Here is a 121,896-nt window from a genome sequence, read left to right as displayed (position 1 = left end):
GCTTTAATTTACGATAAGTATTTCAGACATTCAAAAGATGTACATGGTAATATAACGAGTACCAAAACACTTGATTCCCAGATTAAGAATTAGAACATAATCAACACAGTTGAAGCCCTTGTGTATGCTTCCTCAAATGCATTCTTCATGCCCCTACCCCCACAGAAGCATCATCTTGACTTTATTATTCCAATGCATCTCTTTTACATGTTTACATATAATTACATATTAACTTGCCTTGAATAGTATGTATGTATTGTTCTGCATCTTTAAACATTTTACATAAATGGTATCATTTTGCATGAATTATTTTGCATCTTACTTTTTTCATTCAGAACTATGTATTTGTCCATGTTGATATATGTAACTCTGGTTCATTTTAACAGGGGTATGTTTTTCCAAAATACCCTCCATTTATTATCATTCTCCCTCCCAATGTAGGCATTTCATTTATTTCTGATATTTTTGTCTTTTTATATGTTATTAGAGCAAATGCAACAAAGTTGCTTATGCATGTTTCTTTGTGCTCCTGATGGGGAGTCTAAGGAAACTGTTTGGACAAATCATTGTGCCTGCCCAAATTCATATGTTGAAGCCCTGATGCCCAGTGTCTCAGCTCCTGACTGCATTGAGAGACAGGGCTTGCAAAGAAAAAATTAAGTTAAAATGAGGCTGGTAGGGTGGCGAGTAATCCAATCTGACCAGTGTGCTTATGAAAAGAGGGGCCTGGGACACACAGAGAACCCTGGAGACAGAAGCACTGAGGGTTGCGTGTGGGAAGAGTCCACAGAGGGTGGCTCTCTGAAAGCCAGGAGGTCGTTCTCCTCCTATTCATATCTCTAACCTCACCCATGATAAAAATCAAATGTGTCTTTTATAGTCTAAAGACAATAATTTTCTTTTCATTCTCTTGTTGATGCCTCCTAGTCTGTGGTATTTTGTTATGGCAGCTCGAGCAGACTGATACGCTCTCTTCGCATGACACCACTGGCTGGAGGGATGTTTGCAGGTTCAACTTTTTGAGCTAATGCCATGCACTCTCCAACATCCCTGACACACATCTAACTCCCACCACGGGGCCTATTCTAGGGGCACTGCCTCCCCAACATCAGAGGAGCATTGACATGGTATCTATGATTTTAATTTGCACTTGATTTTTGGTGAGATTGAACATCTTTCCTTGTGTTTCATTAGCCATTTGCAGTCAAATGCTCTACCACTGACCTATACCCCCTCTCATTAGCAATTTATGCTTTCTGTTTCTCTGTAAATGGCCTATATGTATATTTTTGCTTCTTTTTTTCTTGGATGGATATTTTTTAAATAATGGATGGGTGCTGTGTTCTATTAATGCCATCAGTTTAGATTTTTATATTCTCACTGATTTTTTAAAAAGATTTCTTTATTTGAGAGAGCAGGAGAGAGAGAGCATGCATGTGTGCAAGCTGGGGCCGGGGCTTTTAAGGACTTTCAAGGCCAGGAAGATAAGCTGCGTCGTCTTCTCTGTTTTAATAGCATCCAGTGCATAGTCTGTTGCTAGTTATGGTTGTGATCACATTTGTTTGGTAGATGCATGTTGAATTGTCTTTCTTTTCTAGACTGTGAGTTTCTTAATGACAAGGAGCGTGTCTTTATTTCTGCTCCCACAGTATAGGCCTGATTTGTATTTGTTGAATAAATAAATACAATAATAATATAATGTTATCATGAAGGAAAAGAATTTGTTTTATAAATCATAAATCACATCGCTCTCACTTCTGATATTTATATGCTTTTTTTCTGTTTCACTGAGAATGACTTGCCTTCCCAGCTGCATTGTGAGTTCACGTGGACAGAGGCTGTGTTTCATAGAGGATTGGTGCTGCTTTGCTCCGTAGCACGGTGTGAAGTATATTAAAAATCCCAGAAGGTATTGTTTGATTGATGAGAGACTAAATAAAATAATGTAGTATACATTTTTTATTTGTATCTTTTTATTAAAATAAAGGTATGACAATTAGTATTAATAATGTACCAGTTACTCGAATAAGGTGACATATGGGGACATATGTAAAAAGGTTTAAATGCAGAGGGACAGGCTCACACCCCCTTCATTGGAGCCAGTGCCGCATGGTTGCAGGTACTACGGTCAATCTCTGCCTTTCTTCAGTAACCCAGTCTCCTGGAGAGGCCCATTTTGACAATCTCAGCAGGTCTTGAAACTTCCTTCTCGTTTACTCACTAATTTTAATCTTTCTTTGCTTCTCAGAAATAGAAAAGCTAAGAAAACCACCTATCTTCACTCTTAATCTGAATATAATCTTTTTTCCAAGATGTATTTATTTATTTGAGAAAGAGAATGAGAGAGAGAGAAAGAGAGAGTGAGAGAGAGAGAGAGAGAGAGCAAATGTGGGTAGTGGCAAAGGGAGAGAGAGAAGCTCAAGCAGACTCCCTCCTGAGCATGGAGCCCTATGCAGGATTCGATCTCACGACCTTGAGATCATGACCTGAGCTGAAATCAAGAGTCAGACACCCAACCTACTGAGCCTCCCAGGTGCCCTGATCTGCACATAATCTTAAGAGTCCTCTTTGGTTTCTCTTTTTCTTTTTAGGAGAGATTGCCTTTCTTTCCACTGATCAAAAATGATTTGGGATGAAATCATTTAATAGCCAAATGTTTATTAGACTACGGTTTCTCAGCAGTTAAAAACAGTGCTTTGGACTGACAGTTGTCAAAGCGTGGTCCCCAGAGCGTCAGCATCACCGTCACTCAGGAACTTGTTGGAGATAGACATTCTCGGCCCCTATCAGACCTACTGACTCAGAAACTCTGGGGTGTAGCAGTCTGTGTCTTAATAAGCTCTCCAGGGGATTCTGATACATGCCAAAGTTTGAAAACCACTGCTTTAAACCTTCCGTTAAGGGTCTAAAAGGAATAAATACCTCCCTCCCCCATCTTTTCCTTCGTGATTATTTTAAAGACTTAAACAGCCCATGACTTCAAAACAAAGCAGTCATACAACTGTGTTAGGGAAGGACGTGATTAGGTCATATAGTAGCCAGAAAGACAGAGCAGAACAGTTACTACGAGGAAAAGAACTCCAAGACCAGAAGTTGGCTTCTGTTCACGTCCTGCTACCATTCTGTTGTGTGACCTTGAGCGTGCTACTGAACTTCCCCGCAGTTCCGATGCCTCATCTGTAACTCTGAGATTCTGGCAGTGCCTCTCTTATGGGGAGGGTTGTTGCTGGGAATGAAGGATTCATACTGATACGTGCTTGGAACAGTGTCTGGCATGCAATGAGTGCTCTGTTAAGTGATTGCTCAATCCAATAAATGAACTTGAAGCCGATGGGTTTCATAATCTGGGATAGTCCCCTACAAGGGGGACACAGAGCAGGTAGGTGGAGCAAGTCACACCCCATGCGGAGTGCCTTTTGCTACTGCCTGCTGGTGGTGACAGCCTGGGTATGAGGCCAGAGCTGTTCTCCCAGCTGTGGAGGGACAGAACTGGATCACCAGGGACTGCAGCGTACAGGAAATCTGTATATATTTAAGCAGGATTCACACTTGTGCCACTCTGAATCCTGGAGAGGGAGGCAGTAAGAAATGCAATGATCCTTCACCAGGATGTGGCAGGTGTCTGAGATCCCTGGGCCAAATCTTGGTTGTCAGAACTTCTGCATGTACTGCTTTAAAAAAAAAAAAAAATCCATTCAACATGAACTAGGCACCAACATCCATTTCTGTTGGTTGCTGGTATATGCTCCATCACTTGGCAGATTTGATGTATTTTAACCTAGCTTTCAGCTTTCTGTAATCTCGCTTCATCAATCCTTCTCTGCTCAGGCATGTCTGCCTTCATTTGGCAGACATGGCAGGTTTTTCATTTCCCCCATGTAAATGACTTGTTTATTACAGTAGGGGTCCCTGGTCTTTGGAAACAGCTTATAGATATCCTCACACAGAGCTGAGAAAGGGCTTCATGAATAATAATGCCCGAGTAAACCTGAGATGAGCTTGGACGTTGCCTCTTTGAAATTCATACATCATTCTAAGTGCCATCATTTAAATAGAATATGTGGAAGGCTTCCTGGGAAGGCTGGGTCTGAAATATGCTTTCTTTACAAAACTTATCATTTCAGCACGAAACAAACAAACAGCAGAAAGCAAAGGTGGGAGTATGTGATTCCTGGTATGTGTTTTACTTGAGCATAAAATTTGTTTTTCTGATTGTACTGGGACTTTTCACAGCCCCATGGTTTTAACTTTTTAATTTGCATTTCTCTTTCTACCAAATGTTTCTCAGCTTCCTTTGGATTTTTGGGAAAAAGCACAAAACTGAAGATGAGAAGACTGCCATCCAAGGTAAGTTATCGCTCAATTCCATTTATCTTGGGAGACAAAAGAGAATTATTAATGCATTTGTAGCATGGACTTCAGTTTCTGTCCAGACCGCAGCTCCTCGAACTTGGCTGTATGTGGGAATCACTTGGAGACTGTTAAAAATACGGGTGCCGGCGGGGCACCTGGGTGGCTCAGTGGGTTAAGCTTCTGCCTTGGGCTCAGGTCATGATCCCAGAGTCGCAGGCTTGAGTCCTGCATTGGGCTCCCCAATGCTTCTCCCCCTGCCCCTCCCTGCTCTTGTGCACTCGCTCTCTCTCTCTTTCTCTCTCAAATAAATAAATAAAATCTTAAAAAAAAAAAAAAATAAGAGAGGGGCACCTGCGTGGCTCAGTGGGTTAAAACCTCTGTCTTCAGTTCAGGTCGTGATCTCAGGGTCCTGGGATGGAGCCTTACATTGGGCTCTCTGCTCAGTGGGGAGCCTGCTCCCCTCACCTCTTGCCTCTCTGCCTACTTGTGATCTCTGTCAAATAAATAAGTAAAATCTTTAAAAAAAGAAAGAAAGAAAGAAAGAAAAGTGACACCTGGGACCCTTCCTGGGTGTTCTGGTCTGGGTGTGTCCTGGACACTGATTTTCTATTGAAGATACCCAGGTGATTCTAACATGCGGGAAGGTTTGAGAATGACAGGTGCACATCGTGTCAACTACATAGATTTGGAGATACCCAGCCATGCATAGAAAACGTCATATGACCCAGCCAAAGTCTATTTAAATGTGAACCGAGTGGCCTCTGAAGACAGAACCCATCCTGAAGTAGGAATGAGCCAGGCATACTCGGGTATGAAAGCTGGGAATTGTGCTTCTGGGTATATTCACTCTGCTCTGTCCCCTCCCTACTGTTATGGTTGCAGATCGCAGATGGAGGGAGAGAGAGGACTGAGTGGAAGTGGAAGTGCTTTTCCAGTAAAAGCTCTGCACAGCACTGGGGTCCTGCAGAAGTGGTCACAGAGTGTGACATAATGACACAGGGGAGGTGGACTCCTCTGCCTTGTCAACACACTATACAGCAAATCAGGCCTAGAGGCGGGAAGGCAGTGGGACCCAGGACCCAGTGAGCCAGAGTGACCTCCCGCAGCGCCCTGCGTGATCGGTAGTGATGGGCTGTGAGGGGTCAGGAGAGGGCTGCACCTCGTGGTACGCACAGCAGGTACTGCGTCTGGCAGAAATGATGAAATGATGGGAGGACGGCAGATTTGTCAGAGCATTGAGGTCACAGACATGGGCAGGGAACAAGGTAACTAACATTGGCTTTTCATACTCTTGGTGTCTATCCACCAGCAGGTGAGGGCTGGGGACTGAGCACAGTTCATCTGTGTAAGTAAGGATGTGAAGATACAGCTGTACTGTTAAACAGAGAAAATCAGAATTCTACCTTCCTGACCATCTTGACTTAGCTGCCCTAAAGAACGGTTGGACATTAATAGGATGCCCTTGGTCTGAATTGAGAAAGTAGCTACGTAAGAAGGTTTTGGCCATTGCTGTGGAGCTGTTGTTAAAGTAATTGTTCATTAAATCCTTCAGTAGTCCTCCTAAGGCCCCATGTAATTTATGGGATTTATCAATTATCCAATTATCCAATTTATCCAATTATCAAAGGAATTTATCAATTCCTTTTGGAATTCAAGAGCGAGTCTATCCTCGAATAATCGGTATGCTTCCATTTATGAGGTAGTAAGAACTGTGCAACCCTTTGCATTTCCCGCCCTCCGCCCCTCCTCAGCCATCAAGAATTTCAAACCAAACACAGTGCTTTCTTGCAATAAATACAACCTCTGCTGTTAATAAGATCGAGTCCTTCTCATTAGGGCTTTGCTGTGGTTTAATAACTTTCTCTATATGTGTCTTGTTTTAAACCACACAAAATATTTTTAAAACAAACAGGGTGGGGCGCCTGCATGGCTCTGTCAGTTAAGCATCTGCCTTCGGCTCAGGTCATGATCTCAGGGTCCTGGGATGTAGCTCCGCCCCGCCTTCCGTTTCCCTACTCAGCAGGAACCTGCTTTACCCCTTCCCTCTGCTCTCCCTCATACCCCCTGCTTGTGTTCTCTCTGTTTTTCTCTTTCAAATAAATAGAATTTTTTTAAAAAAGAAGCAAAGGAAAAACATGAAACTCTGAATTAATAGATTTTTATTTGTAAGTCTTTTTTATAGCTTTATTGTGGCATAATATATACACTAAATTGAACATATTTAAAGTGTAATATTTGTACATTTTGACATAATATATACCCCTGAAACCATTACCGTGATTGGGCTGATGAGCTATTTATCATCCGCCAAAGGTCTCCTCGTGTTCCTTGGTCATCTCTCCCCCAGCTCTCCCTGTCCCTAGGCAACTGCTTTTGCTTTTTGCTACTGTAGGTCAGTTTCCATGTTTTAGAGTCATACACAAGTTGATTCAAACATTACGTTCCTTTTCTTGTCTGAATTCTTTTCCTCGGCGTAATTACTTTGAAATTCATTCATCTTATTGGATGCATTAATAGTTTATATTTATTGCTAAGTAATATTCTGTTGAACATATACATCTGTAATTGTTTCTGTTCAGGGGTTGAAAAACATTTGGGTTACCTCCAGTTCTAGTTACTACACACAAGCTGCAAAAAACATTCATGAGCACATCTTTGTGTGGACATATGCTTTCACTCATCTCGAGGAAACAAATGTAATGGCTAGGTTATATGGTATGGGCACAGGTAGTTTTTTAGAAACTGCTGCCATGTTTTGAGAAGTGAGTGTACCATTTTACATCCCTATCAGCAGCATAGGAAAGTTCCAGTTGCTCCACATTCTCCCCAACACTTGGTATGATCAGTATTTTAAATTTTAGCCATCCTAATGGGTAAGTAGTCATATCTCACTTGGGTTTTGGCTTGTATTTCCCTAATGACTAATGATGCTGAACATCTGTTCTTGTGTTTATGTGCAGTCCGTATATGTTTGGTGAGATGACTGGGAATCTTTAGCTAATCTTCAAAACTTGAGTCGTTTGCTTTCTCATGATTGTGTTTTGAGGTTCTTTATATATTCTTGGACGTAAGTCCTTTATTATATATGTTATTTGAAAAGTATTTTCTTTTTTTTTTTTAAGATTTTATTTATTTATTTGACAGACAGAGATCACAGGTAGGCAGAGAGGCAGGCAGAGAGAGAGAAGGGAGGAAGCAGGCTCCCTGCTGAGCAGAGAGCCCGATGTGGGGCTTGATCCCAGGACCCTGGGATCACGACCTGAGCCAAAGGCAGAGGCTTTAACCCACTGAACCACCCAGGCGTCCCAAAAAGTATTATCTTATAGACTGTGACTAGTTATCTCGTAGACTCTGATGGTTAAGTTCACCATTTAAAGCACTCCAGCACCATCCAGGCTTGTGGGACTGTGAGAAGTGGTGTTCAGAATTACCACTCTGAGACTCTGCAACATCCTTGGGCATCCTTCTGCCTTGTGGTTGGATTCGCTGAGTATCCTGGGTGGGTGTAACTGGCCCCAGTTCATCCTCTTGCAAGCCTCGCTTTGCCTCCCCCTCCTCCAGCCTCTGCACACAACTGTTATTGAGATATGGATACCTGCTCATTGAAAAGACCTTTATTTGCTAAAATAGCACTCGTTACTCTATTTTTTAAAAAAATTTATTTATTTGAGAGAGAGAGAGAGAGAGTGCAGGGGGAAGGGTCAGAAGGAGAGCAGAGAGAGAGAGATTCTCAAGCAGATTCCGTGCTTAGTGCAGAGCCCATTGTGGGGCTTGATCTTATGACCCTGGGATCAGGACCTGAAACCAAGAGATCCATGCCTAACCCACTGCACCACCCAGGCACCCCAGTACTCCACTAATCTTTTATTTATTTTTTTTAAAGATTTTATTTATTTATTTGACAGAGATCACAAGTAGGCAGAGAGGCAGGCAGAGAGAGAGGAGGAAGCAGGCTCCCCGACAAGCAGAGAGCCCAATGTGGGACTCGATCCCAGGACCCTGAGATCGTGACCTGAGCCGAAGACAGAGCCTTTAACCCACTGAGCCACATAGGCGCCCCATTTTTTAAAAAAAGATTTTATTTATTTATTTATTTGACAGATAGAGATCACCAGAGAGACAGGTAGAGAGAGAGAGAGGAGGAAGCAGGCACCCTGCTAAGCAGAGAGCCAATGTGGGGCTCTATCCCAGGACCCTGGGATCATGACTTGAGACAAAGGCAGAGGCTTTAATCCACTGAGCCACCCAGGTGTCCCTCCACTAATCTTTTTTTTTTTTTTTTTTAAAGATTTTATTTATTTGACAGAGAGAGACACAGCAAGAGAGTGAGCAGAAGCAGGGGGAGGGGCAGGCAGAGGGTGAAGGAGAAGCAGTCTTCTCGCTGAGCAGGGAGCCCGATGTGGGGCTTGATCCCAAGACCCTGGGATTGTGACCTGAGCCAAAGGCAGATGCGTAACGATGAAGCCACCCAGTCGACCCCCACTCCACTAATCTTTGATCTGCTTCACATACAGGAGATTGGAAGAACCTCATCTTTTTCTCCAGGGACTAAAATCTGGCTCTGCTGGGGTCGGGGGAGAAGGAGAACCTAACAGTCTACCTCTTGTATTTAGGTTGAATCAACTGAAATTACCGCTTTTTTTGTTGGTCAGAGAGTATCCAACTGTGGGTGTATTTGTATTTGGTTGCCAGAACAAAATAACAAAAATCTGGATGGCTTAAACAGCAGAAATTTACTGTCTCCCAGCTCTGGAGGCTCAAAGTCTGAGATCAAGGTGTCAGCAGCCTTGGTTGTATCTGAGGGCCATGAGGGAGAGTCTGCACAGACCTTTTTCCTAGTTTCCAGTGTTTGGTTGGGAGTTGTTGGCTTTCCTTGGCCTTTAGATGCATCACCCCAAAGTCTGCCTTTATCTTCACATGGTGTTCTCCTTGTATGTGTGTCTCTGTGTCTGAATTTCTCCTTTTTATAGGGATACCGATCATATAGGGTTAGGACTCACCCTAACAACCTCATTTTAATTAATTATATCTGCAAAGACGCTATTTCCAAATAAGGTCATCTTCTGACATACTGAGGGTAAGGGCTTCATCATATGAATTTTGGGGGAATATAGCTCAACCCATAACAATAGGCAATTGCATATAGCTCAGTCTAACAGAAACTTTCAATCGATGAACTTGGTTTTTTGCTCCTGACTTCCTTACACATTCGTCTTTGGATTGGTTCCTCCTATTTCTAAATTTTCCAAGATACCTTGGAGTCAGAGTGGTTATGTCTCATTACTTTTCTCATCTCTCCATCTCAGAGGTACTTAGAGTTGACTTTTCTTCTCTAGGTCTGTTATGCCATTTGACATTCATCCAATGAACTCTTTATTGAAGTTGAGTTGTTGCTTTAAAGTCTTTGGCTTTAGCTTAGTCAGAGATTTTTGGGGAGTGTAAAGATCTGCTCTGCAGGTCTCCTGTATTTAGAACAGGAGTTTAGTGTCAAGACAATAGAATTTGGACTCAGAACACTTGGGTTTGGGCCATGACTCTACTATTTACTAGTCTTATGAAACTGGACAAATTGGAGGCTCGGTTTCCTCATCTGCACAATATGAAAACAATGTTGCTTGGTGTCTAAATAAATCGTGGACAAAAACATGGGGGGTAATTTTCATGAACATAATTTGTGTATGGTAAGGCTTTATCTAACCATTAATTATAACAACAAAAAGAATTATATTGCTGCTGTGGAGAACTACAAAATTAACAGCAAACATGCACTGAGAGTTTACTTCTCAGTTAGTTCTTAGCCTCTTTATACATTGACTCATTTAATCATCACAGCTGCTATTTCAAGTAGTTAACCATTTAGGCTCCACTAGAGGGAGGAGGAAACTGAGGCACAGAGGGGATGTGTATTAATCCTCTTTAAAAATCCCCTGCTCTGCATAAGACCCAGACAAAGCATTTGTCACTTTCTCCCTCCGCAGAACACTCTCCCCAACTCTCTTGTCTCACACTTCCTTTGCTGTCAGAGAAGGTAATTTCTCTCTTCTTCATTTATTGTTTTCTTTTCTTCTGTATCTCATGAGAACTCCCACTGCCCTGCATTCTCTCTCATTCTATATCATGCCACTTTCCTCTATTTGTAGGTTCAGTTTCTTACCCATCCAGAAAAGTAGAGGAGTCTAAGAAAAACAGGAAAACCGCTCAGACTGTTGTCTCTTTTATCTACCTTTAATTGGAGTCATCCCTTTTTGTGTCAGATAGCACTCGAAGTGTACCTAGACTCGATTCACATTTCTTCTTAACTCCTGCCATCTAGGTTCTCATCTCTCCAGTCCAAACACAGTATGGAAGCAAATCTCCCTGAATTTCCTTCTGTTCTATCTTCCTTCCTCTCTTACCCTTCTCTGCCTGTATGAGACTTCTGGTGGTGTCCATCTGAGTGAAATCACGTAGTCCTGAGCTCGCTCTTTGTAGCTAGTACTTTTTTTTTTTTTAAAGATTTTTAATTTATTTATTTGACAGACAGAGATCACGAGTAGACAGAGAGGCAGGCAGAGAGAGGGAAGCAGCCTCCCCGCTGAGCAGAGAGCCTGATGCGGGGCCTGATCCCAGGACCCTGGGATCATGACCTAAGCCGGAGGCAGAGGCCTTAACCCACTGAGCCACCCAGGTACCCCTGTAGCTCGTACTTTTCAGGTTTGATCCACTTGCCTTCCTTCCTACCTGGACCACTTGATCTCCTCTGTTTCTCTATTTCACTTTGAGAAATATTTCTGTTTCCTCTCTTTCACTTGGCGAAATTATCACTACTTGATACCATATTATATGTGAATATTTTCTTTTCTGTCTGACATCAGTTGTCTTCTTTCTTCAGCTTGTCTAACTCCATGGCCAGTATTTTTATAAGAGGCAGGGACTGGTGGGATAGAATGAAATCTAAGTCAACTGTTTGTTTCTTTCTTTCTAGAAATAGACTGTTGCTTTGACCACATCTTTTTGGCTTTTGAAAAATTACTTGAGGGCTTCTTTGTATTTTCTCAGTGGTACAACTAGTGGTTTTGGAGGTGACAGGAATACTACAGAGAGCGTGGGAGGAGAAATAGACTGACAAGATGGGAATGAATGAAGGCATTAGTGATGTCTCCTTTCTTGTGGAATGGAGTCAGGCCAAATCTGGTGAAGGAATAAGTTCTAAATGGGTTGAAATGTTGAATCTTGGATATCAGCATGGATTGGAGTCAAGAAACTCTGCCATAGGGTAGGTGAGTGATGGCAGGTGAAAATGAGAGAGGTCTAGACTGGCGATAGGCAAGATAAGCAGTGGTTGATTCTGGAGCTTCTTAATGGGTAGAGGACCTGAGATTTGGGGTTCGATGAGGTACGGGGTTAAGAGAAAGAGAGGAGTCAAGGATTGGTGTCATTTACTAACAAGGAAGGAGCGGAGTAAATCCCACAATGTGGTTTTAGAGGTGATGTTTGAAGTAGTGAGATGAGATGTTTTGCACAGGCTAGCAGATGTAGAAGAAACAGTCTTTTTTGGCTGGAAGAGTTCCCTCCTCTAGATTTAAAAGCTTTCTCTTGGTGTGAATTTTCTGACGGATAAAAAGCTCTGTAAACTGGGTGAAATGAGTGGCGGCATGGGATGGTTGGCAAGGCTTCACACATCCATCACACACACAGGATTTTTCCTGTGCTCATTTCCTAATCAAAGATGGCAAATTATTTCATGTTGCCTGCCAAAGTAGAAAAAATAGTCCTCATTCACAATTCCATGTGCCATGTGTGGAATACTAATAAATCAATATGATTTACTATAAAATATTTAATAGAAGTACATTTTCATCACTGATTCTAATAAAAGTCATACAAAGATTTGATCAATATTGATGATATCATTTCTAATTTGTTTTACCATATAAAGCTGTTCTTTTCTGTTGGGAACAAAGCAAAGTTATTTCTGACTGGATAGAATTTGTAGTAGAGCAAAGATATCAAGAAAAAATTAGTTACCGAAAAACATGATCAAATACATGATCAAATAAAAATTTTATTCTTTAAAATTTATAAAAAGGATTAGGTTATAATTTTGAGATGTGCAGATGCTACAACCTCAATCTGCAGATAATACAGTGAGCATTGATGTCAACTCAGCTTAAATTCAAATGCATGTAAAAGCTACTTTGGTCTTTATTTTTTGAAACTTAAGCTTTTTTATGGCTTTAAAACTAAATTTGTTGTTTTGGGGTGTCTGGCTCAGTACGCTAAATATCCAGCTCTTGTTCTCAGTTCAGGTCTTGATCTCAGGGTCATGAGTTCAAGCCCTGCACTGGGTTCCATATTGGGCGTGGAGCCTACTTAAAAATTAATCAATTAATTAATCCTTTAAAATGGTTAATCCATAAAATTGATAGATATTTATTAAATACCTACTATGTGTCAGACTCTGGGTTAAATGCTGAGTACACTTAAGTGATGGGAATGAACTAAGTCAAGGCTTCATGGAGATTACATGATTGTTTTGGTTTCAGACATAAAGATGAAACAAATCTCAAATAATTTGAAATGCTTACAGATTTCAATAATTTATTTGTTTGATATGTTTTACATGTTGGGAAATAATTTCTTATGTTTACCTATATTTTTTTGACTGATTGATCTATCACTTAAAATGTTTCTTTGCAGAAAGTAATGCACAATGAATTGGTTTAAAGCACACAACGCGTGAGGATTTATCTCTGTTTTACAAAATTCTAGCTAGCAACTCACAATTATTTCAATCCTGTATGTCTTCTCTTTCCTCTTTTGTAACTACTAAATTAGAAAATTCAACTGGACAGTCAGTATAATTAAAAAAAATCAAATAAAGTTCATTTTGGTTTCTTTGAACAAAATTTTAGGGTGCCAGTAAAATCATTCAAGAAGCCAATATTAAAATAGTCACAACTCTCAAGCTCAAAATCAAATTAGGACCCCAAACCAAATGGAAAGGTTTGAGATGGGTTTTAAAATTAATGATGTGGGCGCCTGTGTGGCTCAGTCATTAAGGGTCTGCCTCCTGCTCAGGTCATGATCCCACGGTCCTGCGATCAAGTCCCACATGGGGCTCCTTGCTCGGCAGGAAGCCTGATTCTCCCCCACCCACTCCCCCTACTTGCGCTCCCTCTCTTGCTGTGTGTCTCTGTCAAATAAATAAAAATAAAATATTTTTAAAAAATAAAAAAATAAAAGTCATGAGGTATGGTGACTAACATAACACAATAAAAAAAAAATAAACCAACAAACATAAAGTCATCTGTAAGTAAACTGTAGAACAGCACACTTGGTTGAATAGAGAACTACACAGAATAAGATTTCCAACAACATGCACATTCAGCTCTATATCAAATGATCAGGGTCATGCTTAGGCGAGGTACACAGCATACACTGTTGTGTGGCACAACGCCATATGCAGTATTGTCAGATGTCATTATACTCATAGACTTAGTGTCATCTGATTCATTATGCGATTTTATATTCTCCACAGAAAAACTAAGGCATCTCCAAGTTCATTATAATAAAACTCAAGTGGAAATTCAAATTAATAAAAACCCCAACCTTTAAAAATTCATTTTCTTCTCAAAATTTAATTGGAATATCAGATGAGATTATTAAAGGAAAACATTAATTTGAAAATCTCTTCTATGATCATATCACCAAATGAACCCTAACACATATGTATGTTTGTATCTGTGGATACAGACGTGGACACACACACACACACACACACACACACACACTTAACCATTCCTACTTGATGTGTATCAAGAGAGAGGTGCTTCTACATTCCTTATGTCCATATGTTCTCCCCTCCCCCACAGGATGAATTTCTGATGATGAATAAGAAATTTACTTTGAGGTATTTTCCGATGTAGAATAAACTATTCAATGGCCTCTAAATTGGTGTAACTTGGGCCATCTTGCTTGGTTAGAATGTACAGCGGGTTCTTTAGGACTCAGAGAGTGAATCACTGATTCTTGTCAGAGGGTGAAGGCCTGACAGCTTCTGCTGGTGGAGTGAAATCATGTCTCAGGTCTAAGAGTATCACACTTGGGGTCAGGAGCCCTCACTTGGAGTTCTAGTTCTGCCACCTTCTCAATGTGTGAAACCCAAGCTTCCCCAGACTTGACTAACTTTTGAGTATAAAATTAGGTTGTTATCAATGGTCTGATTTCACTTTCTTCTCACCTGACTTAAAAAAGAACTCATAATCCTAAAATAAATCCCTTTCTTGAGGTATCTCATGCCTTTAGCAACTGTCAATTGGAGTTGTTCCTCCAGAAAGCCCCTCTAGATGGATCCACATACACATGTAAGCCTCCTTGAACATAATGGAACGGAATTTTCTGCCTTTGTACTTGTACTCTCTAGCTACTAGGTTTTGCGTGTTAAATGGAATTCTCTGAATCCAATGGAATTTTCATATCTGCAGGAATCTCTCAATGCAGATACTTAACACTATAACCCTTCTCTGGCAAAGCTAAACCAAAGGCAAGGCCAGGCTCCATTTTCTTTGACAGTGGTGGTTGAGATGCGCATGTTGCACCAGTCAGGGGCAGAAAGACAGCTATTCATCCCTGAATGGCACCAGATAAGTAAGAGATAGTCTGAAATTTCTGCTGGGGTTTTCAATGAGAAACCTCCTACATCTGTCTAATTTTCTGTCTGTGACACTTTGCAACAACTTGTGGCCAGACTCTCTATGCCAAAGTCTAGCGGCTTGACTTTTAGTTCAGAAAAAGAGTGCTTAAACGTGGTAGCAGTATATGCATCTCCTATGTTAAGGTGGTCCAAAGGCACACACTTTTAGTTATTATCATCTGCTTCTAGCACTAGCTCTCCTTACTTCTCCTCCCCGCCTGCTCCCCTCCCCCAGCCAACCCCAATGAAAAGATCTTACATTATTCTCTTGGACGAGACAGCTCTTCCTCCCAAACTTCCATGTCTCAGGCAGCACCTACAACTTAGGCAAAATTATTTCCCTCCACTTCAGATAGATTGACCTCTTTAAGAGCCATTCCTGTCTAGTCACCCCAGGATCAGTGCAGAACAGTGGAACCCTAGGAGATTTACTCAGAAATTAAGTATTTATCCACATCCAGAAAGAATCTCAGACATTTCAAGAGTGATGAGTCTTAAACATGCACTAAGACTGTCAACTTTGGTGTGAAGTGCTGTAAAAGAAATTATTGAGCTAGGAGGCTGATTGGACCACACAGAGTTTTGTCCTGGCCCACTGTCTGACAGACCTTACCTCCCAAATAATAGCTGACTCTGAGATGCGGAATGCTCTTTGTAAGACTTTCATGCCTCGGCCAGTGCTCCTCCCCCAGCTGTCTCTGTGACTCGTTTAGCTCACAAAGTCCAGGAACAACACTTATCCATCTATATCTGTTAACAATCAAAAAAATGGGCAGAAGATATGAACAGACACTTCTCCAATGAAGACATACAAATGGCTATCAGACACATGAAAAAATGTTCATCATCACTAGCCATAACGGAGATTCAAATTAAAACCACATTGAGATACCACCTTACACCAGTTAGAATGGCCAAAATTAGCAAGACAGGAAACAACATGTGTTGGAGGGGATGTGGAGAAAGGGGAACCCTCTTCCACTGTTGGTGGGAATGCAAATTGGTGCAGCCACTTTGGAAAACAGTGTGGAGATTCCTCAAGAAATTAAAAATAGAGCTTCCCTATGACCCTGCAATTGCCCTACTGGGTATTTACCCCAAAGATACAGATGTAGTGAAAAGAAGGGCCATCTGTACCCCAATGTTTATAGCAGCAATGGCCACGGTCGCCATGGAAAGAACCAAGATGCCCTTCAGTGGATGAATGATAAGGAAGATGTGGTCCATATACACTATGGAGTATTATGCCTCCATCAGAAAGGATGAATACCCAACTTTTGTAGCAAATGGACGGGACTGGAAGAGATTATGTTGAGTGAAATAAGTCAAGCAGAGGGAGTCAATTATCATATGGTTTCACTTATTTGTGGAGCATAACAAATAGCATGGAGGACAAGGGGAGTTAGAGAGGAGAAGGGAGTTGAGGGAAATTGGAAGGGGAGGTGAACCATGAGAGACTATGGACTCTGAAAAACAACCTGAGGGGTTTGAAGGGGTAGGGGCGGGGGGAGGTTGGGGGAACCAGGTGGTGGGTATTGGAGAGGGCACAGATTGCATGGAGCACTGGGTGTGGTGCAAAAACCATGAATACTGTTATGCTGAAAATAAATTTAAAAAAATTAAAAAAAATCAGTCAGTGAACTTGCTCCATAGCTGAATATTACTTGGCTTGCCAAATTATGAAAACAGAAATCCCCATTGTTAGTCTGATGCTATTACCAATCAAACGCTTTAAAGCCCCCAGTAAGGGGGTAGGAAAACATTAGAGGGAGGATAAAAATGGCAGTGGGGCCCCAGATAGTATCCGGCAAATGGGGAAAGTTAGTTGGATTGGCCACAACAGTGGCCAATTAGACAGCATCACCTGCCTGTACTGACTTTTGTCTCACAAACTTTTACTCCTTTCCTTTTTTTCTTTCACTGTTAACTAGCCCAGGAAATAGTAACATCATCTCTGTTCCTCTTCCCCCAGTAACACGGAATTTAAGGCCTTGTTGACTTAGGGGCCAGATCTAAATGTCCTTCAATCTAAGGGCTTAAGATTTCTCCCATATTCCATGAACTTCTGATGTAGCAGAAATTTCCCCTCATATCATCCCATTCTGAAAACATCTCTCTGACCAACATCTTTTCCTTTTAAGCCTATTTTCTCCCACCAATCTGTTAGATCTTCTGTAAAATGAGATGACACTCATTTCTGAGCAGGAATTCTTTGTATGTGCTTACTCACTTTCCCTCTCCAGAGCTTCCTTTCTAATAACCTCTGCTCATCAAAGAATATTTGCATCTTCATCTTCCCACCCACTCTTATGTCTCACAGCATAAATGATGTCAGATTCACTCATTCTGCCAACTATTGCAAATCAATAGGAGTCCTACCATTCCCCTCCCAAATTACCTGAAACTGCTTGCAGCTGGAGTCAATCGTATTTTTCCTACCCTCTTCTGCCAGTTAAAAACCCCCAAATCTGTCAGAGACACACTTTTCTTTAGGATCTTCAAATGGTAGGTACTCCGGCTTGCTTCCTTTTCCTGTCATAATACAACCTACAATTCAAATATTTTCGTGATGCATTTTGTTCCAACTTTCTTTTCCATAATAATAGATCTTGACAGGCAATTTCTGTTTACTTTCTTCCTATTAAGGTTTCCATTTCACCTAGACCACAATTTCCCAAGACTAAAATCCAAAATCTTAAAAAGTGATTTAGATTACATTAGGTTTCCTGGAAACTCTGTTCTTGTTCAACACATTCGTGAACTAATGTTAGACTTTCTCTGCCTAGAAGCCTGCAAAAAAGGTGCCTTCACCTTGCTTCTCCAACACCCAGGGCTTCAAACCCCTCTGGTGACTGATTAGAGTAACCCCAAGCTTGCCCCGAGTTGTCTAGGACTTTGGGAAATGGCATCTCAGCTGGATAGAAACACTTTTCCTCCTGACTGGGGTGGTAGCCTCGGGACCCTTGGGCCCTGCAACCTCATGATGCACACCGTGGCTTGCGTGGCCAGGTACGGTGGGGAGTGGCAACAATAACATGTCTCAGGGAGAAAGCTTCTTTCACATCCAGCTGAACACCATCTTTCTCTTTGACCAAAACACAATCCATTTTGTACTGTTGGTTTCTTTCTCCTGGTCATTGTACTGTGACTGAGCCACTACTAAATTTTGCCTCTTCACTTTGGATGAAAGCTCCAGAATCTCATGATTATCTTAGAGTTATAAATCTCAGGAGGTTCTCCAAGACACCCTGCTTGAAATTTAGGATCTCATCCTTTCTTAAATGGGTCTGATTCAAGACTCTTTTTTTTTTTTTTTAAAGATTTTATTTATTTATTTGACAGAGATCACAAGTAGGCAGAGAGGCGGGTGGGGGCGGGGAAGCACTGAGCAGAGAGCCTGTTGTGGGGCTCCATCCCAGGACCCTGGGACCACGACCTAAGCTGAAGGCAGAGGCTTTAACCCACTAAGCCACCCAGGTGCCCCTGGTTCAAGACTTAAAGAAAGATGGTCCCAGACAAGGTGGTAAGATTTCCTTTTGCCCTCTTATATTTTGTTCAAGGGACCAAACTCTCCTCTGAGTGCCCAACCTGCGGAGGTACCTCTTCTTTTCATAAGCTTTATGCTTTAGCATCGTCGATGATGCACACCTGTGGAATCGGTATAGATTTTCATTTCTGCAAAAAGCATAATCTCTAACAGCCCTTTATTTTTCCTTTATAATTCATCTAAAATGGCCGTACGCTCTGCTGTGTCATGGAAGGCTTTGATGAGGGCACACATCATCTCTGGCCACTGTTGCACCACAGCCAGCAGCCATTTGTCCTTCTCTGAACATGCCCTGATTTCTATTTGCATTTCTCTCATGGTTTCCTCTGGTACTTCTGCTCTCACATAATGTCGTTTCTACCAGCGTTGCCACGAAGGGCCAAGTTCTTCCTATTGGAACCATAGTCTCACGGCTAGATGCCGCTGCTCCAGGGAACTCATCCAGCCCTGCTGTCTGATTGTGTTGACATCTCCTGTCCGGGAAGCCTGGGCCACCTGAATGGCTACTGCTGAAGTCAGTTGTGCATGCTAGAGAGCAGTCCCTGTGGTGGTTTTAGTTTCTGCATCATTGTGAAGGGGATTTGGGGGGGAAAAAAAGCTATTTACAAAGTGAAGAGGTTTGCTTCTCCAAATACGTGAAGCATTTAGGTATAGGGTCTATATTAGTTTGCTTGGGCTGCTCTAACAACCACAGTCTGGGTGACTCAAAAAACAGAGCTTTATTTTCATGCAGTTCTAGAAGCTTGGAGTCTAGAAATCAAGATGTTGGCAGGGCTGGTTGTTTCCCTCCGGGGACTGTGAGGGGAGGCTCTGCTCCAGCCTCTTTCCTTGGCTTGCAGATGGTCGTCTTCTCTCTGTATCTCTTCACATTGTCTTCCCTTTGTGTGCATCTCTGTGTCCAAATCCTACTCCCCCTTTTAAGAAAGATTGATTGATTTTATTTTTTTTCAAGAATTTTATTTATGTATTTGATAGACAGAGATCACAAGTAGGCAGGAGAGGCAGGCAGAGAGAGGAGGAAGCAGGCTCTCTGCTGAGCAGAGAGTCCAATGCGGAGCTCGATCCCAGGACCCTGAGATCATAACCTGAGCCAAAGGCAGAGGCTTTCACTCACTGAGCCACCCAGGCGCTCCTGATTTATTTATTTTGAGAGGAGAGAGAGAGAGAGAGCACCAGGCTGCTATGGGTGGGGAGGGATATAAGGAGAGGGAGAGAGTCCCAAGCACAGAGCCCGATGCAGAGCTCAATCTCACGATCCTGAGATAATAACCTGAGCCAAAACCGAAGTCAGATGCCCCCATATTTCTTGTTTTCATAAGGACACAAGTCATATTGGGTTTGAGCCCAACCTAATGACCTAACTTTAACTGGGTTATCTCTATAAAGACCCTTTGCCAATGAAGTCACCTTCTAAAGTCCTGGGCATTAGAACTTCAACATAGAAGTTTTTTGGGGAGGGACACAATTCAACCCATAATAGGGTCTATGTCCTAGTGCCTTTCGGTTCATACTATAGGCAATCATAAATATATATACACTTCTGAACCCTAATCATGGGCAGGATTAAAGTGGGTTTTTTTCCTCCACAGGAATTTTATTCACACTTAGTAAATATAACTTGTATGGCCTGGCTTGATCCTCCCACAGTGAAGCCAGTGTGTTGAACATATCCAAGTATTCCCTCTGATTACTAGAAAAAGATGATTAATACACAAGGTTAGGACCTTGAGAATTTACAGAAACAACAAAGATGGACATGATTAAGTGTCAGCATAAATAGCATAACTACTAAAGGAGGGAACCTCTCAGGAAAAAACAAATATGCATGAGGAAAAACATTTTGAGAGAGGTGGGTTTGAGCTTCGGAAGACAGATAAGATGTAAACTGTTGTGGAAGGAGCTGATGGTGGAGACCGTTCCAGACAAAAAACTTACTCACAAACCCTCTTAGAGTTTCCGGGGACTAGATTGTCAGGAGACTCGTGTGGATGCAGTCAGCTTTTCCTTTAGTGTTTGAGAGGAGAGGGGTGTGCAAGGTGCGATGGGATTGTGAAGGCTCTGCTATTTCTCCCGGAGATTACAGAGGACAACCGAATGTTTCTGAGGACAGAAGTGACATGATGGGGAAATGTTTGGGGGACAGACAACTGAGTGTGGAGGGCACGCAGTGTGGGGAGGTGGGGAGATGACCCCCGGGAGGGGTGGGTGGAGGCTGACATAAAGGGGAGGAAGGCAGACTAATGTCTTCTGAGCCTATAACCATCAAGCATGTTTACAAAGTCATGATGATAGTCACACTGGATGTTGATAGGATATAGATTATAAAGATCTGTATTGGGCAGTTGGGGAAGTGTGTGTGTGTGTGTGTGGTTAGAGAGGCAATGATGCAAAAGAGCTTAGATAGGAAATTAAGAGGTAGTGATGAAAAGGAAGTCTCAGAAATTCCTGATGTAATTATATTAATTAGTAGAATGGAGGAAACTATCAAAATATTTAACTGAGTCTTTTGCACTAAAAGTAGTTGCCTATAAGGAACAGGCAACAGTGGGGGTGTGGGGGTGTGCAAGTGGGGGTACGTGAGGGAGGAGAGGCAGATCAAGGGGCTCTTTTGTAAAACAAAAGGAACTCATAGAGCTACTTGAGTCTCTAAAATGTGTCTACAAGTAACTTTGATAAAATTAAAGATTAAATTCAGAAAGAAATGGTAATAACAATAGTGAGTTGTTTTTGTCTATCAGATTGGAAAAGTTTTAAAACATTGACAGTTTTTCTAAAAGGCTGCTTGGTAATGCATATTAAATATTTAAGCTATATACTTTTTTAAAAAGATTTTTTATTCATTTATTTGGCAGGTAGAGATCACAAGTAGGCAGAGAGGCAGGGAGAGAGAGAGAGAGGAGGAAGCAGGCTCCCCACTGAGCAGAGAGCAGGATGCGGGGCTCAATCCCAGGACCTTGGGATCATGACTGGAGCCTAAGGCAGAGGCTTTAACCCACTGAGCCACCCAGGTGCCCCTAAGCTATATACTTTTTTCCCCCTCTCAGAACCCCTGGTTCTGGAAATTGACCCTAAAGAGTACAGTACAATTGCAGGTATTTACCCTGAAGATACAGATGTAGTGAAAAGAAGGGCCATCTGTACCCCAATGTTTTTATAGCAGCAATGGTCACAGTCGCCAAACTGGAAAGAACCAAGATGCCCTTCAACGGACGAATGGATAAGGAAAATGTGGTCCATATACACTATGGAGTATTATGCCTCCATCAGAAAGGATGAATACCCAACTTTTGTAGCAACATGGACGGGACTGGAAGAGATTATGTTGAGTGAAATAAGTCAGGCAGAGAGAGTCATTTATTATATGGTGTCACTTATTTGTGGAGCATAACAAATAGCATGGAGGACAAGGGGAGTTAGAGAGGAGAAGGGAGTTGAGGGAAATTGGAAGGGGAGGTGAACCATGAGAGACTATGGACTCTGAAAAACAACCTGAGGGTCTTGAAGGGGCGGGTGTGGGAGGTTGGGGGAACCAGGTGGTGGATAATGGGGAGGCATGTATTGCATGGAGCACTGGGTATGGTGCAAAAACAATGAATACTGTTACGCTGAAAAGAAATTAAAAAAAAAGTACAGTACAGCTATGTTCAAAAGTATGATTAAATCTATTCTACCATAAGCATCCATGCCAGCTGTCATTTCTGAGCCTTTTCATGTGCCTGGCTCTAAGCGGTCAGCAACTGATTTAATCCCAGTGACAGCTCAGGTACTTAGATCTTGGAGATGGCAATAGCTCTCTCTTGTTCATGCTCTCCTCTTCTTCTCTTTTTTTTTCTTCCCTGCTCACTTACTCTCCTCTCCCCTCTTCCTCCACTGTCTTTTCCTATATGGTAGGAGCACCAGGATAGCTCCCATCTAGCATGAAGTCTTCCATTCATTTAACATCTGTGATTAGATTCAAGTCAAGAAATAGAAAGGGAAAGGAAAGCTCCCTTTTGTCTACAGACTATGTTCTGTAATATTGCTTTATTTCTTTTTTTTTTTTTAAAGTAAAGACAGTATTTTTTCCCTCTTCTTCTCAATTGGTGAGAACTTGAGGTGGAGGACAGTGGGTGATCAGCCAGACAAATCTCCAAACGTTCATGTTGTAGAAAGTTTTAGTAATGAATGAGGCTACAGACTAAAAGAGGACAGTAAGAAAACATGCCGGATTGGAAAGATCAATGTGGACCCATAACTTTTTAAGGAAACAGATATTCTAGCTAAAAAAGTGGCCCGTGGCAATAATAGTTTCAACAGTAGCCATTGTGCTCATCATGATTCTCATGTGTCTAGTGCCAGATTTTCATGTTTTGTTTTTATCCACTAAAAGAACTAGATTTTCTTTAAAAGTAGCTGATTCCCAAGTCTTGGCACGAAAATTCAGATGGGTCTAGAACATCTTGTTGTTGCTAGAAAGCAAGGATGCTTTCAGTGTGTCAACCCACTAGTCAAAGCATATCAGGAACAGATTTAAATGTATTTAGCTTGGGAAGCAAGGAAGAATACACTCCAGGGGAACCATCTGCATCTGGGTAAAAGGGATTCAGAGGGGCTTATTAGAAGATTTGTGCTCATGCTGAGTGATTTTTATAAAGAGATTGGGGAAGCAGGGACCATCCCTGGACTGGATAATGTCAAGAAGCTGGGAGAAGTTGACTGATTCACTATCTCCGTAATGTCTTTCAGAAGGTAGGAGGAATGAAGCTAGGCTGGTAATTTCATTGGTAAGAAAATAAAAGTCACTCAGAAATATTTTTTTCTCCAGTTGCATTATGACTTTAATTATGTTAGAAATTGTTCAACATATCTTGATATTCACTTTCTCAAAAATATTCAAGGCAGTGCTAAAAGAATAAAGCAACCAACTTAAAAAAGGTCTCCTAGTGGCCATGTTGAGACAGTATGAGCAACAAATAGAGAATGATAATTATAATCATTAAGTCTATGAGGTCACTAAATACTCAAAATTAAAGGCTATGCATTAAAATGTAGCTATAATAAAAATATAAATATGATAGAATATATTTAATTTTTACTGACTATAATACCCACAGACAGACATTTAGTACCTACATGTTAAGAAATGTCAGCCATCCAAACATTAACACATCAGTTCTCAGAAAACAATCCATGTCAAAAGTTTGAAACCTATATGAAAGGCAGGCACTTAAAAATCTCATGATGTATCAAGTAAACCTTTATTATAAAAAGGTACTCTGCATAATGCCCCAAGGCTTAGGTTGAAATTATAGTGCTGTATGCCAATCAGGACCCTTGGCTAACCAAGATCAGTGGCAAAATTCCAGAAGCTGTCATATCAGCTGATCTGAGAAGGTATTCTTCTTCTGTGACTGCTAAAATTACTTCAGCCTCGGGAAACTTGGATAAAACATAAAAACAAAAATCCTAGGGAGGAAGAAGCATAAGACTGTATGATGAAATTAAAATTCATCTTGATTTGAGCATCTTTATTACCAGTTTAAATGAAAGTATAATAAAAGTAATTTAAAGCTTTATTTTATTTTTTGTATTTTGTTGGATTTTTTCCGAAAGCTATGAAATATTTATAATCATGATTTTAATTAAACTGTTTAGAACATTTTATTAGATAAGCTCATAACCAATTAATAAGTTTGGGGAAATTTAATTTGTTAGATTCCAAGTCCAGACATTCATTATGAAGATACCATGTGAAAACGTAGAATAGTGACTGCTTACTCCTTAACGAGAATGTTATCTTATTTTTTACTGAAATATAATGGACACACAATGTTACATTAGTTTCAAGTGTACAACATAGTGATTCGACAAGTCTATATGTTATGCTATGCTGACCACAAGTGTAGCTCCCATCTGTAGAAGGTTAATCCTTTAATGAAATTGTACAATTAACAAGTTAAGCTTTATGTAATAGTAATGAATATTCTGATTTACGTACAGATTATTTTCAGACGTCTGAAAGTCTACCAACAGAACAGAGGTGAGGTTATAAGAGAACTCAAAAGCAAGGTGTTGAAGAACGTTTCATGTCTTATCTTTTAAGATGTTTCTAGAAAAAAGCTTCTTTGAGAACAGTTGTTCATCTACATCCCCTGAGAACCCTGTGATTCCATGGTCTTCACCATAAATAATTAGGTTAGAAGAGATGATGTTTATTTCCCTTGGCTTTTTCCTAATGATCACAAAATGGTGCCCTCAGGATCAGGCAGGTGGCCAGGAAGATTATACTCAGAACTGTTCGTAGAAGAGTACAAGTTTAAGTCAACTCCCTCAGTCAGGATTATCCCATCCACCACTCCATTATGGCTCTCTTTATATGGAAATCATACATTGCAATGCCTGAAACTTCCCAATCCCAACATGAGTTCCCAAGCAACATCTCCATTTGTGAATTAATGGACAAATCTCTTGCCATTGTGGTCTCTTTGGTTAGGAATGTAAGGGAGGTTGGGAAAGGACGAATTTATGTCTGTTACTGCCTCTCTGAAAAAACTTGGGCCATTTAATAAGAAAGACAAGAAAAATGGATATTGGGTGACCGGTAGTTGTGTCTGCCACAGGAGTGATTAATTGTCCCAACCAGGTATCCAATTGGGAAAAAGAAAAGAAAAATGGTGCATGAAGGGAAAAATCCCTGGAGCAATGTACTCTGCTGTGGACCAGGCAAATAGAGCGTTTGGACACAGAAAGATGCTATGTTTTGTGATTTGGGGTGGGCCCGTGGCAGATAGAGTCATCAGTTGTGCACTCTCAGAGCCCTTGACCTTATCTACAATCAGCAATTTCCCTTCTTCTAGGCTCTCACACTTCCCTGATCTCAGAGCAAGCAAAGACCTGCTGTCCGTTGAAGCATCCTTGCAGCCTGTCCTGTGGACCCCATCGATTTCGTCTCTACTGCATCCCTGTCTTTCTGTGTGCCTTTCACTCCGTTTCTCCATCTCTCCTGTCCCCTGAGTACAAATGCACTCAGCCATTTGTACACTTCCCTTTGTAAAATATGAAACCTCATTCCTGATGTGAATCCGCCCATATTTTTTTCCATTATTCTATATTAAACACCTCAGTGTTGTGGCTCATCCCCAGTTTCCTTTTCCTTTCCTGCTCTCAGAATTTGGAGTTTCCCATTTCACACATTATTAAATTGGCTCCTTGGACGACATTCTAGATTTCTTCCTATTCACATGTAGTTGCTTTAAAAAACTTGTATTATCAACAGCCAGCTTCCTTTGGTAAGAGATAGTCTTGACCTTGTGTTCTTCCTAAAGGCCTTTCTTCCATAATTACTTTCTTACTAGCTTTTCTCTCTTCCCCAACCTGTGAATTTTCTGAGGACTCTTTCCCCCAACTCTTACCCTCCCTTCTATCTTGAGAGAAAAAGCAGAGGAGTATTTCCCTGAGTCTTTATTCTCTGGGTTAAGTGCTGGCCACACATGCACATCCCACTCCCTTGAATTTCCTCTGTTCTAACTCCACATTTGGAGTTGCTGTGGGAGATTTCCATTTCAAAGTCCCACCACCATTTAAAGCTGAGTTCATCTCCTGCAAAACCTCTTTCCCTTCCCGTTGCTTCCATCTCCAACAGGGTGGCACCATGTTTTCTAGCACGAACCCTGGAATCAAACAGAAAGACTGCTCTGACACTGACCTGCCCGGGGCCTTTGGACCCATTATGTAACCTCTCTATGTCTCTTTTCTTCCCTCCAAAATGAGACCACCAACCTCAGAGGGCCTGGCACTTATTGAGTAGTTATTAGCTGTTTTACAAATATTTAGTTCTTTCCTCGAAAGCAAATGGGAGGGCTATACTCCTTGGCCTCATGGAACTCTGGTGGGTTGTGTAACTTGCTGTGGCCCAAAATGTGAGTAGAAGTGACAAATATCATTTCTCACTAGATCCATCAAAAGCTGTGATCCCTTTCCCTCTGCTGCAACAACCAGCCATGTTCCTCTGGTGACTTCTGGATCATTCTGGTGTCTCTGACGTGGGGCAGAGCCATACCAGTCTTTTATGGATCTGTAAGGTTAGTGAGAAATAAGCCTTTGTTGCTTGAAGCCACTGGAATTTAGGGCTGTTTTGATACTGCAACATCCCAGAGCTTATACTGACTGTTCTAAGAACACGACAGCAGGAGCTTACAGCTAAGTGGAGAAGACAAACACTGCAGAACAATTATGCAAGGCTTTCTGCCTGTGATAGCTCTTGCCTTGTTTTGTCTTCACATTTCAGCCTCCCATACTGTCAAATGCTATTAGTTCTCTGACACGAAGCTTCCCCTTTTCGTTGCCATGAAAAAATCTTTGTTTTGCTTGAGAGACTCTCAAATGCAAGCATGCATCGAAATCACCTAGAGGGCTAGTTAAACCACAGATAGCTGGTTTTAGCCCCAGACATTCTGATTCAGTAGGTCTTGGGTGGGGCCAAGAATTGCTTTTTTAACAAGCTCCCAGATGATGCCATGCTGCCATGTTGGGGACCATGCTTCTAGAACCACTGTTTTACTGGTTGTGGTTTTTAAGGATATGGGGGCATCCTCAATTTTTCAGTCTTTGTATGCCCACTAGTTAATGTTAGGTTTGACTTTAGTCTTCAAGGGAAATGTTTATGTAATACCAGGAAGGGAAAGAATTTTGGGGACCACTTGGAAAGGAAAAACACTGAGTCAGGGGTAGTGACATTCAGATCCCCAGGGGGCTTTGTGGACAGCAAAGCAAGGCAGGCAAGATCCTCAAGCTGGACTTTGAGTCCGTGGAGCAATTCAACACTGATTTTATTGATTAGTGATGGGACCACATTGATCTGCTAAGAGCTGATCCCAGCAGAAAAAAAATGGTATTCAGTCCTCCCCGGAGCATCAAACTCCTACATCCAGTTGTCTGCTCACATGGAAGTTTCCACCCTTCCAGAATTGGGTCCAGATGAAAAGTAAATATGTGGTATAGAGTGAAACATGTTGATCTAGGTTGATACAGGTTTGTCCCTTTTTCTTGGGACAAGACAGAAGACAAGACAATTTTCACTTAAAGTGCAGATAAAAATCAACTGTGTCTCATATGTCCAAGTCTTCTCCTGCCATTCCTTTTGGAGAACTAAGCTCTTTAATGAATGCTCTTTAACGGATGCTCTTTAACGAATAGCTTCTTTTCCTTCTAAAGTTTGTGGCCCTTTGAGGAAAAATAAGAATAACTAATTTTTTTCTACATCCCAGACACCATGCCAAAACCTTTCATTACTCATTATCTTATTAAATCCTAACTTGAACCCTTTGGTGTAAGTATTGCTATTCTCATTTTTTTTTTTTTTAATAGGTAAGAGAACACTGGGAGCTTCCCATCTTGCCCAGAGTTACCTGGCTAGTACATGGCAGCATGGAGCTTCAGACTGTGGCTGGCTGATTCCAGACAGAATAACGTGCCACAAACCCCGGTGGGGCTTATGATTAAACTTGAAATCCTCTTCTTTCTTCTGGGCATTTTCAAACCTCCCCTTTTGTGTCAAAAGCTCCAGCAGAGGATCGTTAGGTGACAGAATGAGCTGCAGCAAGGGGAAGCTGTAAGAATCATTCTAGGTAGATTGTTCTCCAAAATTAACGTGTTTTTGCCTCCAAAACAAAATGCGGGAGTTTCAGCCTTTGGGTGGTATTCCCAGGTTCATGCTCTTACTTTAACTTTTTTTTTTTTTTCTGATGTTTTTAATTAAGACCAGAACCCTCACCTGTTTGCCCAATAACTCAGTAAGCTATGTTAGCCAGATGGTAGGCCAATATCCTGTTTGGGACGGTGCGAGATGCTGGTTTAGAGAACTTTCTGCCCCATGCCCCAACAACAATACCTTTCTTCAAGCAATATCTCATATGGTACCCCACTAGACAAAAGGCATAATAGTGATACTACTGAAGGCCCCCTCCTTTGCTGACCTTCCCTCCACTCAGTGGCTCTAAGGACATGGGGGATCTCCTCTTCCTGATGGCTGGCCTCTCCATCCCCCCCCTGATGCCAGGGCCACTAACTAAACATTGACTGGACATTCAGCCTGGCTTCCACCCTTCAGCCCCACTGTGAAGTCCTCTCTCAGGTCCCCCTGGCGCTCCCAGGTCCTGAGAATTTTGGAGCCCCTATATGAATGAGTTTTCCTTTTACTTTCCCTTGGTTTTGGCATTTGGGGTCAGCTGAGTTGGTTTCCCCATGCCTATCTGCTTCTCAGCTTTTATGTGTATGAATATACATATGCATGTATTATATCTGTAGAGTTGCTGTTCTCTTTATTTTGGGGGGTTATGCCTTTAAAAACTCATGCTGGTCTTTTCCACGGAGATTATTTTGCTTTTGTGATTACAGTTGAATTTTCAGTATTTTGAATCCCATTCTTAAAAAAATATCTTTATCTGTTCTTGATTCATAATTGCCTGTTTGTGTTGCATCATTTTTGGGGGGGTGTTTGTGTGATATTAGCCATTACTTTGTCTCATTGAGGATTTTTGCCATACTATTTTTTTTTATTATCTTTTAAAAGAATTTAATTCCAGTATAAGTAACATACAGTGTTATGTTAGTGTCAGGTGTGCAGTGTAGTGATTCAGCCATTCTATACATTACTCGGTGCTCGGCACCATAAGTGTGCTCTTTATCCCTTTATCTGTTTCACCCATTCCCCTGCCCACCTTCCCCCCATAACCATGTTTTTGGTTTGTCTCTCTTTTTTCTTTGTTCATCTGTTTTGTTTCTTAAATTCCACACGAGAGTGAAATCATACGGTGTTTGTCCTTCTCTGACTTATTTTACTTAGCATTATACTCTCTAGCTCCTTCCATGTTCTTATAAATGGCAAGATTTCATTCTTTTTTATGGCTGAGGAATATTCCATTCTATATATATATAAACCTCATCTTTTTTATCCACTCGTTGGTGGATGGACAGTCAGCCTACTTTCATAATTTGACTCTTACAAATACTACTGCAATAAGCATAAGGTGCATGTATCTTTTTGAATTAGTGTTTTCATATTCTTTAGGCAAATACCCAGTAGTGGAATTACTGGATCATATGGTAATCCTACTTTTAATTATTGAGGAACCTCCATACTGTCTTCTACAGGGGCTCCACCCATTTGCATTCCCACCAACAGTGAACAAAGCTTCCTTTTTTTCCACATCCCCACCAACACTGATTGTTCCTTGTGTTTTTTATTTTAGCCTTCCTGACAGGTGTGAGGTGATACCTTGTTGTGATTTTGATTTGCATTTCCCTGGTGATGAATGATGTTGAGCATCTTTTCATGTGTCTGTTGGCCATCTACATGTCTTCTTTGGAGAACTGTCTGTTCATGCCTTCTGCCCATTTTTAATTGAATTGTTTGTATTTTGGTGTTGAGTTTTATAATTTATTTATATACATTTTGGAGACTAACCCCTTTATTACATGTCATTTGCAACTATCTTCTCCCATTCAGTAGGCTGTCTTTTAGTTTTGTTGATTATTTCCTTTGCTGTGAAGTAACTTTATTTTGATGTAGTCCTAATATTTTATTTTTGCTTCTGTTTCCCTTGCCTCAGGAGACATAGCTAGAAAAATGTTGCTATGGCCAATGTAATGTCAGAGACATTACTGCCTGTGTTCTTTCCTAGGATTTGTATGGTTTCAGGTCTCACATGTAGGTCCTTAATCCATTTTGACTTTATTTTTGTGTATGGTATAAAAAAGTGGCCCAGTTTCCTTCTTTTATGTGTTTCTGTCCAGTTCTCCCAGCACCTTTTGTTGAAGAGATTATTTTTTCCTATTACATATTCTTGCCTCTTTTGTCAAAGATTAATTGATCATATCATCATGGGTTTGTTTCTGGGCTCTCTATTCTGTTCTTTTGATCTGTATATCTATTTTTGTGCCAGTACCACAGTGTTTTGATTACTACAGTTTTGTAGTATACCTTGAAATATGGGATTGTGATACCTCCAGTTTTGTTCTTTTTAAATAATTCTTTGGCTATTCAGGGTCTTTTGTTGTTCCATACAAATTCTAGTATTTTTTGTTCTACTTCTTTGAAAAATACTATCTGCATTTTTGATAGGATTGCATTCAATCTATAGATTGCTTTGGGTAATGTGGACATTAAAACAATATTTGTTCTTCCGATCCATGAGCATAGATCATACTATTTTAAAGTAAATTTTTACAAAAGATTGAATTATTATTTAGAATCCTGTAAAGGGAAATCTTTCATTTGTTCAATTTCTTGGCTTTTTTTTTCCATCTTTATAAAGATATACTTGACATACAACATTTTATAAGTTTATAGTGTAAAACATGTTGATTTGATACACTTACATACTGCAAAATGTTTACAAATCTGGCATTAGTTAATGCCTCCGTCACATCACAAAATTACCATCCTTTTGTGGTGAGAACATTTAAGGTCTACTTTCATAGCAACTTTCAAGTATATAATACAGTATTATTAGCTGTGATCACCATGGTGTACATTAAATCCTTAGAACTTATTCATCTTACAACTGGAAATTTGTCCCCTTTGACCTACATTTTCCCCTTTTCTCCCAGGCCCTAGCCCCTGGGAATCACTATTCTACTCGGCCTTTTTTTTAGATTCCACATATAAGTGAATATAGTATTTCTTTCTTTGCTTGATTTATTTCACTTACCATGATTCCCTCAAGGTCCATCCATGTGTCTCAAGTGCAGGATTTCATTCTTTCTCATGGATGAATAATATTTCATTACCTTATATTTATATTTTTATTTATGTTTATGTTTATTTATCCGATCTTGGCTTTTGTGAATAATGCTGCAAGGAGTGAGATATCTTCCAGTAGATGCCCAGAAGTGGAATGGCTGGAGCATGTGGCAGTTCTGTGTGCAATTTTTTGAGGACCCTCCATACTGTCTTCCCTAGCGGCTGCACCAGTTGGCATTCCCACAAGCAGTGCCCAGGTGTTCCCTTTACTCCACATCCTCGCCAACACTTGTTAGGTTATGTCCTGTCTTTTGGATGTGGCTATCTTTTCTGACATTAGTTGTACTCACTTGCTTTGGAATTTTAATATTTGGAAGCTGAGAGTGGAGAGCAGTGTTGGTGTGTCCTGTCTTATTCTCATTATACACCTCCATACAGTTTCCTCCGCTCCCCTCAAAGGACCCACGGCTCAGAACCAATGTTATACTGATGACTTAGAGCTCTGCTTCTCTAGAGATGTTGCAGATCAGATTCCTGAGATTATGGACAGCTGCCTCTGCTTCGTCTGGCCTTCCCTCTAGGTGACAGGAGGGGATGCCAACTCTAGTGCCAGTTTTCCTGCAGGGGCTTGGCTTTGGTCTTCCAACATCCTCAGGGACCATTATGTCACCCAAGCCCAGTGGACCTAGAGCTGCTGCTCATTTTGTCTTGTGTTGTAATGTTTCCGAGTGTTTCAATCTCACCTCCTCAGTAGGGTAAGCCTTGTTCTATTTTTATTTTTTGAGTGAGGTCAAGACTTGAGTATTGTTTTGGGGGAGATGAAGGTTCTGTGTGGTTCAAATGCCATCCTGCCCACAAATAATGTCCTTTAGTTTCTATGGTATAAAAATGTGCGAGACACACCTTCCTGTTGCTAATATTTACATGTTTTATGACATTAACTTCCACAAATTATTGAATTACTAGGCTAACAGAGCTTAGGTCTCTTTACCATAGAGACCTCTGCTCAAACCTTTCTGCAATAGAGTTTAAAGTAAGTAAGGAGTTAAGGGCAAAAAGAAATTCTCTTCTGCCACAAAATAAGTGTTTTTTTGAGTCGGCACAATGAGTTAACATTGATCTTATTTCTGAACTTCTGTAGCTTGAAACCTTGAAAGGTATTTTAGTGTTTAGTTCTTGGACTTTAGTTGCTGTCTTAAGGGCTTAGCTTCAGACTATCCCCTCCTGCATGGGGCCTTTTCTGACTGTTTGAACGTGTCTCTTCCCATGCTTTCTTCTACTGCTGCACGCAGACACAATCAGAGTTTGCACCTTATAGAGTCTCACGTAATTATGCACTTTTTTGGGGGGGGTGGCGGGGGAGTGGTTGAGCTGTAATTATTCTGTATGTGTTCCAGTCTTACCTCCTCAATGGTGTTGTCTTACAAGGGCAGACTGTGTTTTGTTACTTTTGTGAGCACGCTCTGATGGCTTATGTAACAAAGAGATGGGTGCTGAGCAAGGTCTTACGTTCTCGGAGATGAGTGGGACTTCTCCAGCCAGCGGTGCTTCCTTAGCTGGGTGTGCTGATCTGGATACGTCCCTCAAGAATGTACCTCCCCGACCAGAAGGCGTTGTATAGTGTGATTTATATTTTATGTATCCAGTGTGATAGGGTGTCAATTTATCAGCTAATCATAGAATTGGAAGGAAACATTGGGGACATACAATCCAGTGGTTCTCAAATGTGTTTTTAGTCAGGGAGCACTGCCTTTAAAAACCCCAATATAAAATGGATGAAAGAGGTGGTGGTAAATCTCTTCTTTCTCCATGCAATCCAAGAGAGAAATAGAGACACACTTTGCCTTCACTCTCTTACCACTCTTTCCTCCATCTCTTGGGATGTGACCCAATGTGTAAACGGAGAACCCAGAGTCCACAGAACATATTTGAAAACTCTGATCTACTTCATACCCCTTATTTGTACAAAATGAGACCATCCCCCTGCCCACCTTGGAGGGGGAAGGTGTCTTGTTTAGTCTCACAGCAGGTTGGATTTAGGGCTGGCTCTTTATCCAGTTCCCTATTCTTACTGCCTTTTCTACGTGATAGGGTCTCCTAACAGAGGTAGAAAAAAATCCGAAAATTTAAATTGAACTGTTCATAGAAATGTTATGGGGTGCTCCCTTTTTATGCTGTGCCTCCAGATACCTCCTCTTGGGGTGAACCCTACATAATGGAGCCTGTGCAGCCCACCCTCAACCCACTAGCTCAGACCTTGGGGACAGGCAGCTTCCTGAAACATGTGAGAAAGCTTCAGCTTCATTCAGTCTTCCAGAAAGTGTTTCACCCAAGCCTAACTATTTAACTTAGCTCAGTTCTTCCTTCTAGCCCCCACTAAGTTTCTGACTCACCCACAACACGCCTGTCCAGGAAATCTTCACTACGAGTACAGCTGAGCAGAGGGGTGGGTCTGGAGGGGCTCCAGTGCTAGGTGAGAAGGTTTAGGAACATGCTAGTTTATATGGTTTTCTAGGTTAAAAAAAAAAAAAAAGGATTCAGTGAGACTTCCTACCAAATTTTTGAATTTAATGTTTGAATAGTTCACCAAAAATCCAGAAACCAAGGGGTGCCTGGTGGTACAGTTTGTTAAGTCTCTGACTCTTGATTTTGGCTCAAGGTGGAGCCCCTTTTCTGGCTCTGTGCTCAGTGGGGATTCTGCTTGTCCCTCCCCTCTGCTCCTCTTCCTCTCTCTCTCAAATAAAGAAGTTAATAAAATCTTAAAAAAAAGAGAGACCAAGATTCTAGACAGATTCAGGGTTTAAAAAAATATGTTCATAGAAAAGTCAATAATTAGATTTCTTAAAAGAAGTTAATAATCTTCAGGGTATGGAAGAAAACTGTGATAGACAACAGCTATGAAGCTTTCATTATATCCTTCAGCTAAATTAATGAACATATTTAGAGAGGATTATAGTCCAAAAGGTACTTTTAAGGATATCATCTCATTGAATTTTTACACCACCACTGAGAGGAAGGTCTTCATAGAACTATTTTACAGATGAGTAAATTGAGGCTGGGAGCAGATAAATAACCGCTTGCCCAAAGTCCCACAGGCCAAAGCAGTGAAGATAGGCCCCTAGTCCAGATGCTTCTGTTTCTGGATTTCATATTCTTTTGTGCCCTTTAAAAGGCAGACTGCTGGACAGGACAGACGATTGATCTGAGCCAGTTCGGTAGTTTTTATGTACAGTGATGCCTCATTAATCTCATATTACTGGGGAATGAGCTGTTCTACATAAGTGAATATTTCATGTAATGGAAGCATTAAGCACTAAAGCTTAACATAAAACTTAACCATTTTGAAGGGAATCTTTCTAGCTTGCATTAGACATTCTTGTTCTGTAGGTCACTTCCTGCGCCAGCCCCATTTTCTCTGTCCCCAGTCCTTGTTGTCTGGCTTCTGCGGAGCCAACCCTGTCCAGGCTTGGGGCCAATGAAGCCACGGGCCTGGGTGTGCGTGGATAGTCCCTACCTCAGTGGAAACTGGAACCTGAGTTTGGGGCTCCAGTCGCTTATGGAAATGTGGATGGATTTAAGCCTGAGGACCTTCCTGATCACTGAGCTATCACTACCCAGTCTCCCACCATCATGGCCTGGACAGCAGATGCTGTGGAGCCGTTCTGTAAGCACCTGCTGCTCAGTTTTCCATAAGAGACTATAGATTCTGAAGGGCAGGCTGGTTATTGTCTAGCAGATCTGGCGGCCTAACCCATACTCTCCATGGCCATTTGACCCAAGACAGAGCCCTGCTTCAATATTGATATTCTTATTTAAAGACTTGTGCCTTCACCTGATGTTAAGATGCCCATAAACCAGAGTATCTTTGTTGTGTCTCACCCACCTCTTTGGACATGACCCTTGGACTTCGGTGATGGCTCAGGGCATCCTGGGTGGGCAGATCTGGCTAGTTTTCCTTAGTTCTCATACTTGATTGTGGCATGCTCTACTCTTTAGGTGAAAACTTCCAAGCATAACCATGGGCTTGGGTCAGGCCATTTATGATAATCTGATTTCGTTTTTAAAGTCACTTAAAACTTTTATCCACATTGGAAGGCTGCTAAAGGAAACAAACAAATCAGGGTGCCTGGGTGGCTCAGTGGGTTAAAGCCTTTGCCTTCGGCCCAGGTCCTGATCCCAGGGTCCTGGGATCAAGCTCCACATCGGGCTCTCTGTTCAGCGGGGAGCCTGCTTCCCGGTCCCCCACTCCCCACCCTCTCTGCCTGCTTCTCTGCCTACTTGTGATCTCTGTCTGTCAAATAAATAAATAAAAAAATTTTTTTTAAAAAAGGAAACAAATAAACAAACAAGCAACCAAACCCAAAGTCCCCTGCTCTATTCTTCTGTAAGCTTTTGAGTGTTGTGTTAGTGCTTGACTTACCAAATTTTATCATTTTCCACTTTTTATTGGCTTTTTATTATGAAGGTGAGGACTTCACATCCTTATATGATCCAACATCATTGCTTTCCCTCCTGTTTTCAAAAGAATTTGATAATTACCTCAAAATGTTTAATTAAAGCCGTATAAAATGTTTGCCTGATTCTCTGGTATTTTATGATTATACTTCCTTTCTTATTCAAAATATTTGGCTTCCTGGAGTTAATAGTCAACTTTATTTCCCCCAACCTACTTCTTTGTCTATGCTCTTAACACTGATTGTTTCCCAAGTTTCCAACTCCAGTGACTAGCCAGCCCAAAGCATCAGCTTTCCTTTGTTCTTGGGAGATGTTCTTCTGGGAGTCCTCAGTCCTCCTGCTCCTCTCTGACCTTGTTGTGACCTAGACCTGCTCTACAGATGTGCTCTTGGCTCTTCTTTTTGCTTCTCTCCTGAGATGTGTTTCTTATTTATTAAATCCCACCTCTTTCCCACCCTTGGTATATGCCCCAATTTCAGTAGAGCATATCCTTCAGTAGTTTCTTGAGAAAGCATTCATGAGAAATATTTCTTGAGACCCTGAGAGTGTTGATACGTATTATTACCTCTTCGCACATAACTCATGATTTGACTGAATGTAGCATTCTGAGATGCAGATATTTATTCAAAATTTGAAGCTGTTGCTCCATTGACTTCTAGCTTTGACTCTGTTGTTGAGAATCAGATGACATTCATATTCGCAGTCGTTTGATGTGAGCTAGTTATTTATAACTTGAGGATTTTAGTATCTTCTCTTTATCCCCAGCGCTCTGAAATTTCACATCAGTGTAACTTGACGTGGGGGTTTCTTTATTTATTGTGCTATACATTCAATAGACTTTTATAACATGAATATTTATGTCTCCCACTTATGAGAATATTTCATGCACCAATATTTTGATAACTTCCCTTTATTTTACCCTGTTTTCTTTTTCTGGAACTCTATTACACAGTGCTTAGACTTCCTGAGCTGACTAATACTCCAGTTTCCTCATATCTCCTACTGTCTGACTGTCTTTTTGTTCAGCTTTCTGAGTAAGTCTTTTTACTCTCCATTCCAAAATTTTGATTGAATTTTTTTCTGGGGACTCTCTTATCCAGCTATCACATTGTCAAACTGTAATTGTTCTGATTTGTCTTCTGTTCCTTAAAAAATGCAGCTTTCTGTTCTTTTGCTATGAAGGGTATTTTCCCCATCTCTTTAGGGCTATCAGTTACATACGTTTAAAGTTTTCTTCCTCCTTCACTGTCTTGATTTCCTCTGGGTTCTTTTTCTGTTTGTTTTGGTCTTGATTTTCCTTATTGGAGGCTTACTTCTGGTGCTTTGGGTTTGATTATATTGGAGCAGACTGGTCACTTTTTGGGAGGGGAGGAGCAGGGCTTGTCAACTATATGATGTGGCTGGCTGGGGATCCAAGTGCTCAGGGGAAAACCCTACATTGAGAGTGTAGTATGTGTAAATACTGAGCGTCAGGGTTTAGAGATCTTTTCTCTGGGTGTAGTCTGTTTCCCCCAGTAAGAGTCCTCCAGTTTCCTGCCTTGTCCTAGTTCCTCTCATTTGAGTCTTTCCAGGGATCGGGAGGCCTGACCTAGCTGGCTTCTCACTGGCTTCCTTCTGGAGACCCTTGCTGTTTTGCTGTATCAGCTCTAATCATTTCATTTGATCCTTTCTAGCTTAGAAATATTGGGTGACATCTCTTGTCCATGTGGATATTTTTCTCTCTCCTTTTCCTTGTGGAAATCATATACACACATTTCACACTCCTGTCCTTTTAAGTAGGGTATAGGAGGGAAGCAGAGATAAGCCCTGCATTCCCTCTCCCGTGTTTAACCAGATGTCATCATTTGCTATCTCAGTGAGAGCTTACCGAGTGTAGTTTAAATTTCCCCTGCTTTCTTGGACACCCATGTGGATATTAACTGCAGTGTGTGTAAGTCTTTGAGAGGTCCTTCAAGCGTGTATGGTCATGGGTACCTGTAGTATTTCCCTACCCACTGTGCTTAAAACAATCGTATCGGCTTTTTGTAGGTATTGCTTTCATTCATTCATTCTCCTTCCTCTGGTTCATTCATTTAGCATTTATTGTGCATATACTATGTACCCAGCCCTGGGTATACAGCAATGAACCAGATAAAATCCTGACTTCTTGAAGGTTTCTGTTTTCTCCCTTGGGCTTTCACTTCTTATCATTGTCAGTGGTCTTGCCTGTTTCAGCTAATTTTCCCCTCCTAATGTGGTGTGAGCCCAGCAAATAGAGCAATCAAGTTACTGGACCAGTGTAGCAAGGAAGAATAAATTGATGGTGAGTGAGCCTGTGTCTACCAGCTTCTGGGAGATATAAAATGTATGGACTTTGTAACATTGGCTGATGCTTTTCATGGGTTCTCTTTCTCTCTTTTTGCCCTCCTTTTGAGTCATGGTTATATTTTTGATAGTTAAAATAGTCAGAAGAGGGGCTTCTGAGTATAGCGCTTGTTTAGGATCAAGGAATTTTAGAGCTGGGGGATATCTTTGAGGGCACGCAATAAAATCTTTTTATTTTATAGTTGTGGTAGTTCATGCATGCCTAGAGAGGTAAAAGGAATTGCTCAAGGTCACCCGGTTAGTGATTGGCTGATCCAAGGCTGGAGCTGAGAGCCCTGGGGGCTTTGCATGAAGAAACGCTCAGATTTATAACCTTCAGAAGCTTGCATGGAAAATGAGCTGCCAGTTCAGCTAGTGGGAAATGGCAACAGTGATGAGGCTCACTCTTCAGAAGGAAGAAAGTGGATCTCATTAGCATACCGGGGCATCTTCGGCTAGAGCCAACCCGAGGCTGAGACAGAAAGAGCTTTAATGTCCGCACCCCTCTTCTGTGTAATGTAATTACATCTTCACTTCAGCTTAACTGGAAAAAGAGCTTGAATTTACACTGCACACGATTTTTACGTGATTTCTGCTGATCACTGTTTAACAAGGTATTCCACGGGAGAAGTTTGTTAGCTTTAATAGCCCTTAAATTACTTATGGCAATTACCTGCCTTACTTTCAACTCCATGGAGGTTATTAAAATGCTCTCATGGCAACTGTAAAGAAATATAAAAATGGGTAAAGATGAAATTATACCCTTTCCCTGAAGGCGTTTTCTTGGAATGTATTTGCATTGCTTTTATACAAGGGGAGGCATTTAGTTCAAGATAAATATCCTAACCACAGAGGCTTAATCAACCTAAAAGCAGACATATCTCATTAAAAATTTTTTTTTTCTCATCCCACAGGTTTATTCCAGTGCTGTCCTCGCAGAGGTAACTGGGAAGTATTTCAGCTGAGATTTAATAAGCGTTTGCTGAGCCTCTAGCGTATGTGAGCCGCTGTACCAGATAATGTCACATACACTATTCCATCCGAATTCAAAGAACCCCTGCGAGCGATGTGAAATTCTACCCATTTTACAGATCAAGAAACTGAGGCTCATAGAAGGGTGGAAAACACAAGATGACAGAAACAGTGAGTATAATAGATGGGATCCCAATTCAATCTCGATTCCAGCACAACTTACACGCTGTCACCACTACCCCTACTAATTGCGTGACCTTACCCGTGGTCAGAGGTCCTTCTGTGATATTGTTTGCAGGATTCCCAGGAGGTGTTTTTTTCTTCTAGCTGATCACTGAAATGCCATTGCTTCTTGTCCTTTGGGCTTACGTGCTTTCTTTTTGGGATTCTCTTGCAGAAACCAAAACCCAGATTTGAGGAAAGCTTTACGTGAGTCTCTAACCCCCGAATGCCTTGCTTACTCCCAGTGCAGTCTGTGGGCCACTAGCATTAGCATCGCTGGGAACAAGTTAGGAAAGTAGACATCACTGGGAACATGTTAGGAAAGTAGATTCTCAGGCCCTGCCTCAGACCTACTCAGTTGAAATCCACATGCCAACAAGATCGCAGGTGATGCACGTGCAGAGTCGAGTCTGGGAAGCACCGTTCAAGTCTGAGGGCGTCTGCCAGAGACTTCCATTTGAAGTTATTGATCACGGGGTGGCATATGGAGAGACGGAGAGAGGACTGGGCAGAGGGGAGGGTTCTGCTTCATGGGAGGACTTGCCATGTGGATCCCACCAACATCCTCATCAGGTCTGAGAATCGCTCTGAGTAACTAATACCAGAAGGAGGTAGTCCATGCACAGCCGTACCACAATCCCTTCCTTACGATGCCTGTTGTGATTATTTCCTTAAAAATAACCTGCAGCGTTTTCCTGTGAAATGGGCGGATGTGTCTCTGCCTCCTGTGGTCAGGACAACCTCTCCAAACCATGCCTCCCTAGTCTTTTCTTTTCATCCTGTCCTCTCCCCGGGGTTCCTATGTTTCTGTCTCTCTCTGACTTAGTTCTGAGCATCCTGATCCGAAAATCTCCTAGAAGCTTCTCACTGGACGTACCTAACTCCAAATGCATCGCCTGCCCTCTTCTCCGTCAACAGAGCTGTTTTCATCAGTGGTCAACGGTGACACTGATTTATTAATCCAGTCAGTCATTCTGCAAGGAGTTACTATACAGATGCTATGAGTTGGTCACTGTTAATGATCCTGTTTTTAAAGGCTGACACCCCAACAGAAAATGGAAACACACAAACCCAATTATACCGCAGTGTGCTAAGAGTGAGGTTAGTCTGCACTGTTCAGTTCAGCATCCATTACCCGCACATAGCCCCTGAGCCCTGGAAATGCAGCCATCGTGATTGAGACATGCCATAAGTGTACAGACACACCGTTCTGGAAACTTCGACTGAAAAAAAAGATAATGCAAAATACCTCAATATTTTATTTTCTTTCTTTCTTTCTTTTCTTTTTTTTTTTTATTAAGGATTGATTTACTTATTTGAGAGAAAGCTTGAGAGATCACAAGCAGGACAGGGAGAGAGAATCTCAAGAGGACTCTGCACTAAGCTCAGAGTCTGACTTGGGGCCTGGGCTCAGACCCTGAGATCATAACCTGAGCCAAAACCAAGAGTTGGTTGCTTAACCGACTGTGCCAACCAGGTGCCATCTCAATATTTTAAAAGTATTTTTTTAAAGATTTATTTTAGAGAGAGAGAGAGAGAGAGAGAGCATGCAAGAAGGAGGAGGGGCAGAAGGAGCAAATCCTCAAGCAGTCTCCCAGCTGAGCGAGGAGCCAGACGTGGGGCTTGATCTCATGACCCTGAGCTCATGACCTGAGCAGAAACTGAGAGTCAGAGCCACCAGGGGTCCCTCAACTTATTTTTTAAAAAATACTGATTACATGTTGAATTGATCCTGTCTGGGATATATTAGGTTAAATAAAATGTATTTTTGAAATTAGGTTGACCTGACTCTTTTTAAAAATCCTGTATCTAGGCTATTTAAAATTATACATTGGCAGGCATTGTATTTCTTCTTGTTGTTGTTTTTTTTTTTTAATTTTTTAAATTTTTAAAATTTATTTTCAGCGTAACAGTATTCATTGTTTTTGCACCACACCCAGTGCTCCATGCAATCTGTGCCCTCTCCAATACCCACCACCTGGTTCCCCGAACCTCCCCCCCGCCCCCCCGCCCCTTCAAAACCCTCAGATTGTTTTTCAGAGTCCATAGTCTCTCATGGTTCACCTCCCCTTCCAATTTCCCTCAACTCCCTTCTCCTCTCCATCTCCCCTTGTCCTCCATGCGATTTGTTATGGCGTTGTATTTCTATTGGGTCATGCTCCTTATGGGTTCTGGAGTATAGTCGAACCACAGAGTCAGGGAAGGTTTTAAAAGGGGGAAGGGGCAATAGGAGTTCTCCAGGTGAAGGAGAGAGTTCACTGTGGCTTTGGTGACCAGGAAAGCCTGTGAGTTGCAGTGCAAGCAAATGAATGGAACGGTCGTTTTTCCATTCCCAGCAACTATGTGGCAATGGGGGAAGATGGGAAGCTTCAGGATGTGTCCAGCCAGAGAAGCAGAGTTCTCTCTTGCACAGTCACATTCTCGAACAGAGCCCTGCCCTCTGCCTTGTTGTCCCACTGCCTGGCTTTCTGAAGAAGCCCCCTCACTTCCCTGCACTCCCCTCCAAGTGAAGCCCTTGCTTCCAAGTGCAGACTGCAGTGTGAGAGAGTGAAATAAAATTCATTCCTGACTGCAGACGAAGGGCTAAGGATAGTTCAAGGTTTATGTGTGTTGTTCTGTTGTCTCTGCTAAGTGATGACTTAAAATCAATTATAATCAAATGGAAAGAGGCAGAAGTTGCTGATCCCTGAGACTTCGGGGCAGGACAGGGGAGGCCGGGATTTCTTTCTCTCATTTCTTTCTCCTTCCATAAAACTTGACACTTGAGATCCCAGGTTTACCCTGTGGTTGAGAGTTCTGAGGTGTGGCGTGTTTTTAGTAGATGGGAGACTTCTACCCCAAGTCTGTCAGAGTGAGAGCTGTGGGATCGCACAGGGGAGGGAGGGCCTGTCCCTCAGTAGAGCAGCAGCTGGGGGTCTCTTCATCTCCCTTCTGTTTTGGGCAAACGCAGGGCTCCTCTGGGAGGTCCCAGGACTACAAAAGACAGGTGCCAGCGACCTAGGTAACCTTGAGAGAAAGATCTCATAGGGGAGAGTAACCGGAGATTTTACCTGTAGACTGAGAGCTGGTTCTGGAGATAGTGTGCACTTTATTCAGTAAACATTTATTGGGTTATTTCTCTATTTCTCTGGGGGTGGAGGAAAAGGAAGGAAAACACTATAATCCTGTGAGATTAGGTATTTTTGTCCCTATCTGATGGATGAGAAAGCCGAGGTTACATTCTTTGCTCCAGATGGTCTTAAACTCCAGGTCACTGACCGCAGCTTTGTTTTCTTATCCTCTCCAAAGCCTCCCCCCAACACCCTTGGCTCAGTTCTGTCCATTTCTACTCTGTTGAGGCCCCCAGGTCCTGGTGATCCTGAAAGGGAGGGTTTGGGAGGGGCGTCTGAGGCGGGCTCTGAGCAGTATGTGTTGCAAAGGGTAAGCAGTGGGGGTCAGGTCTTGAGTAAGCAAGCTTAGCAAATCCTGCCCAATGCCCTCCTCCAGACAGCAACTTTTTGGGGGTGAAGGGAGGAAACACTGCTACAACATAGTTCTCTATATTTTTATTCTTTTTTCTTCTGTGACTTGGTGTCTCAGACTGACCACCAATACGTTTATGATATAAAGTAAAATTTCCTCTAGTTTATCGTATAATACGCCATAATCCCCATCCCCCAGGCCAGCCAAAGCACCTGGAGAGCACCCAGTTCTAAGCTCTGGTTGCCAGATGTCTGAATCCAACCCTGAAAAGTCAGTTTTGATTTTTCAGGATCCAAACTATGATAATATCAGACATATACGTAAAATAAGTTTATACCGTTTTGGCTGATAAATATTTATCAAGTATGTGAGGTGTTTTTGCTGAAACCATCTGGCAAGTCTGCCTCTTCGCTCTCCTCCTTCAGACATGCCTGAGTTTAATGTCTGGATCTTTATATCCACCCCACCCCGTTAAAATGGTGAAGAGTTAATCCCTAATGAGATGGTATTAGTAGGTAGGATTTGGGCGAGGTAATTAGGTTTAGATTAGGTCAGGAGAATGGAGCCCATGATGAGATTAGAGTCATCATAAGGAGAGGGAGACCCTGGCGCTCCTTTACCCTTCCTGTGGGGACACAACAGAAAAGCAGTCATCTGCCAGTCTTGCAAGAGCCTGACCAAGCTGACACCCTGATCTTGGACTTTCTAGTCTCCAGAACTGTGAGAAATAATTATCTGTTGTTTAAGCCGCCCGGTGTTGGTATTGTGTTGTGATCGTCTGAGCTGATCAAGACAAGACCTAAATACCACGTCAAGGTGAGCATGAAAGAAAGGAAGGATTTAACCATGCAAGAGAAAAGGCAGCTACGGAGGTCTGTAGAAGTCTCATTCTGCCCCTAGTTTGACAGATGTGGAGAGTGTGAGCCCAGAAGAGGGGACGTGGCTGAGTAAGGAAGACTGTAGTAGACACGGCCGGGCTGGGAGCAGGCTTCCTGAGGGAGGGTCCCACAGGGCTGCCTTTAGAGAGGCTGCTTCAGTTAGGAAGCAGAGAACAGGAAAATCCCATAGCCTCTTTCATCAAAGAGAACTCGGTCTTTGCTCTGAGCTAGGATGGCTGTGCTGTGTGGAGGAGCTCACGCGGGTCTGGGTAGGGATTTGGCATTCAGCTCCACACTCCACCATGGGAGAGGGTCTGTTGCCTCAGACAGAGGCTCTGAAATTTTCGGTACCTCCCTCTCGCTGTCGGTGGATGAGGGGCCTGTAGGACTTGCTGGATTAATCAGGTGAGGTGTGGAGAGATGTCAAGAGACTCTCTGGAGAATCAGATCAATACCACACATGAAAACAAAGCTGACTTTGAAGCCCCTGAGTTCACAAAGGAAAGTTTCTTTGCTGCTAAGACAAGTTAGAACAACACAAAAATGGTTAAAAATAGTTCAGGAATTTTCTTTTTTTCCCTTCAGCAAGCTTTGGCTTTGGGAAGGGATTTTTCCCGGAGTGTATCCGGGCATGTATGGATCAATAGGAGGCGGAGAGAACTGTGAAGGCAAATGAGTTTGCTTCTGTTGCTTGACTGCTAATCTGGAAAGCCGCCTCTCTCTGTCCCAGCACGGAAGACTTACGCTTCTGACTGCTGATGGCTACATAAGCCCTCTCTTCCCCGCCTGGGCTCTCGTTCTGGAGCTCTCCTCCTTCCCACCCCAATTTATAGGTGCCTAGTCTATCCACCCTCACCCCCATTCCTTCAAAGCCTTGGTCACAAGTGCTTGAAGCTCGTTAGGTAGCCAGATCCTGCTCAAGAAGGTTGTGTTGGCTATCAATGCTTTACTCACAAGAGAGGCTAATGCTCTGTGGTTTGATTCAAGTGATTTACGGCCTGGATGCCTCCATTTTCTTATCAATGAATAACTGAGTCGTGCTCTACCAACCTGAAGATGGTGGCAAGATTCAAAACCCTTGTGAATGAATGAATGAATGGATGGATGGAAGAATGAATGAATGAATGAATGAATGAAAAGGCCCTTGTCAAACTGTAGCATGCCTTATAAAATGTAAGATAACATTAGTAAATACTTAGTTTAAAGAAGTAATTATCTGAGTTCATGTCACGTTAAGGGGAAGATAATTATTGGTAGGTGCCTCCTCAAAGCACGTTCTGACTTGCCCATGTAGACCCATCATTTCTCCACCTGTGCCTCAGTTTTTCCCTACTCCTTTGTTTAATCCCTCTTCTTCTAGAGATAGGAGGGAGTGCCCAAGGTGACCTCTAACATAGAGATGGAACAATTAGCCAAGGCAAGCCTTACCCGAGCTGACCCAGAGTGGAACTGGGGGCAGCCATGGGAGAAGAATCCGAATACTTTGTCTTTTACTCCTTCCAGGGGCCCACCTGAGCCCTAGACTGGACTCTCTTGGGAGTAGATGTTGGGCAAGACTTTTCAATTGCCCAGAATTGGTAGGGGTCCAAAAATGAGGCTGAAGAGGTACCGCATGAGCCACATTCTAAAGAGAGAAGTTAAAAATGCATCCCTCTTCTGGCCCAGCCTTACTGAGAGGTGGCAGCTGTCTCGGGCAATGTTCCCCACTCATGGCTATGCAGGAGTTCAATGCTCTGAGAAGACATGCGGGATGGGAGAGAGTTATCAGGGTCCAGAGCCTCGGGGCCTCAGGACCCTGGGAAAGGAAGAGAGCCTTTTCCCAAGGCTGAAGGAGAGCAGGGGAGGGCTCCAAGAGTATCATGCATGAAGATTTCAGGTGCCTGTAAGAAGGGACAGATGATGTTTCATTTTCTAGAGGGATGTTCATTACTGATCTATTCTGGGCCATGTGTGCAAGGGACAAGAGTAGGTATCATAGAAACAGTCTGCATTTATGTTTGGTGGGCAAAGACGTGAGGATTTCTATGGGTCAAGGAAACTAGCAAATAGGACTCCAGAGGACCCTAGCAGAAGATACTATTGGGTCCACTCCCAGTGATGGTCTGCAGGGTATGGGCGGCAGGGAGCTGGAGCTCCCTCTCCCATAGGGAACTGTGCTCAGGAAGTCTTTACAAGAAGCCCCATGTGTGGGGTCCCTAAGGGAGAGCAAGCACTTGGTTTCCTGCCATGTGAAGGCCACTTTCTGTTTGCTAGGAATGCAGCTATACCCAGTAGCTGTGAATGGCGGTTGATTAGAGAGATGTATGACATCATTACCCTGAAGAATAGAGAGGAGGAGGCACCCTGAGCTAGACCAGGCCCTCCTCTCTCCTCCTTTGCTCCAAGAGCCAGGGTCCCTACTCATTCCTGTACTTCGCTGAAAGATGGAGTGTGAGAGAAGTTTAAAACTGGACTGAATAAGTTTTAATAACTGGAAGTAGCCCCCCAACTTACGAATTCTGTTCAGCTGTCATTAAGAAGTCTGCTTTCCAGTGGGCAGGGTAAAAATCATTAAAAAAAAAAAAAAAAAAAAGGTTTGTATTTGCACTTCCTGTTGAGCCGTGACACCTCAGTAAACTACCTGCATTGAGGAAAGGGGACAAAAAGGCAAGAACCTTGTAGGTATTCATTTCATTGCCCACATGCCTCTGTTTCCTGTTTTGTTTCCCTGCTAAAGCATTGAGTTTGTCCCAAGGACCTAGCATGATGGCTGGTCCATCAGACGTGGGTTCCAGCATGTGGGACGACCAGGGTCCCTTGCTCCTGATATGCCTTTGGCAGCAGCAGTAGGAGGAACCTGAAGGATTAAGTCCTGAAGCCCCAGAAGTCCTCAGAGATGTCTGCAGGCAGCTGTCCTGAGGTCCTGCTGGGAATCTCACCGGCCAGGCCGGCTGTGAGCTCAGCGGAAGTCTCTGGACTTCTGCTTAGGGATCTGTGGTCAGATAGCTCTCCTGGTCTCTTGGCCTTGATCCAGGCACCTGTGTCGTCTTGTAGCCCTCAGGAGTTGGATTGTCCTTTAGATGAATCTGGTCGGGAACCCTTCCCCATGGTCAAGTGGGCCACCTCTGTCTCCCTTGCTGATGCTTGGTTTTGGGGGTTGCTGCCCGAGGAGGGCCACCTTGACGGGTTATCTTGAAAGGTGTTAGGGGATTTTAGGCCACAAGGTGGCAGCAGAGGACTAGCCTGGTCAGAGGCTCCCCGCTGGTGGAGTTGGGAGACCCCCTGGGGGGTAGGGAGGTGGAAATTCCGTACCACCAGGGCAGGTTGGAAAGGAAAAGGAGTGAGCCAGGATTTAGGAGGGCCAAGGACACTCATTCTAGGGCGCAGAAAGATTCCAAAGCAGTCTTGAGATGAAACTTGAACAGAAAGACTATGATCAGGAATGTTTACGGTGACCTTGGCAATGTGCTTAACACCTACCATATGATATGTTTCTTAGAACATCCTTATAATTATCCCCACTCTACTTGTGGGAAAATAGAGGTTCAGATTAATTACTTGCCCAAGTTCACATCGCTCTTAGGAGCCAGGGATAAAATCAAATCTGTCTGATTTTAAAGCCTAAGCGCTAAACTGTGTTAAGCAGTTCAAGCGTCAGGATAGACCAGTAGTTCTCCAAGTGTGGTCCTGGGAACCCCAGTACTGGTATTACTCAGCGACTGGTTAGAAATGCCGACTCTCGGGCCCTACCCCAGGTCTGCTGAATTGGCAACTCTGAAATGGGGCTCAGCAACCCTATGGGGTTCTGATGCCAGTTCCAGGTTGGGAACCACTAGTGTAGACAGTAGTCCAACCTGCTTAAATGCTGGGCTGTGGCTTTGCTTCTGGGAGTCCCCTCTCACTGTGTAGTCGCTGCTTTGCCCTGAGCTGGAATAACCTTGCTGCTGACTTGAGGCCAGCTGGCCCCAAAGATAAAGTAGTTATTTTAGGGTTGCCCCAATTCTGCCCCTGAGTTGCCAACATCTCTTTCTCTCCTTCAGCTGTGGGGGAAAAAAGGTCTTTGTGGAACTTGGAACTTTTCTCTTCATTAACATGACAAACAGGCTCCCTAGATCAAGGGCAGCCGGGTGAGACCAGCCTGGAATTTAGAATCTCCTTATAAATAAAGTCTCCGCTTTAAGCATTAATGAAAGACATGGGATCTTTATGGCGCCATTCATTTCTGATCTTGCCAATTCAGTAGCTGGAGAGTGTCTTCTGTCTTCGCCCCTGCCACTAATTATGGAACTCTGCCCTAATGTGCGGTACAGGTTTTTGCAAAATCGTTATTCATCTAAAAATATTATGTAATAGGTAAGACTGGAGGAAAAGACTCCACATTGTTAATATTTGTATGTCTAGCTAGGAATTTCTGGGTGATTTTTCACTTGTTTCTTTGTGCCTTTATTTATTTAACTTTGAAGTGTGTGTAACTTTTTCAGGAAGAGAGGAAAATAATAAATAAACCTTTTAATCTGGAAGATGAACCCAGCGGAATGTAAGTTCAAAGCCTGAAATTCCTGTTGGGGGTGATTTGACTAGGGAAGAGCTGTGTGAAGTTTTCATATAACCATTTAAAGGGGGAAAAATCTCATTAATTATCACTTTCTTCATTTGAAATTTATGATCACATCCGTAGGAGGCAGGAGCACTTTCTGCTGAGGCTACGGAGGACCTTAAAGACAAGACAATGTTTAGGAGAACAGATTGTTTATATGGAGTTGGAACTACCTTCGACATTCTCATTGATGTGGTTGTTTTATACTTTCCTTACGTATTTGTTAGATTATAGGTAGTAACCCTGTGCATTAGCACCTGTCTCACCTTGACATTGGACTTTCAAATGTATCAGTATATCAACTCTACCAGCATACCAAGTCTGTCAAGCTCGAAATAGTCATGAATGTTTTTTATCCAGACAAATACGTAAATCCTGTCTCCAGGCTGAGTCCCAGACGTTCCATGGGTTGGACATTTGATGCTACAGAGGAATGAAAGCAATAAGACCTACTGAAGTGACTACCTCTCAGAGAATGGGCTTCTGGGGATTGCAGACCTTTTTAGAAGCCAGGCAGCCTTGGGAAGTAGATAATACCTTAAGGGCAAACTCATCATTATCAAAGCATCCTTCCTCTGAGGTCCACAAAGCATGGCCTGGCCCACCTCAAAGGCAAGCAGGTTCCCGGACTCCCACTAGATCTCAGGGAAGCCTGTGAGGACAGAGGGTCTCAGCGATGGCGTTTGAAGTAAACGCCCGTGGATCCCAATGAGCTAACCCCCTGTCCTTTCCAGAAGGGATGGTGGCTCCTCAGAGTCTGGGAGGACTGAGCGGGAACACCAAGCCCTTTTCTACAGGATTCTGGGCACACAGGGCTTGAGACTGCAAGATGTGTAGGACTGAACGCCATCTCTGCACACGTTGTCTCCTGTTCGTCTCCCTCATTAGAATGTAAGCTTCCTAAAAGCCAGACCTGTCTCTCAACTTTAAGGTGGTATCCTCAGCCTCCAAAACATAGTAGATGATACTCAATAAATGTACACTGAATGACTATGTGGAGGTTATCAGAAACTCTGTTTATGACATTTGTTGACATTTCGGTTAGGTTAGGGCACTTTCCTAATAATTCAAGAAATTATATTTTCTTTTCAGCAACAGCATATTACGAACTCCAGTAACCAGGGTACCAGTAGGGAACATCTAAAATGATGCCAAGAGGAAGTTTTCTTGCTACAAAAACCCCATGGACCCTTCACATCTAAGAACTTGAAAACAGTGGTTCAGACTTGTTTATTTTGTTAGCAGCAGAGCTCTTTCTTCAGTGGAAATCTGAGGCAGAGACCCAATGTATAAACAAGATAAAAGTGGGGATGCTCAGGTTCAAGCCGGAGGGGAGGGCAGAGTGGAGGCTCTGGGCCTGTCCCCTTCTTTTCTTCTTCCTAAGAATCCCAAAGCAGCTCCCTGCCACACCTGGGACAGTGGATCTCAGCCTTGGCTGCATATTAGAGTCACGTGGGCAGCTTTAAAAGCACAGACGTGCAAACCGCACCCCATGAACTGCCCATGCCTGGCGGCAGAGGAGCAAGTGTTGCTCTGCTTTCCTTGGTTGTTTTTCCCTCTCTTGAGAGCACACACAGGATTTTCGGTGTGAGTTAGCCTTTGTCATAGAACAGTATTGAGAGAGCATAGCACTCAGAGTCAGAAAGAGCAAAGTTCAAATTCCAACTTTACCACTTTCTAATTCTGTGCTTTTGGACTCATTAATTTAGTCCTTTATGGACAAAAATCCGTGAAAGAATAAAGTCTGTCAGAGCAGGGATATTGCCTATCTTGTTTAATTGATGCGCCTAGTATCGACACACGGGATACTCAATAAGCATCAGTTCAAATAATGAATAACTCATTAATTATTCATGGCCTCAGGGCGGATTGCATCTAGGTTTTAAAGGTTCTCAACACTGTGGTCTGAACATAAGTGCTGTGCTGTTTTCACCTGCCAGGTTCTCCAGTGTACAAGGGTTAGTTCCGCTCTTACCGCACGCTCTCCTTTCTGTGTGGGGTTCATGGGCAAGCTAGACAAGGCAGGACGAGGGCACAGAATGAATGTGGGATTGCTGCTCCAAGTCTGCTCAGGACGGAAGAGCAGACACAGGGAAGGAAGCTGGAAAGCTCATCTCTGAACCACAGAAATGGAGGGTCATTCATTCACTTGTTCAATTTGTTATTAGTTAATTACTTTACCAGTTTTACCTTCTGTCTGTAGCTGTCCCCGATTCCTACCTGGCAGAATAATCAGGCCCCATACCTGCGTATTGTGAAATTCTTTTTTTTAAAAAATATTTTATTTATTTATTTGACAGAGATCACAAGTAGGCAGAGAGGCAGGCAGAGAGACGGGGAAGCAGACTCCCCGCTGAGCAGAGAGCCCGATGCGGGGCTCGATCCCAGTACCCTGATACCATGACTTGAGCTGAAGGCAGAGGCTTAAACCGCTGAGCCACCCAGGTGTCCCCATCTTATGAAATTCTAAGTGTATCTTTGTTGAAGCTCTTGTCACATTATATTATTGAATCTCCTGTCTGTCCTCTATGATGATTTACGAGCTTGTTGAGAGGAGATTCTGATTCATTTTTCTTCTAGTAGGTGCTGAATTAGTTTTCTAAGTTAGATTAAATCATTGAAAATGCTCTGTAGGAATGCTTATTCTAGAGACTGGAGAACCTAACCACTTGCCTACACGTTGACTTGGTCATTGGCTTTCCCATGGTTGACAACGTATGCTGGATTAATCTGTGTATGCTGAGTTTGATCACAAGAGTAAAAAGCATCTGGAAATGACCATTTATGTAGAGAATACAAAAGCACTGCTCATAGTTTAAAATGAAGTAAAATTATATTATATACAAAAAAGCTTATTCTGTTTATATGGAAAGGTGAGGAGGACATCCATCTCTCTTGCAGTGGATGTTAATGGGGACATTTCTCCACACTGCTGTCCTTCCTTCCTGTAAAGAAGGCTTGACTGCTGCAAGTACAGGCCTCTCTCCATGCCTGTATTCACCTCAACCCTGGGCAGGTACAGAGATTATTATAAATCAGAGAAGAATAACCAGGCAGGAGTAGCTCAGGTCTTCCTATCCTGCTTGTGTTTCCTGAGTGTGAAGAGTGTTCTCTGCAGCTCCGTAAAGAATGGTCTTTTCAGAGGCTCCATTCTGTCACTTGTCCAGGGACTGCTCCTGTGCAGGGAGGCCTGCCTTGACCTAGTGTCACCTATGACAGCATGAGGAAGTCTGCCCTCATCACCTGATGAGTAGTTAGGGATTCTGCTGGCTCTCCTATAAATCCGTATCTCCCAACTTAGCGTCTGTCAGTATTAGATTGCTATTTTGGCCACCATCTTTGTTTTGTATCTTATTTCTCAAAATGTTCAAAGCCCAGGTAGAGAAGGTGGGTTTTGTTTTTGAAAATACCTCTCTGAGACTGCAGCAGCAGACACTCCACGGCATTTGGCTTCGTGGTGTATGTGTTCTAAATACGTTAGCTTCCATCAAGCAAAAATAGGAAGCCTAGAACGTCTATGCATGGAAGATTTAGCGGCAGGTTCCATGTTGGCATCCTCAAGAACAAGGCACAGGGCAGGGGTGGAGGAGTAAAAAAAATTACATTTCTGGAGTGCTCGCCCAGTAATAATTCATGCATGGTCCCTCAGCAGGTAAAGATTTGAACCATTCTGTGAAAACCTGACCAGGCTGAGTGCCTGAGGCATGGTAGAGACTCAACAGATGAGTTGGTGCAAGAGATGAGTGGATACATGAACTGGTGAACGAGCAAGAGAAATTGAGGAACAAAAGAGGGAAAATGGAGGTAGGAACGAAAAGGGAGAAGGAAGAGGAGATGAAATTCAGACACATTGGGAGGGTCGTCATTATTGCCAGCTCTCATCCGAGGCTCTTCGAAGTACAAATGGCTTGATTCACCTCCAGACACTTTGCTTTTCAAGCTTCTTAGGGCCAGTGAGCTTGCTTCCTAGCAAGCTAACCAGTGCAAGATAGGCTGAGAAATTGATACAAGTGGTTTCTGCTCGGGGAGAACAAGATGATACTTTAAAAAAATGTCTCAGTAGGGCCACGAAAATGCCCGCACATTGACTCACCTGGGAGACACAGTTTATAAAGTCTGTAGACTGTTTTTATTTTACTTTTTTAGGAAACTTCTTGAGGTCGGCAGAATAATTATTGTTATCTTCATCTTATAAATCAGTAAATAGAAGTGCACGAAAATCAAAATGATACTTTAAAAAAATGTCTCAGTAGGGCCACGAAAATGCCCGCGCATTGACTCACCTGGGAGACACAGTTTATAAAGTCTGTAGACTGTTTTTATTTTACTTTTTTAGGAAACTTCTTGAGGTCGGCAGAATAATTATTGTTATCTTCATCTTATAAATCAGTAAATAGAAGTGCACGAAAATCAAAATGATCATCCAAAGATTGCACAGCTAATAAGAGGACGTCCCTGGAGATCAAATTTAAAACTTCTCATGCGGGACACCTGGGTAGCTCAGTTGGTTAAACGTCTGTCTTTAGCTCATGTCATGATCTCAGGGTCCTGGGATCAAGCCCTGTGGCAGGCTTCCTGCTCAGCGGGAAGTCTGCTTCTCTCCTGTCTGCCCCTCCCCTGCTTTTGCTCCCTCTTTCTCTCTCAAATAAAATCTTAATAAATAGAAAAAAAGAAAGAACCAGCCCCTGGATGAACTGAGTTTGTGGTCTCAACTCGTGGTCAAGTTCTGTAGGACTCATCTTCATATATTAAAAATAAATAAATAAAACTTCTGATGCCATTTCTAGATCAAGATTTATAAGTTCATCAGCACTATTCTTTCATACAGTTTGTGACTGTAACAAGTTGGTTAGGTATCCAAAGTTCATGGTTCCATAACATCATTCTCATCTTTCAGCAGGCTGGTCACATCTGGAAATTGTCAAAGCTAGGGAAACTGCCTGCATCCTCAGAAGGAGCATTAGCCCAGTAAGAGATGGACCATTTCTTCAGATACAACTTGGAAAGTCTCAGCCTGTGATTAATGTTGCAAAGCATACTATTAGTAGTGTCATCTGGGAGTTCCTGGTGGACTGGGAGCTGATGACTCATGGCATTGCTTTGGGTCATTAACTGATGTGGCCATTGCTTTGATGGAAGGGTCTTGAGCTCTTATCTTTTGAAAAGCCTGGTTGATTGATTGATTGATAGAAAGTGGTCTCCTTGCCCAACATGGAGCCCAGTGTGGGGCTTGAACTCATGACCCTGAGACCAACACCTGAGCTGAGATTGAGTTGGATGCTTAGCTGACTGAGCAACCCAGGTGCCTGAACTCTTACCTTTCTAGCTGCTGATGAAAGCTTTTTTAAGGAAAATTAAAGGTTTTTGGGGGTCAGAGAGTTTTTAAAAAATTAGATCTTGTGCACAAACCTCTTTGTGGTAGAGTTCTTGGGGGTGTGAGTGTGGGTATACTTCCCAGATGATGTTCAAGATTTGTTTCTGATGTTTGGGAAAATAAGGGAGGAAGGCAGGTGATCTCTTCAAGCTCTGTCAAAAGAAGTAATCATGGAGCCACAATTGAGTTAGTTCATTTGGTGTTTTGGTTCAGAAAACAAAATCTGAAAAATTGGTTTAATTTTTTGTTACAGAGGATCGAGTGCCAGGGGAAGGGGCTGGAATTGGGGCCACAGCATGTAGGCTGGGTGGAATTATGGCCCCAGCCACCTCTATCTAGCTTTTGTATCTATCCTCTAGCCTTACACTGCCCCAGGGAGGCCGACAAGGCTGGGCATCTGTCCCCTGGGCTCTTAGGATGGCCCTGGAGTGGATACTGTTGATTTTTGACTATCTAGCTTCCATTCCTCCTCCTAACAGCACCTCAGTTTCCTTCTGGGGGGTTTACTCCTCTGTCTTGTGGAACAGTCGAGGAATGAGCTGAACCTCCACCACAGACCCCTGTGAGTGACCCCTGGGGATTCTCTCTCAGCTCTGCATAGCCAGGGAGCAGCATGCCACGTACACTAGTGGGATGGATTTTCTCTCCCCAAACTCTGAATCTGAAACAGAATGATCAAAACAGGAGGAATGCTAAGCATCTGCCTATCCGGCAGCAGCGTCCAGCGGGGCAGAGTGGTGTTTTTTTTCACAGTTTCTCAAGCTGTCCCATTGCTGAGGGCTGCAAGCCTGATTCTCCAGCTTCCCTGCCCCATGAGCACCCACACAGCCTTGGATAAATTCTTTCGCTTCAGTTGCTCTGAGTTGTATTCTGTCATTTGTGATCCCTATGCCTGAACTGGAAAAGCTCTTTCACCTGTCCTCTTTCCTCCAGAAATCCTGCACGTTTTTCTAAACCAGCCCAAACCTGAAATTCTTTCAATGCCTCTCTCTTGCCTCTCTTGCCTACCAGGAGGCTCAGGCTCCTTAGTATGGCGGACAAGTCTCCTTACGAAGCCTGGATGGGAATGCAGCCTCCTGCCTGAGAACCATTGTTCTCACACTGTTCCCTTCTGACGTCAGTTTACTTGGTAAGCACCTTGTCTCTCTGAACTTTTTTTCTTTATAAAACCTTCGACCTTTTTCCTCCTAAAATTGACTCCTCTGGATGCAGTTTCTGTCCTGATCCACTTACTTGGCTCTCCACGACCCTAGTAAATGTACTTTGCTTGAAGGGGGCATTCTATCAGATTCACCTTTGCATTCCTGGTATCTGGGCCCAGAATCCATTTTTCATTTTGTGTTTGCAGAATGGTGGGATGGGTGAAGGAGTTGTCGCATTCCTTAGGGCACATTCACACATGTGAGTCTGGGACCTGTCCTTCTAAATGCCCAGCCTAGAGCACATACCTGCCTTATAATCGGGGAAATGACCCTGAGAGAGTCCACAGGGAGGGGAGAAGCCTGCTTTCATATTGGTGCCTCCTCTTTTCCTGTGGGTATAACGCGCTTGCACTGTGACCTCATTGCTGTTCCCATCAAGAAGTGGGTTTAATCTTCCTCCCGCTGAATCAGACCCTGTGACTTACCTTGACCAAATGGCTGTGTTTGAACTGACGTTGTGGGACTTCTGAACCAGACCTCAAAGAGCCTCACAGTGTCTGCTTTTGCGCTTTTCCTTTGCTGACGCAAGACCACCATGGAAAGCAGCTCTGTCCAGCCTGCCAGAGTGCAGGAAGCCAGGCGCTGCAGCTGATAGCTGGTGCTGACTTCCAGAACCTGAACGGGGCCATCTTCAAACAGTCCCCCCAATCAGGAAACTGAACAGTTGCAGCCAAGTGGGTGACCTTGGGAGACACCAGCAGAAGTGCTGCCCCAGTTGTCTTGGCCTGAGCTGTTGGCCCATGGACTTGAGAGCCAATGGGTGGTTGTTGATTGAAGCTTCTAAGCTCTCAGTGGTTTGTGATGAAGCAGGGATCCAGAACTGACACAGAGAAAATTTCTCGGTGGATGTAATGAACAGGGATGCATTGTCCCCTTCATAGTCCCTATTTTTTAATCATCATGACTCTTTGCCTCTGGTGTCCACTTAGCGTGCTGACCAGGGCTTCCTTGGGTCACAGTTAACCCCAGATCTTTGTCGCGTGAATTGATTGGCTTGGGCCGCCTAAACAAAGTGATACTGAGTGAGCAGTTTAAACCATAGAAGTGTCTTGTCTCACAACTCTGGGAGCTGGATGTCCCCCATCAAGGCCGCAGCTGAGTTGTTTTCCTTTAAGGCACTTCTCCTTGGCTGTGGATACCATCTCCTCTCGGCTTCTCTGAGTGTGTCTGTGTTCTAATCTCCTCTGCTTATAAGGACAATTTTTGTTTAGGGTTAGGGCTCACCCATAAGACCTCATTTGACCTTATTTACCTCTTTCAAGGACTTATCTCCAAATATACTCACACTCTGAGGGGCTGGGGGTTAAAATTTCAACAAAAGAACCTTCGTGGGGGCTACCATGCAGCAGTAATACTACTAAACCCTCAGCCACAGCTTATTTTGCTGTCCACTTCTTGTCTACTGGCCATTGGAGAAGTGACTGTACCATGCTTGGGCTGACCCACCATGAGCTGGCCAGTTACCATTGCTAGTAATACCCTTCCAGACGTGCAAAACCCATAAAACAATTCAGGGAGGACAGGTGCACATGTCACCATCCACGTCCACGTCTTTGCTGGCTGTGTTCTGGGGCAGCCTGTGTATCCTCTGAAGCATGCTAAAAAAGACAAGAAGGGGACAGGATCTGTGAGGCCACCCTAGGCTGGGGTCGTCGCTACTGATGCCACAGCGTTGCTGCTGGAGAAGTTATCCTCCTGTGTAAAGGACAGGGTGGGAATGAACTTCCGCCAGACTCTCGAGAAGAAAAGAAAGCTCCTATGGAAACTCTAGAAAGAAGGAATTTGCTCAGATTTTTAGAATGGTACCTGGTACCTCTGTAGCCAGCCCGCAGATGGAGACCGGGAAGCTGGAGGGGACAGGTGGCGGCAGGATGGACGGTGCCCATGTGTGTCTATGAACGTTTACCTTGGTTAATCAATATACACACCACTAAGGAGGAATTTGTAATAGAATTATCTAGATTTTGAAGAATGATCAGTTAGTATTTATTAAATGTTTGCTACATGCAAAGCCACGTGTTACAGGTTGGGAAGAAAAATGACAATCTTAACTCCTGCTGTCAAATAATTTCTGAAATGCCCAAGTCAACTCTTTTGCCTAATTGTGTCTAAGTTGGATCGTAAGTTTGAATCTAATTGCTGGCTGCTCTCCAGCCTCAGGGCGCTACTTCTTACTTCCACTGATCACGCGCACAGGGTGGGAACTGGCTTGGAAAGATGGGATCGATTGGGCCCCGTGTCAACAGATCTAGTTCATGCTTTCATCTGTTTATACAACACGCATTTGCCGCAGATCTCGTTATGGGCGCCAGACCTGGGCTGTGGACCCAGAAGAGCTGCCGGCCCAAAGCCAGGGCCATTGTGCCAGAGAGCTTGGAGCCGTGGGTTGTTTCAAGACTCAACCTAGAAGTGGCTCATTTGCATGAGTTCTTGAAAATAACAGCAGTGTCCCAGTTACGTGCATTCTTGACATTCTAAAAGTGGCTTCAGCAAAAATACTCCAGCTCATTAATGCCAGTTAGCCGGGTTATGTGCACTTTCCTTGCACGTACACGTAAGTTGTATGCTTTTACCTGTATGTGTCTCAGACGCACAGGCACACAGCTGGGCACGATGATCACACGGTCTTACTAATCAGGTCATTCCTGTGACACATTTGCCCTTGCTTATAGGTGTACCTGTGCACAAACACACACGCACTAACCTGACGTATAAACCGATCTGTGCAAGAGAAGGAGCTTTGAGAAGGATCCCCTGCTGCCAGCCCTGTGTGGGGTGACCACAGGGGTGGCCCCTCGGATATCTGGAAGATACTAAATACAGTCTGAGATGTGGCGAGTGGTCAAGTTCAGGCAGTGACATTCACCAGAAAAGCAGTTTGTGGTGATAAAAGAGCAGCCCAGGGCTGGCTTGAGGATAAGTGACCAGGGGCACAGACGAGGTGACAGAATAACAAATAAATGTGTGGCATAGTCAATAGGGTGAGGCGTATTCTTCTCGGTATTTCTACTGGTCAGTGCCTCTGGGCGAGACTGCACGATAGAAAAGGTTCTCACAGTGAAGCCAAGAAAACCTTGTTCTGAAGTTCAGCCCTTCTGGCCTGTCCTCACATGAATCACCCCCTCAAACGCTTTTGGGAGGATTACCTGCATAACATGTATAAAGCTGTTGTTACTTTGAAGTCTTTCAACAAATACTAGCCTCTTTCCTTCTCTGGCTCGAAACCGCTTTCCGTGTCTTGAAGGTGCCACCCAGACACAGGTCAAGGAGACAAGATCACGAGGGGTGTCCCAAACAATTCAAATATACATCCCAGAGTGATAAAGGTTGAGAAATCTTTCTCTTTTCACCACTTTTGGAGCTATTTAACTTCTCAGGGAGCATGAACAATATTCAGAGAGAACTGACTTCCACAGTCTCCAATCTTAAAGCCGATGGGATGAGACTGTGCTCTTGCTGGGGGGCTAAGGCAGCTGTTGATGGAGTTTCCATAGGAAGCCCACAAATACTGACACATGCAGGAAAATCATGTAAGAGGTAAGAAGAAACGGGGTACCTGGGTGGCTCAGTGGGTTAAAGCCTCTGCCTTCGGCTCAGGTCATGAACCCAGGATCCTGGGATCGAGCCCCGCATTGGGCTCTCTGCTCAGCAGGGAGCCTGCTTCCTCCTCTCTCTCTGCCTGCCTCTCTGCCTACTTGTGAACTCTGTCTGTCAAATAAATAAATAAAAATCTTAAAAAAAAACGGGTAAGAAGAAACTCTTCCGGCACAATATTTATCAAGACAGCATGGAGCCTCACGCAGTCTTGTGTCTTACCTACTGGTGGGCAGTGGTGAGGACTGATCTTGGGCTCTGAGTGAGCTGGGGAAGGAACTTTAAGGCAAAACAAAGATAGAGCCAAGTTCCAGAAAGCATTTAACATGCTAGAACCTCTTTCCTCTAAGCACTTTTATGTTTATTAACTCATGTAACCCTCATAAAAACTCTGTAAGGTACGTACTACTACATCTGGAGAAATAAGGCACAGAGAAGTTAAGCAACTTCTCAGAGTCACACAGCTAGTGAGTAACTGAGCCAAATACAGACTCAAACACAAGCAGCCTACCTCCCAGGCTGTGCTCCAAACCGTGATGCCATGGCTCCCATTGTAATCGGGCAAAGAAGTTTGAGGTCTTTTCAGATTTAATGCTGCAGGGATGAAAGACCTAAAAGTGAAAGGCAGAGTTATAAATCTTTTTACATTGAATACAGAACAATATCTTTATGTTCTTGAATAGGAAGGATTCTTAAATGAGACCCCCTCCCTCGCCCCCAAAGCACTAACTCTTAGGGAGAGACTGATAATTTCATCTGTTTATTAAAACTAAAAACTTTTGTTCAGCAAAACACATCAACAAGAAAGTGACAAGCCAGACCCTGGGGTGGGAAAGATATTTTCAACAATTAGCATTACAAAAGGCTAGTGCCCAGAATACGCAACCGACTCCTTCAAATTATTAAGAAAAAGATAAACAAGTCAAAAGAAGAATCAGCAAAGGATTTCAACCCACTCTTCATAAAAGGAAAATATAAATGGCCAGTAAATATGTGAGAATGTGCTTAATTTCATTAGTCACCCAGGAAATGCAAAAGAAAATCACCATGGAGTATAGTTAAGACTCAACCAGAATGGCTAAAACTAAACAATTTGAAATACAAAGTGCTGATGAAATGTGAAGCAGAGGAAATTCTCCCTCATGCTGGTAAGAACGTAAAGTGGTACAAACACCTTGGAGAACTGCAATCGATGATCTTCACTCCTTATGATCCAGGGCATCATTTTCTGGGGATAAAGCTAGAGAAATGTGTGGGGCACCTGGGTGGCTCAGTGGGTTAAAGCCTCTGCCTTCGGCTCAGGTCATGATCTCAGGGTCCTGGGATGGAGCTCTGCATCAGGCTCTCTGCTCAGCAGAGCCTACTCCCCGCCTCCCCGCCCCCCCCCCACGCCTGTCTCTATACCTACTTGTGATCTCTGTCTGTCAGATGAATAAAATCTTAAAAAAAAAAAAAAAAAGCCAGAGAAATGTGTGCATAAGAGCACCATGAAACATGTATCAACAATAAGCAATGTTTATAACAGCTTTATTCCTAAATGTCCCAAACTAGAAACTACCTAAGTGTCTATTAACAGAGGAATGGATAAATTATGGGCATACAACTGAATATTATCCAGCAGCGAAAGGAGATACACACAAGGGAAAACATGAATATTACAAACCTAACAATGAGGATTGAACAATGAGCAATGAACACCAGAAAAGCCCCAACACTTCTAGTGGTGGTATCCACCTCGAACATTCTCCCTAATAAAACACACTTGCATGATTTTACTTGGGGAATTCTGGGGACAGCGTCACATCTCAGGACAAGCTCTGCTGTCACGTGGGCTTCCTTTCTCTGAATTGCTTCCATCTGTTGTCCTATCTCTACACCTCTCCAGGAATAGAGAAATTTCTATAACATGACCTCTGTGCCAGCTACTAGTCTTCATTCTTCACATTTATTATTATTATTTTTAAAAATTTATTTGATAGATCACAGTCGGCAGAGAGGCAGGCAGAGAGAGAGGTGGAAACGGGCTCTCTGCTCTGCAGGATGTGGGGCTCGATCCCAGGACCCTGAGATCCCAACCCAAGTTGAAGGCAGAGGCTTCAACCTACTGAGCCACCCAGGCACTCCCACATTTATTATTTTATTCAATCTCCATGGAACACCACAAAGGATCCAATTGCATTATGCTCACTTGCCAGTGAGAAAATTGAGGTACAGAACAGCTAGGCAACTGGTCTAAGGTTGCACAGCTGCTAAGTGGCAGAGTTCAGATTCAAACGCAGGCCATCAGATTCCAGAGCCCATGATCTTGTTCCTGACTTTACCATCTCCCATTAAAGCATTTCTTCTAGACACATACAGAACTCTCCAGAAAAGGAACTTCGGTGATTAAAAACCTCTTCCTTTCTTTTTGTAGATATGTGTACTTCTAAATTTTGCATTGAATAGTCAACATAGGAATATTCAAGATTGGAAACATTGTATTTTATTGACTCTAAGACACCATTGATGGAAACATGCACCATTATTTTGTTCATCATTTAAACTATGACACAAGGTCTTAGTGGTAGGGCAGCATGACCCATGACTTGGTTACATTGTTTTAAATTTTGCTTAACAAATTTCAAAGGTCTGGGCAATATCTCTTGCCTTCAATCTCACTAACAAAATATATGTGGCTTTATCCTGGTCTTCCAAAGAGTTTGTTTGTTAGTTTCAAGAAATATATATATATACATATATAAAATAGCACTTATTCCTTCAATGTCAAATGTTTGCTTTACTAATATAACATTGACACTGTGCTGCTCTGTTTTCTCCTTTTCTGAAAACACAAGAGGCATTTCACTGCAGTGTTGAATTCTTGTACATTTTGGAGGATTTTTTTTTGTCCCTTTTGATTAAGGAAATGTTGAAACATATAAAAAAAGTGGAAAGAATAGAACAACGAACACCCATGAATCTATTATCTAACCTCAACAATCACCAACATTTTACTCTTCTGGTGTGAAGACGTTTTAAGCTTTAATTAAACTCAGTACGTGAACAAAGACAGTGGAACCAACTCAGACATGCTGGGGTACGTGGACAACAACCTCCACTATATTTGACTCCTGGCTGGGAGCGATGGTGCCCATCATCTCTGCAAGGTACAACCTGACTTCAGAGATCAGGCAGGCCTTTAGCAACCCACGGATGACCTTTGTGGAGCCTAATTGGAGAGAGCCCAGGGCTTCTTTTCTTCCCAGGAGACTGGGTCATTCCCCTGGGCCTGAGGATGTGTGTCTAGCTCAGATCTGGTCTGCTAGGGGCATGGAATCCAGTCCAGACTTGTTGCTTCTGTGAACCACAAGGGCTTGTTGTTTGCAGACTTAGGACCTGAACCAGGTTCTAAGTCCCCTGTACCTTCTCTTGTCCTGAGGTTCTACCACTTGGCCTCAAGAACTTACCTTTCTTCTATCTTGCCTTTTGTCCTGGTCGCTATCCACACCAAAGTGTGTCCCTGGATAGATATTTTGTTAACAGGTCTCTGTAGGCCTGGACACAGGCCCCCAAAGCTGTAAATTCTCATGTCATGTACTCTGTACTAGGTTTGCAAGGCTGGGCATACTTGACTGAGTGTCTGAAGCTCAGAGAGGACAGTGGGGCCAATAGATGCCTTCTCTAGGCTCTGACCTGGTGGGGCTGCTATGTATGAGAAGAACAACCCTGGCAGGAAGCAGTCTGAGCAGATGCCTCTTTAGGTCAGGATTTTCATCCATAGTGTCAGAGGAGAGCATGATAGGGCAGAGGAGAGAGGTCCTAGAGGGTCAGACAACCAGAGTTCTGGTCTCAATGCCCACGACCAGTTGTCAGTGGCTGTGATACCACACACACATCCAAGGCATCTTACTGCTTCAGTACCCTGTGGCCAAGCTCCAACCCGTCAGCTTCTGTTTCCATTTGTCTGCAGGCTTTCTCCAAGGAGCCATGGAAGGCCCCTCTGCCCACACTGTCCCAGCAGCCTTCAACCAATGATCCTGGGGAGTAGGCATTCAGCACTCCAGCTCCCTTACTGCCTGGGTGGGATCACTCTGAGGCCTTTGTTCTGCTCCATTTCCAGAATTTCCTCAGGGAAGTAATCTTCTGGTACCCACTGGTTATTTGGACTGTGAACACAGCCTTTACGGGCCACCTTCTCTTCCTTGGCTCACTTTCCCAGGACTTTTTTCTTGCATTTCTTAAACTACTTGAATTCAAACCCTTGTCTCAGGGTCTATTTCTTGGGGGGACCAAAACCAAGAGAATGGACAGGTGGATTGGTTAATTTCCTCAGGTCCAAGGTTTCCCACCTGTTAGGTAGTAGCAAAGTTTCCAAGTATGTTGTGGTGTTGAGTTTCCTGGGCATTTTTGCAGGTACTGTCTTATTTGGTCAGACCTGTGAGCAGGCAAGGTCTTAGTGTCCTATTTTGCAGATGTGGAATGAGAGGACCTGAGAGGGTTTGTAAGTTGTCCAAGGCCCCTCCACGGGGAAGTGGCTGAGCTGAAACCGGAGCACAGGAGCTTGAACTCTGAGACCACTTTCCAGTGGTTTCCTTTCCAGTGTTTCCTGGTCTTCGCGGTTCCCTTCCAAAAGTTGTTCTTCTGTTTCGAGTCCAAGAAAAAGAGTTCAGTGTTGGAGACAGATTTCATCATCTGGGCTTCGTCCTTTGGGATTGTGTGGTCAGCCCTGGATGGGGGAAGTGCTCTCAGGGGTAAGTTTCTGGTACCTTGCACAGGCTCAAAGCCTCTTCCATACGTCTCCTGAGGGTGCTAAGCTCCCCGGGCTGCTGAGCCTTTAGGAATACATTCACATCCCATGATCCCACCTAGTGGCAGTTCTCTCCTATTGGTTTTGGGTCATCAGCCTCAGTGTCATGGTAGAACCATGTCAGGGGGGTGATCTTTACTGGTTCCACATCTCCACTTGGTTGTGTCTTCCTAGCAACATTAACTTGCTCTCGGTACTGACTCTTGGCAAGGCCTTTGTCTTATAATGTCCTGGGCAGAAGGTCATTAAGTTCTGGAGTAAAGAGGGAAGGTGTCCAGCGGAGGGCAATTTCCCCAGTAAGACAGTAGCCTTATTATTATCCCATCCTAAGGGGACTATATTTGGACCCCTTTGGACCCCAGCCTTACACATCTAACCTGACTCCACATCCCACCCAGTCTCCAGGCAGGAAAACCAAGTGTAGCTCTTTGAATTTACTTAACTTCCTTGGACTTTTTTTTTCTTTTTAATTTAAATTCATTTAGCCAGCATATAATACAGTGTTAGTTTTTGATGTAATGTTCAGTGATTTATTAGTTGCATCTAACACCCAGTGCTCTTCACATCACGTGACCTCCTTAATGCCTATGACTCAGTTACCCCATCCCCTACCCACCTTCCTTTCTGCAACCCTCAGTGTGTTTCCTGGAGTCAAGAGTCTCTCATGGTTTGTCTCCTTCTCTGATTTCTTTCCATTCAGTTTTCCCTCCCTTTCCCTATGATCCTCCATGCTGTTCCTTATGTCTCACATATGAGTGAAACCATATGATAATTGTCTTTCTCTGATTGGCTTATTTCACTTAGCATAATCCCCTCTAGTTCCATCCATGTCAATGCAAATGGTAGTATTTATCCTTTCTGATGGTTGAGTAATATTCCATGGAGTATATATACTATGTCTTTATCCATTCATCTGTTGAAGGATAGTTTGGCTCCTTCCACAGTTTGATTATTGTGGACATTGCTGCTATGAACATTGGGGTGCAGGTGCCCCTTCTTTTCACTATATCTGTACCTTTGGGGTAAATACCCAGTAGTGCAATTGCTGGTTCATGGGATAGCTCTATTTTTAACTTCCTGAGGAGCCTCCGTACCATTTTCCAGAGTGGCTGTACTAGCTTGCATTCCCACCAATAGTGTAAGAAGGTTCCCCTTTCTCTGCATCCTCGTCAAGATTTGCTGTTTTCTGTCTTGTTAATTTTAGCTATTCTAACTGGTGTAACGTGGTATCTCTATGGTTTTGATTCATATTTCCCTGATGGCAAGTTATATGGAGCATTTTTTTCTTGTGTTTGTTTGTGTATCTTCTTTGGGAGATGTGTCTGCTCATGTTTTCTGCCCATTTCTTGACTGGATCATTTGGTTTTTGGTTGTTGAGTTTGAGAAGTTCTTTATAGATCTTGGAAACCCGCCCTTTATCTGTTATGTCATTTGCAAATGTCTTCTCCCATTCTGTAGGTTGCCTTTTAGTTTTGTTGATGGTTTCCTTTGTCGTGGAGAAGCTTTTTACCTTGATGAAGTCCCAATAGTTCATTCTTGCTTTTGTTTCCCTTGCCTTTAGAGACGTGTCTTGCAAGAAGTTGCTGCGGCTGAACTTACTTGGACTTGTTGACTTCTTTCCCTTGTTTGTTCCTGGAACACTCCTTCATCCCACCAGCTTTGTTACCTCTGTTCCTTATTCTTTATTTCATGCTCTCCCTTATTTTTTGGAAGGTGACAAAAATCTAACCAATCTCATTTTGATTTGGCATCCCTGAGGACAAGCTTACAGACACTCCCACCCCCACCTGTTCCTGGCTATTGCAGGTAACCCCTTCCCCGGAGCCAGCTGTAGCTACTAGAGCCTGGTCAGGTGTTGATTTCTTGGCCAGCACCTGTGTGGGCCCAGGCATGAGCATCCGCATTGAATATCTGAAAGGGTATCATAGATCACTTAGGTAGACTTTACATCTCTGGAAAGCAGCAGCAAAGACTATGTTGATGAGCCTTTGCAAACTCAAACCTATCTGGATGAGCTTTTTAAAATTTCATGGGCTGTTTTTATTTTGAGAAATTAGTTTTGGCCACTGGCCATGATCATGAGCAGGTGATGGATAGTCAGTGATGACTGAGGGAAGTTTTGGCCCCCACCCAGTAATACCTATGCCTGTTAGCCTGAAACTCTGACATCAGTGTGGGGTTCATGTCGAGTCAACAGAGCCCATGTCAAGGTTGCAGTACTATCAGGAAGGGGTAGCACTGGAGTGACTTTTGGTCTTAATTACCTTAGCACACATGCAGTGAATCACAATTCTTAGAGTGAAGGGCATTTCTCAGGAGGTTTAATGATGAGATTAGAATCAATCACTTAGAGAGACATGAGGGAGCAGACACAGGTAAGGACATGTAAATTTTGAGGGGAGGGAAGGAGTTAGTGAGGTTAGAGTGTAGGGTGCTGCTCATGGGGGGCAACATAGAAGGGTTGCCTTGGTTAGCAAAAGGGCAGAATAAAGGCCCTGGACATTGGAGGGTAGGGGACAGAAGGCACTAGGGGCCACCAAAGGTGATTCTTTACAGTTTTGCCTCAGATCAGCACTTGGCCTTGATCTATCTTGTCCAAGTTCTATAGTAGTCCTTCCCACTCATCTGCAAGTTGTGCCACCTCAATTTTTTTCCTCTTCCTTTTCACAGCAGTGCAGAAAAAGCAAACATCAGAAACAAGCAGAAATCAAAATGTAATATTCAAGTCACCTCTTTCTTGGCTCTAGCATGGGAGAAATACAGAATTATTGCAAGGATCCAATAAGATCATGTGTCCACAGTGTTTTGTAAACTGTAGGCAAAGGTCCAGTTGAATTTTCTTGGAAAAACACTTCGCTTTGCACTGTCAGTCACTCTCACCTTTCGAAAATTAGCCAAAGATTTCATATCTTTTTGAGGTAACCAGACGCCTCTTTGGCGTCTCTTTCTGAGTGAGAAATTATTCTACCGGGCCTGTAGGCAGCTGTTATTTTCCCCCCTTGGACACTCACCTGGAAGAACCTGTCCAAGGTGTCATGTCTGGGGAGGTTCGGAGGAGAGGGTAATGCGCGCGAGGAGGCAGACAGTGGCTCATCAACAACCCTTCAGACAGGAGAGGCTGTGTTGCCTGAGACCTTTTGTTTGGTGCTCTCTCAGCCTGCAGCAAAAAACCTTTCCCAATTTGTGGGGTGCACAATGGCAGGCATTGTTGCCCATGAATCCTCTGCAAATGTCAAACCCATTATCAGGCTGAGGAAGGCAGGTTTTAATTGAGTTTTTTCCTCCAACCTTCTGCCCTCCACAGCTATAACAGGACCACTTGTGCCATCGTGGCCTTTTTATAAGACCCAGACTGGAAAAATCAAATGATCTCTAAAGAATGTTTGGACAGGAATAAGTCTGAACTTGAAGGGTTCTTTTTGGTTATTGTTGTTGTTTTTTGTGGTTTTTGTTGTTGTTGTTTTGTTTTGTTTGTTTTGTTTTTAAAAGTCCCTGTATCTTCTTGAGGCTCACATTTCTTGCTCACAGATAAGGACACCCATCACAATAGGTCTTCAATGCAGGTAAACAAGAAAATGTAAGCAAGAAAGGCCGCGGGAGAATCAGGCTGACACTTTAAAGGGCATGTACTGGTAACTCTATAAAGGCACTTCAACTCTCTCTCCTGTCTTAACCACCACCCTTCCCGCCCCATCCCACCCTCTTTTAACCCTGAATTTTCTTTCTCCCTTGGCCAAACTTCTGAAACAATATAGTTTTTACTTGCCTTTATTTTTACATTCCAAAGCTTGCCCACGCATTCGGGTTAGTTCATTGGCCTTGCCCTTGCCATATCACCAATGGCTTCCCAATGAGAATTCATTTATTCTCTCCGGCCCCACTTCTGCCTTGTCTCAGGCTGCCGTCATTTCTTGGTCGGATCATTTCAACAGCTTCCTAACTTGTCTCCACATCCTGTATCTTGCCCCTTTTTAAAAATTTATTTATTTTTATTTATTTATTTTTTAAATTTTATTTATTTCTTTGACAGAGAGAGATCACAAGTAGGCAGAGAGGCAGGCAGAGAAAAGGAAGCAGGCTTCCTGCTGAGCAGAGAGCCCGATGCGGGACTCGATCCCAGGACCCCAAGATCATGACCTGAGGTGAAGGCAGAGGCTTAACCCACTGAGCCACCCAGGTGCCCTGTATCTTGCCCCTTTTGAACCCATTCTTTTCACTGTCTCCAAAGGGATCCTCAAAGACACTTCAGGCCCAGAAAGATGTTCTGAATCCTCTCACTTGGTTTATAGGGCCATCTGGATACAACCATTCCCCACCGTGCCCCCTACTGCCTGCCAGTCCCTTGTCACATGTGGTGCTCTCACAGTACTGATTTATTTGTAATTTCCCCACCTCGCTCCGTTGTTCCTTTTTCAGGATCTTTGCCTGGCTGCTTCCCCTGTCAGAAATGCTCTCCCATGTTGCTAGGCTGATTCCTTCCCATTGCTGCAGTGTTAGCATAGACTTCCGTGGCTCCTGGAAGCCCTCTCTGTTCCCATAAGTCTAGAGTCTGCACCTGCCCCATATGTGCTCCTGGCATTGTGTCCCCCCCGCCAACTTTTTTCACACTGCACTTCCTATTCACTTGCTCCTCCCGCTTCTAGAGAGTGAGCACCTCAAAGGTCTCTGAAGCAGACTCTAGCATTAGGGTTCAAAGATAAACGATGTTCTAAAGGCAGTGAGTTCGGGGAGCAGGACAGCAAGAGGGAGGAAACCAAGCTAAGGCCTGTCCTCAAGGAACATCTGGGAGGGTGACTCCAGCCTGGTCCTTCAGGGAGCTCTGGAGTGTAGGTGATGCTCCTGCATTGCTCTATGGGAGCAATGGGCTGTGGCATCCCCACATGTATAGGTCACTGGCCAAGGGTTGCCATGGATAAAGTAAACCCCCACAGTTCCAGCTCTCCTGTGTGTGAATGTGAGGATAAGCCTGTCAGTGGGGCTGTCTCACTGCTGAGTATTAGAAGCAAAAGGGATACTGAGGACAGTGCATTGCTACGGTGACCGAAAGTGATCCCAGAGGGCACAGGTAGAGCATTGACATCATCACTACAGTCACATCCTTGTGTGGCACCATTCAGCAAATGTCCCAATGTCCACAGTGCCTGGTACATGGAAGGTGTGCGGTGATTTTTCTTTTTGTTTTGTTTTTTAAGGTTTTATATATATATATATAATCTAATAAATATTTTAATATATTTATATATAATATAATATATTAATATTAATATTATGTTTATATATTTATATTATATTTTAATATATTTGTATATTATATTTATATATAAATATAAATATTATATATATTATATATATAGAGAGTGAGCCAACAAGGGGAAGAGAAGAGGGAGAGGGAGAGAAAGAATCCCAAACCGGCTCTATGCTGAGCACAGAATCCCATAGGGCTTAATGCCAGTACCTGGAGAACATGACCTGAGCCAAATCAAGAATCGGACGCTTAACCAAGTGAGCCACCCAGGTGCCTCTGCAGTGATTTATTGTTTAATTGAATGGATGAGGATTTTTCAGGTCATGACATTTTAAACTATTCAAGTCTCCTTCCTTAAAGGTATCTCTTCCAGGGGCTTTTGAGGAACCACTTTAACCGCCGCTTCTCCTCTTCCCATTTCATTCTGCCCTGTGTCCCTTCTTGGTTCATCATCCCCTGCTTGTTTTAAGCACTGGTGTTCCCATGGGTTATGTCCTCAGTCCTCTTCTTGGTTCACTCTCCATGAATGGTGCTCTTACCTCCGCATATTGTTTAATTATAATTTATATCCTAATCATGCCCCCATTCTTATTTGATTCATTTATTTAACAAATATTTCTTTTTTAAAAAATTTTTTATTTCTTTTCAGTGTAACAGTATTCATGGTTTTTGCACCACACCCAGTGCTCCATGCAATCTGTGCCCTCTCTAATACCCACCACCTGGTTCCCCCAACTTCCCACCCCCCCTCCCCTTCAAAACCCTCAGATTGTTTTTCAGAGTCCATAGTCTCTCATGGATCACCTCCCCTTCCAATTTCCCTCAACTCCCTTCTCCTATATTTCTGAGAGTATATTGCTGAGTATGTGTCAACCACTAGCCTAGGTTCTTAGGATACAACATTGACCAAAGCATACTCAGATCTGTCTTTGGAGAGCTTGCACTCTGGTAGTAGAGTGGGAAGGGGGCAGACAATATGCAATAAGCATAAGTAAATAAGAAAATTATGAAATGCATTGAAGGGAAAAGGAAAAGCAAAGGGGATGAGCAGGATGGAAGTGCTGAGGACACGGAGGGCAGGAGGAGGTTATGATTCAGCTGAGATGAGCACTGTAGTCCTCACTGAGAAGGTGACTTTCTAGCAAAGCTCTGAAGGAGCTGAGGGAATCAGCTGTACTGCTGTCTGTGGGAAGAGCATCCAGGAAGAGGGAACTAACAGTACAAATGCGCTGAGATGTATTCTTTTTAAGTTCAAGGAATGGGGAGGAGGAGAGTGTGGCTAGAGCAGAGTGATCTCAGGGAAGAGAAGTTGGAGATGAGTTCAAATGGAAATTGGTGGGGCAGGGGGTAGATCATGTAGGGCCCAGAGCCCCATGGTAAAGACTTTGGCTTTTGATCTGAGTGATCAAGTAGCATTGCAGGGCTTTGAGCAAAGGTGTGAAAGATCTGACTTATAGCCCAGATATCCCTCTCCTGGCTCTATACTGATATATTTGATTGGTTTTGGATCTCTCATGGGCATGTCAAGTTGAATGCAGTTGGTCTTTATCATTTGAAGATTCCATTTCTGTGAATTTATTTACTAAGTAAAATGTATTTGTTATCCTCAAATTAATACCTGGGATGCTTTTTTCAGTCATTTATGGACATGGGTATAGCAGTAAACAATTTTGATAGCATGTTTCCAGCCAAGGTTGAACAAGGTAACACCTCACCTTCTTAGTTGAGCTCTCATACTGTAAACAAGTTTCCTTTTCACTGTTTTTTGCCTTTTTGTGCATTTTCTTGGTGATTTGACTATTTAGAATGGCCCCCAACCTTAGTGCTAATGTGCTGTCTAGTGTTCCTAAGCACAAGGAGGCTGTGACATGCTTTATGGAGAAAAGGCACGTGTTAGATAAGCTTCATTCAAGCATGGGTTACGGTACTGTTAACTGTAAGTTCAATGTCAATGACTCAACAATATATATGAAACAAGGAGTCTTTAAAGAGAAATGCACATTAAACAATGTTATGTCTTGGTTAATTGATGAAAAGTTGTGGCCAGAGGCTTGTAGGAACTTAACCTTGCATTTCCCCTAGGAGCAATGGTTCAGTATTCATTAATTCAGTGTTTGCAGGGACAACAGACCACAACTACCATGAATAATGAGAAGTGACTGTATGTAAAACACAGCACTTATTTTTAGTTCCATCATTCACCAAAACGTCCCAGCCAGATAGAATTCCTACATCCTTATTCCTTATATCAGATCAGTCTGAAGTTCCTCATTACATCTTCTTCTTTCCATCTCCACTATCAAAGCCTTGTTTAGATTTTCATTTTGCCTGGGCTGATAGAGCAACCTGATTTTCCTGCCTGCCTCTAGTCCAGGCCAATTCAATTTCTCCTTCATATATCTTCCAGGGAGATCTTTCTAAAATGCAGCTTTCAACACATCATTTTTCTGCCAACGACCTCCAGGGGCTCCTTTTTTTCCCCCTCCATCAGCAATGACTTGGTACTTACTGCTAAATACCTGAGTAGCCACCTTCCAACTTCTCAGGTGGCAGTGTGTCCAGCCTATCTCAGACACTCTTGCAGCATGTGGCCCAATGCCACTCACTGAGATGTATGCACAAGTCGCTGGATGGAGCTGTTGGCATCAACAGTTTACCCTTTGATCTTTCTTCCCTTGGACATACTTTTGAGGCAGGAGCCATCTTGCTAACCACAAAACAGAAATGAAACACAAAGGATAATGTTTCATTTGTCTAATGCTGTGTAACGAATCATTCAAGACTTAAGGGCTTAAAACAGTACCATTTATTTGCTCACAATTCTATCTGGCAGGCTAAGATAGGTGGTTCTTCTACAGGTCTTTCCATGGGATTGTGTACGATAGGGAATTGGCTAAGGGTTGGTGGGTCATGGACAGCTTCAACAATCATATGATTGGAGCCTCAGTGGAGATGTCTGGACAGGTTGTGGTTGGCTGGGCCTTTTTCTGTCTGGCTTCATTCCCCATCTGGTCTCTTTCTTCATTTGGTCTCTTTCTCTATCTGGTTTCCTTTTCTCTGGGAGGCGTGGACATTTCTACATGATGTTTTCAGGGGAAGATGATAACAGCAGATGCTTCAAGGGTCCTTGAGGATAAGGCTAAGAAATCACACAGAGAAACTTCTGCCATAGGCTATTAGTCAAAGTGAGTGACATGACCAGCTCAGATTAAAGAACATGTATCCAGGGATGGGAGCAATTGTTGTGGTCATTTTCGCAAGCAATCTGCCATAGATGACAAAATCAGAGGATGGCAGGAGCCTGGGTCTCCATGGTTACTGTGAGCCCTGATGTCAGCACTGGATTGTCTATCTCTAGACTTCTTGTCACGTAAGAAATAGAAGTCTTATTTATTTAGCCCCTGGAATGGTTGTTTTTATCACATGGAACTGAACATATTCCTAACTGGCTCAGGTTGTTCTTAACTATGTTCTTATTGTACCTTAGTGGTTCCAATCAGTGGTTGAATTCACATAGGTAATTTATCACTAGTAATAAAGTGTCAAAATTTTTGAATAATTCATAGAGCTTAAAAAATAAATTAAGGTGGATTCAAGGTCCCACTTCTGAACTGCCCATCTCCTCTGTCATGGGGATAAAAGCCAGAGATACACTGTCCTGCAAAAGCAATCCATTGTCCTTTGTTTGTGGCTAATGTTAATATTCATAAGGGACTGTAGCTTTAGGTCCCCTTTGGTTTTATTGTGCTTCTCTTACTCCAAACCAGACTCTTCCCTATTTATTTCTGAGAGCCCCCAAGAGTGCCTCCATGTGTATGCAAAGCACTCCCAATCGTCATTTGTTACTGTGGCTTCCATGGCCCTGACAAACTCCGTGAGATACTGCTCTGAGCTACGACTATTTTCCCCTTGATGTTGCCTGGGGATCCTAAGACTTGGAGGGCCTCTGATGTTCTTCTGATTCCTCCCACCACCAGGCAGTATTTATCACTCCTCCTCACAGCCCTGGCCCCTGTTAATTTCCCTTTCATCTCCTGAACAAGAAGGAAGATGCTCCCCTCTGGTTATACTTTATTTGAATGCCCCAGCAAGGTGGCCTGAATGCGAAAGTCTTACAGAGGAAGATTCTCTGCTTGAGCTAACTGTGATGAGACCACCCCTTTCCCCTCCCCCCTCGTTCTTGACACTGTTAGGGGCAGCAACGCTGAAATACCTACTCCACCACTGACAGGCTTTGACCCTGCCCCAGTGCCAGAGGTTCAGCACCCAAGAAGGCCCTGGTACATTGAGAAGGACGTTCTCTTGTTGTTGTATTCAGACGTTGTTAAACAATTGCTTGGACCCTAGTTAATGATACAACTTTTTCCCTTTCTTAAAGTTTTTAAATAGCAACTTCATGTATGTGATCAAAAGCAAAAAATCCAAGCAGTAGAAAAAGATACAACAAGGCAAAGCAAATCTCTCTAATCCTGAAATCCACTTCCTTGGTCTCCTTCATTTGAACAAACTTCCAGAGGAGTTTATGCATTCCTCACGAGTACACGATCCAGTCCTTCTAATTCATTAACACAGCGTCAGCTGAACCCGAGGCCCCGGTTAGCAGAGGTTCTGAAGAAGCTGCCACACCACATCCAGACCCCCACTCCACTCTGATCCTCAGGCGTTGCTTAATTTGGCCAGCCTCTTCCTTTTCTCATGGAAGCTTCCTTATTCATCTCTTCATTCCGTCTCTTGTCCATTTCTCTCTCTGGTCTTCTTGAGATAAAACCGACATACAACTCAGTTGTCTAAGTTTAAGGTGTGCCTTATAATGACTGGACATCCATATATTGTAATATGATTACCAAAATAAACGTAATTAACATCGATCTCCTCGTATCATTACAAAAAACTCTCTTTTCCTCTTGGTGATGGGAAATTTTAAATTCTGCTCTCAGCAACTTCAGATAGGCCCCACAGCCCATCTGCTGTCTTCTGAGGTCATCAGACATGTTAGCACATGTTTGGACCTCACGACTGGAGGGGGTTCAACTAGTTTTCCTGGGAGGTTTGTGAGCCCTTATGCGGGAGTGAGAAGTCACCTACTTCCAGCTTTCGGATACGGCTGAGGACAAGCTCCAGCTCGTTCAGCACAGCTCCTGACATGTGTCCCAAGACCCCTCATTGTATAATTCCGGCTGCCTGGCCTGTCTTAGTCCCTATCCCACCCCCACTCCATGTCCCCCCTCTAACATTATTCTGCAAGCTCCCACTCTCGTGCCTTGACAAAGGCTTTCCTTCTTCCTGGAATATGCTTTTTCTTTTGTTCTCCTTGGAAATTCCTATTTCTCCACCAAGACTAAACTGAACTCTTACTTTTTCTGTGAATGTCTTACATGATTTATTTCCCCTCCAAACCCCTAAGCTGAGGTCATTACATGGACTCTGGTCACTGCTGTCTCTGGCATTTATTCTGGTTATTCAAACAATCACATTGTGCTACAATTTTATTTTTGCTTATCTTTTTCTCTCCCATCAGTATTATGAGCAACTTGAGAATAAGTACTTGGTGTTAAAATTTATGCATGTCACATAGGTAGCCATCAACAAACTTTTCTTAAATAAGCTCTTGCATATAGTGTATAATTTTTGTACTTAGGCAGCTCTGGTGCTCACTGGAATTTGGAATCAAGTGAAAAAGGTTGGGAGCTCTTGTCCTACAGGGCTACAGCTCAAAGTTTCCTTTGCATGCAAGTGGGTGTCCCCTGTATCAGGGGACCAGCTTTAAATCCTCAACCATTCAGCGGCTGCAACAGTGGCCAGCCACTTAATCTCACTGAGCTTTGGTTTTCTTGTTGGAAAAAAAAGAGGATTTATACATCTTACAGAGTTCTGGGAACTAATTGCAACTATGAGAAGCTGCCTGGAAGGGTGCTAGGCACCTACTGGGTGTTCAGTACATGTTCATTTAGTGAATGAATAAATGAATGGGTGTATTAAGATCTCTCATGTTACAGTAACTGACATCTGGACCAGCACAGCGTCTAAAGGAGGAAAGTGTACAGAAATAGCAAAAGAACAGCATAATTAATGTATCTTTGCGCTTCTATATTTTATTCTCTCTCTCTGTCTCTCTGTTTCTCTGTCTCTCTCTCTCTCTCTTTTACACACACACACACACACACACACACAGGAACACTCTGTCTTCCTCTCCTATACATACAATTCCAGTTCCTGGTTTTGTTTGCTTGTTACACAGCAAACCTCCAGGACAAGGTCTTGCAGGTGGCAGAGAAGTTGAGGCAGCCTTAGCGACGGTTTTGATGTTATGCCCCAGTGATGTTTCATTTTCATGTCTGCTTTTCTGGAGTCCAAGGCTGTTACACACCTTTCCTTTATGTGCACAGCTAGGGAGAGCTACTTACTTCAGTTTTGTGAGCTGTTTTGATGGCCTGCTGTCCACATTGGTATTCTACGAGCCTAGGATTTCTAGTCTTCCTGGAAAGCCCCGATATCTTATCATGTGGACGCAGGAAGTTTTTTCAATGCTTACTTTGCTTCCATTTTTCAGTGTGATTGAATTCTGCAAAAGCCTCTCAGTGAAAGAATGTTTTTTGATAAGTACTTGAAATCCTCCATTTGTCAGATTTTACTTTTAGTTGGTATTTGGGCTACTTTGTACCACACAGGCACCCGCTAGGCTCTCAGTGTCTCTCTCCCATGCATATGTACACACGTGTCCCCTCACTGCCTGATCTCCAGCCGTCAGAGCGGCGGAGTACATCTACCCTCAGTCCCTGCTCCATCTTTAAGCCTATTTGGGGAAAAGCAGACTTCTCTCAGGTCTGTTCCTGGACTGACCCATGCTTAGCCTGCTTCTCTACTGTCAGACCCAGCTCCCTCTTGGTTCTAAGGTCGTGGTCACTGATAATGTGGCCCTTGGGGGCTACAGTCCTCCATCAGTAAGAAGTTGTTGTCCTGGGGCACCTGGGTGGCTCAGTGGGTTAAGCCTCTGACTTTGGCTCAGGTCATGATCCCAGGCTCCTGGGTTTGAGCACTGCATCAGGCTCTCTGCTCATCGGGGAGCCTGCTTCCCCCCTTCTCTCTGTCTGCCTCTCCACCTACTTGTGATCTCTGTTTGTCAAATAAATACATAAAATCTTAAAAAAAAAAAAAGAAATTATTGTTCCCACAGTGTTCCCAGAGACAGAGCATCTTTAGAGGGGACGTGTGGGGGGAAGTCACATCCCCACCCCATGCCATGCACACCACTTCGGTTCTTAGCAGCACTAATGTGGTGTTAACAGTCTCAGAATGAAATCTTGGGGCCACCAAAAAGGATGATAATGCGGAACAGAGATATCTTGAAACTTCCCCCAATTGACTAGACCCCCATTATAGAGGATCTTTCCCTAATCATATCTCACTTGGGGTCCCAGCCTGCTGCTGGGTTGATGAGTTGGAGATTTTTTCTCAAGGAGGATTTTTCCACCTTGTTCATTACTGAGCTCAGAGGCCTCATCCCGGCCTATTAGGTTGTACGATAAAAAGTTCAAGGGCTACTCCTTTGCTATGCAGAGTAGTTTATCTTCCCTGGGTCTCAGCCATTCTCTCTAGCCGGACCTTCAGCCTCCACTTTCATTCCCAAATGCCCACCAGGAGTGTCTTACCAAACAGCAGGGCAATTCTCCCTCCCTCAAATTTTGCCACTGCCCTTAGAATATGATACTGGCTGCTTTTAGTTTCCATTTTTAAAATTAGTAACATTTTTTCTCCTTATGACACACAGATCTCACCCTTGGAAGTAATCACTTCCAGTTTTATATTCCAAATAGGTTTTTCTTATTGGTGCATTAAAAAGAAGCCACTTTAAGATCACTAATCCATGGCCATTTCAGTTATAACTCATCTACTAATTCATACCTATTATAAATATTATGATAATTATTAGAGGCAAGGGAAATTATTAATTGTTGGCATATAATGTATCTGTTATGCACATTTGTGGTAACTCATGACTACATGCCCATCATTCAATAAAGAGTCTTCTCTGTAGTGTCTCATACGCAGGATATACTTAGTTCGTGCCATGTCCCAGAGCAGTGTACTGTACCAGCCAGCGAACATCGTTTTGGGCCACTGTGACTGTTCTTACTGATTGGAGCCCTGCTAAATATCTTGGATATTATCATTGTCCATACTCAAGCCTGGCATCAAATAAACAATTGAAAATTAAATGGTTAAGGTAGAAAACCTACTTGGAATATGTAAGACCAAGCATTAATTTATTGTGATGATAATTGGTTTAACTAATTGGGCATTTGATAGCAGAACAGACTTTTCAGGTGTGTAGAACTCCATCCCAGAGGCTGGGGCTGCGTTCAGGGAACTAAAACCTGAATTAGGTAGCTAGGATCACCCCATATAATGGGTGCTTTATGCTTTTGTATTTTGTGCTGGTTTTCCCGGGCTTTTCTGATTCTTGAGATATCTTTGACCATCTTCATGATGACCCTGATAATCTGCACAATTGGATCCTGACGACTCTTCACATCGTTCTTGGGTTTCTGGTGGCTCACTCACTCCTCTCTGGTGGTTTCCTGTCCTCAGTGGTTTCTTGGTGGTGGGTTGTTTTCCTGCCTGTGTTCCCGTTATCTTGTCTTGAGCCTCCTGGGGTTCTAGCCTCAACTGTGGTGGGCGACAGCTTTGGGCTGGAGAGCAAAGGGACACCAAAGGCAACATCTCAGATACTGTGTGCAGTCCAGTGGAAGGTTTTATAGACTGACTAGGAAGCAAAACCTGAAGTATGCTAAGGAGGTCGAGCAGGCAATGATCTGTGGGAAGCGGGAGCATTCCCAGGGGCTGGTGACGGCATCGGAAAGAACTGTGCAAGGCTGGCGATCTTTCCATTTTTTCCTACCACTGTGGGCATCTTCACTCAGCAGGGGACTCTGTTTACACCTCTAGCACCCCACTGCTCCTCAAGCTAGAAAGGAGCCCGGGACCGCAAATTTTTGCCAAAATGGCACGATCTGATATCTAAGTAATGACTAATCTCATCTTGTCATTGCATTGCCCCTTCTCTTATACAACTTCAAATAAGTTTTCAGGGGAGATTGACACCTGTGAAACCACTGGGAACTACCCTCACAGTAATGAGCTATACTCAGTCCCACAGACTTGAGCTCTCTCCTATTTCCTGTGTGTTCTTTGCCCTTCCGGGACATCCTCTTTGGTGTACTCTACCCTGTGAGTTGGGCGGCCATCACTTTCCCCTTCATCCAGTCCTCACAATTCCTATGTCTGAGGGCCACACCTTTGGTTTCTGAATCCCTGTTGATCTGGCAGCATTCTTACAAATACTTTCCTTGCATCCTTTCCAGAAGTTCCGTCAAGGTACACGGATGAGTCTCCACCCTGACACCTTGGAAACATAGAGTTTATCGTGATCACAAGTGTGCAGCTTTGCACACTTAATATCAAGAAGATAGGGGACCCTCACTCCTGGGTTTATGCTTCCTTCCTCTGTTTTAATGTAATGTCTGTCTGCTCCCCCAGACTCCCTTTCTTCTGTCCCAGTTCTGGCTTGTCAGCCTGATGAAGTAACCTCAATACTAATGGTCTCCCTCCCTTCTGCTTTTGAGCCCCATTTCTACATGGTAATGCTGTTCTCAATGGAGTAGGGTGCAGAATTCCCTCTACTTGGTCCTCAGTGTTCACCTCTGGTCGCTGCAAGGCCGCATCTACCTGACAGGAGCCACAGGAGGGCTGCATGGCATGTGAGCCTGTCAGTTGCTGTCAGTTATAGGCAATGCACTTCAGCCCATGATGGTGCTCCAGGAAGGAGACCTGAAAGAAATTTTTTCCTTCTGCTTGAAAATCACAAGATCCAGTCATCCTTGGAGGTGAAATGGACCCTGCTTTTCTGCGGATAGTAAATATTTCCACATTCTCTGTTGAAGAGGAGACAAACAAGTTGAGTTCCTCCACCTACCCCCATGAATGTTACTGGTCTGGTTTGGGAGCCTGAAACATGTCTGGACCTTAATTTTTTTTCCTCAGTGTCTCCTGAATTTCAATACACGTACACAGCTTCTAAAAAATCCTCAATTGAGGATTCTATAGGAAGAGAGATCTAGGCTAAGCAGCAGCATGCAAAATTGGCCCTTAAGGTCATGGTTTTTATTTTGGGGGGTCATGGACTCCCTTGACCATCTGATGAAATACACACACACGCATAAGAATAGACACCCCTCCACCCCCACACACATATACATTTTTTTGCATACCATATTCAAAAAGATTCTATATCCTTGAAGCCCATCCATTAACTCAATGTCAAGAATTCCTGACTTAGGGGATTCAATCAACATGGTGTAGTGGGCGAAATGAAAAGAAGTAGAGTGTTTAGTGATCGTCCAGAGCTAATCTGTTCGCATCAGTAGATGATGGGAATCTGTGCTCTGTTTTAAAGTGAGTCTTTCAAAAAATGTGGACAAACCAGACACCATCAGAGGAGAGTGGGCTTGGACTCTTGTTATGGAATCTTGTTAGGTACTGAAAAACTGGGAAGCCTCAGAAATCTCCTCATGAAGAAGCATGTAGAAAGGCCTGGGCAATGCTTATAGTGATGACCCTGAAGACTCAAGGATGTCTCAAATATTAGGGATAATTTTCATGATAGATTTTTGAGATTCTGAGCAACCCTCAGTAATGAGAAATTTGAGTTTACAAGCAACTTTTATTTTCCTAGTGCTCCATTTAGTTGAGGTTTTTTGTTTTTAATTTATTTATTTGATAGAGGGACAGCAAGAAAGAAAACACAAGCAGGGAGAGTGGGAGAGGGAGAAGCAGGTTTCCTGCAGGGCAGAGAGCCCGTGTGGGGCTCGCACCCAGGACCCTGGGATCATGACATGAGCCGAAGGCAGAGGCTTAACAACCAAGCCACTCAGGCGCCCCTGGTTGAGGTTTTATTGCACTGACTTGGATGTGTAAATGAAAGAGCGCGGCCGATGGCAGCTCTGATTCTGTGCGGTAAACCTGATGGTCTAGGACAGAAGTAGAGGCCGGATCAACCAAGCATTCAGGGACTGTCAACTGCCTAAATAAGCTCAAAAAGAACTCCAAGAAGGTCCTTTACTTTAGTACCTCCCCAGAGTCTCCATCTTCCATGCTTTGCCAGATATCATAATGTTCTAGATGGTTCTGGCCACAAGCTCAAATGTGCAGTGCCTTTATTTTTTAACGTAACAACTTACCTTCTAAGTTACTAGGGGTGGGGCTCTATCTTAAGTTCTATGTCTGGCAAAACACATCATAGTCTAGGCTCTCCTCACTTGTGGTTCCACCGTGCTGGTGTAGGAAGCTGTTCTTCCCTAGGACATAAGGCACTGGGGTCCTTTATTCTTAAATTCCCCAATGCATCTGGTACTTCTGCCCCCTTCCTCCCTTTTGACTTCCCTCCCCCAGTTAAGCACAGGACTGAGACATCCACAGGAAAGGTCACAGCTCTCTCTCACTCTCTCTCTCTCTTTTTTTTTTTTTTTTTGGTCCCTCTCTCTCTCTCTGACTTTAGTTCTCTCACACCCAATTGAGTCCAGATTGGTGGGGACCCTGGCAGTTCAGATCTTCTCTGTTTTATTTGAAGAAGCTCATATTTCATGCTTTGTGTTCTTTAGGGCTTAGGCTCCCAACCAAAACCCCAAAGGTTTGCAAATAAAAAGCCATGACTTTTAAGTCTTTGCTACAATTCTTAAAAATTTATTTAGAAGCTCAAAAGCATTCTAAGCCGACATTTCTTTGTATTCTGGGTAGGGTCCCCTAGCAGGTAACATTTGCCACTGACACAGGAAGTGCAGATGAAAAATCTGATAAAAAACTGTGGAGGTGGGAGGTTGCAGGAACAGACAATCCCAGAATACAATGGGACATATAGTAACTTACTTAACTTAAGTCCATTTTCCTCTACTGGACACAAATATCCCATGACAGAAACAAATGGAGGATCCGTCATTGGTCATTATTAGTAACTTAACGTGAATTAGTTTCTCATCTTTACACAGGCTGGGTTCTGAGAGCAGGCTTGACAGGGGAGAGCACAGAGGCAGGTATAGAGTAAGGCAGCAGAACAGCCAGGTGTGGTAAGAGGGAAGGGCAGCTAGGGGCATTTTGTGGCTAGTGGAAGGCTGGGATGGATGAGTAGAGCATGGAGAGAGGCAAAGACAGTATCAGGGATAAGCTGCATACATTTCCCAGTGATGCTGGAGCTGGGAAGACATGGGGTCAGCACATTCAGATAGAGGAAGAGAAAGGTTTGTGTTCAGATGCATGTCAAGAATTGACTTAATGGGGGTGCCTGGGTGGCTCAGTGGGTTAAAGCCTCTGCCTTCGGCTCAGGTCATGATCTCAGGGTCCTGGGATCGAGCCCCGCATCGGGCTCTCTGCTCAGCGGGGAGCCTGCTTCCTCCAGTCTCTCTCTCTGCCTCCCTCTCTGCCTACTTGTAATCTCTGTCTGTCAAATAAATAAATAAATAAATAGATCTTTTTTTTTTTTTTTTAAAAGAATTGACTTAATGACTTGTTGGACACACTTCTCATATTTTCAGGTAAGTCAAAGGTAATCTCTCCTAAGACAGAAATTAAAGCAGCAAAAGAAAAATGAACACATAAGGGGATGCCTGAGTTCATTAGGAAGATAAGCTGTTTGGGAATACACGAAGAAAGAAGGACACCCATTCTGGGCTGAACCCATTCCGGGCCAGCGGATGGACAGCCTGGAGGATGGGTGGAGGGGGAAACAGACAGCATCCTAAAATTAGAGCTTTTACATCTGAAGTGGGACAAAACAGAATTATTCTTTCACTAAATATGACTGAGAAAAATAGCTGGATCCTGTCTTCATGTTCTTTTCAGTGTTCCACATTCTCTCTCCTGCTCTGTTTCTGTGCAACAAAACATGGTCCTTCCCAAACTTTTGCTGTGATCACAAGCATCAGAAAGTGTGGCATTGCTTGGTAGGCAGGGAAAAGAACGATTCAGCATTTTTTCCTTAGAAGCTCCTTGTGTTCTGAGTTTTTGACTCTCTTTTTAGGACATCTTCACTAAAAACCATTCTATCACACGATGGCAGCAGAGATATAATCTAAATTTATAAGCTATAATGCATGGATGCATCCCAATGGGGAGAAAAGTCTAATTTATGTTTGTCCATATATTTTTCTTTGGTTGGTATTTGTGTTCTAAGTTTCTGGAGGCATCAAACATAGAAAGGCCCTGTAATTCCAAACGGGATTAATACAGACAATATTTCATTCAGGAAGTGAGACCATAAATAAGAAGAGGTACTTTTAGATGGCCTCTAAATTTTTTGAGATACCAGTCAAGTGCCCGTAAAAACCAAAATCAACTTTCTACTTGCATTCTTAATTTTCTCTGCACCTCATTTCTTTCCTGGATAGAGACAATTTTTCAGGCTGGAGAGGAGATAACATCTATGAAAGATTCAGACTTTTCCCTTTCACATTATCTCTACCCTAACTCTGAATTCCTTCTGTTTTTGTCAAAGGAAATTTTTCTTGGGTCCTAAACAGTAATAAACAAGAAGACAAGAAAAATGTGGAATCCATTAGGATGGGCCAAAAACCTTTGTTTAAGAAGATTTGTATGGGGGTGCCTGGGTGGCTCAGTGGGTTAAAGCCTCTGCCTTCGGCTCAGGTCATGATCCCAGGGTCCTGGGATCGAGCCCCGCATCGGGTACTCTGCTCAGCAGGGAGCCTGCTTCTTCCTCTCCCTCTGCCTGTTTCTCTGCCTACTTGTGATCTCTGTCTGTCAAATAAATAAATAAAATCTTAAAAAAAAAAAGAAGATTTGTATGTTTTGCTATTCTCTAGGGATATGCTTTCCTCAAGCCACAAAAGTGTTCTGTATAACAACCATTGTCTTCTTCAATAATGCCAGATTGTCTTCTGAAAGAAAAAAACAATTTCCCCTGAGGATTTATTTATTCACCCAACACACTAACAGAAACCATTGTGTGCCTCACACTAGGGGACTGAAACTATTTATTTAAGTGATCACTATTAAGAGATCTCTAATCACATGCCACAGTGCTCCAAGTTCCTTGCACATATTATCTTATTTGACCTCACTGTCTTGCCATGAAGCAGGTCCCAGCAATATCCTTGTTCATCTTACAGATGGGGAAACTGAGACACTGAGAGGTAAAGTACCAAAATCAGACAGCTAGTCAGGGGCTGACCATGATTAGCATCCAGGCAGTCTGGGTTCAAAGTCCAGCTATTAACCATGGAGCTGCAGGAGACAAAGGTTCTTTCTGCAAAGTAGTTTAGACAAAGTAGTATAGACAAAGTAGTTTGTAATCTCCTAAGAAATGAAAGTTACAATCTCAGGGAGACCTGCTGAATCAAAGTGAGATGACCTTCTGGCGCCATATTGGATATGATGTACAAGAAAATGTGAGCCTAGCACATGGGTCAGTTCACTAAAAGTTTATGGTTTACACGGAGAAAAATTAATAGATGTGCTGCTGAAGCAAGCACTATATGGGGGAAAATTAAAACATAGGAAATTCTCCCATCTAGAGAGTGAGATGGACATTTTATTTCCCTAATTCTTCATCCTGAGTATGGCAAGCTTCAACAGGAGAATGAGGGTACGGAGGCTTAGAGGTTTTGATTGGAGACTCAACTTCGGGGAGGGAAGCTGTGGAGACTGCCCTGTGTTTTGGGAAGTATTTTGGCCTGCTTTTGTGGGGTTGTCTCATTTTCATTCACTCTTTCCCCTCCTTAAATGCCTTTCTCCTATGCGTCTGGGAAGCTCAGAGAAGATAAGAAAGAAGGCTACATAGTTATGCTCAATTCAAGGGTGAGATGGGTGTCTTCAAGTCTCCTTCTAGTTTGTCCATCTCAGTTCCTCTCAGGGATGGGATAGGAGGCAGGGATTCAGGGTAGAAGTGCAGTCCAGAAATAGATAGCATGCATTTATCTCAAACATCTCTTGTGTTATAATTTTTAGGAACCAGGGTGAGGCAGATGGAGTATATGAACCCAACACTAATCTCTGATGAAAACATATGAAAATTAATTCCCTGCCTGAATAGCAAAGGTGTTAGTAAGTCATATTCTTGCTACATCCAAAATTCTGTTAACTTTATATTTTCTAATTAAATTTCATGTTAAGAATAACTTGGAGTTGTTTAGCTTTTCTTGTCCTAGAAAAAACTATTATTTTTGGATAATTTTAGCCCTCACTGTTTTTGCTCTTCTGTATTTTGAAGTTTGCATGGATGAGTTAGAAATTAGTTACCTAAAAACACCTGCTTTCTTTATACTTTTAGAAAGAAGAGACGATTAAGCTCTCTTCTAGTCTACTTTTAACTGTCTAAAGTTTGAGATAACCATCTTAAGAAGATAGATAATCGAATTGAGGCCATTCTTAGGGATCATGACATTAAATGGTGCTAAGGATACTCAAAATGACAAAAATCCAAGGAATAAAAATAATGCTTGACTTTCATTTTACTATGGAACCATTTGAACTATTAAAAGTGAGAAAATTTATTGTAGTGAAACAGTTTATGCTTTCCCATTTCTAAAGAGATAAATAAATAGAGAAATGGGGCCATATTTCTCCAAAGATAAATGGCTTAAGACAACAGAGAGACTATTCACTAAAAGCCATAATGAGTAGGGGCTAAAAATATAGCCACTTTATGACGTCTGCAGTAGCTCTTCAGCTATCTGCATTTTATAGGGTAGAAGAGAAAGAAAGTTATCTCCACTGGCCTGACTTATATTCTACTCAGTGCACTTATTCTATCTCCCAACACCGTTTGCTGGTCTCCAAGGTATTTCCTTTTATTTTTACGATAGCTAAGAGTTGAGTTGGCTTAGAAGGCCAAAGTGAACGTGAGGGTGAAGAAGACTGGATTCACTGTTGTAGTTTTGACCAAAATGGCTGTGTGAATCGAAAACCTTAGAAGTGAAATGTTAGTCATTTGTCCTCACTTATGGATCTCTATGTTGCCAAGCATCTTTATTAAGACTAACTAAGCTAATATTATGAGATAGGGGAAGGCCTCTGTGTTGACTAGTAGGATTGTTCTCAGGTTGCATGGAATTCTTTTCTATGGAAGGTGCATCTGTAAATCCTATAGAGAGGAAGAGACCCATTTTTAGTCCACCTCTGCCCCAATTCAGAGAATGACGTAGGGCCCAATGGGACAAAAGAGGACCATTAGCTCTGACATGAGTTCAGATAGTAGATAAACCCCTGAAGGAGTGGGAAGTAATAAGGCGCATAGCCTCAGTAGTACAGAAAGTAGACGGCCTTCTCATCAGTTCACTGCTCTGTTTACTCATCAGAATTCAGAGGTGACTGGAATAAAGTATTATTGTCTCCTTTTACTGTGTAAATTCTTTTGGTTGGCTATACATGATTCTCTTTTAAGGGGCAAACAAACCTGGGCAGGCCAGTTCTGAGCGGCTCTTCACCTCACCAGAGGGCTGTGGAATATTAGACTTTCTCATTGTAATGGGCCCTGCTGAATCCACAACTTACGGACTCTTCCCATTTTCTGGAAACTTCTCCTCTCCTCACCTATGGGAGGTGGCCTCCCCCGCCATGTGTGTTCTGCTTGACTCTTCTCCCTTGGGAAGAACTAACTCTGTCAAGAGTTGACATCTGTCTCAAACTGGGAACGTTCTCTTTTTTTCTGGGATTTAGAAGAGGGAGAAGGAGAGACAGAGGGGGAGATGGGAGAGAGAATGGAGGAGTGACATGCGATGTGGGGGCTGCAGGGTAACCGTGCTCCCCTGCAGTCGAGGAGAGGGAGCTGAGAAAGCTGATCTGGAGTAAAAGTGAGAAAAACAGCAGCTTTCCGTTTTTTGTTTTTTTTTTTCCCTCCTTGATTTTTGTGAGAATCCCCACATCCCTGTAATAAATTGCTCCAATTTATTTTATCTAGATTGAATTGGTTTCTGTAACTTACAATCAAAGGATCCTAACTAAAACACAGACTAAGGAAGACACTGATGATTTATTTGGCTTGTGGATTTATTTCCAATAATTTAAAATATAAATCTACAAAATTGTATCTTGGCTTGTATCCAATTTAATAGGACTTTGGAACAGGAAAGTCAGGTAGGGACTAAATGGGGCATAAGAGTGTGCTCTGGAATTAATACGGATGGAACAGGTATCAGCTTCTTGTTATCTTTTAGAAAGTAGGCATATTATTTGGTATCTCTGAACTTTAGTTTCCTTAACTTCAAAATGGATATCACATGTATCTCATAGGATTGTTGATAAAGTTATCTAGCTACAATACATAAAGTAACTAGCTAGCATAATGAAGGCATCCTCTCCTAGTTATGGGGAGTTTCTGTTGGGGAAAAGCTATCCTATTGCCATTTTTGTTCTTTACTGTTGTTGTTTTTGGGACTGCTTAGTGTTGGGTTAGGAACTGGATAGAGCTGAACCCAGGCATGGAGGAGTTACAGTGTCTTCGAGGGGAGCTGGGAGGGGCAGGAGCTCAGATGACCTGAGGATGTTGGAACAGGAGAAGACAGAAGGAAGAAGAGGGGGCACATACGAGCTTCGTCTGCCCAGCAGTTTGGGTGATGGCCAGCCTGGGCTGATCGAGCTGCAGGAGCCTCCTGGGAAGCTGCACGGCTAGTACCACAGGGGTCATTCCCCTTCCCCCCCAGACTGGAGTTCTCATGCGTCTACATGTTCTGCTGCATTTGCTTGTAGCACCCAGCTCTCCCAGAACCTCTTGCATAGGGTTTCTCATTCTTTTTTTTTTTTTAAGATTTTATTTATTTATTTGACAGGCAGAGATTACAAGTAAGCAGAGAGGCAGGCAGAGAGAGAGAGAGAGTGGGAAGCAGGCTCCCTGCTGAGCAGAAACCCCGATGCAGGACTCGATCCCAGGACCCCAAGACCATGACCTGAGCCGAAGGCAGTGGCCCAACCCACTGAGCCACCCAGGTGCCCCAGGGTTTCTCATTCTTAATACTATTGTCATTGTGGGCCCAGAGTTGTTCATTGTGAGAGCTGTTCTGTGCATTGCAGGGATGTCCAGCATTTCTGTCCTTTATCCACCAACTGTGATAACTAAAAATGTCACAAGTGTCTTGAGGACATTGCCAAACAGCCTATGGGATGGTGATGGTGCCAAATCACCCATGTTTGAGAATTACTGTGTTAAAATACATTTTTATAGATTAGTAACTCTCTTTTAATCAAGGACTCTAATCATAGAGACAACCATCAGTAGAATGGGCCATTGTACTCCCCTATTCCACCCGCGCCAGCCCCACCCATTTCCTATTTTTACAAACTTGGCCCTGATGGCACCATGCACGGCTTGGGAGGAGGCTGGATTGGGAATGAGTAGACTTGAGTCCAGATCCTTTATACTCTGGGTGTGTGCGAGAAAAAAAAAGAGAGAACATATGGAACTGATTACCAGTAGTTATTACTGCTATATTAAAGAGGAGTTTGCACAGCTACAGAGAACAATCTGGTGGTGCCCAGAGGTGAGGGGGTGGATGAATTGGAGAAATAAGGAAAGAGGATTAAAAGGTACAAACTTCCAGTTATCAGCTCAATAAGAAATGGAGACACAATGCATAGCATAGGGAATATAATTAATAGTAAGTAACAACTTTTTTTTTTAATATTTTATTTATTCATTTGACAAAGAGAGATACAGCGAGAGAGGAAACACAAGCAGGGGGAAGTGAGAAAGGGAGAAGCCGGGTCCCTGCAGAGCAGGGAGCCCGATGCAGGGCTCAATCCCAGGACCCTGGGATCATGACCTGAGCCGAAGGCAGACACTTAAAAACTAAAACACCCAGGCACCCCTGTAACAACTTTGTTAAGGTGACATGGTAACTGAATTTCTCATGGTGATCACTTTTTATTGTATGTAAATGTTGGATCACTATGATGTATGTCTGAATGAAATACACCATTGTACGTCAACTCACTTCAGTAAAAAATAAATAGTAAGAAATGTGTTGCTTTGTCTAGCTAAAAGTCACCAGAGTTCAAATCAGGAAGGTCCTTCCTTTAATTCATTCTCTACTCACATCTTGGAGGGCAGTGGAGATTATGTTGACTTGGCATTCGAGGCCCATCAGGACCAACCCCAGGTTTTATATGTTAAATATCCAAGTTTCAGAGTGCGCTTGATTTGGGATTTATAGGGATCTGGGAGGTCATAAATTAAGCCTATTCCTTTAAGCAGTATTAAAAATATATATTTAAAAAGTTGGTGTAATCCTTATATGATCTTGAACAGAGGGCAGTGAACACCATCTGTTCCGTATTGTTTTGTTTTGGGTATGATGCAGATCACTCCTGCTAACCCTTGATGTATGCACAGCAGGGGCCCCGTGGGCGCAGACAGATCTGCTTCTGGGTTTCTCGTGTCTGCTTTTCATAGTTGCTTTTGTCTATCATCAGAAGCAGGAGCTCACTATTGTCAGAATTTGTTTATCAAAAAATCCTTCCAATTTCCTGCTGAAAATCAACTGTAGGCTAAGATACCAAATGGCTAACGAATTAGAATAGTGTCTAGAACAGGGAATAAAAGGACAGTATGAGGGCCCCATGTTTCTCAAGTTGTGAACAGCATTCGTGAATGGACTTTAGAATATATATTTTGAAAATGTATGATCTCTGCTCTTCTCTCTTATTAAAAACAAACAAACATTGCCTTGTTCTGAGTGGGTGAGGTTTTTAATAACTAACCTTTATTAAACTTACATGATAGATTACATACTATACCACCTAAGTTCAACCAATATTAGTTGGAAATGAAAATTTTTAGGAAAGGAATCAATTCTACCGTTAGGTTTCTTTGCCAGGAACCAAAGAACAACTCAGGAGTAAACAAAGAATTGAAGGAGAATACGTTAATACTATATTTTGGAAAAAAAATGTTCAAAATATGTACATAGAGCTTTGTCAACATAACTAAATAACATGCTCCACCCAAACAACTTAGCCTAGAAATCATGTACCCAAGATATGCTTCTATTAAACAGTTTTTTTTTTTTAAGATTTTATTTATTTATTTGACAGAGAAAGACAGTCAGAGAAGGAACATACTCAGGGGGAGTGGGAGAGGGAGAAGCAGGTTTCCTCCTGAGCAAGGAGCCCGATGAAAGGCTTGATCTCAGGACCTTGGGATCATGACTTGAGCTGAAGGCAGAGGCTTAATGACTGAGCCATTAAAGCACCCCTGAATATTGTTTTAAGATGAATATTGCAAGGGCATTTTGATACATAGAACTTCTGCTGTCTAAAGTTAAAGCTCATTGAAAATGCCTATGATGGGGCGCCTGGGTGGCTCAGTGGGTTAAGCCGCTGCCTTTGGCTCAGGTCATGATCTCAGGGTCCTGGGATCGAGCCCCGCATCGGGCTCTCTGCTCGGTGGGGAGCCTGCTTCCTCTTCTTTCTCTCTGCCTGTCTCTCTGCCTACTTGTGATCTCTCTCTGTCAAATAAATAAATAAAATCTTTAAAAAAAAGAAAAGAAAATGCCTATGATGAAGGCCACCATGAGTGAGGCAGGCAACTTTGGGGTTTTGCTGGGAAGGGACGGAGTTACATCTGGAAAATACTCTCAGACATTCATCAGGATCAAGGGTCCCCAAAAGCTGACAGAGTCCAGAGTTTGTGTCCTTTTCTGTATAGGTTGTATTTCTTGTGTTCCTGTTACAGTGAGATTTCTTTCTGGAAGGCAGGTGTCCTGGAAATTCATCTCACCTATCTGGACCACTTCTCTTTTCTGTTGATTAGGAGTATTTTCTACCTGTAATCTGGGCTAGTCTGGGAAGGCAGCTTCCAGGTTTGCTGGACTGGGACAAAATAACACCAAATAGTTCTGTGTTTATTGGGTCCAAATCCTGCCCAAACTTTTGTCAGCTGTGTGGTGTGGAGTGAGATTTCTTTTCTTTCTTTCTTTATTTTTTTTAAGATTTTATTTATTTATTTATTTGACAGACAGAGATCACAAGTAGGCAAAGAGTCAGGCAGAGAGAAAGGGGGAAGCAGGCTCCCTGCCGAGCAGTGAGCCTGATGTGGGGCTTGATCTCAGGAACCCAGGATCATGACCTGAGCTGAAGGCAGAGGCTTTAACCCACTGAGCCACCCAGGTGCCCCTGGAATGAGATTTCTAATGAGATAATATATTTAAAGTGCTACATAGGGCTTGATGCAAAGTAAATACTGAACAAACTAATGTTTCAGACTCATATACTTACTATTATTAAAACACTATTCTTGCGGCAATGGGTGGCTCAGTGGGTTAAATCCTCTACCTTCAGCTTCGGTCATGATCCCAGGGTCCTGGGATAGAGCCCCACATCCGGGTCTCTGCTCAGCAGGGAGCCTGCTTCCCCACCCCCCACCCATCTGCCTCCCTGCCTACTTGTGATCTCTGTCAAATAAATAAAATATGAAATCTTAAAAAAAAACCCACAACACCATTCTTGTTTATTTATGATTCATTGAAGCTATCTGACCACTGAAAGTGATCCTCCCTGTCCAGTGCTATGAAATGTCAGGGTCAGAGGGTTTGATGGGGGTGCTATAGACTTCTAAAGCCTCCCCTCCCCTGCACCCAAAGCCAATGAGATTTATCAAGCTGACCCAATGTGATGATGATGATGATGGTCTCATGTATGCCTTTCTTAGTAGTACTCCCTGGCTGAGTCTCATTTGACACCAAGATAGATGTGAGTGGAACTGAAAATCCTTGGTCCCTAAATATATCTTCACCACTTTGTCTCAGGGTTTAGATTTCCCACCATGGGCCATTCCTGCCTAATGGCAAGGGAAGTTTTGCAGAAGCAAATGTGGGTTTTTTTTGACTAGTTTGCTCTTCCCTTTTAGAGGTGACAAAACAGATGAGAGAGCCCTCCCCCATCCCAGCTCTGAGTGCTATCATCACAGACAGGTTCCTGGACAGGAAAAGCCATGGACAGCCTTTAAGGTGTTGAAGGTTTTTATTTTATTTTATTTTTTATGTTTTTCATGGATGATTTCTGTAGGAATAAATGCATAACAGATGAGCAATTTCTCAATGCCTTGAATTGACATCCGTGGACTTTCAGTAGAATCCTGGCCTCAGGCTTTGGTGGTTCATATGTCATTCTCCACTTGAGCTGTAGAAGCAGCAGGTGGAGTGAAAAGAGCCTGTTTAGAGCAGCCAGATTTTGTTTTTGGTTGTCAGTTAAAACAGAAACCCCATCATTCTGAGCTTGGCAGCTTGTTAGTAGAAAAGCCACTGGGAAGCTCTGAGTTGGTAATTTGGAGCCCAGACTCATTCCCCAATACAGCTGCAGAGCAGCAGGTGGCTGTGACTTAAGCAAACACCAGCTTTAAAAACATGAAATAAGAAAATGGGGATTTTTGTCTTTTGCACCTATCAGTATGGCTAAGGATTTGAGAGTTCGTATCTTGGTTCTTGGGATTCTCGTCTCACTAATTTGCTTAGACATATCTAAAAGAGTATTGCACTCCATCCAATTCAATTTAACAAGCATTTATTGAACACCTACTGTGTGCCAGACACAGTGCTAGGTTTTGCGAACCTTCATTCCCTGGTTTAGAGTTTGATGTGGAGACAGACGTGCACAAAGATTCACAATAAGGAAACAAAGCTATTCCTTCAGAATCCTGGATGGGGAGAGAATCTCATCATGGAAAGGGAGAAGCCTCCTAGGAGAAAGTGAGCAGCTAAAGGGGTAACTTGAACAGAAATACTTTGGAGGAAGGGGGTTGTAGGAAGTGGGAGTGTCAGAAATCTGAAGGCTATCAAGAGTTAGTGTGGGAGGAAATAAAAATAGGGATGTCCTTGAATTCATAATTGATCATATCATTCTATCATGTCCACTTACGGTCCTAATTTTGAAAGAAAGTTTACAGCTGTGTACAGATTTATAAATCTTACAGGGAAGAGTACATGGATCTACTTATTAATAGTGATTATTGATGGTTGTTAGGATTAGAGATTATTTTAATGTCATCTTTTCAGGTCTGCTATAAAGAATTTGAAATTGAAACAGAAAATGCACCTACTCCATTTTCAACAGCCTGATCTCAGGGCCTGATGCAGAGCACTCTTTCAGAAATACTGATATTGAAACATTTAGCAACTGGAGTGGAAAGTGTGGAGATAAGAATGTTGATGGCAGAGGATGGAGCCAGCTCTGGGCTGCTTGGATTCACAGCAGCCTGGAAGACCCAGAGGACCTACAGAACAGGAAGTGAGGACAGTTTGAAAAAAAAATTCAGAATCACACACCTTTCTCCTTCCTCTTCTCTGCTCTCTCTGCCCTGCTGTTCACACACCCGGCATCCAAGGAAGGGTTGGGTTTGCTGGGGAATGGAAGGGCTGATGATACAGTGGATACAGTGCATGGGCTTAGCTCTGGGGCTATGGACTGATCCGCATCAGTTTTCAGAGTGTGCTCCCCAGCTGCTCTGACCTCTTGAAGAATCTTTTATGCTAAAATAGAAGAAAAATGCTTTCTTCTTTGAGCAGATGACAGAGTGGAGAATCAGAGGCAGAGGCAGTGCATGAACTGAGGGTCCCTTAATTCAGTAGGCCAGGAGATCTTCATCAAACAGCAAAGTGAATGAGAATTCCCAGTACTCCAAGCGGAAAAGGTTGGCTACCAGTAGGTTAGAGCTGAGGTTAAGACCCAGATAGAACACAGGAGGACTAAAATTAACACTGAATGGGGGCAGCCCATGTTCTACTCACACATATTCTTTCTCTCTCCTCCATATTAAGCACCTACTGAATACCAGCATACTCTGGGAGCCCTGGTTCCAAACTTCAAATGGCTCAGAGGTTTAATAAAGCTCCCCTTCTGGTCCAGGTGCACTTTAGGGGCTCTGTAATTGTCTCATATCCTCTTCCAGAATTTCCTGGCATCCTGTCATTCCACCCTCCTGCCCCCCACCCCACCCGGCCACCCTCCCATCCATTCTTCCCTGAGGGATACAGTGAGTGATAATCTGGACTCTTTCCCATGATATTAGCTAGACAGTGGGATTTAAGCCCCTTCTCTATTGAAGGTGACAAATCTTGGGAAGACAAAAATGACAAGGTCCAAACTCAATGGAGGAGAGTTAAGGAGTAGGAATAGGGGAAGCTTCTTAAAATGCAGATTCCTGGGGCATCTGAGTGGCACAGTTGGTTAAGGGTGCGAATCGATCTCAGCTGAAGTTTTGATCTGAGTCACGACTTTAAGCCCTGCATTGGGCCCCATGCTGGGCATGAAGTCTACTTTAAAAATGCAGATTCCTGCGTTCATTTCCCGATATTCTGTATAATTCTAGGGTAGGGCCCAGACTGGCTTCCTAACAATGCCCCTGGTTGATTCTGAGGCAGATGGCCCGCTGCACTTCAGGAAATGTTGCTCTAGGCTTTGAGTTCTTGCCATCTTGATGGATTCTCTCACTGGGTGATGGATTTTGGCTGTGGCCCCCAGAATCTTCTGTGAACAACTGCTAGGTATCCAATCAGGCAAGGTTAGTTTAGCCCCATTTTTTTTTTTTTTTAATTATTTGACAGAGCACAAGGAGGCAGAGTGGCAGGCAGAGGGAGAGGCAGGATCCCCGCTGAACAGGGAGCCTGATGGGGGCTCGATCCCAGGACCCTGGGATCATGACCTGAGCTGAAGGCAGCCACTCAACCAACTGAGCCACCCAGGTGCCCCTAGCCCCACTTCTTGACTCAACTTCTTTTTGAGCCCCTTTCTCTTGAGCCCTCTCAGCCATTGTGCAACTGGAATAAGAAGCAGCATTTTTAAAGGGCTATTCAACATCCTCCAGGTTTCAGGAAAAGTCCTACAGAAGTTTGCTATTTTCTCAGTAGGATTTCGGAGAGATCTCCTTTAGGTCAGTGCAGTGATAGCAGGGTAACCAAGCTTGTTTTCCAGGAGGGAAATTTTGGCCAGTCTGCACAGAATAACCCTCTGACACCTGCCTTTCGGATAGGCTGTGGCAACCTACCCAAGCTACTAATTTCCTTTCCCTACAAGGCAGGAGAAAGACAGCATTTAGGGATCTTCTTGATTTTACCTCTGTCACTTGCCATGTCCTGTTCACTCACCCTTCTGTCACCCTTCCATTTCAGTTGTGAGCTGTGCTTATGGGTTGAGTCCGTTCACCTGCTTCTCAGATCTCAGCATTGGCGGAGGTCAGGAATTTGATTTGTTGCATCTTCAAACCTAACCTTGACCTTTTACCTTGGACCCCAGGTATTCTCTGAGCCAAGTTTTATTTCCCGGTATTGCTGCTCAGCATGAGGAATGAGAATCACGGCAAAGCATGATACCAGGCGGCCCCCATTTTCCTTAAGTATTAGCTTTAGAAACATGGTCAGTGCACTGTGAGGAGCTTTGCCAGCTTGATCGACACATCTAAGGTTTTGCCATAAGTCTTGGACCTTGCCTCTAGACCTTTTATCCACAAAGTACAATAGGGGACCTGTGGCTAAATTTCCACCTTTCTATGTTTTATTGAAGCAAAAAACAGAAGGGTACATGCTCTGCTGGGATTGGAGAAACCTGATCTTATCTGCATCAGGGAGTTGGAAGTTCTTTACCCAAAGGTCAGAGAAGCAGTGATAAAAAGCATCTCATTCTGGCTCATGGTGAGGCTCATGCACTGTGACTGGGAAGGCAGCTAACCCCTGCGAAGGGTAAACAGACCTAGGCTGCTTCTGCTCTTTGGAGCCCCTGTAGCATCAGTTGGCTCGGTGGAAGAAATGATAGAAGGCCATATTGGCATGGGTTGGCAAGACCACTTTATCTCCTTCCTGATTTGGCCTGCTGTTTGTGAGTGTTACTTCTGAGTCACTTCTGCAAAAGATCTCTTTCTCTTTGGCAGTTTTCTTATTATCACCCCCCTCCCGTTTTTTCCCTCTGATTTCTTCTTCCTCTGAACTCTCAGAACTTACTGTCCATGTGGTTCATTTTCCATTGATTATTTCTCATCCTTTTCTGTTTCTGGGTTCTGCAATTTGAGAGCCTATCTCCTATCGCCCTTCACAAGAAAGGTTGGGGAGACAAGTGCTCCAGTCCTCCTCCCCTGCTCCTGCTCCATCTGCGTGTTTCTCTTCCCATTTCCTCTATCCTGCCACCTGCTCTCAAGAGTGGCAGAGCTGGTACTTGGAGGGTTCACCAGCGGGGAGGGTGTCGGTCGTCAGTGAGCACGGCCACCCCGTGCTTTCCGAGTCAGCCCAGGCTGTGGTACGTACTCTGGTATTTCTTGCTCTTGTGTGACAAGTGCAGCCTGGCAAGCTATTTTCTCCTACTTCGTGTGTTGGTGTTCCTCAGGCTTCTCTCTATGGAGGCCTGAGCATCTTCTGTTTGGTGCAGGAGGGGGTGGAGTTATTTATACTCGTCGTGTGCGTATGCGTGGATGCGTACGTGCGTGCGTGCGTGCGTGCGTATGTGGGTGGAGACAAGACGGATGCGCAGTCTGTGTCCTCGGAGCCAGCTGTGACCTGAGAACCCTGCCCTGGGTCTTCAGCTTATTCTTTCTGCTACCCGCCAGACTCCACAAAGAAATCTTAGTACAGTGCATTTTCCATAGTGCTTTCCCATTGTGCATGCTTGAAGGAGTGAGCAAAAGAAGGACGTAATGAAGAAGCAAAAGAAAGGATCTTTAGAGCGACCTCTTAAAAAGACATTTGGATGTTTGACAGTCATGGAAGAAGACACATTCCCCGGGGCCGGGAGTGGGTAGCCTGAGGCAAAGTTGTCAAGTAGTTAGCCAGCTTGTCGGGGCCTTCTTCCTAGCTCGGTCATCTAGTTTGCTAATCTTGTCTTCAGGCTGTTCTGGTTCTTCATGTTTTTAATTCTACTAGCTTTCAGTTCGTTAGTTAACCCCCAGACACATTCCTGGTCCACTGTTAGGGGGAAATAGTTTCAATGTTTGAACACTAAGGGGTTTGGAGGCATGGACCTAAGGTCCATAGGAAATGCTTTTCAGAGCACTGTGGGGAAGGGGAGCTGGAGGATCCCTTTGGGGTTGTTGGTCTGTGGGAAGTAGGAGAGGGAGGAAGGCAATGGTCCTACAATTTAGTTCTTTTCTGTTTATTGTAGATGAGAGGCTGCTAGGGTCTGTTCTAGGGCCAATAAAGCGAATGTACACTTAACATGGAGGAAGGCTCATATGAACAAGAGTGTCAGCCATCCCTGTGAAGGGAAATCAGGTCACGGGGTGGGGTGGGGGTAGCTGCCTGCGTGGTATGGTCTAGAAGGTAGGAAAAGTCTTGTTGAAAAATCGTCTCTTTGCTGACCTACTGTGGTGCTGGAAATGCTCAACCCTGTGGATTTAGGTATATTTTGCAAAGCCCTTGCCAAATAATAATTGGGTTAATGAAGAGGTAATGTACTGTACACGGAAATACCTTAACGGGGGGCGGGGGGGGGTGGTAATGTATAAACTCATGAACATGTAGGAAACATGGGCACAGGGTACTTAGTAAAGCATGGTTACTATGGCTGAGCTAGGGAATGGAACAGAGGTCTAGTCTGTTTTGAGAGACTAGTGTGTTGCCACGCAGGCATGTGTGAAGATTCTGGGGGTGAAGAAGGGATTTGAGGTTTTGGGGTATTTGGGTTTTGGGTATTTGGGTTTTTGGGTATTTGGTATTAGGAGAGGGTAAAATCATAAAGGGAGAGAGACTATTTAGACAGAAAATGAGGCACTAAAGATAATCTTTTTTTGTTTTGTTTTGTTAATTTAAAGATTTTATTTATTTGAAAGATAGAGAGAGGGTGTCTGTGTGTACATGAACCTTGGAGGGAGGTAGTTGGGGGGCAGAAGCAGAGGGAGAAGTAGACTCCCTGTGGAGCCTGGAGCCCAGTGTGGGAGCTCGACTCAGGGCTTGATCCCAACACCCCGAGATTATGACCTGAGCAGAAGTCCGAGGTTTAACCAACTGAGCCACCCAGGTGCCCCCGATAATCTTTCCTAATTCACAATTTCCCCAACTTTAATTTTTTCTGTTGCTATTTTTATTTGTATTTAAGTATTTGGGGAGTTGATCAATAGCTCACCATGAAGGAGAAACTTTAACTAACTGCTTGTTAGAATGCATTAGATTGTCAGAATGGTTAGCTCAGGCTTACAAAATACATCTATTCAGAATAGTGAACTCTGTGGGCTTATTGTCCATATTATCCAGATGAATGAGAAAACTGATAGATATCCTTAAAATCAGTCCATAATACCTAATGGAAAAGAAAAGGGGCCTTTCTACAGTAGCCTAGGTTTTAGCCCGTCACACACTTGCCCTGCAAGAGGGAGGGAGAGATTTATGTATCTTGTAAATTGCAGAATTAGGACGATATCCATGATCTCTTCTTAACATTTACTAAGATAAACAGGAATATCTGACCATCAGAGTGTTGAATTAGAGAAATAAGCATATTCCTTCTTTCTAATTAATCTGGCTAGTCCCTACAGCAACTTTAACAAGCTATGATAGGCAGAGAGATGAAACATTCCAATTATTTTTCTATAATGCTATAATCCTTTTACAAGTGCTTCCCTCTGATGTATAATCACCTAAATCAGACACTAAAGAAGAAATAGCAGCTTTGATTTGACAAACCTATCCTTCTCACTGAAGGGGGGTGAAAAACAACCTACCAAAAACCTTGATTCTCTCAACAGTTGTGAAGTATTCCCTTCGGAGGGAAGTTTTTCTGCTGCTGAGTGCTGAGTACTCCTGGGCTTGATTTGTTTCCTGCAGGGGCCACCACTGATTCAGGGGTAGCATTTGGATTCAACCACTGTTTTCTTTCTGATGAGCATGAACACAGCATGAAGTGAGCAGGCGTGGACCTGGGAGGAGCAGCAGCAAAGGTTAGGGAGAAAAGCATGAGTGGAAAGAGTCAGAGGGGCAGGAAAGAGGGAAGGGCACACAGAGGAGGAGGGCGCATGGCAAGCAACCAAACTCCATCAAGCCAGTTCACAGAGAGAGACCGGGCCAGTCCAGGAGGGGACACCAGCTGGAGATGGAAACAGAAATCTGGGCTTTGGGTTTTGTGGGATTTGAGAGCTGATTTTGAGCCTGGGTCTCCTCTTTTCTCGCTGTGTGATTTGAACTGCCACAATTACTGTTGTAAGATTTTTAATTTTTTAAATTTTTATTTATTTATTTGAGAGAGAACGAATGAGAGCATTGTTAGGTCCCCCAATAATGGGCCTGTGATTAAAGGAGCGAAACTGATAAAAAGCGAAGGTCAAGCAAAGCTTTATTTCCCGCCAAGCATCAAGAATCAAACCGAACGTTCGGGCTGCACCTCTTACAAGAGAGGGCGACCTTTCTCTGTTTCACAGACTATTTTTTAAGCACAAAGGCCATGCGGTTGGGCCTGTCCACACAGAGGTGGCCAATGAAATTGTAACATAGAGAAAGCTGCACAGTGATGCTAGGTGACCAACTGAATTACAATTTACCCTATAGTAGGCATTTGACCTAGCCTATCACCTTGGTTAGAATTGGCATCCAAAAGGCTCCCAAAGGGTGGGGCCCATACTCCTTGGTAGCTAGGGAGAGAGTATGCAACCCCGCACTGCACTGATCGGATGTTTTCACCTGGCCTGACCCATCCTTGTATCTGGGCTTTGTTACCTGGGGCTGGTTTCCAGGACTTGTTTTTAAGTAAGTCCCCTGGGGGAAGGGGAGCAGGGACAGTTTTAGGGTTAAACAACAAGGTTATTGTTTAATCTGGATGGAAGCCTCTGGCTAAATAGATCCTTACAGCAAAAGCAGTGGGAGGGGCAAAGGGAGAGGGAGAAGCAGACTTCCCACTGAGCAGGGAGCCAGGTGTAGGCTCCATCCCAGGACCCTGGGATCAGGACCTGAGCCAAAGGCAGACACTTGACTTAACAAGATTTTTTTTTTTTTTTTTTTGAAAAGTGAAAGAACCTTGTGGATTGAGTCACCATGCAAATATGAGTCATTCTTAGATATTTCATAGAGATGCCACTAGATACATATAGAGTTATATTGAGAAGCAGCAGGAGAGACAAAGCTTATACTCATTTAGGAAAACTTCAGAGTGTATATTATATGTGACAAGTTTATCGAAGAGTTGCCACTCCTTGGGGGTAGAAACAGGAAACAGTTTTTGTTGTTGTTGTTTGTTTGTTTCCTAAGCAAGTGCTACCAGCTCTGCACTCTCCAACCTTTCTGCTAGGTAGCAAGATTCCTTATGGCCTCAGTCCCATTTCCTCATTTCTCAGACGCTTTCTGTTCACAAACCTGTCTCATGTCAATTGTGTGAGACTCCATTGTGATTATTTTAAAACTTCATTCTCCAGCATAATCAAAGCCATTGTTTCCCCAGAATTTGGAGTTGGACCAGGGGTATGAAGGAAAGAGGAGGCTGAGGTCCCTCCTTCCATAGTGTTGTGACTCCCTTTCCTGTGCTCATCCTCACCTTTCATCAAGGTCTACCCTGGGGGCTAGTCGGAGTATTTCCCATGAGAGGGCCACACCCAGACTGATCCTCAGGCATCCGTGGTCCCTTCTGGCTGATCCTTACCTGGAGGCTCTCCAAGAGTCCTCTGCTCAGAAGTCCTGTTTGCTTTGTGGCTGATTTCAGCAAGCACTTTGAGGACATTGCTGCCCCTGAAAGTGGTATTTCTGAACTTAGAAGTAGAAAATGTTTCTTTGCTTGTTTTCTTAGTTGTATCGTGAGTTGTTGAAACTAGGAAAATTGAAGAGAAACCAATTTCTCTGGAGTTTAATTTGTATATTGGTATGTAATTGTATGATGTGTAATATTAATGTACATATTAAACTCTAACAGGATCTATCCATGTATCCATCTGTCATTATTTATCTATCATCCATCTAGTCTTCCATTTTTATCTAAAGCCCAACATAGAAAATCTTGAAACCCTTTCTTGCATATAATTATTTTCCTATTTCTTTGTTTTGAAAGGTGGTAAATACTCCTTCCCATTTTATAGAAAAAAAAAATCACTTTCATGATGTTAGAGCTTCTCTTGTAAGTTAAAACTTCTTCCAGAGTTATTGATATATAATTGACATCTAACATTGTATAAGTTGAAAGGGTACAATGTAATAATTTGATATAAGTATGTATTGTGAAATGGCTACCACAGCAAGGTGAGTTAACCCATCCATCACCTTTGCATTGGTGGGGGTAGATTTTCCTGGTATCTTGAACTTAAATGTTTTCTAAACCTTGGACCAGCTAATGAAATTATCCTTTTCTGCCTCTTTTAGAAGCTTTGCGATAGGGAAGCTGAAGGGACCCCATGAAATACTGCTTTTTTGATGCTTCTTTTCTTTTTTCTTTCTTTCTTTTTTTTTTTTTTAAGATTTTATTTATTTATTTGACAGAGAGAGATCACAAGTAGGCAGAGAGGCAGGCAGAGAGAGGGTGGGGGAAGCAGTCTCCCTGCGGAGCAAAGATTCTCAATGCAGAGCTCGGTGCTAAGACCCTGAGATCATGACCTGAGCCAAGGGCAAGGCTTAACCCACTGAGCCACCCAGGTGCCCCTCTTTTTTCTTTTTCTTTCTTTCTTTTCTTTTTTTTTTTTTTTCCAAAATTTTATTTATTTATTTGAGAGAGAGAGAAAGCAAGAGACAGCAGGAGCAGAAGGGGAGGGGAAGAGGGAGAGGGAGAAGCGTACTTCCTGCTGAGAAGGGAGCCTGATGTGGGACTTGATCTGGGATCACGACCTGAGCCAAAGGCAGTCGCTTGACTGACTGAGCCACCCAAGTGCCCTGCTGCTCCTTTGCTTGCTAGGACCTCCCAGCCTATACACGGCTTTTAGTACCCATAATGTATGTCCTCCTTGGAAAGGTCAAAGAGCTAATGATTTCTTTGGAGTCTTCCAGAACAGTAGATAACATCTAAGGACTGACCACACAATGTCGTCACGTATGTTTTCCAAGACCAAGGACTCCAGACGCCATGAGACCCAAGAGCCCTGGCTCCGGGACATAAGGGACTTTGGGAGGACTCAAGGAGGACCTGAACACTCATCTGTGTTGGACCAGTTCCTGGATGCCTGAGAAGACATGTACACCAGACCACCGTCCTCAGGAAGAACCCCTGACCCCAAGCAAAACTGGAATTCTTCCTTCCTTTCTGAGTCACCCAGACACTGTCTGTACCTGCATTCTCCATCTACCCTCAATAAACTCTACTCTCACTTCATCCTGGCTCACACGTGATTTCTATCCTGCGCTTTGCCAAAGACTCTGTTGGCTGGTTCTGTGGGCCTCCCTGTGGGTCCTCAGACCCGTCCTGCCTGCATCAGCTTGGCCTTGTGAAATGCAAGCTCTGAAGCACTTTCTGTCCATAAGATTATCTCTGATGTTAGGCTCAGCCAAGAGCTTTCCAAAAAATCGAAAAAAATTGATTTGCTTTCCCAAGTCCTCACCAAGGCTCCCATTGTTGTGGACTCTTTCCTGCTATCTCTCAGCAATGTCTATTTTTTTTTTTTTTTTTTTAGCTCAGAATGCCAAAGGCTCCCATTTAGGTGTGTGGCCAAATGTGCCCGACAGCTGCCTTCCCTAAATTGGGCTACAGCAGCTGAAAATCTGCCCAGAGAAGAACCGGGCAGATTTTTGGCTTTAGGGAAATCCTGGAGCAGTTCACAACTTTGCTTCCCCACATGTCTGCAACAGAAGGTGCATGGAATAATGATCAAGTGTTGCTTCCTAGGTGATTTTGTACTGTCTGCACGATGATCTGAGAGAGAGAGGCTTTCACGGTTTCCAAAAACGCACATTGTTCTTAGTTTCTTGTAAAGAACATCTTTCTGAGGCAAAGCAATCTCCCCAGAGGTTGAGGAACTATTTGGAACCATGGCCCCTGGGCTTGGTTCCAAATAGAACTGCAGGGCCCTGCAGCAGGTATAGCTTTATCATCGCTAGAAGCTCTAAATCTTGTCCAAGTGGGGAATCTCACCTTCCGCCCTAGGGCCAGGCCTCCAGATGTGTTTTTAAATCCCCCTGATGTTAATGATTTGCCGCCAAGGTTACAAACTTCTGGGGATATTGGAATGTTCCATCTCTTTCTGCCTCTTAAGAAGGTAAAATGGTGTTTAATTCTTTCTTATTAAAGAAGGTAGATACACAGTTCTGAAAATAGCACATCCCTGCTAATGGCATCAAGATCCGTCTCTTTTCTTAAAAGGTAATGATATTTTCTTAGGCTGGGATTTGGCATCAGGGATGGTTTTCAGCTGCCTCTTCCCTTTGATCATTATAATTGAGTAATTATTATAAACATTCAAATGTTCTATTTATGCTAATGCATTGGTTATAAGGGATGACACAATATTCAGATTATGCCGGTTGCATTAAGAATGGAAAAAAGGCCGCATTGAGATAATTTCCTTTCATTATTTTTGTAATTATTTCTTCCTCATTAATGCACCTTGAAATCTTCATATTCAAAGCTAGTGTTTATTGAACAAAACTGCCCTTACTTAGGCTACATCATTGTTCATAAATCCCGTAAGACTGGGAAACATGTGAGTATTCACCCTCCCTATGTTTCTCAGTTGAGACTGATTTCCTTTCCTCATCAAAGAGAACCAAACTAAAGAAGTCAGAAGATGATTTCTGTCTGACAAGGAGGTGTGGAGCACGAGGCAGTCTACGGCTGGTATTGTGCCTCTGTTCTACAAGTTGAGCAATTCAGGCTCCATCCAGCATGTTCATCCACTTTTTGTGCCTTGTACTGTTAATGTCAATTGATGGCCCAAGATGGCTGCATTGGTTTCGACTCTTGGGCTGACCTTCCAGTCTACAAAGTGGAGGAAGGGCTGGGGCATGGTAGGCCGATCAACTGGCCTTTAAGAAAGTTCCTTGGAGGTGCAACACATCAGTGTTGTTTACCTCCCCTCAGCCAGATTTTAGGCAGCTGGCCCCATTTAACAGCAAAGAAACCCGAGAAGCAGTCCACCCCCCAACTTTTTTCTCCCTGGGCTGTCATGGACTGAGATCAAAACAAAACAAAACAAAACAAAAGCCAACAAACAAAACAAGGGGCACCCAGGTAGCTCAGTCGGTTAAATGTCTGCCTTCGGCTCAGGTCATGATCTCAGGGTCCTGGGATCAAGGCCCACATCGGGCTCTCTGCTCAGTGGGGAGCCTGCTTTTCCCTCTCCCTCTGCCTTTCCCTCTGCTTGTGCTCTCTCTCTCTGGGTCAAATAAGTAAATAAAATCTTTAAAAAACAAAAATGAAAAACAAAACAAACAAAAAACTCACAAAAACCCCAGGATTCTATCACAATGGACGAGGGGAGAGAGCCTATTGGTAGTCAGCCAGCACTCTCAGCCTCATTGTCCTCCAGCCTTTGAATGAGCTAGAGGGACGAGGTTGAAGCTTCTTTGAAAAGTAATCTAAATGAGGCCAGTGGAGGGGCATTCATATTCTGCCCCAACAGCGGGCCTGATGGGCAGTTTCTCTTGGCTCTCTGGGGAAAGACATTTCTTCCTCTCAGCCTGCATTTATTATGGAACCCATTCATGCTCTTTAAAATGTTAAAGCTTTGAATAAAATGCAAATGTTCTCTGTGAATATTAATGGATTAACTGGCGAGATGTAGTACAAAGAGCACAGATGTTGGAATCAGACAGAACCGCATTTAATTCTCGGTCTGTCACTTAATCAATGAGTGAACTTGGGACTCCATATGAATATCCTGGCCTCAGTTTTCTCAGGTATAATATAAGTGTAATAATACTTCATATGTTTTACATATGTATGAAGTAAAGTATATAATGTCTGAAAAGGGCAAAGTTTGGTGATTAAAAATGACCCCTCCTTTGACTTTCCTTATTATCCATGAACATAACAGCTCCAATCAGATTCTTACACTACAACAGCACGAGCCTTGGAGCAGATGGAAGTGATGATGGGTAAGTTTTTTTTTTTTTTTTTTAAAGATTTTATTTGTTTATTTGACAGACAGAGATCATAAGTAGGCAGAGAGACAGGCAGAGACAGAGAGAGAGGAGGAAGCAGGCTCGCCGCTGAGCGGAGAGCCCGATGCGGGACTCGATCCCAGGACCCTGGGATCATGACCTGAGCTGAAGGCAGAGGCTTTAACCTACTGAGCCACCCAGGTGCCCCGATGGTTAAGTTTTGATAAAATTATTCTGAAAGCGCTACATGAGTTGTTGATGATGAAGGCTAGTTAGAAGGCAGTCAGGCAGGGACAAGGGGCCCCTACTCTAAGAGGAAACCACCCTTAAAAGGGTTCTATACCACACTGAAAGGAGCCCTCCACCCTTTTGCACGTGACAGATGACAAAAACCTGTCGGATGACAGGCACAGGGAGGGTTAATCAGATTAAAACAGCTGCCAACAAAGCCCATAAAAACCCCTAGACTTAGAAACTCTGGTGGCAACCCTCTCAGGTCGAAATGACCAGGAACCAGTGACCAGGCACCAACGGAGAAAAAAAAAAAAAAAAAACCAGGCATGGAATGACCGGGCCCCAGCAGAGGGAAAAAATCCTGTAACAATATGGTACCAAGTCCTGATCAACACTAGCCAAGATTAGAACTCCCAACGGCACCCGAGAGAGTATTTATTTTGGCCTGTTGCTGTGATGGTCTAATTCAGTCATTTTAGCATGGGAGCATTTTGACATAATCTGAAACACAAACCACTCAACTTTCACCCTTCACACATTGTCAGTGGGTGGGGGAAAGCAACCTCCCCCTGGAGTGAACTTCCAGAGGTGTTTGAACAATGGGGTATGTGTCAAGAGTGAAGGTGAGACTCCAGGATGGAGTAAGGACCAGGGGCAGCTCTTGCACACTTTTTTTTTTTTACACATTTCTTTTCTTTTCTTCTTCTTCTTCTTTTTTTTTTTTTTAAAGATTTTATTTATTTATTTGACAGACAGAGATCACAAGTAGGCAGAGAGGCAGGCAGAGAGAGAGGAGGAAGCAGGTTCCCCGCGGAGCAGAGAGCCCAATGTGAGGCTCGATCCCAGGACCCTGGGATCATGACCGGAGCCGAAGGCCGACTTTTTATCTTGGATACTGAAACACCAAAAATATCCTGCTTCCAGTGCAGTCTCAGTGCTGAATAAGCATAACATATATCCTGCTTTGGAAGAAGACAGTCATTTAGGAGATGCACAATCTTTCAGAGCTTCAGGAAATCATCTGGGAAATAATTTTTCTGAGACCCTTCAGAGGGATGGAGAGTCGTCAGCAGGCTGCACGCCCACGGTGTGCCCTGGTAGTGTTCCTGTGCTTTGAGTTTGGGCATCGGCACAGGCTGGAGTTGGCCATGGGTGGTTTGGTTTTACTGCTCCCCCCCTTACCCCCCGGTTTCCTGTGACCATCTCTATGCTGGATGTGAGCACAGTGAAGCATAAAGCACCAACGATGACTTTCAGTGCTGCGGAAATCCTTTCCTTGATGAACTAGGAGCCTCTGTGGCCAAGATAAATGCCCAAGAAGGGGAAATCTAGCCAGCACCCTGAAAGAAAAAGCCTGATCTAGGTCATAAGAGGCATGCAGAGAAATTCTGCTCCGACCTCAGGATTTTGTGTCATATCATGTTTCTGTTTAAAAGCCTTCTGTCTGGCAGTGCCTCAACATTGAAGAGGAAAGAGAATCAGATAAATGTGGCTGTGTATCTTGTCTTTGTTATAACACAAAGGTGACCGCTTTGTGGTCCCTAAATAGGGACTTGAGGAGTAAAGTAAGGTAGCCATCCTATGAAGAGATATGGTATATTTTTCAAATTACCAATACTTGACACTACACTTTCGGAGTTAGAGCTGAGAAAGTAGTGAAGAGAGGATTTTGAGAAAGAAGTTGAACTGTCAGCTTTTACCTATGTGTGTTACGAACGGTTCTTGGATCAGATACATCAGTGCCCGTGTCGTGGATCGTAATTGTGAGGCGTAAATAAAACATTATGGTAGCAAAAAGTCATGTGACTTTTATGTGGAGAAATAAAAATGACCTAGTGTCTACTATAAATTGGGGTGCGGGCATCATATGAGGCAAATGGTAGGCCAAGAAATAAAATATGGGTAATATATGGCCACAATTTTCTAAGTTTTAAATCTCTGCATATGGAAGTTGATCTTAAGTGAAGCTGTGGATTGAATCTTGAACCCTTAAATTAACTATATGAATTTGTTGAATTTAAAAATGAACTCAAAATATATACTTTCCTCCCAACAGAAATAAAACCTGTTTTTCTTTTTTTTTTCTTTCAACCAACCAGGGAACCAGTTTGAATTGGATCGAGACTTAAATATATTCAAAGTCTGAAGACATAAACAAAACTATACCCTGGGCCAAATAAAAAACCCATTTGGTCACCTTGTAAGAGGGTCAAACCATCAAAGTATTCTTTTTTTTTTTTTTAAAGATTTTATTTATTTATTTGTCAGAGAGAGAGAGAGAGAGAGAGCGAGCACAGGCAGACAGAGTGGAAGGCAGAGTGGAAGGCAGAGGCAGAGGGAGAAGCAGGCCCCCCGCGGAGCAAGGAGCCCGATGCGGGACTCAATCCCAGGACGCTGGGATCATGACCTGAGCCGAAGGCAGCTGCTTAACCAACTGAGCCACCCAGGCGCCCCCCATCAAAGTAATCTTATGAACAGGTATCATTGGACAGTAGGACAGGAAGAAGCAAACTGCCCTACCCACTCCCTTCTTTTAAATCTTTTTAAAAATTATAATTATACATACTTTTAAAAAAAACTCATTCGCCCCTAGTATACCTTTCAGCATTTAGATTTTTCATTCTGTTGTCACATGGCACATTTTGCATGATAAATATTTGATTAATATATGACCGATTTCTCATTTCTCTAATATTTGATTTCATCTTGGGCTTTCTTGCTGGTTCTAATTGAAAATTTCACCGAGTAAATACGTTGGATTCCCAAGTGTAGATTCATCAGTTCACAGAGGGCACAGCTCGCTTGTGGCTTGAGAAGCTGTGTTTACTCATTGACACGCGGAGGCTCTAGACAGGTGTTCTTGCAGAGTGAGGATGCCGAGAGATAGAGGGAGAGATCTGGAAGCTGACAATGCGCCTCTCTTTATAAATGTTCGCATGTGTTGAAGAAATTGGCAAATTTAGTTTTGTTCTTTTTTTTTTTTTAGCATGACCGATGTTCCGTTTGGTTTAGATAGCCATCTACTGTCTGATTAATCACCAAGGTGACTTGCAGTGAAAAACAGTCACTGAGAAATTGCTGGGACTGGGAGAAGGATAATAGGATAGAGAGACCCTTGCATGTCTTCGAAACCACTTTCCAAGCAGTCAAGCCTTGTTAGAGCCTGCCCCGGTTTTACACTGGGTGAACACTTCTGAGTACCTTCTCTCTTTCCCCAGGCTAACATTCCCACATTTATTTACCGGCTACTCGGTGCTCACATTGGTGCGCCTCAGGGCTTGGTACTTGGTGCTACATTATTTTTGTTTTATCTTCCCCTCAAATGTATTGAACTGAATCAAAAAATACTGCTGTTAGGACACAGGCACACACAGAAAAGTCAGGAGCAGGTCTGGCACCTGGAGACAGGAACTGGGTTTGCTCCTCCTGGGGCTGGGTATGCCCACATGAGCAAGGTCCCACTTCTCCTGAAGGGGGTGGGGGCCAAAATGACGTACCCCTGAGATGAAGACAATGAACATTTTTTTTTTTAAAGATTTTATTTCTTTATTTGAGAGAGGAAAAGAGAGAGAGCATGAGTAGGAGGCCGATGAGGGGCAGAGAGACACGGCAAGCAGACTACCTGCTGAGCAGGGACCCGGATATGGGACTTAATCCCAGGACCCTGGGATCATGACCTGAGCCCCAGGCAGATGCTTAATCAACGGAACCACCACCGGGCCCCAAGACTATGAACATTTTTAAAAAACTCCTGGATGAAAGAGGCCTAATAAATCTTCCAACAATTTTGTTTCTATTGTTTTCACTTTCATTTTGCTTTGTGTTTGGTGTGTAAATCCCTAACATGTGTGGCTATTTTGATCAAATACGAAAGCCACCCTCTTGGACAAAGGATAAAGCCACGCTTGCTCTTCAATTTTCCTCCTGGTTATGGCCCTTGGAATCAGAATGCTGGGCTGATATGACCATGGGCTTAACCCCTAACTCTCACGATCTGTGTTAGAAAGAAATCTATATTTTGTTATCTTCGTGTTTCCCTGGAAAGAGATGTCTACTTTCTCCCTGCAGGATGGAGTGGTATTGGGGGCATGGTCTGCCTCTCCCTGAAGTGTCTTTACTCAGGCCTCTGCCCAGGAAGAAGAATGACTTCTTTCATTGCTGAGATTAGTGAAAAGTTAATTTCTGTTGGACCTCATCACCTAGGCAACGAGGCTAATGCATTGAAAAGACAATGTTTGCTTGTCACTCCTGCTCTTGGAGTCTCCATTTTAATGATTAGGTTGTTGGGGATCCTGAGTGGCTGGGTGGGTTAAGCCTCTGCCTTTGGCTCAGGTCGTGATCCCACAGTTGTGGGATCGAGTCCCACATCAGGCTTCCTGCCTAATTAATTGTGTTCTCTATCTCTGTCAAATTAAAAAAAAAAAAAGAAAAAAAATCTTAAAAATGATTAGGTTTGTGAATGGGCTTTACTTTGGACTTTCTGAGGTGGACGCTTTGATCCCCATCTTGTCATTAGTCTTTGTATTTGGGTCTTTACCCTACTATAAGGAAGGTGGTAATTGGTCTTCTCAGTGTGCTCATTGCCCAGGCACTGGCCCATGGCTGCCTAGGGCTCCCCACTGTTGAGACCTTCCCAAGACTGACCTGCCATGGCTCCTCAACCATGCCGATTATCAGAATCATTCGGGATTCTGAATGCACCCTGGGGAGCATGAACACTTGACATGTTAAGAATACATATTCTTTGTACTCACTCCAGAGCTAAGCAAGCAACCCTTCGTGGAGTGCGGTGCAGGATTCCCTATTTTGAGCACGTCCTACAGGTAACTGTGGTGATCAGCCACGTTTGAGAAGCATCCCCTGAGACTTTCCCCAACATCCCTCTCTACAATTAAAAACTTGACCTTGTCATATTCTTTCAGGTTGCTATTTCGGAACTGCTCGATGATTCCTGTTGGTAGGGACGATTGGTTTACTATATGACTGTTCCAAAAGAGGGTATCTGCCTGTGTCAACAAAGACCTTCTGGGGACAATGCTAGAACTGAGAGAAGTGCCATTCCAGGCTCTGTGTGGGCCTGAGACAGTGTCCAAAGGTAGCGGAGGACAGAGCCCTCCCAGCACCATGCCCATCACACCTCGCAGGCCACGGTCCTCTTGCAGAAGTCACGGGCCTTCGGCGTGTATTTCAGGGTGACAGGCTTTTCTGTCCCTGCTGCTGGACTCAGAATGAGAGAGTAGATAAAATGTAAATTCAAGCACATTTGGGAATGAGCAGTTCGTTCTTTTGACTAGATTGGCATGGAGGAGGAGATGCAGGTGACAGGCCAGGAGCTGGTGACATTCATAAATTATCAGATCCTAAAATTCACATTCTAACAGGATTATTTTAAAGAAGCTTAGCTCTCTTCGGGCGCATAATGTCTTATTCTTTCATCTTAAGCATTCGTGTTTGATAAGAACGATCCCTCATGTAAATTCATTTATTGTAATTCAATCCTTCCTAAATTCCCTTGATATGGAGCTACAGAATGTTACTTTTCTTTTTCCTCTTGAGAAAGGTGCTAAAAATGCAATACTGCCTTATGGTATATGAATTCATCCAAAGTCCTTGCAACAAATTCTCTTGCCTTTTAGAAACTCTGCCCGCTGTAACTTGGTTTTCATCGGCCGAACAAATTATTGTCCACTTTTGAGATTTTATACACACAAATATAAATTTTATACATATATATTGTATACACACACATGTTATATATATATATTATATACATATGAATTGGATTCATCCAAAGTTCTCCAATTGATCATGTTACCCCCCACCCCACCTTCTCCTTTCCTGAGCAGTCTACCTTTTACCACTTTGATGCTTTTCAGCCATTTTGTTCCTCCCCGTGGGATGACTGCCCCTTTAGGGTGACCATCCTTCTCAGCCCCACCCCGCTTCCATCCAGAATTACGGCACTGACAGGGCTGCCAAGAGATGACTGACGTGAGGCGTGGTTCCTGAGCTTCCTGATGTTGACCTTAAAGTCAGGGAGGGGTGTTGTTGATCTTTCCCTGGAAATCCTAAGCTAAAATTAGCGATGATACACCAGTTACACTGTTGTCAGTGTTTAGTTCCTAGATTGAGAATTAGTAAGTGTCTGCCAGGCATTCTGAGAGGCGAAGAGAGAGGGGTTCCGGGTGCTTTGCCTCGTGCAGATGAAGAAGCAGAGGGACTTCATCGGCATGCCAAGTAGATCTTGCTGTTCTGCTGCTCGATCGATGCGACTCCGTGTTCTACTTTGTAGATGGTTTATGCCTGGCAAATGGAGCTGCTCAGCCTTGGAGCTAGTGATGCTGTATCTTACCAGTGACATGTCTGTAGGAGATAGGCCTATTGAATTAGTAGTTGTTACGGGACAGTGAGTGACGAATTCAGCTTCAAGAAGCGAGCAGAGCAGGAGGCCTTGTGTTTGCTCAGACCTCTGCCATCTGATTTAGCATCAAAGGAGAAATGCTTTGGTGTTCCAAATCCTAACCTTAGACATTCATTTGAGATCATATACTCTACTTCTTGGAAATCTGTGTTAACATGTCAGGTGTTTATGTTCCCTAGGGTGTCTAGTTATTATTGGCCCTCTAAAACGTATCTTGGTCACTCACCAGGTGCGAACAGCATCCTAAGGGCTGGGCCAAAGGCCAGGAGTATGTCAGAGTAGGAAGCCATGCTCACTTGCTCCCAGGAAAGGCCCCTTGGTCCTTTAGCTTGGTTGGCAGTAAGCTATATTAGGCGGTGAGAGTAATTGCCTGGGATCCAGCCGGATGAGCAGATGTTTAAAAGGGACTCCTGAGAAGTCTAGGGTCTGTGTAGGACTATTCCTGTTTACAAGTCACTCTCTTGGTTCTTGAGAGCGCCGGGCTCTCCTCTAATGCACCCCAGGAGGGGAGTCCTGGGGGAAGGCCCCCCACCCTGCTGTTTAGATTCATGTTTCTCCTGATGCAGCTTTACTCAGGGACTTTTCATAAACCTTTGGATGTCACAGTAAATTGTTGTCTGCCCACCCTTACTTAGGAATATGATTTAAATTTTAAAATATTTATATCTATACCTTTTTTTGCATTGAGTATAAATACCTTTGGTGCTGCTCCTTATATCATAATCATTTTTAAGTAAAGGGAAAGATTAGCCAAAGAGATTGATTTCTAGGTTGGAAAGCTTACTGGTTTCTAAGGAAACTTAAACAACTACTTAAACAGAGCCAGGAGGTATTATTTTAGTGATTAATACGCTCCTTTACCTTCTACTTCTTATTTGTGGAAAGGGATGTGATCCTTGCTCTTAGGCATGTGGAACAATGCATGGGGGAATTTTCTATTTATTCTGTACCCCAGATCCTACATCAGAAGTCCTTGGGTCAGTGTATGCCTAGCCATTCCACTTAATGTTTTGTAGTTGCATCCTTAAAATCTCTATAAAAACAATCAAGGTTTTTATCTTTCTTTTATAAGTCTCACTGTAAACAGGAACAATGGGTCTTTTCTAGAGAAGGAAACAGAACACTGATATACAGATGTGTGTGTGTGTGTGTGTGTGTGTGTGTGCTATGCTATAAAAAAGGCAAATGAGATGGAAAGCAGCAACACAGGGGCTACAAATAGAGTCAGTTTTGATCTACACCTGAGAATGGTAAAGGCTCTAAAGACTGAGAATGTTTATATCCATAGTACATCATAAGTAACTCATAAAGGGGCTCCTCCCCAGGAGAAGTCAATTTTACTAAAATTAAATCTCCATAGTCTGTCTGCACCTTGAATTTATGAAACACAGCCATGTAGACCCTCACAAATAAAATCACAACAAATTCTCCAAAGCAGAAATTGTAAGCTTAGAATCATTAATATTCTACTGTATGTTAACTAATTGGGACTTAAGTAAAAAATTACAAATAAATAAATAAATAAAATGAATTAACATTTGAAATAAGAGAGCTTTTCAACTCACCTAAGGAAAAAAAAATATGAAATAAAAGCTTGTGAACATCATATGATTTAAAGGTAAATTAAAGTGGAATTTATGAATTGCTTAATACCAAAGTAGGATAAGAACTTTATATATAAAGGGCGCTTGGATGACTCAGTTGGTTAAGCATCTGCCTTCAGCTCCAGTCATGATCTCAGGGTCCTGGGATCAAGCCCTGCAGCAGGCTCCCTGCTCAGTGGGAAGCCTGCTTCTCCCTTTCCCACTCCCCCTGCTTGTGTTTCCTCTCTCACTGTGTCTCTTTCTGTCAAATAAATAAATAAAATCCTTTTTAAAAAAAGAACTTTATACGTTAAAAACCTATGGAATCAAGCCAATTGATTACTCAAAGAAAAACTGATAGTTTTTAACTCAGTTTTTAGAAAACAAAGATTGAAAATCACTGAGCGAAGATTCCAACTCAAGAAACTAAAACAGAAAAACAAAGTAAATCAAAAGAATGTGGAGGGACATATTAATATAGACGTATGTTGAAAGAAATCAGTATAGACAAATGCAGACATTCCCAAAATGGAAAGTAAAATGCAGAAGATATTTAGACAAAGTAGAATTTTTTTTGTGGAAATAGTGAATGGAGTTGTCAGAATTTTGTGTACTTGATCAAGCCAAAAAGCAATAAATGAATGACAAAAAGATTAAGAACATAAAAGGACTTATCTGAAGGTAAAGAAGACATTAAAAATATAGGAGGGCAGGATTTACTTTGGAATGAGAGCACATGAAACTACACAGTCACGTTTCTTAGCAACACAAGCAAAGTCACGGAAGGTTATTAAAAAAAAAAAAAGTTTAATGTCTCTGTGAATAATCCTACAGACATACAACAAATGAAGACATTGTTTACTCCAGAAAATCTACTAAAACTTTATAAGAACGGTAAGAGTCTGTGGCATCTGAACCAGGGCCCTCTCCCTCATCACCCATACCCAGCTCAGCCTGATGAAAGTTCTGTCCTGCCTGGGGGTAGCCAAGAAGATGGGGCATCCTCTCCCCTCAACTCTCAATAAAAGCTTCCCTTGTCCAACTGAAAATGGCAAATAATGACTATTTTTCATCCCTTCCAACTCCAAGTTAAAGAGGTCAAGTTCCTGCTGAGTGTGGCCTAGAGGTCAGGGGCACCCTTTCTCCCTCTAGCCCCTAAGTACAGGGAAAGAGGCTGTACCTCAGGAGTAACGAAATGACACCAGATGGTAACTCAAACCCAGAGGAACAAACCCAAAGATTGAGAAAAGCTAAATTAAAAGGTATCTGACAAACTCTATAAATATATAATTACTCTTTCTTTTCTGTCTCAAATAGATATGAAATTGTATAAAGTAGGAATTATAACAACATGTTGATGGGTTTGTAAGGTACGCAGAAACAATACGCATAGCAATCATAGCACAAAAAGGATAAAAGGGGAATAGAGTTATATAGGAGTTGCATTTCTGTATCTCACTGGAATTCAGTTAGTGTAAAGCTGAAGTAGATTTGGTAAGTTAAAATGTCCGTGATGAACCCTGGAGCAATCATCAAGAAAATGACTTGAAAAAAATCATTCAAGGAATTAAAACAGTCCACCAGAACATATTCACTTGAGAAAGGACACAGTGAAGGAGAAATGGGAACAAAAAGAGAACCCAAGACACATAGAAAGCAAAAAGTAAAAAGGCAGATATAAATCCAGTTATATCAATAATAACAATAAATATGGAGGAATTAAGCAATATGCGGAGATTGCCGGCTTCTGGATAAATAAACATGATCCAAACATACGCTCTCTACAAAGAAAACACTTCAGATCCGAAGATATAAATAGATTTAAAGCAAAAGGATGGAAACGACTATATCCTGCTAGCAACAACCATAAGTAAACCAGAGTGCCTATATTAATATCAGACAAAATAGAGTTTAAAATAAAAAGAATGCTACTAGAGATAAAGAGGAGCATCTTGTAATGATAAAAGTTTCAATCCATCAGGAAGTTATAATGATCATAAACATAGATGCCTCTAACAAAATATGTGAAGCAACAGCCGATTGAATTGAGCGAAGAAATAGAGAATTTATCAATAGTAGTCAGAGATTTCAATACTTGACTTCAGTAATGAATAGAAAATGAGGCAGAAATAGAAAGCCTGGCAACACTATAGACAAAGTAGACCCAACAGACAGCTCTAGAACATTCCATCCATCCATATTTTATGCTTCTATCTCATGTCCATGTGGAACATTGTCTAGGACAGACCCAACTGCTACACCATAAAAGAAGGGTCAAAATATTTAAAAGCACTGTGATCGTACAAAGTGTGTTTTCTGATCACAATGGATTGAAGTTGGAAATCAATAACAGAAAAAAACCTGGAAAATTCACAAACGTGTGGGAATAAACAATGGGTCTATGAGGAATGGCAAGCTGAATGAGAGAACACATTTGAAATGAATGAAAATGAATACACAACACACCAAAACTTACGGGCTATAGCTAAATAAAATGGTGCTTAGAGGGAAATGTATAGGGGCGTGCATCTATATCAGAAAAGAAGAAAGATCTAAAATCAATAACTTGAACTTCCTTCTTAAGAAAGTATACAAAGAAGAGAAAATGAAACCCATGGAAGCAGGCGAAAGAACAAGGATGATCACAACAGAAATAAATAAATGAAATGGAGAATAGAAAAGTAATGGAGAATATTAGCTTCACCACAAGTAGGCTTTTCAAAAAGAACAATAAAAAAATACAAATCTTTAGCTAGGCTGACCTAGAATAAAGCGAGAGCAATCAAATTACTAAAATAAAAAGTGAAAGAGGAAGCATTACTACCAAACTTACTGAAGTATTGAGAATGACAGGGGAGGGCTGTGGACAGCCGTCTGCCAATGACTCGATGACTCAGACGTAATGGACAAGCTCCTAGAGAGGAAGACACTATCTAAACTCGCCACTAAGAAATAGAGTCTGGATCTAGAAAGAGGTTGCAGTAGTGGGCGCCTGGGTGGGCTCAGTGGGTTGAGCCTCTGTCTTCGGCTCAGATCATGATCTCAGGGTCCTGGGATCAAGTCCTGCATCAGGCTCTCTGCTCAGCAGGGAGCCTGCTTCTCTACCCCCCCCCCCGCCTGCCTCTCTGCCTACTTGTGATCTCTCTTTCTGTCAAATAAATAAATAAAATCTTAAAAAAAAAAAAAAAAAGAGGTTGCAGTAGTAATAAAAACTTTCCCACAGAGAAAAACCTGGGACCGGATGACTTCACTAGTAAAATCTACCACACATTTAAAGAAGAATTAATACCAGCTCTTCATAAACTCCACCAAAAAGTAGAAGAGGAGGAACATTTTGTGACTCATTCTATGAGGCTGAAATTACCCTGATATCAAAACCACATGAAAACCCTAAAAGAAAAGAAAACTACAGGATAACATATCTTATGAATATAAGCACAAAAATCCTCAACAAAGTACTGACAACGGAGATTATGTGCCGTGACCAAGTTGTCTAGAATATGGTCCCTGCTGCAGAAACAAGACTGTTGACCAAGAGTTTTAGATCTAGTAAAACTATTGTTCACAACAGAATCAGAAATGGAGATTTTGATACTAAAAAAAACTTAGAGAATTCATCAAGGGCAGACCAAAAACACTAACGGAAATCTCTTCAGGCTGAAATCCCAGGTCAATCATTATTGACGATGCTAGTTGCCCAGTGACAGACCCTCTCTCACCTTCTATCCCCTCATGGACAAAGAACAGTCCAGCACACATGCCAACATGGACCATAACCCACATAAAGCTTCTGGCCAAATGCTTGACACATGGTAGATGGCCAGTACCAAGAGGCGGTGTCTTGTGTTTGTTTCTCCTTCCCTCATGCCTTGTGTTAGGGAGGGAGTTTTTCTCCAAGTTCTAGCCTTTTCTCTCCTTCCTGAAGGGCAGGAAACCTTTCCAGCCCTTGGGCATGTGATGTTTAATTTATTTCTGACAGAGCACGAGGAGATCTTCTGAGGACTGTGCTCTAGGCATTGCCACTGGGGTCCTTCTTTGTCCTTTGCATGAGACAGTCCTCTCTGCAAGCAGCTGGTGTCAGCCAGAGGCCAGGAAGCTGCAGCTGCTGTAGCTGGTCTCCTGCTGCTCCCCACTCAGTCACAGTGGCCTCAAGACCCTGGGGAGCGTGGCGGGGCTGGCAGTTGTAGTGCAATGGGGTCAGCCCTTGTCTGTGTCTCTCCCTGTCCTTCAGCCCCGCCTGCCCCCGTGCCTGTTGTCCTGCACCGCTGCAGCTCCATGGATCAGCGTTGGTCACCCTGAATCAGAAGACACCTGCCCACAGTGGGGGCTTTTTAGGTCCCTGGGAATTTTGCCTCTGTGATTCTGAAGAAAGATGGGTCTATTTGGACATTGCCTTTTATTTATTTTTATTTTTTTTTAAAAGATTTTATTTATTTATTTATGTATTTGACAGAGAGATCACAAGTAGGCAGAGAGGCAGGCAGAGAGAGAGGGGAAGCAGACTTTCTTCTGAGCAGGGAGCCCAATGCGGGGCTTGATCCCAGGACCTTGAGATCATGACCTGAGCTGAAGGCAGAGGCTTAACCCACTGAGCCACCCAGGCACCCCTGGACATTGCCTTTTAAAACTCATCTCTATCCCTACCCTGCTGCTTCTTTCATGGTAACATTTTCATAAATATTTAATATCTGAGGGGTTCACACAGGGCCGTGAGTTATCTGATCTCATTCTGTCTGGAGCTGAGGTTGTGCAAGAGTTCCAGGGTGCTCTGGCCTCGCTGACAACAGTGCAAGTAGGACCCACAGAAACGGAAAGGACTCCTGCTGATTAACCGACAGCCACACCAAGCCCCATTAGAAAACAGGTTTGTATGTGGCATCTGTCTGGAGATGAGGGAATGGGTTTGGTGTTTCCTTTCTGGGCCAATGTCCTTCAAATTAACCTAAGCAAAATAAGAGAAGGGCCCCGCTCTGGAAAATCTTGTGATGTAACACATTGTTTAGTTGTTTTCTTGCTTCTAGCAGAAGAGTGAGAGATTCAAGGTCAGGAGCTTCCCTTCCCCTGTGTCTGCAGATGTGTCTTCAGATCCGCCTCAAAACAAAGCAAAACCTTTGTGGTTTTTTTGCTGGACTGCGAGAAGTTTCGAATGAAAGCAGTGGTTTGCTTTGCTAAAAGCGAAGTTGAAAACCTTCCCGTTTTAGTGACTGCTGCGGGTGACAGGGGGGCTTTCCCGCTTTATCGGAGCTTTGCCTGGTGAGACTGACAGTGAGAACTCTCAGAGCCCTCACTTCTCCGCGTTCAGGCCTCAGAAGAGAGCCAGGGCTGGGGTAAGCTGGGCTAGCAGAGAGAAGGCTCCAGTAGCTGCTTTGCCATCCAGTGCCCAAGGCGACCATCAATATTTTATCACTGAGCTCAGACACAGCCTTAGATTCTTCCAGAAGGGCTGCTCCAGGCAGGCAGTATCTGCTAAAGGGAAATGGCAGTTGAGATGAAGTCCGTTTGCCAGCTTCGCTGGACGGAGCTGCGGATGTCCTCTAAATCTCCCTTTTTCACGAACTTCTTACTACCCGCTCACATTTCTGAGATTAACTCCTTCTGCCTAAATAAATAGGGACCTCTTCAAATCGGACCGTAGTCAGCAGATGCTTTTCCATAACATGCATTTAGCTTGAAGTGTTACTATTGATTTAATTAACACTTGTTCAATGACTCTGCTTTGCACGGGTGGGATTCCGTAGGAGCCTGGTCTCGGAGTAGAGACAGAGTTGATTGCCTTTCTTGCAGGAGTTACCTGCCCTCAAAAAAGTCCACACTTGCCCATCTTTAGGAGAGACTGCTTCTTTGCCTGCAAAATCCCTTCTTTCCCCCTATCTATACCCCGCACATTCTATAGGACCTAGAACATTCGGGCCTTACCCTCCTTTCTTGATTTCCCTCACTACCCCAGTGCTTGTGGCTCTCAGTCCTTCCTCTGAAGGGAGCCTGGAGGACTATGCTTAGTCGACTTCTCTGGGGGAAAAAACTGTAGCTTTGCATCCTTCTATCTCTGGGAGTGCTGGGGGTTGAACTTGGTATGTAGTGGGCTTCCGGTAAATGTCCGCAAAGTGACTGGACAGATAAGTCCAGTCACTTGATGAGATTTACAGCTTATCAAGTTTTCTTTGACATACATTATTTTCCTGTTCGATCCTCAAAATGTCCCTGTTAGGCAATTATTTTTATTTTTTAAAGATTTTATTTATTTATTTGTCAGAGAGAGAGAGAGAGAGAGAGAGAGTGTGTGTGTGAGTGCATGAGCACAAGCAAGGGGAGCAGCAGGCAGAGGGAGAAGCAGGCTCCCCGCTGAGCAAGGAGCCTGATGCAGGACTTGTTCCCAGGACCCTGTGATCATGACCCGAGCCGAAGGCAGCTGCTTAACCGACTGAGTCACCCAGGCACCCCATCCGTAAGGCAGTTATTATTGCAGAAGAAAACTCTGAAGCTCAGAGAGATTAGGCCCCTGTTTTGGAGATGCACAGCTGACTAAGATTGCAGAACTGGGACTCCAACTTTCCAACGCTAACCTATCATTCCTCCTCCCACGTTCCCGATGTCAGTGCTTCTTGCTTACAAGCCATGAAGCCATTATATGTCATTCATGGTATAGTCTGGACTCATTGTCTGTACATCTAGATGATAAACTCCTCAAGGGTAAGGTAAATTTCTGACTTTTATTCTCTCTGCCCTTCTTCTCTCATTATTGGAATAGGTTGGCAATTCTAGAAGCATGTAGTCCGTATTGTCTGATCCCTGGATGTCACAAATCACTGTAAGATTAATTTTTTTAGACTTGGTTTGCCAAAAAACCTGATTTGTCTAATGAGGTCATTAAAAAGAAGCATGAAATATATTCAAAAGAGTCTGGAATTTTATGCTGTGATTGCAGTTTCTGCACTGCCTGAGCACATATAAAAAACCATTAAAGAAGCTGGTGTGCTTATCAAATCTTACAAAAAAATTTTCCTTTCATCATTGTAATAGAAAAGACTTCAGTATAACACTTGCCTGCCAAGAATCACAGATGATCTAGTGGGACAGAGTCTAATAATAAATTCTGGCACTTAGAGATAGGTCCTGATTCTATGAAGGTCTCTTGCCCCCTTTTCTGAATAAGAATTTTCCCGGCAAAGAAATAATGGTCAGGTAACCTAGCAAGTCCCCTTGAACTCATCCCCATTATGCAAATATATAAATATATATTCTAAAGCAAAATTAATGCTACCTTCTGGGTTACACAATTCCCCTGATATCTGATGTTACCAGTTAGCTATCTTTTGGTCATGATTTGGCCTAATTTTGCTCTGTAAATATATGATCTGAAATCATGTTTCTGTTCAGCAAGAGCTGAGGGCAAAACCTTCCAATGTGAAGGGCTCCTGGGTGGCTCAATTGGTTAAGCTTCTGCCTTCAGCTCAGGTCATGATTCCAGGGTCCTGGGATAGAGTCTCAAGTCGGGCTCCCTGCTCAGCGGGGAACCCGCTTCTCCCTCTACTCTGGCCCCTTACTTGTGTGCTTTCTCTCTAACTCTCTCCCTCAAATAAGTAAATAAATTCTTTAAAAAAAAAAAAAACAAAACCCACCCAGTGGTTAGTTACTATAAAATCTTATGTTCAGCCAAAATATTACTACTTGTAACTTTAAAATCTTGATTATATTCTCTTGTTGGAGAAAATGAAAGAAACTCTTTCAAATCTATAACAAATCAATGAATCACTGAACATTAACGCAGTTCAGGGAGGCTTTCATGGTTGCCTATGATGTAGAAGCCATCAGGTTTGGGACAGAAGTACAAGGGTGAGGGACATTCATTATATCTCAAGTAGCTTAGAATTGGGTATAGAGTTAAGATAAGTAAGTTTCTAAGGTAAATTCTTCAAGAGATATTTAACTACAGGGCAACGGAAAGAGGAGAGAGAGATTACAGCTGGCTTACACAATTAGGATAGGCTTCATGAAGATAGAATTCAGACAGTGTTTTAAACGTGAAATTGGATTTTGAATGACAAGGGAACACCATGAGTGAAGTTATGATTTCGGAAGCAGTGAAAAATACAGTTTACCCAGTCTCAGCATGCACAGAGAAGTAGTGGGAAATAATTAGAAATGTAGATGGGCTCACTGGGCATGTGATCAACGAGGAGTCTGAGTATCTTTGTGTCAACTGTGAGATGTCCTGTTGGAAGATTTTTAACGAAGGTACTGCCAGGTGGTGGAAGTCTGGGTGAGATCATAAAAGCCAATTAAATGGTAGAGTTGGAGGTTTATGGGTGACTAAATTTGGGATATGATTGTATGGATTTCAAATACTGAAAGACAGTGTTCATGTCTGGCCAACAGTCAACTTTTGATCCTAGGTGGGTACTCCCTGTTGGCTCCTCGTGTTTACCCTCTACCCCTTCCCACCTGCTTAACCCCACAGAAACTGACATATATGGCCTGATGTTTGTAGGTTTGCTTGCTCTGTGATTTCCTGCATGGCCAGTGGAAGGCATGGGGTGGAGCAAGGGACAAGTGGTCATGGCATTTATTCCCTGGGATCCCTCCATGCCATGGCATGGCACACAGGTTAGCAATGACCAGGGTCCTTTCATTACAGGACTGGTAACCCCTTCTTCCCACCCCACTGCTTCAGTTTGAGAGGCGTAGCCTTGGAGGGGGGAGAGGTTGCCTCCTTTGTTGGTTTCTCTACCTCTTTAGATTGTCCTCAGCCCTCTGTTCTGAGTGTGCCCCATATTTCCTGAGGGCACCTCTGTTCGTTGTGTATTTTGGTTTTAATAGTGACCAAGCTGGGGCAGTTTCCCAGCTTTCCTCAAAATGACAAGCCGGAATTACCCATAGGACTTCAAAAGTCGTCTAATCATTGCAGCAGAGAGTGGGACCTCACTCCCGTTAGCCTTTAAGCCAGGTTTCTATTAAGGCACAATTAATGTTTTCTTAGAGAGGAATTGTTTGCAACTAGATTAACACAATTTTGTTACTACAGTTAGCCAAATTGCTTTGTTGGCAAAAATCTCTGTTGTGATACAGTTTGTTATAAGCCATTTTCTCTTCTTTACCACAAAGCCAATTCTGTCCTGGAAAACTCAAGTTGGACTTGGAGATGGGTGACACATTTGTAATGTACGGTCGGTTCCACTGGGGGAAATTCACCCCAATTACCAAGACAGCCAGGGCCCCTTGAGATGTGTGCATGGGGATTTATAGAAGAGTTTGTCTTTATTCGAAATTCTGTGAATTTTTAAGTGTTTGAAAAGAAGCTCTTTTTTCCTTTTCTGTTTTATTTAACTTACATCTTATTACCTCCATGAGGCAGAATAAGATATTTCCACTTGAGATGTAAATTTTGCCTTTCCTGACCTCGCCTCCCCCTCCATCCTGTCCTTGATGCTCCAACAGAAAGCTCCTTTCCTGTGGACCTGAAATTCCCCCACTTCTCTGAAGACTTCCTTCCTATGTATAAGGACCAGGAGTGTGTCCTACAAGCCTTTTGATATCCCACATCTCTTGGAATGGAAGAGGCTCTCAGTTATTCTGGACTGGTAAAAGGATATCAAAGTGGTTTCTTGGATAAAGACAATTTGAAGATGAGAACTCACATAGACTTTGCTCAGTTAATTGAAGAGTTACAAATAAAGTCTTTTGAGAACTGGAAACATTTCTATTTTTGCATGACATTTCTTCTTTGGCTCTCTCTCATCCTTCAGAGTTCACCTCCAGAGTATGCCTGGCGTTTGTGGGCCTCTTGTGCCCTGACCCCAACTAAGCCAGGACTGGATGTCACTAAATGTCAGCACATTTAGACCATCTTGGTCACAAGACCTCACGCTGCTGAGTTTACCTTGGATAGCTCCGTTCTTTCCCCCTTAGATAATAAACTTGAAGGCATGCACCATCTTCTTTTAACCTTATATACTTGACTCCAAGCCAGAGCCTGGCACATGATAGGTATATAATAAGAGCTTATTGAACACAAGAATGAAAACAAATGAAAATAAAAACCATTATATGGGCTTCTCTATTTAGGACCCGAGTTTCAGTGTATCCAAGAATAGCTGGGAATGTTTGCAAAAAAAAAAAAAAAAAAGGAAGACTGTCCTCTTGTATCCTGCCCTTCTGTGTCCGTTCTCCCCAAGAGACTCAGATTCATTAGGACTGCAGTGAAGTTCCAGAATGTATGTTTGAAAATATACACTAGTGGTTATGACAGAGGCAAAAGATAAGAATCATTGATCTGATTTCTCCTGGGT

At 43.0% G+C, this 121,896-nt stretch overlaps 1 long non-coding RNA gene across 2 annotated transcripts; it reads left to right on the top strand.

Moving 5' to 3' along the window:
• The first annotated feature begins 3,903 nt into the window (after window positions 1-3,903).
• Window positions 3,904-100,649, top strand: LOC106004794. Of its 2 annotated transcripts, none has more exons than XR_006606451.1 (4): window positions 3,904-4,347; window positions 26,508-26,635; window positions 39,009-39,237; window positions 100,385-100,649. It is a non-coding gene; the product is annotated as an uncharacterized LOC106004794 (long non-coding RNA). The 2 variants fall into 2 exon arrangements; XR_001177843.2 differs by lacking the exon at window positions 100,385-100,649 and adding an exon at window positions 54,590-58,352.
• Window positions 100,650-121,896: the final 21,247 nt, after the last annotated feature.

This window comes from Mustela putorius, unplaced genomic scaffold (genome assembly GCF_011764305.1).
Source record: "Mustela putorius furo isolate JIRA1106 unplaced genomic scaffold, ASM1176430v1.1 tig00000281_pilon_pilon_pilon, whole genome shotgun sequence".
Taxonomy (NCBI): domain Eukaryota; kingdom Metazoa; phylum Chordata; class Mammalia; order Carnivora; family Mustelidae; genus Mustela; species Mustela putorius.
Note: the sequence above shows the minus strand (reverse complement) of the source record. Positions and strands in the feature narration are given on the sequence as shown.